This window comes from Schistocerca americana, chromosome X (genome assembly GCF_021461395.2).
Source record: "Schistocerca americana isolate TAMUIC-IGC-003095 chromosome X, iqSchAmer2.1, whole genome shotgun sequence".
Taxonomy (NCBI): Eukaryota; Metazoa; Arthropoda; class Insecta; order Orthoptera; family Acrididae; genus Schistocerca; species Schistocerca americana.
In genome coordinates, this window is record NC_060130.1 from 976,086,191 (window position 1) to 976,230,369 (window position 144,179).

Consider the following 144,179-nt stretch of genomic DNA (forward strand, 5'->3'; position numbering starts at 1 on the left):
ACGGCAGCAGATTACAGCACGACAGCAGAGGTAAATACAACGTAAATGTAATCTAGTAATAACATATAAACATTCAACGAAAGACAAGTGTGTTAACACCGAATAACAATTCCTGTTTTGCAAACTATTTTCTCGAAGTATTTGTCTGGAGTGCTGTTTATAACGAACATTAAGCATCCACGACAAGCAGAACAGATAAGTAGTAAAGAGAATTTTGTAAGGTTTAGTACTACAGAAGAATACCGAAGTTCAGATGAGTAGATTTAGTAAATAATAAAGAGATAAAAGTTAAAGCTGTCAACCATACGAAGGTTGGTTTGAATACCACGAAGCTTTACTACACTCGGTACTACTGGAGATGGAATGCCGTTGCTTTCTGCGAACTCTGAACTGACTTTTCCAACCAGTTGTTGGATGAGCATTACTGCCGGCCGGAGTGGCCGAGCGGTTCTAGGCGCTACAGTCTGGAAGCACGCGACCGCTACGGCCGCAGGTTCGAATCCTGCCTCGGGCACGGATGTGTGTGATGTCCTTAGGTTAGTAAGGTTTATATAGTTCTAAGTTCTAGAGGACTGATGACCTCAGAAGTTAAGTCCCATAGTGCTCAGAGCCATTTGAACCATTTTGAGCATTACTTACAGTTGACTCGAGACCACTGAGCTGTATTGGGGAGCAAAGAGCTATATGGTACATCTTGAGTATCTACAAGGGATGCACTGACAGAACACATCCTGAGGTATGAAGGACTTACGCAAAAGTGGCAATATTTGTACAAGATGCTTTGACGTGGAGAACATTAACTGTGCGAAATAGTTGTCGGTTTACGCACTATTATGTGTTCCGCAAAAAGTCAGCATGATGTGAGCTGCCCCGCATACCGTCAAATCGATCCGATGATGCGGTATTGATAAGCGTTTCCCTTTCGTGTAGTGGGGGGGGGGGGGGGGGGGGGCTTGCCTTCCTTGAAGCTGTGTGTGCTTCGCGTGACGCGGCGAAGCGCCAAAGGGCGCAGCTGCCGGCTTGCTGCTGCGGCTCTTTGTGCAGCGCCTGACAGACGATGCCGCGGCTCGCGTGACGCCCGCCGTCAATCGGCAGCCAAATGCTCACACACTTCACAGCTTATCATTTATTTATTTAGTTAGAGGCTCAGGTAAACAAGAAGCACTCCACCAGCAAGAACGTTTGTCACAGCCACGTCAGTTTTCAAAAGCAGTCGACGGTGTGAGTGCTGTATCCGGAGGTGTGAATCAGTTACAAGCTCGGCCTGCAAAACCACACACGACGAAACGAATAACGCTCAAAACTGTACGGCCATTTATGACACTGAGGACAGTTCATCGCTTGCCGCTACACTAAAAAATTACTTGAAAAAAGTGTATCTATTCAGTGAAAGAAGGAACTAATTTTTACAGACGATGCTAGTAACGACCCAATTGACGTTCATTGAGTGCAGTGTGCGACGCATCAGACTGTGAGAGACACGTAGCAGCTCGGTTTGACTGGTGGCTGCAGCAGCGTTTTCAAACTTCTCTTGCAGCTCTTCTGTGTATGTGTGTATTTGCGGCTCACGGGGATTCAGCTGCGGTGTAATTGGAGACATCTCTGAAATAATTACCTACGAATGTAGTCAAAAGGTACAAAATATTCATAAAAGTATAAAATACAGTCTCGTAATTGTACTCACTTCCACAGTCACATCCATACTATCACATGGAGTGTGAAGTATTGTAAATATAGTCAAATGTCTTATAATATTTTAAAGTAAGGAGCCTAAAATGTTGACAAAGGCGTGTTGATCCCTTACAAAACAACTTTTATTCACGAAGCGCTATGATAATAAATTAAAGCCCGCCACTCAGAAAAATGACACCTTCCGCCACACCATTTGTAAGTGGGGAAGGTGTCGTGGGTACTGTGGAATTCTTTACCTGCTGAGTACACAAGTTGTAGAGAGTGAAGGGCACTCGAGGATTAAGAGCTTCTTTCGCTCTTCCGATATGTTAGTATTATTTGAATACGCTTTGGTTTGCAGCTTGAATTAAACAAGTATGAGGCAAGCAATCACGCCAAGGCAGTTTAGTGACTGTCTCTCCCAAACCCAACAGCTCACGAACTAGTACTGCGTTAACATGTGCGGCATACACTGGTCCTCTGGTTCCCAGAAAGTAGCCATATATTATAGGTTACATAGTAGTCACCGACTAAACCCTTTCTCGAATCAGTTTCTTTTGTCCTCTTGTAGAAGACATAACTGAAAATTACAAAATCATTTAACGTGACTAATGCAATAATTTCTCGGGAGCTAGATAGTATGGTGGAAAGAAGCAATACATGAGAGGAGGGAGGAAGATGATATGGAAAACTGAAGTGGGAGACATTAGCGAGTAAGCAACAGCTCGACTGGACAATCGAAGGAAATTTATGCTCTTGGTCTGGGAATGGTCCTGGCAACCATATATAATAAAAACGTAGAATATGAATTCTGTTTGTCCGAGTATAAGTGACTCTAATTAGAAAATGTACTGTCGTACTCGAAAGTATCCGAACGACCTGAACTGCACATCGCCTGATTCGCATGCAACCGGCATCACGCGACTGTCTAGCAGGTCCTCTAATCGCTCTTTGGTACAGTCGGTTGACTATTGAAAATGGTTCCAACAAGTTACCACTAGAAAACGCTGCTCTCTATCGCAGTAATTCATGATGTAAAGTAATACCACGATGCTACAAATATCAGGGAACACGTTATCACAGATAAGACTGTCCTTAAGCCTTGTAAGCTCACATTTATTACAATCAATGACATACCTGAAATTTTACCACTCTCTTTATTACGTCAGATAGGTAATGCACGTAGTACGTTCGTCGTATTCATGATTTCCTCTTCAAAGTATCATACAGTACTTATTATTTAACACAAAATGAAATTAAAAATTTAAGTTATCCACGAGTAGCTAGTTGAGAATATGTATGAACTTCAAATGACACGACGAACCGTCTCGTTCTGTATATGGATTCAAACCCAGGTCAGGCACACTAAGCAAAGATTTCGTGACTGACGCAAACTAACAGTCATTCCTGTATAGGCATACAGAGACAGATATATATCTCGATTTTAGACAGTATCAGTTAGCAAATATCAACATTAAATTACATAAAACAAACATTTTTAACGGGCGCTAATTCCTCCCCAGCATCTCTTGTCCCTGTTAACGAACTACGAGAGATGTTAAATATTGCTTCTTGACAAGTAACTTACTTGAAATGGCGTGTGGTAAACCTTTGTGTTGGACAGGGATTCGAACCCAGAAACTAATCGGATTGATATCGAAGCACAACCAACTGTGACATATCGGATTTCCTTGCCAGTAGCTAGATGTTTTAACTGAAATGACGAGAAGAAACAATAATTGTTTCCTTCCCAGGACTCCAACCCGGCACCTATCGCTGTTATATTCTAGAGAAAACGAACGTTAAATATGGGTTTGTTGCACCAGCAGCGACATCTGAGCATGTTTGAACTAGAAATAATATGACGAAGAGTTCAGTGCTCACTGGGAATAGAGCCCCACACATATCGTTGTTGACTACATACAAAGAGACGTCAGCTACCGAATTTTTCTCCACCAGCAGCTCGGAATAACATCTTGAACTTACAGTGATCTCGCAAGTAGTTCTGTGTCCCACTGGGAGTCAAAAACGTCAGATATCGTTAGTGTTGACAACGAATGAAAAAACATTAAAGATCAAAATTATTATCCACCAGCAGATAGGTGTTCTCATGCTAGAGCTTGATAATACATAATGAAATCTTTAGTGCTGGGCCAGGATTCGAACCCATTCACACGTGGAGATGTTGAGGAATCTGCAGTTTTGAACAAACAACAAATTGTAGCCGAGCTGTATTGCCACGAAGGTATCAAATTCCGCGTTATGGGCGGTCTGAGTCGCATTCTCAGTTCTGAACCAATTCTATCGACATATTGAAGCTCATATAAATGATGGAATAAGTGTCCTGCGACTCTACATAGCGTTAGTTTGTTCAGTAGAAATAAATAACTACTATAAGAAAGGTTACTAGTGACAGAGTTTCTACATGTCGCCACTCCAGATTTTTTTTGTGTTTCAACCTAACGTCTACTTGGCAGAGAACGAATATTATCTTTAATGTGAATTTCAGACCACACTGCCATTATATCTTCTTCACCTGGTGTAGTCAGAAGAGAAACGAATCTTTCTCTCCCTATCTAAAATCTTTGACAGAAGTGGGAATCGAACCCAGACCATAGGTACAAGAACCTACCATCAGTCCAACAGACCACCAAACCGTCTTTTCTATGATTCATTTTTCTATTGTAACGCCGTTGCGCCACACTGGATAAGAATTCTGACACACAGGCTCCCTGTGTGCAGCATGTTCAGTAAATTCATGTACTTGGTTGACCGAATCACCATGAACTAGCTGCCTCGGCTACCCAGTGCATAAATTCGACCCTTATTTTGTAATCAGCGAAATAGAATCACTTAACTGCCACCTACACAGAACTGCCAACAGTGTAGGATGCAGAAATCTAAATAGGAAGTGTCCGTTTCCACTTGAGCTATTCTGTAGCGCTATCTGTTTGTAAAAAACGTCGTGCGGCGCAAAAGAAAAGCTGTAACTGTTTCTCTCAGAAGTCTAGACCCGGCCATTTGCATTACCTCGCAGCGCTGTGGTATGCAGAAGTTCTGGAGGAATTGTTGTTCAGCTCTGGAGCTGTTGCAGCTATGTGTCAGCTAGTATCATAATGGTAAGTGCCGTGCACCATAGATAAGATGCCCCGAGTTCGAAAACATTTACTACAAAATTTTTTTTTAAATACGCAATTCTGCTGTCTTCTAAAGTTACCAATCTAATGGAACTTTGAACATAATTCCCTTCACTTCTCAACCGAAAATAGTTGCATGTGGAAAAAGGGCTAACTTCTGTGACATTTTGTTCTTTTCAGGTTTAATAGACAGCCAGGCAGCAGATGCATCTCGAAGCTTTTGTATTATGTATGGGGAGAGTGTATCGTGCACAAATGCGTCAGAAAAGAATTTTCTACATTAGCTGTCGTGTGGTATATCCATTTTATTCTTCTTCAAACATTGTTTGACAGCTTAAAGTAAGAACAAGTTTTCTACATGCATGTAATCAATAATCTGTATGTGCATCGTTAGACTGTTATAGATAACACCAGAGAATTCGCATAGGTCGTTGATGATTAATTTCGCTCTCATGTTTACTATTGTTTCAACAACACTAAAGGAAACCTTACGAAAATTGTGCACTGTATTATAAGAAATGAAATAAAACTACCCACGATAACCTTACAACGAAAGTCTGTTGTAATAAAACTGAGTATCTGTACACAAGCATGCCTCTATCGACACGAAATAGTAAAATACTACTCACTTAGATTTTGATTGGGTCTGTGTTTAACTGGTATGCTGTGTCATGCTCAAGAGGTATGCAAATGTGGCATTTCATAAATATAGTTATGTATTTCTAGAAACCGAAAATTTGCTTGTGAGCAGTGGAAAGAGGCGATACCTGTTGTTCACCATTGTAAGTTTTTCACCATTGCACTATGAGCCGAAAGTATTTTCTTGCGATTTGCTTACTGATGTTTGATCTGACTGCTGGTAGCTCTTTCACAAAACTTTGTATCCTTATTTTAGATTCAAACACCTAGCAGCTCGTAAGAAAAACCGATACGTAACATTTGATTTTTCTTACTTAACAATCCGATTACATGTTGGGTTCGTATCTCCATCACAGAACTTCACGTCTTGCACTTCATCTTTGAATGCATGCACACTTTGCTACTTCAGAATGGAGGTATATCAACATCTTTCGTGGTTAGCTAACAGGGACGAAAGGGTCTTAGTAGGGGTCCTGGTTTATTACAAAAATTCTCGTCTTTTATTTTCAAGTTTAAATTAGGTTACTGGTACTGCCAAAAATTTCGATAATTCATGACTCTTCATGGCTATTCATCAATATGATGTGATTAGATTAGTTTAGATTAGATTAGATTAGATTAATTCTCGTTCCATAGATCATGAATACGACATTTCGTAATGATGTGGAAAGTGTCATTTTAAAAGAAAGATTTCTTTACATACCGTGATTCAATTTCTTTACAACAATCTTTTACACTGTCTCTCTCTGTCTCTGTCTCTCTCTCTCTCTCTCATATTCTTTTTTATTTCTATCTCCCTCTCCCCCCCCCCTTTCTCTCTCTCTCTCATTCTTTTATATTTCTCTTCATCTCCCTCCCTCTCTCTCTCTCTCTCTCTCTCTCTCTCTGTCACAAACACACACAGACATAATTTTTTTTATTTGTTTGTTGTGCTCGACTATCGGCGAGGCACGAAAACGCCTGTGAATGAGTTTCTTAGTTTTGAGTACACTTGCGGAAGAAATATAAAAACAACTACGGGAGTTACTGATTTATGATGCTTAGTTTGCAGTCAATTCTGAGTATTTTTAGTAACTACGCTCCAGTCCTTAAACCTAGTTACAGAAATGCGAATCAGTCGCATTACGTATTCCAGCCCGTAGCAGCTGTGACCTGCAGACACCAGCTATTGTCACTTCCCAGCCCGCTGTAGGATCACATCGGTTCGTCTTCTTCCTGCTGGTACTGTAACTGAGATTTGGCAACAAGGCAACGTATTTTTGGCAACTCTGTGATCGACGAGTTACTTCCTTGTGTGCACGGAATTAAGCCTCGAAGTTCACTTGATTTTACCTGTCATTTCCATTGAATAATGTCGGTTATTATCGCTTGAGGTGTAACAAAAAATTGTAAATTTACGTTTTCAGCCCAGGAAAGTCGCTGCAGGTGGAAATCGCAACTAATCTCGTCCTTTAAATAGCGGTTTATGAGTTCTAGCCACTATTGGCCTCGTAAGAGGAAGCCCACACACATACCTGTTTGCCAGCTCTGTGGTAGTGTGCTGACCTGTGAAAAAGAGTCTGTTATAGTTCGCAGTTCCAGTCTCACTGACTTCAACGTTCTTACCCCTTCTGTGAAAGAGCTACAAGCAGTCAGATCAAACATCAGGAAGCAAATCGCAAGAAAATACTTTCGGTTTGTAGGGAAGCAGCCTACTCACGCCGTATAAAATTCACATCAGCCTTCCCAATGTGTGCCAGCCTAGTCCGCTGTAACTAGCTCTGACGTTATAAATGTTGCGCAATACCTTAAAAATCAAGTAAATAACCTGAAACGTTTCTAGCATGTCAGCAGTCATACTAAATCAATATGTGTTGAATATCAGTTCAATAACTTCACCCATTTTCGAAATTTGGATGTTTTTCTGTAAAAATCATTGGCGCAACAGAAAAGAACTAGAAACTTAAAAATTTATATTTAGATTCCTTTTTCATAATAATTTAGTAGAAACAGTATTCTGGACCTCACAATTTAAAATTTTAGTTGAAATTCATGATTTCCTGGTTTTTGTCTTAGAAATTAAGGAAGCAAGATAGATTAAGTAGGCGAATAAATAAAGCTAGGATGTTTAAATTTAAGTAGAAGGGAGATCCGCTATTATCATAAATCTGTGAGAAATGTCAACTGAATAACTATAAAACTATAGCGATAACGTATCTCCAAAGGGCATGTTCAGAGCTCGTGTACTGCGTGTAGTGTAATTAAATTAATTCTCTCGCCCAAAATATTTGACTTAGCCACGTGAGACTTTTATTATGATTACTTATCTGTGTGCTGATTGCACATTTAAATCGAGAGCTTCATCGGCCATCAGCAAAGGAAGCAATGATTTATCCGATAACTTAAAGTGGTGCATTACTAGCCCAGCGGCTAGTCGGGAGAGCGGATTTGATCAGGCGTTCCCTTAGCCGTCCGCACCGCGGCTTTATATATAACAACTCTGGGCGAGAGAAGAAGGCCCCAGTTCTCTCCAGACGCTGATTAGCGCACAGCCTGTGCCGGGAGTCGCGTCGCGTCGGTATCATTGCTATTAACAGCCTCGGATGCCGTAATAAGTTACTCGGGATACGCGTAACCATGAAATCGTTTACGAGTGAAGTGTTAATTCTGGGATGACTTAAATGATCTATCTTCAGTTTGTGTACGTCGTATTTTCACGTGCCGCCGCGGGACAGACATTCTACCATTATTTAGCGTGGCGTTTGATGAACATTATCATCAAATGATGGCAAGCATTCACTTAAACATTTAATTTGAACAGTTATAGTTGAATCAGCGCATTAGACTCTGAACTGCTCTGGTAGTTGGATTGTGTGGATTCCTTTGGTCTGTGACTTTCAGAAGATAGTGAACATTTTAGAGAGAATGGTTTTTGATTATGAATCCCAGAAAATCAGAGCTGTAAGCTGTAGCTATAAACGTATTTCTCAGATGAAGTGGGCACTAGGAATTCTAATTACAGGCTTCACGTTTTGCTAATCACTTTCTGGTTGCCAATATTGTAGTTAGAGAGCCAGTGTTGAGAACGGCAAACAAAAGCATAAATAATAGGAACATTACATAACAATAATTCCACGCGCCACCCCACGGGCTCATAGTGCGATGGTGAAAAACTAGCAAATTTTCGGTTTCTAGAAATACATAACTATATTTATGAAATGCCACATTTGCATACCTCTTGAGTATGACACAGCATACCAATTAAACACAGACCCAATCAAAATCTAAGTGAGTAGTATTTTACTATTTCGTGTCGATAGAGGCATGCTTGTGTACAGATACTCAGTTTTATTACAACAGACTTTCGTTGTAAGGTTATCGTGGGTAGTTTTATTTCATTTCTTATAATACAGTGCACAATTTTCGTAAGGTTTCCTTTAGTGTTGTTGAAACAATAGTAAACATGAGAGCGAAATTAATCATCAACGACCTATGCGAATTCTCTGATGTTATCTATAACAGTCTAACGATGCACATACAGATTATTGATTACATGCATGTAGAAAACTTGTTCTTACTTTAAGCTGTCAAACAATGTTTGAAGAAGAATAAAATGCATATACCACACGACAGCTAATAAAGAAAATTCTTTTCTGACGCATTTGTACACGATACACTCTCCCCATACATAATACAAAAGCTTCGAGATGCATCTGCTGCCTGGCTGTCTATTAAACCTGAAAAGAACAAAATGTCACAGAAGTTAGCCCTTTTCCCACATGCAACTATTTTCGGTTGAGAAGTGAAGGGAATTATGTTCAAAGTTCCATTAGATTGGTAACTTTAGAAGACAGCAGAATTGCGTATTTTAAAAAAAATTTGTAGTAAATGTTTACGAACTCGGGGCATCTTATCTATGGTGCACGGCACTTACCATTATGATACTAGCTGACACATAGCTGCAACAGCTCCAGAGCTGAACAACAATTCCTCCAGAACTTCTGCATACCACAGCGCTGCGAGATAATGCAAATGGCCGGGTCTAGACTTCTGAGAGAACAGTTACAGCTTTTCTTTTGCGCTGCACGACGTTTTTTACAAACAGATAGCGCAACAGAATAGCTCAAGTGGAAACGGACACTTCCTATTTAGATTTCTGCATCCTACACTGTTGTCAGTTCTGTGTAGGTGGCAGTTAAGTGATTCTATTTCGGTGATTACAAAATAAGGGTCGAATTTATGCACTGGGTAGCCGAGGCAGCTAGTTCATGGTGATTCGGTCAACCAAGTAAATGAATTTACTGAACATGCTGCACACAGGGAGCCTGTGTGTCAGAATTCTTATCCAGTGTGGCGCAACGGCGTTACAATAGAAAAATGAATCATAGAAATGAGGGTTTGGTGGTCTGTTGGACTGATCGTAGGTTCTTATACCTATGGTCTGGGTTCGATTCCCACTTCTGTCAAAGATTTTAGATAGGGAGAAAAAGATTCGTTTCTCTTCTGACTACACCAGTTGAAGAAGATATAATGGCAGTGTGGTCTGAAATTCACATTAAAGATGATATTCGTTCTCTGCCAAGTAGGCGTTAGGTTGAAACACAAAAAAAATCTGGAGTGGCGACATGTAGAAACTCTGTCACTAGTAACCTTTCTTATAGTAGTTATTTATTTCTACTGAACAAACTAACGCTATGTAGAGTCGCAGGACACTTATTCCATCATTTATATGAACATCTATATGTCGATAAAATTGGTTCAGAACTGAGAATGCGACTCAGACCGCCCTTAACGCGGAATTTGATACCTTCGTGGCAATACAGCTCGGCTACAATTTGTTGTTTGTTCAAAACTGCAGATTCCTCAACATCTCCACGTGTGAATGGGTTCGAATCCTGGCCCAGCACTAAAGATTTCATTATGTATTATCAAGCTCTAGCATGAGAACACCTATCTGCTGGTGGATAATAATTTTGATCTTTAATGTTTTTTCATTCGTTGTCAACACTAACGATATCTGACGTTTTTGACTCCCAGTGGGACACAGAACTACTTGCGAGATCACTGTAAGTTCAAGATGTTATTCCGAGCTGCTGGTGGAGAAAAATTCGGTAGCTGACGTCTCTTTGTATGTAGTCAACAACGATATGTGTGGGGCTCTATTCCCAGTGAGCACTGAACTCTTCGTCATATTATTTCTAGTTCAAACATGCTCAGATGTCGCTGCTGGTGCAACAAACCCATATTTAACGTTCGTTTTCTCTAGAATATAACAGTGATAGGTGCCGGGTTGGAGTCCTGGGAAGGAAACAATTATTGTTTCTTCTCGTCATTTCAGTTAAAACATCTAGCTACTGGCAAGGAAATCCGATATGTCACAGTTGGTTGTGCTTCGATATCAATCCGATTAGTTTCTGGGTTCGAATCCCTGTCCAACACAAAGGTTTACCACACGCCATTTCAAGTAAGTTACTTGTGAAGAAGCAATATTTAACATCTCTCGTAGTTCGTTAACAGGGACAAGAGATGCTGGGGCGGAATTCGCGTCCGTTAAGAATGTTTGCGTTATGTAATTTAAAGTTGATATTTGCTAACTGATACTGTCCAAAATCGAGGTATATCTCTCTCTGCATGCCTAATCAGGAATGACTGTTAGTTTGTGTCAGTCACGAAATCTTTGCTTAGTTTGCATAGCCTAGGTTTGAATCCATATGCAGAACGAGACGGTTCGTCGTGTCCTTTGACGTTCATACACATTCTCAACTGGCAGCTCGTGAATGACTTAAATTTTAATGTCATTTTGTGTTTAATAATACGTACGGTATGTTACTTTGCAGAGGAAATCATGAATACGACCAAATTATCACGTGCATTATCTATCTGACGTAATAATGAGAGTGGTAACATTTCAGGTATGTCATTTACTGTAATAAATGTGAGCTTACAAGCCTTAACGACACTCTTATCTGTGATAACGTGTTCCCTGATATTTGCAGTATCGTGGTATTACTTTATATCATGAGTTATTGCGAGACAGAGCAGTGTTTTCTAGTGGTGACATGTTGGAACAATTTTCAATAGTCAAACGACTGTACCAAGGAGCGATTAGAGGACCTGCTAGTCAGCCGCGTTACGCCAGTTGCATGCGAATCAGGCGATGTGCAGTTAAGGTCGTTCGGATACTTTTGAGCATGACTGTACTTATTGAAGAGATGGTTGGTTTCAGCAAGCAGTGTATTGTGATCCAAAGAAGCGGGAAAATCGTTACTGCTAGATGCTTCTGGGTGCACTACGTACCCTCATATGGCGAAAGTCTCGAGCGTGTGTTGCACCCAAGATCATTGTGAAACACGATCCTTTTGGTGGTCCATGTGTTATGATGTGGGAATGCACAATGGTTCATGGGCGTTCTGAACCCCAGTTTTTGAGAACGACACACTCAAAGATCAACGATATTGTGGCACTATACTCTTTTCCCATTTGCGTCTTTTTATGGGTGCACTAGACCCTGATTTCATTTCACAATGAGTGACAGTATCAAGCATATTCGGCAAGTGCACTGGGCTGCCCGTTCCCCCTACTTAAGTACCGCGGAGCATATGTGGGATGCATTGGAAGACGAAATGCTGCACACCACCGACGACCCTGAGGTTGCCGACCGCGCAGGGGGAGGAACGGAGTGGCCTACCACAAAGGCTCCTCCCGCAATGGTGGCCAGCACGAGAACATTCACTGCTGCTCGCAAACCATATTAACACCACTGTCCAAATGGTGGAGGAATGGAACGGCCTACCACAAGAGCTCCTCCCTTAATGGTGGTCACCACGAGAGCATTCACTGCTATTCACACACCCTATTAACACCGTTGTCCATTTGCGTCTTTTTATGGGTGCACTAGACCCTGATTTCATTTCACAATGAGTGACAGTATCAAGCATATTCGGCAAGTGCACTGGGCTGCCCGTTCACCCTTCCTGGTGGCCAGCAGAAGATCATTCACTGCTATTCGCAAACCCTATTAACACCGCAGTCTAGCTGGTGGAGGAATGGAATGACATACCACAAGAGCTCCTCCCTTAATGGTGGCCACCCCGAGAGCATTCACTGCTGATCGCATACCCTACTAACACCACTGTCCAAGTGTTGGGGAAATGGAATTGACTACCACAAGAGCTCCTCACTTCCTGGTGGCCAGCACGAGAGCATTCACTACTGTTCGCACAGCCTATTAGCACCACTGTCCAGCTGGTGGATTAATGGAACAGCCTACCACAAGAGCTCCTCTATTCCTGGTGGCTAGCACGAGAGCATTCACTGCTGTTCGCAAACCCTATTAACACGACTGTCCAGCTGGTGGAGGAATGGAATGGCCTACCACAACAGCTCCTCCTGTAATGGTAGCCAGCACGAGAGCATTCACTGCTGATCGCACACCCTATTAACACCACTGTCCAGCTGGTTGAGGAATAGAACGACCTACCACAGGAGCTCCTCCCTTCCTGGTGGCCAGCACGAGAGTATTCATTGCTGTTCGCACACCCTGTTAACACCACTGTGCAGCTGATGGAGGAATGGAACGGTCTACCACAAGAGCTCCTCCCTTAATGGTGGCCACCACGAGAGCATTCACTGCTGATCGCAAACCCTATTAACACCACTGTCCAGCTGGTGGAGGAATAGAACGACCTACCACAGGAGCTCCTCCCTTCCTGGTGGCCAGCACGAGAGCATTCATTGCTGTTCGCACACCCTGTTAACACCACTGTGCAGCTGATGGAGGAATGGAACGGTCTACCACAAGAGCTCCTCCCTTAATGGTGGCCACCACGAGAGCATCCGCTGCTATTCGCACACCCTATTAACACCACTGTCCAGCTGTTAGGGGAATGGAATAGACCACCACAAGAGCTCCTCACTTCCTGGTGGCCAGCACGAGAACATTCACTACTGTTCGCACAACCTATTAGCAACAGTGTCCAGCTGGTGCGGGAATTTAACGGCCTACTGCAAGAGCTCCTCAATTCCTGATGGCTAGCACGAGAGCGCTCACAGCTGTTCGCAAGCCCTATTAACACCACTGTCTAGCTGGTGGAGGAATGGAATGGCCTACCACAAAGGCGCCTCCCGTAATGGTGGCCAGCACGAGAGCATTCACTGCTGATCGCACACCCTATGAACACCACCGTCCAGCTGGTGGAGGAATAGAATGACCTACCACAAGAGGTCCTCCTTTCCTGGTGGACAGAACGACAGCACTCACTACTGATCGCACATGCTATTAACACCTCTGTTCAACCGGTGGAGGAATGGAATGGCCTACCACAAGAGTTCTCCCCGTCCTGGTGGCCAGCACGAGAGTATTCACTGCTGTTCGCAAACCCTATTAACACCAGAGTCCAGCTGGTGGAGAAGTGAAATGGCCTACCACAAGAGCACCTCCATGATTGGTGGCCACCACTAGAGCACTCACTGCTGATCGCACACCCTATTAACACCACTGTCCAGCTATTGGGGAAATGGAATGGACTACCACAAGAGCTCCTCATCTCCTGGTGTCCAGCACGAGAGCATTCACTACTGTTCGCACAGCCTATTAGCACCACTGTCCAGCTGGTGGAGTAATGGAACAGTCTACCACAAAGGCTCCTCCCTTAATGGTGGCCACCTCGAGAGCATTCACTGCTATTCGCACACCCTATCAACACCACTGTCCAGCTGTTGGGGGAATGGAATGGACTACCACAAGAGCTCCTCTTGTAATGGTGGCCATCACTAGAGCATTCACTTCTGTTCAGACATCCTGTTATCACCACAGTCCAGCTGGTGGAGGAATGGAATGGCCTACCACAAGAGCTCCTCCCTTAATGGAGGCCACCACAAGAGCATTCACTGCTATTCGCACACCCTATTAACACCACCGTTTAGCTGTTGGGGGAATGGAATGGATTACCACAAGAGCTCCTCTTGTAATGGTGGCCATCGCTAGAGCATTCACTTCTGTTCAGACATCCTGTTAACACTACTGTCCAGCTGGTGGAAGAATGGAATGGCTTACCACATGTGCTTCTCCCGTCCTAGTGACCAGCACGAGAGCATTCACTGCTGTTCGCACACCCCGTTAACACCAATGTGCAGTTGGTAAAGGAATGTAACGCCCTACCACAAGAGCTCCTCCCTTCCTGGTGGCCAGCACGAGAGCACTCACAGCTGATCACACACCCTATTAAGAGCACTGTCCAGCTGGTGGAGGAATGCATCGGTGTACCACAAGAGCTCCACCCGTCCTGGTAGCTAGTACGAGACCTTTCACTGCTGTTCGCACACCCTATTAACTACACTGTTTTGCTGGTGGTGGAATGGCACGGCCTACCGCAAGAGCTACTCCCGTCCCAGTAGCCAGCACCAGAGCATTCATTGCTGTTCGCACAGCCTATTAACACCACTCTCCTCCCGATGGAGGAATGGAACGGCCCACCACAAGTGCTCCTCCCGTCCTGATAGCCAGCACGTGAGCTTTCACTGCTGTTTGTTCACCCTATTAACACCACTGTCCAGCTGGTGGAGGAATGGAACGGCCTACCACAAGAGCTCCTCCCGTGCTGGTAGCCAGCACGAGAACATTCACTGCCGCTCGCACACCATGTTAACACCTCTGTGCAGCCTTTTGCAATGTTCACGCAGCTTAATAAATCTCTGTGACATCAATGTGGTTATTGTCTTTCAGTAAGTGTCGTTTGTGTTCGTCTCACTGCACATTTCTATCAGTCACTTCCTTTTCCATACGAAAGCAATTGTTGCCATGAATTGTCCAAGTTTTCTCGCGCTGTGTTATTTGGCAGCAACATGTCATGCTAAAGTGGATGGAACGATCGTAGGAGTATACTCGAAATGGCCGTATGTTCGTAGTAGTTTAGCCTTAAATGGAATGACCAGATAAATCAAATTTTGAGGAAGGTTCGGATTTATAGGAAGAAACGTAATGACGCTTAATTTAGCTACGAAGTAGGCGTTGCGTAAAAAATCTTCGTCGACCAAGTCCTCCAGTCACATTTCCGATCGAGAATTACAATATAAAATAGTTGTAAGTTATCGTTGAAATTCGGGACAGACTAAAGTATTAAGGAGACAAGAATTAATTTAACTGATACTTGAGTCACACTGCTTTCTACTCAATTATCATGCAAATTAGGATAGATACAATTGTTACAGGTTGTGGCTAATTTATTTTTCATACATATCCCATAATTATGTTTATAAATAAATATGAGTATTCAATTCATTCCATGTTTATGTTTGACTCTTCACTTACTTTAAGTTATGGGCTTTTATTCAGTGTCCGAGAAGATATTAGCATTCAGTTCATGTTCATGGCCAACACACTATTCCAGTCAGATAGAATTAGTCTCAGTGAAACTTTCTACAAATTTCCAACTTTAAGAGCTACGCCTAGAGCCGTAATTTTCGCGTTATCCACTCCATTTTGAGCACAGAAAATTTAATGAATACTACTTAAAGAGGTGAGCTCCCCATCACCACGGTTTTGGAGAAATTGTTGTATCCGTACAAGGAATGAGTTAAAATTTTTCTGAGAAAGCAGTCAGTTACATTAATTGTAGGTTTTGTATAATTGTACGAGGTTGTACCTCGGACTGAGTTCCGGTTATCGGGAAAGTAATCAGTTTCATGAATCATAGTGTAATCGTAATTTGTAGGCAGGTGTGTGCATTTTATACATGTGTTGGTGGATGAAATAAGAGACAACAAATCGCAGCTTGTCTATTGTGGTGCAATCTGGTGCCATTTAGTAGCCTGTACTTTCTCTCCTTTAGGTTCTAATAAAAGTTTTGTGGGTTCTGTCCAACATTCGACGATTCATCTGTGTTATAATCAGTGTTGTGAATGTTTTAGATGGCTTATATTTGTACAACACGTGGTAAATAATTTCGTGTGTGCGGAAATCCACGACCCTTACAAAAACTTTTGACAGCTGTTCTGTTTTTTGTGGAGTGTGGACGTTTTTCACCCCGTACGTTGAGCGTGTAACTTAGCGAAAGTCGTATGAGAAGCATTATAGATTCCCAATGCGGAATAAAATGTTACAGTATCCACTATAACGAGTCCGTGTGGCTCATGAAAGTACGGAACGTGACTTATACGAATTTAGGGGCCACTTATGAGAAACAAAAATTTTGCGCCCCACGAAATGTAGCCAGTGCAGTCTTACGGAGTGGCTAGCACAGTGGACTCGCATTCGGGAGGACGACGGTTCAATCCCGCGTCCGGCCAGCCTGATTTAGGTTTTCCGTGATTTCCCTACATCGCTCTAGGCAAATGCCGGGATGGTTCCTTTGAAAGGGCACGGCCGACTTCCTTCCCGTCCTTCCCTAATCCGATGAGACCGATGACCTCGCTGTCTGGTCTTCTCCCTGAAACAACCCCAACAGTCTCACGGGACACAGCACATTAAGCTGCCAAATAATACACGTAATCTGTGGAACATGTTGTCAATCAGGCACTCTCAACAACGCGAAAACTGTGCATGATTGGTTATGAGGGAAATGAAGTAAGGGAGCAGCAAGGGAGCAGGAGTGAGAGTCAAGAATTTATTTTGGCTAGCTTTACATTTTGGTAAACATATATCGTTGATAGAGAGGCGTGAGGGATATTCAGTCCAATATGTGGTGAGTATTTAAGGAAGGTAGGGGATAACAGAGCTGTGCTTAGCGAGACGCTACTGAGAGAGCCATATTTTCGTGTTGTTATTAGTTAGTCAAGATAAAAACATAAACCAACATGTTGGGAGTTACCAAACAAGAATTCGAAGGAGGTGAATCCTTGCTGAAATACATTTCGTACCTCGTTACAAAAAAAAAAAAAAAAAAAAAAAAAAAAAAAAAAAAAAAAAAAAAAAAAAAAAAAAAAAAAAAAGAGTACAGGGACACAATTCGCTATACTCGTTCTTCGTTATGTGAAGTACAAACATTGACTATTAGGGAAGAAGACGTGAGCTGGAAGCCAGTCGCATGGCGGAGAATAAGCTGGCTAAACAGCTGCCATTTGTTGTGCAGTGTAAACAAGGCTTTGATGAGGGATTTAGAGCTCTGAACTGTATCTAGAAAACGAGAAGAACAAACAAGATCTCATTTTCAGACACCAAATTTTTGTAGATATTCATCCTGCCTGTAGCAATGTAAAAATACAATGATATGATGTCTCTGTTTAAGTCAGGGCTTCACGAACTAGAATCGGGATATCGGCCATATCATAAAAACCTCCGTCATTGAGGAGAGGACAAGAAGAAGATTGAGAGTCGTCATCTGAAGATGCAATGAATGACCTTTAATAATGACAGTTCTGTGAAATGTAAGAAGATCAAAAGGTGAATCAATTCATTTTTGCGGGGGCAACTGTGCCCTTCCGCAAGTTATAAAACTGATGTACAGTAGCTTACTTTCGTAGTGATCGATTCATAGCTGGCGCAAAATATTTTTAGAGTAGAAGATTTTTCTGTTTTTGGCTTCCTGGTGGTTGGCGAAGTGCAGTTGATGTCTCAGTCCGTTCCATTTTACGATTTGTTCTCCTACAGTCATGCAGCTGCTGTTTGAGATTACCTTGTATCAGGCAGAAAATTTCGAGCCACATGTGCCTCTTAAGACGTCAGTGGTAGCTGAATTTTTTTACCTCCACCCAATTACCAATTCCACTGACTCAGTGGACCACCACTTCGGTGGTGGTTCAGGATCCTGTGGGTGCCGTACGCCTTTGCGGCAGTTACGAACAAACACTCAACGTGCGACGTGTCGCAGCGGCGGAGCTGTTGGCAAAGTCCTCGTTGGTCGGTATTTTTCGCACATCCACTTGCGCAAAGCTTACCAGCAAATGCTGTCGGATGCAGTTTCAAGAACTTTCTTGGTCCTCAAAACCCTCTTGGGTCTATATTACTTTAATCGCTTATCTTTTAGAATATCGTACGCGGCATGAATTTATCAACAGTATGTGGAGTAGTGAATTTAGACATGCTCTGTTACGTCAGTTACCTTGAAGACGGCTAGGTAACAGGCTCTATACGAGATGAGCTTTGCCTTCGTTGTAAGCTGGAAAAGTGCAGTTTTTCTGCCCAAAGGGGAATTTCCTAAGACATGTGCTTAACAAAGAAGACCTTGTGCCTATGAACAATCCTGTATTTTCGGGTAAGATTTCGTATTATGCTCTGTTCATTCCCTGGGCCATGCACTTCTGTCACCCTCTTACTCGTCTTCTCCAAAAAGGCGTTAAAGTTGTCCTACCTACTGACTGTCAATGGGATTGTTAGTCTCTCAAGTAGTGTCAAATCTATTTCGCGGTCTCGTTTTGCGGCAGCATGTGGTCACTATTGGTCAGTGCATTGGCCAGTTTCCCATACACAGGCAATCTGTCTGCCATGTAGTCCACTGACAATGTTCGTGTGCTGTCCATTATTCTTGCTATTGCGGGATCCTCAAGGAGCCTCATGTCTAATAATGTTAGGCAACTTATATCGGAGATGTTTGAAGGCTTCGCATTGGCTAGGGTATGCAGCATCTGACAGCTGCCTCATTTCATCCACGATATAACTGAGAGATGGAGGGCTTCATGTATATGTTCAAGACTCAGATGACGAAGCCTGTGTTTGCCTTATCCAGTGACTATGTGTTGTGGAGTTTTCTGGCTACATACCAGATACATCGGTGAAAGGGTGCAGCTGGCGGAATATTTGCATGGGTGCCAGCTGTGGCGTCTCCTGTGTATGATTTACACTGTGTCACAGGTCCTGGACCACTGTGGTCTGTTGTTTCTACCTGCTGGGACCGCCGTTTGGGCCTAGTCCTTCTGCCAACAGCAGGAGTGGCTACCAGGTGACGTGGCGGGCCACCACGGTTGGACGTTGTTGGTGGCGGATGTCACTTGGGAGCTGCTCACCCATCAAGCAAATCAATTGCATCTGCACCTGTTGGAGCTTCACAACTGCGGACTTCTATTCATCCAGGTGATAGGGTTGGTCATAACACTGTTCTTGGGTGGGGTTTCCACTGACAGCATTGCGCCTTCCCATTGACAACTCCTCTGTGCTCTCCACTGTCCTCCCACCATCTGCAGCCTCAGATCCCAGTGAGGCTCAAATCTGCACCTGCTGACGTGGATCTCATTGATTTGGACTGCCCACCTCCCTTTATGCCACCAGCCCCTTCTAACTGATGGGATTTCCATCACCTTCACTGCTGCTGTTGAACCGTTATCGCTCCTTCTGGTGGAGCTATGTCTATTCCGATGGTCAATACAATGGTTATTTTTCCAAGGGCCTAGGGGCTTCTGTTATAGGCTGAAAGCAGCGGCGCAAGCCTAGCCACATTCATTCTGCGTGGGCCTTTTCTGGAAGGAGAGACTTTCCATCGCCACCAGTTGATGTCACAATGAAGGCAAATGTGCTGGCATGGGTACAGCAGCAGAATAGTTGAGAAACCAGCCATCGAGGGCACACATGGGAAGACTTTATGGTAGAAGGTTTACCTATGGGTGGCAGTAAGCCGAGACTGCTGGTGCTAATGCTGAGTTCAACACCGAGGACCTCGCCTTGTGCTAAGTGTTTTTGGTGACTCCTAAGCTGTGAACCAACTGTACCATCCATGTCCTGAGTTTATGCCTGTGCACGTCTCTGCATGTTTTTGAACTCACTGTTTCCCTGTGAATCAACTCGCACAGTAAGTTTTCTTTCCTCTAATGGGGCTCTGTTCCATAGTTATTGTTGAGAAGGCAGCCTGTGAAGTACCCTAATCAACAGTGTTGTGTAGTGGCGTTGTTATGTTTTTGCAGATACTAAAGTAAACAATAACCACATTTCCCATATAATCATCTTACATGGTATTGACTCTGTAGCAGGTATCCGACCTCAGTAACTTTGCTGAGAAATCAGATTCCGCATAGGAGAATAGTCACTTACTCACCCCCATCAGTCATTAACGAATGATCTGTTAAACCCACAATACTGGACAGCACATGCGTTCCATACTGATTTTTAATGTAATTTTCATACCATGAACAGACAGTCAATCAGATGTGCAATATAGAATCCCACCAACGTACAGTCTACAACAGAAATGTCAGCATCGCTGCTTGATACTTTATGTAAGCGATATGCACGTTAAGTAGTTAACATTGGAGACATACAGACTATAGTGTCATAACCTCTTACCGGTCCTCATTACATGGAATGTGTATACTTCCACACAAGTCATCATACAACCTGTATGTAATTATTTTCATTCTCTGGAAGACGCTGGTTTATATTCGACGTATGTTATTTTTATTATTTGTCTATGTGTAGGATAGACACTGGAAAGCATTTTAGCACAGTAATATGATCAGAATATCGAGCACCAGCAAACGCCTTTTGGTGATGATATTTGCCTATAGCAAAAACCGCTAATGAAGACCATGAGGAAAACATATTCAGTCACATGTGTATCTGCTTTTGCCTTCAAAATTTTATTGTATTTCCAATTCAGTTGTAACCTTCTAGCCCAGTTACACTAGCCGGAGCCAGGGTAGGGTGTGGGAGACTATCCAGCAATGACAAGCCACATGCATGTGTTTTTTGCATTCCTGCTATTACGCTACGTACCTAAATATACAATAAGGGAGGAGCTTGAGCGGTTTCTGTTTATCAAAGTGTCAACTCCGATGTCTACAATCAATGCGACATGTGCGAGGTACCGCTCCCAAAAGAAACGTACAGCTCAACACCAACTAGTGTGTAGAAAAACTTCGTCATGTTATCCTGCCTCGCGTGGTAGCCGTGCGGTCTGGGGCGCCGTGCCACGGTCCGCGCGGCTCCCCCCGTCGGAGGATGTGTGTGTGTGTGTTGTCTTTAGCATAAGTTAATTTAAGTTAGATTAAGTGGTGGGTAAGCTTAGGGACTGATGACCTCTGCAGTTTGGTCCCATAAGACCTTATCATAAACTTAGAAATTTCCATTTTCATGTTATCCTAGCAGGGGGGGACGGTGTAATAAACTATGAATAACTCTGATATTTTGGCAAAACGTTAGGGGGATTTGAAAGTTATGTTGTTTTCTTACATTTAATTCAAACAGATAAACTGTTAACATGTTTTTTTTTGTTTGTAATCAGTGATTTAATCACCTTCATAAGGAACAACATTTTGCCATCAAGTGTGCAAACTGTCACTGCCGGATCGATATAAATGAGTTGGTGTTGGGAGATGCCGTTTTAGACATTTTTCATATATTCAAATTTTGCCCACATAAGATATATCGCAGCGATCGGAATATATGGAAATCCGACGGCACAATATCGGGTGAGTATGGTGGGTGTGGCGCTAGCTACCACCGTAGTTGTTCAATTCTTCCCAGGGTTCATATTGCGCGTCGTGGTCTTGTAGAATAACGCCTTTTCTGTTGACAATCGCTGAGTAATTTTCGCTAGCAATTGATTTATTTGATTCAGCTCTTCACAGTAGAGCTCTGTCCGCAGCTCGTGGTCGTGCGGTAGCGTTCTCGCTTCCCGCGCCCGGGTTCCCGGGTTAGATTCCCGGCGGGGTCAGGGATTTTCTCTGCCTCGTGATGACTGGGTGATGTGTGATGTCTTTAGGTTAGTTAGGTTTAAGTAGTTGTAAGTTCTAGGAGACTGATGACCATAGATATTAAGTCCCATAGTGCTCAGAGCCATTTGAACCATTTTTAGTAGAGCTCTGCATTCAGTGTTTGTTCAGGTTTCAGCACTCCAAAATGAACGACGCCGCGAATACTCCACGAATCACACTAAAGCTCCATTTTGGGATGCAAAACCTGGCTTAGCTGTACTTGATGGTGATTTGTTCGGAGAGAGCCACTGCCTTTTGGTTCATTATACAAGAGACATTTTTCATCTCCAGTGATCAAACGATAGAAAAACGCTTCTTTAGATATCCTGCTGAAGCAGTATGCGGTATGTTATGGATCGGTTTGCACTTCTTGTGCATAACTAATTGCTGGCAATGTTTTGGAAGGTCTACCAAGGGCGGTTCTGGGTGTTTGTCAGTTTCTCGACCGTCTGACATGGATTTCCTTTCACTTCCACCTTTAACATGTCATTGTCTTAAGTTGTCTCTCTTCCTCATCGGTACTACTCGAAAAGATCAAAGTTACCAGATTTTAATTTAGAAAACTATATTTGGTACTTAGGAACATATGTTGCACCTGCATAAACATAGAAATAATTTTGGTAGCAATTGTTGCGTAGCTATCCCCGCAAATCTCAAAAGCATTCGTTGCCGGATATGTACATATTCTGTTAGTTGGCTGAATATTTCCCCATAAATTGCAAAAACATTAAGATTTATTCATTTACGAGTAAATGAGTATCTCTAATCTTAAAAAGTCTTTCGAACTCCTGTGACGTGTACAGTGATCTGATAAATAACGAACTGATGTCGACATACACTATATGATCAAAAGTATCTGGATACCTGCCTGAAAATAACTTATAAGTTCGTGGTGCCCTCCATAGGTAATGCTGAAATTCAATATGGTGTTGGCCCACCCTTATCATTGATGACAGCTTCCACTCTCGCAAGCATACGTTTAGTCAGGTGCGGGGGGTTTCTTGGGGAATGGCAGCCCATTCTTCACGGAGTGCTGCAGTGCGGTGAGGTATCGATGTCTGTCGGTGAGGCCTGACACGAAGTCGGCGCTCCAAAACATCCCAAAGGTGTTCTGTAGGATTCAGGTCAGGACCCTGTGCAGACCAGTCCATTACAGGGATTTTATTTTATTGTAACCACTACGCCACAGGCCGTGCATTATGAACAGGTGCTCCAACGTGTTGAAAGACGCGGTCACCATCCCCGAATTGGTCTTCAACAGTGGGAACCATGAAGGTGCTTAAAACACCAACGTAGGCCTGTGCTGTGATTGTGCCATGCAACACTACAAGGGTTGCAAGCCCTCTCCATGGAAATCACGACCAAACCATAACACCACCACCTCCGAATTTCCTGTTGGCACTGAACTGGCAGATGACGTTCACCGGGCATTCGCCATACCCACACCATGCCATCGGATCGCCAAATTGTGTACCGTGATTCGTCACTACACACAACGTTGTTTCCACTGTTCAATCGTCCAGTGTTTACGCTTCTTACACCAAGCGAAGCGTCGATTGGCATTTACCAGCATAATGTGTGGATTATGAGCAGCCGATAGCCAAAGAAATCCAAGTTTTCTCACCTCCTGTCTGACTATCATAGTACTTGCAGTGGATCACGATGCAGTTTGGAATTCATGTGTGATGGTCTGGATAGATGTCTGCCTATTACACATTACGACCCTCTTCAAATGTCGGCGGTCTGTGTCAGTCAACAGACGATGTCGGCCTGTACGGTTGTGTGCTGCACGTGTCCTTTCACGTTTTCACTTCACTATCACATCGGAAACAGTGGACCTATGGATGGTTAGGAACGTGGAAATCTCGCATACAGGTATAATGACAAAAGTGACACCCTATCACCTGACTACTTTCCAAGTCCGTGAGTTCCGCGGAACACGGCATTCTGATCTCTCACTATGCATAATGACTACAGAGGTCGCTGATATGGAGTACCTAGCAGTAGGTGGTAGCAAAATGCATCTAATACGAAAAAGTATGTTTTTGGGGGTGTCCGGATACTTTTGATCAGATGGTGTACAAAGAAAAGGTCCCCTTAGTAATACGAACGATCTAGACTTTGATAAACGCCATTTTATATAAGCACACCAACGATATAAGTTTTGGTAATCGATTTACACGTTAAAAAATTGAAGTTATACACCGGCAGATTATGGTTATCATTATATCGTCACCTGCCTAACGTGCCTAGCACCTGCCTGCAGTTAGTGCGTCACTAAAATTGAGTGATGCATGATGTTTCGTTGGTGGAGCGCTCTATTCCACAGTTATCAGTGCCCGTAGAAAGTCCCAGTATTGAAACAGTCCAGTCGGTTGGTTGAAATGGCTCTGAGCACTATGGGACTTAACTTCTGAGGTCATCAGTCCCCTAGAACTTAGAACTACTCAAACCTAACTAACCTAAGGACATCACACACATCCATGCCCGAGGCAGGATTCGAACCTGCGACCGTAGCGGATGCGCGGTTCCAGACTGTAGCGCCTAGAACCGCTCGGCCACTACGACCGGCAGTCCAGTCGGTAAACAAACACCAAAGATGTTGATGAGGATGAAATGATGAGGACAACACAAACTCCTAGTCCTCAGGGTTGCGTGATGGAGCCTGAAATATATTTCAGTTGCTTTTTAATGATAATGATAACATGGCTATTATGGATAATATGTATTTCATCTATGTGAATCTGTCACAATATTCCATAAGAACACGAATTTTTTTTACTGTCCACCAGTTCCACTTCATACCAATAATGGATAAGCCTTTTGCAAAGAAAGTAACGTGTGGGAGTAGAATATTAAACCTTAAAACCACAGGACGACGACAAGCGCTCATAAACCACTGGAGAGAGTTGCCAGGTAGCCCTGACCAATCATTGGCGGTGGGCCTAACCTTCCTCACAGCAGCGATATGACAAAAAGCGACTCGCATAAACCGCACTAAATGCGCACCATTTGTTTGTTTGTCGAAAGCAGTAAATTTCAATCCGTTGATATTGCTGAAGATAACGAAAAAAGTTGACACTTTTAGTTGTTCTGCCGGATATCAGCGTCGTTGTTGCTTGTAAGCTTCATCAGGTACGGCCTGAGACTGTTTCTCAAGCGGGCCTGGTCCAGTATTTATGTCTGTGGCCTTCCCTCTCCACCAGCGGATGCAGGCATTCCCTACGCAGTCCGCGCCCGATCGCTACGACCTGCTGGAGCGCAGTCGTTCCGTTTTCCATCCGCTGCGGTTCTGGAGGTTTCCTCTGCGGTCCGTACCCACCAGCCCCGCTCCTGGGTGTTCCATCTTCGGTCTGGTGCGTTTGGAGATCTGTGTGGTTTGCCAGGTGTTCTCCCTGTGGTCCTCTCCCGCTCACTGCGATCTTCTGCAGTGTCGCCATTCCGTTTTCGATCCGCTGGGGTTCTAGGTGTTCCCTTGCGGTCCGCGCCCATGGAACTAGCTTAATTACATTGCATCTTCAGTCTCGAGAGCCTGACACTCTGTCTGAGGGCCGTTTTCTCTATCCATACCATCAGTTATTCTATTCATGGAGTGCTACAGCTGTCCCCGTTGCTCCTTTAACTATTCCAGAGCAGGATCTCAGGCTCTACTTAGCTGGTACCCCATGTCACGGTTAACGAGGTGGTCAGTTTCTTTTATCTCTATCGATTCCCTTGTAGCACTGTCTCAAAATCTGGGTGTCTGTCCTAGAATCTTGGTTTCATCATAATTCATGGTATGATCTAGTTCTAGACAGTGTCCAGCAATGGTTGATATCGTCACCTGTCTTAATCAGGTGTGTCTTTATGGTTCCTTGCACCTGGTATCCACTGTTATTGTAGTCTGGCTAATGTAGAACATGCCACATTGACAAGGTATATTGTAGATGCCTGGTTTCTGTAACCCCAGGTCGCGTTTAACATTTCCCATCAGACCCCTGATCTTGCTGGATGGACATAAAACACACTTCCTGTAGCATTAACGGAGGATCCTACTGATTCTGGCAGAAATAGAACCAGCATAGGCCGGATACGCCATCTTCTTTACTTCATCTTGCTTTGCTTCTGGAACCTGTGGTATGATGACTGGTTGGAGTGCCATCTCAATTTGTTTGGCAGTATATCTATTTTTGCAGAACACTGTTTTAAGATGCTCTATTTCCGTTGATAGACTCTCTTCGTCTGACAGGATACATGCTATATGGACCAATGTCTCATGAACCCCATTTTCTGCACAGTGCGGTGACAGCTGCTGGCCTGCAGATATAAATAAGTGGTGTGGGTTTTCGATACACACTGTGGCAAAATCATCCATCTGTTTTCCTTTCAAACAGTAAATCCTGAAACGGCAGTTGGGCATTCTTCTCCAGTTCTATGGTTAACTTGATATTGGGGTGGAAGGAGTTAATATGTTCAGGGAACTAATTGAGCCTGTCCTTCCCTTGAGGCCAGAACATGAAGGTGCCATCCACATACCTGAAGAAGCATGTGGGTTTATATCTGAAAAATAAATAAACTTTTCACACTTCATGTGTGCTTCTGTTTGAATGGCTATAGAGATTAGATTTTTGTTTGTAAATTTCACCTACCGCTAGCCATCCAGTGTGAACTAGTTTTAAGTATGTGAGTACCACCAATTAAAATTTTTTATATATGTTCACCTGATTGTTGTAGTGTTTAGATCCATCGACTACAATGAAAAATATATATATGTTCACCTCGTTCTTGTAATGGAAAATGTTTGCAGCCAGTTACTTCATAGACACATATTTTCAATTGCTTGTGGTAGTGGAAAATGTTTTAGAGCCACCCGCTTGAAGTAACTACCTTCGCCTTTAGTTGAAAGTGTTTTGTTTTCTTTTTTTGGGTGAAACTTCCCTAGCGATAGTATTTTCCTTGTAAGATAGTGTAATTAGGTTGTAGTACCTCTGCATTAGTTGTAAAATTTTATATATATATAGGGTGAGTCACCTAACATTACCGCTGGATATATTTGGTAAACCACATCAAATCCTGACGAATCGATTCCACAGACCGAACGTGAGGGGAGGGGCTAGTGTAATTGGTTAATACAAACTATAAAAAAATTCACGGAAGTATGTTTTTTAACACAAACCTACCTTTTTTTAAATGGAACCACGTTAGTTTTGTTAGCACATCTGAGCATATAAACAACTACGAAATCAGTGCCGTTTGTTGCATTGTAAAATGTTAATTACATCCGGAGATATTGTAACCTAAAGTTGACGCTTGAGTACCACTCCTCCGCTGTTCCATCGTGTGTATCGGAGAGCACCGACTTACGTTGGGATCCAAAGGGAACGGTGATGGACCTTAGGTACAGAAGAGACTGGAACAGCGCATTACGTCCACATGCTAACAACTTTTTATTGGTCTTTTTCACTGCCGCACATGTACATTACCATGAGGGGTGAGGTACACGTTCGACGGGCGTTTCACAGGACGTGGAGGACGCATAAATTGGCCAGACCGTTCTCCTGATCTTACACCTCTGGACTTCTTTCTGTGGGGTACGTTAAAGGAGAATGTGTACCGTGATGTGCCTACAACCCCAGAGGACATGAAACAACGTATTGTGGCAGCCTGCAGCGGCATTACACCAGATGTACTGCGGCGTGTACGACATTCATTACGCCAGAGACTGCAATTGTGTACAGCAAATGATGGCCACCACATTGAACATCTATTGGCCTGACATGTCGGGATACACTCTATTCCACTCCGTAATTGAAAACGGAAACCACGTGTGTACGTGTACCTCACCCCTCATGGTAATGTACATGTGCGGCAGTGAAAAAGACCAATAAAAAGGTGTTAGCATGTGGACGTAATGTGCTGCTCCAGTCTCTTCTGTACCTAAGGTCCATCACCGTTCCCTTTGGATCCCAACGTAATTCGGTGCTCTCCGATACACACGATGGAACAGCGGAGGAGTGGTACTCAAGCGTCAACTTTAGGTTACAATATCTCCGGATGTAATTAACATTTTACAATGCAACAAACGGCACTGATTACGTAGTTGTTTATATGTTCAGATGTGCTAACAAAACTAACGTGGTTCCATTTTAAAAAACGTAGGTTTGTGTTAAAAAACATACTTCCTTGCATTTTTTTATGGTTTGTGTTAACCAATTACACTAGCCCCTCCCCTCACGTTCGGTCTGTGGAATCGATTCGTCAAGATTCGATGTGGTTTACGAAATATATCCAGCGGTAGCGTTAGGTAACTCACCCTATATATACACTCCTGGAAATGGAAAAAAGAACACATTGACACCGGTGTGTCAGACCCACCATACTTGCTCCGGACACTGCGAGAGGGCTGTACAAGCAATGATCACACGCACGGCACAGCGGACACACCAGGAACCGCGGTGTTGGCCGTCGAATGGCGCTAGCTGCGCAGCATTTGTGCACCGCCGCCGTCAGTGTCAGCCAGTTTGCCGTGGCTTACGGAGCTCCATCGCAGTCTTTAACACTGGCAGCATGCCGCGACAGCGTGGACGTGAACCGTATGTGCAGTTGACGGACTTTGAGCGAGGGCGTATAGTGGGCATGCGGGAGGCCGGGTGGACGTACCGCCGAATTGCTCAACACGTGGGGCGTGAGGTCTCCACAGTACATCGATGTTATCGCCAGTGGTCGGCGGAAGGTGCACGTGCCCGTCGACCTGGGATCGGACCGCAGCAACGCACGGATGCACGCCAAGACCGTAGGATCCTACGCAGTGCCGTAGGGGACCGCACCGCCACTTCCCAGCAAATTAGGGACACTGTTGCTCCTGGGGTATCGACGAGGACCATTCGCAACCGTCTCCATGAAGCTGGGCTACGGTCCCGCACACCGTTAGGCCGTCTTCCGCTCACGCCCCAACATCGTGCAGCCCGCCTCCAGTGGTGTCGCGACAGGCGTGAATGGAGGGACGAATGGAGACGTGTCGTCTTCAGCGATGAGAGTCGCTTCTGCCTTGGTGCCAATGATGGTCGTATGCGTGTTTGGCGCCGTGCAGGTGAGCGCCACAATCAGGACTGCATACGACCGAGGCACACAGGGCCAACACCCGGCATCATGGTGTGGGGAGCGATCTCCTACACTGGCCGTACACCACTGGTGATCTTCGAGGGGACACTGAATAGTGCACGGTACATCCAAACCGTCATCGAACCCATCGTTCTACCATTCCTAGACCGGCAAGGGAACTTGCTGTTCCAACAGGACAATGCACGTCCGCATGTATCCCGTGCCACCCAACGTGCTCTAGAAGGTGTAAGTCAACTACCCTGGCCAGCAAGATCTCCGGATCTGTCCCCCATTGAGCATGTTTGGGACTGGATGAAGCGTCGTCTCACGCGGTCTGCACGTCCAGCACGAACGCTGGTCCAACTGAGGCGCCAGGTGGAAATGGCATGGCAAGCCGTTCCACAGGACTACATCCAGCATCTCTACGATCGTCTCCATGGGAGAATAGCAGCCTGCATTGCCGCGAAAGGTGGATATACACTGTACTAGTGCCGACATTGTGCATGCTCTGTTGCCTGTGTCTATGTGCCTGTGGTTCTGTCAGTGTGATCATGTGATGTATCTGACCCCAGGAATGTGTCAATAAAGTTTCCCCTTCCTGGGACAATGAATTCACGGTGTTCTTATTTCAATTTCCAGGAGTATATATATATATATATATATATATATATATGTGTGTGTGTGTGTGTGTGTGTGTGTGTGTGTGTGTGTGTGTGAGTGTGTGTGTGTGTCAGGAGAATGCTTATATTTCTGAATAATCTAAAATCTTAACACGTATTTGCAAACAGCAGAAGGTTCCAGAATGAGATTTTCACTCTGCAGCGGAGTGTGCGCCAATATGAAACTTCCTGGCAGATTAAAACTGTGTGCCCGACCGAGACTCGAACTCGGGACCTTTGCCTTTCGCGGGCAAGTGCTTTACCAAGCACTTGCCCGCGAAAGGGAAAGGTCCCGAGTTCGAGTCTCGGTCGGGCACACAGTTTTAATCTGCCAGGAAGTTTCAGCAGAAGGTTGATATTTTTCGTCAAAAACCAATCATGTATCTGTAAACTCATATATAAATGTGAAAAGTGAATCATGTTACTGTAAACTGATACTTCGCAAACACTGTTAAAAAAATCTGAATTAAGAAATAAATTCACTTATTTTATTGTAAAAACTTCGAATTTTGTTATTATTTCACCCCTGAATCACCATAATTCTTTTCATTAAAAAAATATTATAAATGTGTTTTTGTGTGTCTATACAAGACGTGGATACAGCCACGCTGCACTGCACAGACATATAAGGTTTGCTGCTTTAAAAACCTTGGGGTAACATCGTGATCTGCCTTAGAGCTAGAAGAGCGCCTATTAAGTTATATAACTCGTAGCACTACACCAGTTACAGGGCAGTAGTTAACAACACAGTCATGCAGAACTAGAACATATGCGGCAGTGTGATCTGGGAAGTTTGTTGAAGATTCAAATTCAATCTGTACATCTACAGGCCCTGTTTTAATTATCTCATTCTGTTTTGAACACTTAATCACGATTATTGGTGCTAGCTTCTTGAAACTCTGAGGACTCAGTAGGCATCCTTCATTTTCAACGCTTGGAATCTCACATACATTTCAAATGCCAGACTGTATACATTGCTGTCACACACTAGATGTAGATTCTCATATGGGTAGTATTCGGAATTCAAGTAAACTCTGGCGTTAGTTAACTTGCACTGGTCAAATTCAGTTAGGTCCTTTGATACATACCCATGCCTTTGAGCTTGAAATGCGAGTATGCTGAATCGAGATGCTGATGTTTTAATAGCCCAAGTATGTGTGGATGCTGTAGGTAGAACTGGGTATTCAAAAAGCTCCCATGATCGGAGGGTTAGTGGTAAATAGGTGCCGGCATTCAGAAATTTTATGAACTTCAAGTGTTCCTCATTAGCTACAGTGATGTGAGGCATTTTCCATACTATACTATTAATCTTGATTTGAACATTCTCTGCAGCTATTGGAATGAATGAATTCACGTCACTTGCACTCTGCACCAAAATAAGCTCTTGTTTAGCGTTCACAATAATTGGCTGCATGTCCTCAAAATAAACCAATAGTAATTTTTAGTGGCACGCACGTGGTACATCAGCTGTATCACACCTCACCATTTGGTGCATCTATGAACCACCCCGCATTTTCCAAGCTGTTTGAATCAGAGGGTGAGGCTGAAATGTACGTCTTAAGGGTTGACGCTATTCTGATATTGTGTGTAGGGTCGATTTGGATACCGTTAAATTCATAACGTATCTCTTGAACAGGAATGCTAGGACATTTTGCGTCAGCTTCAAGAGCGTTACTGCAATTCAGTCAGCTTTCTTAAATGTACAGTCCAGATACAGGAAGCTCTTGCAAGGCAGTGTTATGGCCTCCTGATGCTGGATAACAATTATAATTTCATCAGTTTTTGTAAACGTGCTTGAAGCGTAGGGTTTGTGTGAGTGGTATTCATGACGTATAATTCGGTCATCATACTCTACTGATGAGTTACGTTGAGAGACGTCATTTTGCGGTTTGAAACCTGCTGAAATAAGGAATTCATAATTAAGGCATGTTATCACCTTGCACTTCCGCGATACACTGACGGGTTGTGAGCTCGGTGTGCTAGCTTCGTACCTTACTCCCATCTCGGCTTAGATGCAAGCGTACAATGATCTCTTCTCCTCGAAGGTTGACAATGATTATTCTGGTCAACAGTATGCAGTTCTAGGTAACCAAATGTCTGAACTGTCACCGGGAGATACATAGCGTTTGTGGGGGCTTGAACTATTTTATACCCAGTACCCGCTGTAGGGAAGAATCTGGAAACTGAGTGAATCAACTTATCGTTGAGGTATGAGTTTGTGGCAATATTGCACTCAACCTGGATTGTGCTGATTGGAAGTATATCTACAGCCTGACCCGACATGTAAAATTTACTGGGGCCCTTCACCAAAACGCGATCCTTTGCAAAACCTAGCAGTGGACCTATTGAATGTCTCTGTCTAAAGTCGATCGTAGCACTCTCTGTCCGTGTTTCAGATTTAAGGGTATTAATGTTTGCCCATAGTTCAATAACTTTTCCTGACTGTTTTAAGGCTTAGTTTAAATCAACTATATCGTAGGCACCAGGTTGTATTTATAGTATCTCCTTCCGACCGTTAGTTTCCAAATGCAGTTTATTGTCGCTCTTTGTGATATTTGGAATGCTGTTATGCATCTCCAGACCAATCAGCGCAATACTCCAGTCCCCCGCCCTTAAATCAATCGGCGGAAAGTAATTTGCACGTAATACTGATCCTCACTCTTTTAAAGTCAGAGTGTACGACATTGCATCTAAACCTGAAATGGTGGGTGTGAGTTCATTGTCGGCTATTTTATATGTGTGGATGTTCGCACGCCTGCTCTGACGAGGAGAGGAGAAGGCACGCATTCCAGACTTCTCAATGCTCGGTCTAAATATAGCGCGCATTCTAGATGTTCGCTGATTTGGGCAAAGGCTAATTTGCCATGGCTGTGATGAGGGATATAGCGCAGCCCCGCCTATAAGTGAACCTACCGCTTACAGAGCTGCAAGGGCTGGAATGAGGAACGGAATAATTCCACCTGATGTCTTTGGTAGTGGTAGGCCCAAGGTGGTTTAATTGTTGTCTTCTTCTTGTTCTTCTTCCCACCATTCAACACACATTTAGCTGCACACATCAAAGTAGAATACAGTTTTCCAAACAACCTGGTTTCTTCTTCTGTGCCCCCAAAGTTGTTCGTGCTGCATCCATAATTCGTTTGAAATTCATCACCCCGAAGCCCAACTTAATTTTTCCACACATGGTTTTATCAACTACGAATGCAGCAATACGCTGACCTATTCCGAGATACTTTCTTTGTCTTATTTGCTTGGCTTTATCGGCTAATATTCAGTCGGCAACGTGGCATGCTGGGAGATCCTTATTTGCAGCATATGCGAGGTCGTGTTCAAGGCAGGTTTCGTCTAGTAGATTCATACCTTTATCACGGCGTGCCAGGCATTTCTGAAGCTTTGTTCCAGGCCCACAGAAGTTATATCCCAGAATGTGCAATTCAACAGGCAATTTGTCGAGGATACCACCTCCACCTCTTATTATGGTGTGCCTCATACCATGCATGGTACGCTACTGATGAGATAGAGGTCTACGCTCCCTGTTATATACTAACTCGTCAGTGTCAATCCAACTGTTTTCTGGTGACGAAAATCCTAGCCATTTAACTAGCGCTACATTCCCACGACGTCTTGTCACGGGTTTCATGAGAAATACATCTAGTTCACAACTCTTCTGCAAATCCTCCGCATAAAAACATCCTGTAATTTCTTCACCCTTGCCATCCTTTAAAATATATGTCCCAGGGTTCATTCTCTGCACTTTGGATACTGTGAATATCTCCGCTGACCAGTTTGGTAAGTACGATTTCTCGAACGCTGTCTTGTGTTTTGAAATACGTACTAAGTCACCTACATTGAACCTCTGTTTGCACGGGTCCAGAATTTCAATGCGGAAATATACTGTGTCCATGAGTGAATTAATGCGAACATCGATCAGTCTCATTTTTATTGTACTATATTTCGTTCGATTATACAGTGCAATTATCTGTGGGAGGATATTTAACCACTTGTACGAACCGCTAAGATTAAAACGCATCCACATTTCAGCTTTGACTGTTCTGTTCAAACGCTCCACGATGCTAGTTTTCAGGTGGGTAAACGTGGAGTAGTGGTGTATCCCGTATCGCTCAATCACAGTGTTGAAATGTTCATTGCAAAACTCACCACCATGATCGGTTTGAAGATTGTCCGGGCATCGATTCATTCCTGTCTGCAGCAAACGTTCAATCACTACAGCAACATCTCTAACCGTTTTAGTTTTCACAGGTAATGACCATGCATATTTAGAGAATGTATCAATAAAAATTAAAATGTATTTGAATCAATTATTGTCAAGTGAATATTGACTCATTTCTACAAGATCGGCTTGCCACAAGTTATCCTGCCCTTTAATTGTAACATGCCTGCAAGGGGATGTTTTGCATGGTGGCTTGTGCAGTTCTCAAACTAACGTCTCCATACTTATTCGATGATACCTCTCTCTCGAAGATCAGAGATTATCGAAACAACCTCATTTGAATGAGCTGTATTGCCTGCAGCAGCCGAAGTCCTCAACAATCGAAGTCTGTCTATTAGTTCGTCTGGCTCATCATAATATATATAATTCAGGAGTTGATAGCTCACTCCTTTATGCTGAAAGTCTACACCCTCACCAATGCATTTAGGTTGCTCATTCAGTAAAGGTTGTATAATGGTTGTGTATTTAGAGTTTTGCAGGTTTCTCAGTGTTCCGTCAGGATTTTTTATACAGCTCAGTCAATTGTAGTATTTCACCACACACTTTGCGATCATTGGTAGAGTATTTTAAGTTTTTTGAGGGCCTTAGAAAGATTAGATTCATTAAGATAGGTGTTCTATTAAACTCTGTGTCCTCGATGCGTATTGTGCTATCGGATAAACTTACAGTTTGAGAGCCGAGCATGTATGGTCTCTCCCTGCTGACACCAAATGTTCTATCTATCGTACCCGCCCCATACTGGTTGGGGAATTCTGAGAATGGATCATTATCACGAGATGTCATCTTACTGATAGATTCGGTAACAGGTTTAAAAGTTTCTCTTAGTGTTTTCTCGCGATCCATATGTCCGACCTCAGCAAACATACTTTGTCTCGAACTGCTTGACTTTATCCTTTGTCGACATCTCAGAGCATACTAATCAGAGCTTTGCATATCATGTGGTTTTATATATGCTTTGTTGTTGTTCTTCTTCTCCTTGTTTCCTACACCTCCTTCTTCAATAACAACAACCTCAGCTTCTATCTTCCCCTCAATTGCGCTAATTCTATTCTCAAGCCGATTTTGGTTAAGCGCAAGAAGTTTCTGAGTATCCTTCAACTCCCTTACAACCTTATCGAATCTTCCCTCAAGATTATTAAATTTCATATCGGTGTACATGCGAGCATTCTGTCTATGCACATCTAACATCTCCGACTGAGCATCTGGCATGCGTGCGAATTTGTCCATGGTGTAGTGTCTACTGATTCACTCAGCTATTTTGTACATTTATGTATGGAGAAACTCCTGGAAGTTCCGGCTACACCTACCGTCATTCAGTTTGCGACTTTTATCAATAATGAGGAACCCGTATTTTGAGTGGTTCCAACAATCAGCACATATCTTTACAAATTCATTGTATGACATGTCGGTCCCTACATGAGCCTGGTAAATGCGTTTTAAATTGAGATTGTCTTGTTTGAAGGCTATAATGAGGTTGGCATTATCCCTCACCAACTGCTTTGCGATCCTGGAATATGTCTGTCTCAGATAAAATATGTCAACACCCATATGACGACCAAAGCAGAAATATCTACGGATTTGACCCTGCTTTTCAACAGCCATTCGTCAAATATGAAGACACTGTTAGGCTTTACTTCTTCAGGTGGAGGGATGTCGTCGCTTTCACTAAATGCTCTGTTCGTTACACCATCTACTCCATCTAATATTTTCTGTAGTAACTGGTACTTGGCTTGAAAGAGTGTTTTGGAGAAGACGAAAAGGTGCTCGAAGCAAACTCCGTCTATGTGCGTTAACAGAGCCATGAGGACATTTGTCTTACCATAGTTGGGAATTGTCGCTCGTATGGTGTCAGGAAGGAGTGCTCCATTCTCCTTCTTCTTCTTATTGGTATTCTGGTCTTGGTCATCATCACAGAACCAGTCACCTACAACTAAGTCCTTGCTTCACCCAGCCTGCCAAGATACTTACTGTGCTAGGTACAGGCGTGCAATAGGCTTTTATATGATAAATAATATATGTGTGTAGCCACTATAGCGCAGTTACCTTACCAACTGAGCTACAGCGGCTACATGATAGAATGAACTCCAAGTGGTATATTTCAAGGGAAGAGTGTCACTTACATTAACATGGATAAACGTATACTAAAGTCCATTTTTGTCTAGAGAAATAAAAAGGCAAACAGAAATTTAAGATTATAAATACATTTATTTATTCCCTACCTACAATTACGATCAGCATAGACAAAATAACTTCATTCTTTTTTAAACGGTGAAGCAGAAGTACAGTATTAGGAAAATAGCTGCTTCTTGTATCCCTCAAATTCAGCACGTATATCTCCTAATGTTATAGGCGCATTGCAATAGTCTGGTATTCCATCAGTAAATTTGAGTTTAACATTTTGAAAACCTATTCGAGGAATAGCACAAGCCTTGGGCACTGCAGTTATACAGGTACTAAAACAATGATTTATAACTTCTATGTGAATGCTACATGTCTGAATCCAGTTAATAATGTCACTGTATACAGCTTGAACATGTGGGCGCCATCTATTTAGTCTCTCCATTGTACTAATTACTGCCATGTCTAGATTGAATAAGTTATCAACAGTCGAGTGCTGCATGAAAATACTATGACCATCAGCACTTTTAATTCTTAATGTAGCATCGTCATACATTGATAGAATACTCACAGTTAGACTGCCGCAGTACATGTCCCAGTAGGAGTGGGATGGAGGTTATTCGGCAGTCATATGCTTCTTGAAGTATGTTTTTACACAACAGAGTTCATCCCACTCGTAGTCAGAAAACCTAACTGTAATATTTTTGGGCACATTTTCGAGCACTAACACAGTTGACAGGCTACCGTCTTGTGAAACTTCAAGTCCTACATGAAGACCTTTTGAACCACTAACTGTGAACACATAGCATGAGGTGAACAGTAAAGGCTGTGGTGCACTGGAGGTCAGTATCACAACATCCACACCAGCGCAGTTAGGCTGCTGTTCTTGCATTGGTGGTTTTACATCTCTTGTGCGATGATCAATGGACGACGCGTGCAAAGGAGTCCAGTACTGTGAAGCCACCTCAAATGCAGTCTCTGGCACTGACATTAGCACCTCGCTATCATGCTCCAGAATGCTGAGAAGCTGTACTAAAGGATCCTACGTGCAAGAGTCCGAGGTCACCACGTGTGCTGACCCCGACAGGTTGGAACCTGCTGATGCTGACGTCACGGGTGCAGCTAGCGGACAAAGAATAATATTCACAAGCATAATATGCTGCTGCTACAGAAATAATAATAATAATAATAATAATTTAGCGAAATAGATACTTTTCTGCTGCTTCCTCTTCGTATTCTGCTGCTGCTGCTGTGGTGACTGACGCTTCATCTTGACTGACTGACTGACCTGAACAGAGATCGAGCAGCTGCTGAGTCCTCCTTATATACCATCCACCTATGTCATCATGACGCCATGTTCATATTGGGAGAATCGTGTGATCACATGACCTATCGAAGTGCCCTATAGCTGTGAGCTCGTGAACTAGATCGGTTCTTCAGTCTGTTGGATTGGAGGCAGTCGTTTCTTGTGGGCTGGGAGCTTATATGGTGCTTTTAGAAAAGGTAGACAGTTCCAACAATAGCAGATGCTTCCATGAGATGGGTAATGCATCTTTAAAGCATCTCGCTGCAATGCATTTATTTGCAAGACCGTATTCTTCCCCTTCATACGTTCGAGCATTAATGCGCACTTCCATTCTGCATGTAGGAGGCTGTGGGGGCAGTCCTCGACTGAATGCTGACAAACAACATAGCTGTTAAACTCATCCCGCTCATACACTATTAACTGATCGATAGAACGCATTCGGCACAGCCATGAGGGTCGGGGGTGAGCAGCTGATCTTCAGTGGTATAGCCGGCCGCGGTGGTCTCGCGGTTCTAGGCGGGCAGTCCGGAACCGCGCGATTGCTACGGTCGCAGGTTCGAATCCTGCCTCGGGCATGGATGTGTGTGATGTCCTTAGGTTAGTTACGTTTAAGTATTTCTAAGTTCTAGGGGACTGATGACCACAGCTGTTAAGTCCCATAGTGCTCAGAGCCATTTTTTTTCAGTGGTATATATCGAGTATACTAATATGCTTAGATCGAAGTGAATTGACATCAACTGGACGTCTCTTCTGTTCTATGAAAGTGAATGCTCCATGATGAATATTTCGACAGTTTGCGCATGTGCATGAGCATGTGCTGGTCACGATACGGATCCTGGCTCCATCCTTCTGCGTTGCCGAAATCTGCTGAACAGAATTCTTGTACTTATTCCTCTTACACTCCTCCATTATCATACTCTCCCACACGTGATGTAGTGAACTGTGGCTACAGGCCTCCCTCAAATGTCTACATGTAATGCAGTTATTGAAAGCTCCTTTATCCTTCACATTCATCTCAGTGATCGAACACATGCCGATGGTTTGACAACGACAGCTCAGCAAACACTGAATGTGCACAACCAATTCTGGTCATCTGAGCGGAGAAAAAAAAAAAATAATTGCCGCCATCTTGGATAACGATACTTGCGTCATCAGCTGACGTCAAGACAGCGTCCTCTGTGTATCAAGCCATGTCGTGGATACACTGGGTGCAGCCATCTTGAATAACGCTACTTGCATCATAATCTGACATCACAGTGGCGCTCTCTGGCGGCGACGATATGAACTAAGTCGTTTGGAGTCCAGACTCGGTGGAAAACACACATGCTTGAAACTGGTTAAATAATAAATACAAGTCCATTTTTCCCGCCATTTTCCTAGCTGTGCTGCATTACCATATTGGAATCCCAACTTCCCGCCATTTTTCTAGTGGAGGGGGGCATGGCTCTTTCCCCCCAAAATTCAAACTTCCCGCCAAAATGCGACATCTATTATGACGTCATCGCCGGCATCTTGGATGACGTCATCGCCGCCATCTTGGATAACAGTACTTTCGGGCAATATCACACTTGTCCCAGTACTCAGACGACACAAAAACGGGGGGGGGGGGGGGTGATCTCTCTTGTTTGCCACGTCTTTTATACCCTTCTCCCAAGCAGGCCACTACTCAGCTGATAAGGGAGTACTGGTTATCCTTAGTGTTTTGCTATCCCTGTTTACATTATTGAAAAACAGAATACAGCCTCAGGGTGATATGGGACTGATCTGTTGAATGTATGTATGAAATCCCGCGTTAAAAGCATTTCCTACGTTAGGAGAAACAATCCGACTCTGTCAGGTGACACTCTTTGAATCGCACGAAAAATACGCTGACAAGTATTTGTCTGAGCTGATACCACCTACCTATTGCAAAAACGAATTTGCTAATATCTGGCGAAAAGCTCATGAATATTCATCCGACACACACAGACACACACACACATACATTCCAGTGAAAGTCACAAAATATTTTATTTACTTGGAAGGTAAGGACTATGAGGGGCAAAACTTAGCCCTAAAAGCAGTGGTACATATAACGTCTTTTTGGACATAAATACCTGCTACTGCATGTTACAGCGAAGCAGGAATGGAGGTGGCCAGACATGAATATGGTATATGAAGACCTCCTTTTTCAGTCTCACGAAAACAATGAGAGAAAGGTATTTTATTGTTATACATCGCTTCATAGTTTCACAAAACATTCCCTTTTAATTGTTAGCCTACTTGGCTTACATTAGAGCCAATTTTGGGAACATATTTTGCAGTCTAATGTTGGTACTACAAAACTATTGTTTCAGTTTGATTCCACAGATTCTTCAGGTGATGAGAATGGCTGTAGGCACAGTTTTTGTTTCACGTAAGAGAACAAAATGAAATCGTTAAGCGATGATTCAAATGAATACAGGCTATGAGGCAGTAGTCAGATACTTTTCTTCGTCCAATAATTAACTGGTAGACGTGCTGTGTTATAAGTTTCATTGTCACGATGAATAATTAAGCGGAGCTATTCTATCTTCTGTATCAATGGCTACAACATTTCCACTTCAACCAAAGAAACAAGAGGCTATTTTCTTGTGAGTTCTTTACGAGAATCACTTTTTTTTTGTCGCGATTCACCTAGGAACATCCAAACGATAGTCTGCGGTTTATTTTCCGGCTTGTGGGAACATATACAAGCTTCGTCTTCTATTAGGCTCTTGGGTACGGATACTGCGTTTCCTGGGTCGAATTTCTCTAGCACCATTTGACTCAAAATGTTAATTACTTTCTGTCACATTTTAAAAAATTCCATCGGGTGAAGGATGTACCGCAGTCGTCGATAGGCCTCTGTGTTACCGTAACTCACATGCAGACAGCCTTAAAACATGTTGCGCACAGCATCTACTTCTTTGAAACCACAACCAATTTTGATACTGCTCAACAAATCTCGTCTTTAATGGAGATGTCACCATCATGAAATTCTGCAACCCAGCAGCAAATAGTGTTTTCCTAAGGTGACCAGTTACTGCTAGTTGAACGAAACCATTCGTTAAGTTATTTCGAAATTCGTGAAACGTCTTTCACCGGAAATCACCAGAAATTTCTGTTTTATTCCTAACATTTTTTCTTTAAGGAGTCGCTGTAAACGAACTACTCGGTCAGCTTATGAACTGCCATTACTTAAAACCACTACAAATGAAACATATATAAACAACAATAACTTCACACGTGAACAAATCCATTTGGTGTCATTTGCGTGAACTGAATAGGCAAACCTCGTAGCAACCGCAGTTTGCTTAAGTACCGCTCGATGGATGCAATTATTCACTGCACATCTGAAACTTCTAGCGTGCTTTGACAATTGCGCTGCAGACAATGTGGAGGCGGTGAGGCAGGCCTCGCTCTCCATCTCTGCATTTGCCACGCCGTATACTTCACCTCACTGGACCGAGATTTCAAAGTGCATGTCTCCTGCTGCTTGCTTACTGTTAGCAACACTCTGCTTGGTAACTTAGAGATGGCTGCGTCGACTGAATAGACTAGAGGACTGAAGGGCTATTCCAGCGTCCGGCAATTTCGCTCACCTATTCACCGCCTGACCGCCCCAGAGATGTCCCTGGATGCTTGATGATGGCCAGACGTAACTAACTGACAGCATGTGTTGTAGTCCAGAACGGATTCTACCGTGCAGACTGGTTGGAGCAACTGACGCGTATTAACTTTTTAGTTGCTATTTATTTTGCTCTTCTCATCCGAGTACCCGAAACGCTGTCGTAAACTTTCTAACTGAAGTACTGTGCAAATTGTATCATGTTACCACAACAAAAATTAAACCACACTAAAATAATTCTTGTTTATATCACCGATTAGTGAACTAACACAATTTACAGGTTTTTACAGAGGTTAAGCAGTTTTCTATTTTGCGTTCTTGCTAGTTCCTCTTCACGCTAAAACCCGACCAAACAAGGATTGATGCGTATGGTTCCGACTTATAAACTCTTTCACTCCGATATGCACAGTTTCTATGCAGCAGGTAGTGGCGACTTATGTACATGGGAGAGATTAATATACTTGTGTGATTGTGGTTACAATATTACGAACTGTATTTGTACTTACACATTCCGCTTAACGAAGACTGAGGTGGAATTGTCAACAATAATGTAGAAATAAAATCAGATTTCTTTACATTTATTGTTTCAAACGTTCCTTGTGTTTCTGATTAGGTAAATTAGTCATTTTAGATAAAATTAGTTAGGGTATTATCGTTTTAAGTATACAGTCGCTGACAGACAACCCGAAGCCGAACTTCACTCAAAGCGTGCATGAGCAGATGCCCTCAGTTTACCACAATCTCATCATGAAAATTAAACAAAAAATGTGCTAAGTATGTGTTTCGATGTCTGTGAAACTATATAGCGAGAAAGTGATCCATGAAATCGACATTTGCCATATGACTGTTAGTTCTATCTTCTTCTCTATTGTGCTCCAGCGTTCAGTCTCGCGCATTAACTTGGAGTTTCGCCCAAAATGAAGCATCATGAAAGCACGAATTATCAAGCAGTTTAGTGATTGGAATGTCACTGCCATTTGTAACAGCTATATATGCACATCGTCCAGTTTTTCCATGTCTTTGTCAACTGGAAGTACCAACTTCCCTCCTTCATGTGGGTTTACTCGAGATGTCTCAGTATCATAAAACGTCTGCTCCTTAGTTCCTGAATCAATAGAACATAAAAAGTACTATGTGATGTTAGTTTTCATACATGATACATATCTCATTAGAAATATGCAAAGATAATTTCTAAAAGCTTTCAGTGATAGATAATTTCCAACCCGTTACGCCACATAATGATCAGAGTCAAATGGACAGATGCGTAATACGTTACAAAAACTACAAAAATATGTTTAGACGCATGAGACTTGATTTCTGTATCGGAATACAATTACAGAACATCAGGGAAATTATTTATCATTTCTGATGATTGTCTATAGAAACAACTATGATTAATGGTCGATGCTACCCTTCGTGCTTGGTACATGCTCGCCGTCTGAGCTTCAGCTACTACCTAAGGTGCTGAATCATTACGAGGCGTCCACTGCAAAAAACTGGGTCCGTTTGAAGCCCCAGGACTGATTGCAAACACCATGCAAGCAACTACGAACAGCTGTCCACTGCAGAGGAGACGAAATAACACAGGGAAAAAGGTAACTTCTGGAGAAGATCACTCACCACTAACGTTCTAATTGGTTCACCCAAAAGTGGAACCGCCCCAAAAATTTTCTTTGGAAGTTGGCTAAGATTCACTTCAATAATCTGCAACATACATTTACACAGATAATACATGAAAATAATATGAAATGAGGAAGTCTGGATATGCAACTTTAAATTAAAATTTAAATATTTTCGATTAGGTTAGGTTAGATTAGGTTAATGTTTAACGTCCCGTCGACAACGAGGTCATTAGAGACGGAGCGCAAGCTCGGGTTAGGGAAGGATTGGGAAGGAAATCGGCCGTGCCCTTTCAAAGGAACCATCCCGGCATTTGCCTGAAACGGTTTAGGGAAATCACGGAAAACCTAAATCAGGATGGCTGGAGACGGGACTGAACCGTCGTCCTCCCGAGTCCAGTGTGCTACCACTGAACAAATCGCGATTTAAAAACCTTCCAGATTCACGGGGCGTCTAGTATTTCATCCATGACAGACGTGTGTGTGACACTTTGTTCATATTAATTGAAGCCAAACTACCTTCAGAAAGGGGTGTAAGTAACCTTACTCAAAAATTTCATTCCTGACTACCATGCCTGAACAATACTAGTAACGTACTTCTGCCTGCGATGTTAGCATCCATTCAGTACATCTTTTTTTTTAAATTCTTTATTCACAAAAACATTATAATTATACAGTGTGACCCACCACATTATATGATTAGTGGGTCGTCAGATGTTGCAAATTATTATAATTGCAGCTAGTTTACATGTTAACAAGTGAACTGCAGCCAGTACAGATTTACAGATTTACAATGGGCATCTATATTAGTATTGAAATTCTACTTTATAAGCTACTAATGTCTAATCACGACTGCCTGTAGCTTCACAGTTGTGTCAGCAATGTATATAACCCTACTATACAACCTTGCTCATAGAGCTAACCCCGATGAGCGTGCCCCTGACACTAGGCAGGTCAAGGATGACTAATCGCTGCAGGTACCTATTTAGTTTCCTAATTCTAAGTCCTACAAACTAAGGTTCTAGCCTATGTCGTATTTGGTGCATGCCACGATTCGGTGTTATTGTACACCGCTCCCCCTAGTCCTGCAAGTTGCGGATTCCAACTATAATGTAAGTTGGCCTGTCCCCGCACAGGCGGTATAGGATTAGGGCACTGAACACGTTTGGTGTTTGTTATTATTCACGGATGTCCCTCAGATATTCTGTCAATACTTCTGTGATACCTCATTTGCCAAACTGTTCATATTTTGAAATGTGTCTTCACGTCTCAGTAAGTGGTAGGTGTCATTGTTAGGTAACTGGTCTCGTAATGTGGTTGCTACATCATTGAAAAGGGGGCACTCGTACACCACATGGTCGGGAGTATCCTCCGATGTGTCACAGTCACACGCGGGCGTAGCCCTTTTCCCAAACTGACATAAGCATGTCGTGTAGGGCCCATGACCAGTGAGAAAATGGAACAGTCCCAGGGTTGGCTCGCAGTACTTCGTCCCTAGTCGTTCCTTCACATCCGGTAAAAATTCAGATCTCCTTCGGACAATTTCTTCTGCTTCCCACGATTCCTGCCACAACTCTATACCTCCTCTCCCTATCGCCCCCTTGTTCTCAACCCTTACGCCCAGTACATCGCCTGTTTTGATGAACTCCCCTTTTTTGCTGCCTGTTCCTTGATTTTGATGTCCAAAGGACAGAACCCCATTATGACAAACAGAGCCCCACCTGGAGATGTCCTGTAGGCTCCCACAGACCTTAAAAACACGTTCCTCTGCAGTCTTCTCACTGTCATAGTGGGCACTACCCTCATGAGCCTGTGCACGCAGACTCCTGAGCCGTAACCCACTATTAACATTAAGGTGCTCTTGTGGTATAGTTTTATGAGATGACGGGAAGGCGGAATCTTGTGTGACCTATGGACATGAGATTGTTAAGTACTTTCAGGGCTCTCTGCGTTACGGTTTCAATGCGCTTTCCGAAGTTCCACCTTTCGTCAATGATGATACCTAGGTAACGCGTCTCGCGTCGCCGAAGACCTGGTGAGCCCTCAAATCTCACGGTGAGATTCCTAATCAGCTGTCCTTTCAGCAAAAGATATGTCGACTTGCTTGGGGAAATTGTCATTTTCGTGTTTTGGCACCATAGTTGTAATTTTCCTATGGCCCTTTCTATTTTAGGCTCTATGTCTTCTCGGCTTCAGCCATCAACCAACAGGAGGAGGTCATCCATGCAGGCTACCACCTCTAGCACTTCTTCACTTTGTTGTAGGTCGTCCAACAGTGGCCCCATGTGGCTGTTGTAGAGCCGGGGACTGAGAACAGAACCCTGGGGGCATCCTTTGTTATTCTTTTTCCCACTCTCCCGCTAGAGGATGATAGCCAGACCTCCCGATCCTCGCAATAGCTCCTCAGACAAGCGTATAACTGCCCTGGACACTCCTTCTCCCGCAAGCAGGAGAAGAGTGAAGGCCACCACAGGTGGTCCAAGGCACCACTGATGTCCACCATGATACCAACTACATACTCGTGCGGGACTGAGCCATAGATCTCAGCCGCCAGGGCGATTGCATCAGATGCACCCCGGCCTGAAACTGAAATGCCTGCCACTCATCCCTCACGGCACTCAGTGTGCTGACAGTCTCTCAGCCACCAATTTTCCCGAGCAGGTGCAATAAGTATATTAGTCTGTAGGATTTTGTTTCAGCCAGATCTTTGTCGGGCCCTTTCTTTATGATCACGGCATTTGCAATTTTCCAGATCTTTGGAATTTTTTTCTGCCTTAGGCACTCGTTGAATAAATGGGTGAATGGCTCTACTAGTTTTGGGGGCAAAGAATTGCACCACCTCCACCACAGTGTCGTCCGGCCTGGGAGCTTTTCCCCTCTTCAGGGCTTTTATGTGGGCAGCCACTTCCTCCCTCCTGCCTGTCATCAGGGAGCAGGGACCGTAGGAGGACCTCAGCAGTCTCCTGACAAGATTCCGTCATCCTGTCCCCATGCCTCACTGTTGACAGCTCGATGGGAGAGAGCTGATTTTCTCCCTAACCAACTTATAGGGTACTCCACATATGTCGATAGCTGGTTGATTCAGAACATAACTTTCCCAGCTTCATACCCCTACCGCTCGTAGTTCTTTCTGGAACTTGTGCTTTGCCTCCCGAAACTGCAGCAACCATCTTTGCCATTCCCACCAGATGACACTGCGCTGGTAGTGCCTTCTTAGCCTTCTGGCAGACTTACGCATTTCCTCCAGTTTGGCTGACCATGGTGACAGAGAGACCGCCATGACCTTCCTCCTTGTTGGTAAGGCTGCTTTCACCGCTCTGGTTATCGCACTCACCAGCTCCTCAGCTCTCTTGTCCATGTCCATGTCCTGGTGTGTGTCACCTTCTGGCATACATGGAATGTCACACTCCCTCGCTAGGCGTTCCCAGTCTGATCTTTTGTAATTCATTTTTACCTCCCACCCATGGCCCAGTGGACCTGTCTGTCATCTAAGGTGAATGTTATAAGATTATGATCACTTGTGGTGGCATTGTTCTCGACCCTCCAGTTGTGTATAATGTTGACAGCGTTTGGTGTGACTAAAGTCACGTCAGTGTTTGTTCCTTGCCCCTCCCCCCTCCCCCTGAATAGGTAGGAGGATTACAAGGCTTGTTGGCCACTACAAGTTGTAAAGCCATAATTGCCTCTTCCACTTTTTCTCCATTCGTATCTCTCATGCCACTGTACGATAGGGGGATTTTGCATTAATGTCACCAGTTATGAACATTTTCCGTCCCTGCAACGCCATGATTACTCTTGTCAGATGGTCTATGTGCTGTTCGATGTCATCTCCATATTGGAAGTACATGTTTACGAGAGTAACCACTCCAACAGGGGATTGTAACTCCACAACGTTGCAGTGAGTGGTAGTGCACTATGAGAGAGTTGTTAGCCGCAAAACTTCATTCGTTATTACTATTGCCGCTCTCAGGTCATCCCCTCTGCAGACAATTTGCCATGTAGCGGCTGCGAAGGATATTTTCCCAGCCTGAGAGTACAGCTCCTCCAGGCAGAGCACGTCCAGTCTCTTCTCCTCCACCTCCTTATACAGCTCCTGCATCACCAGTCTACTGTTATGAGTCTTAAGTTAGCCAATAGTTATTTTTGTCATTATGGAAAATATATGTGAATATGATCGTTTGGCCAGGTCTTACTCCAGTCAAACGTAATACGTAGATTTTCCAAGACTGACTGATTGTAAATGTCTTCAAGGTCAAATTTTTTACCTCGTCTCTTTAAAACTTCCTTTAGCAAGTTCCGCATTGACTTTAACTGAATTCTGTCTACAGCCCCCATCACCAAGAAGGTGACCTTCCTACCATTTTCATGTCCCACCCAGACCACATGTCGCAAGGCAGTGGCCAGTGTAGTCGGCTGCTCCAATCTCGCCAATTGCATGGCGAACTCAACGTTAGGGTAACACCCTGACCGGGTCAACAGGCGGTAATCTGAATACAGGGGTGTATTGTGCAGGTAAATATGTGCTTGTGCTAGTAATTGTGCTTTCTTGAGGTGGTTGTTGTTCAGCTCTGTGCGGTTCGTTTATCCGATCCGCCATAGGCTGGGCCACTACCACAGGATGCTCTTGCCACTACTGGTGTCTTGTCGTACCTCGATCAACGATTGTGGGGGGAAGAAGCTGTGTTCTCCATGGGAAGCACTTTTTGTATGCCGATGTCTACCACTTCAATTTTGAGGGTGTCCAAGATCGACTTCAGAAATTCTCTCAATTTATTTGTCTTCATAGCATCCCTCCTCCTTTTATTCAGGAATTTTCGCTTTGGCCCCCTGTCACCTTTGTCGTATTCAGCCATAGTCTATTCTGGAGATAAGTCTGTGTTCGAGCGTCCTATAGGTAGGGCAGTTCCGTACAGAGGCTCCACATGATCTTTTGCCTCTTCTTGTTCACGGGATACAAACTCCTGTTGCCCTACAATCCTTCCTGTTATGTCCATCCTCACCACACTTGGAGCACGCCGACCCAGTGGTGCAGTGCCTCAAATTTGATCCAAGTCACCACAGCTGTGGGAACGAGGTACCACAAGATAATCCCTCACATTGACCGCGTGGAATCCTATGTGTAGCCAGTCCATTGTTATGATTTTCCTCCACATTGGTGCGGTGACCTCAGCAATGTGATGGACAACATCACGCTCCTGAGGCCCTATTTTAAATCTTAAATTGAAACAGTTTTTGAATTCCTCATCTTTCATGTCTTCTAAATTTTGTCCCCTTATCGCTTCATACAGTTCCTCATTTGTCATTACTGTGGGTAGATCATATAGAATGACTAAAGGGTTTCTCCTTCTGGCTGGACCACAGTTGACCATCGTGTTCAGCTTCTGGTTATTTAGCAGTTTCTCTTTATCTTCTTCAGTGGCAATTTCTACAACTACGGATATTCTGCTTGGTTATACCTTGTATATCTTAATTTTGTCTTTAACGAGAATGATAGTAGTTGTCAGGAGTTCTTGGATCTTTCTGACACTCGTATCTTGGCCAGGCAGTGGCCAAAGGAAGACGGCTCTGTCTGGCCGCTTAGTTACTCTTGCGATTGTATCTTTTGTGGTCTGCGTCTTAGGTGGCGCTTGCACAGCCATTCCCGCCCAGGTCCTTCTTGGTTGCCTTCTTAGTCTCTCATTTTCTCTTTCCAGTTTCTCAACGCAGCCTTCGAGTTTGACATTGGCAATAGCCCATGCAGCCAACTCATTTTTGATGCTTAACAGGGTTGCTTGACTAATCTTACCATTTTTAATGTTCTGCACCAAGAGCAGTGTCATTCTAGCATGCCTGTGAGTTACATTCTCATCATTTGCTTGTCCCAGCTCGTCCTGTGGAGAGGGATCAGACACCATAGAAGCCCATGTATGTGCACTCGTATTACTCGTTTCAGTGTAAGCCATCTTGATTATGAGTGATAAAAATGTGAGAGCCCACCTCTCGCCCCGGACCGGCTCCTCTGTCATGGGGGGGGGGGGGGGGGGGGGGGGGCTGCTACAGCCCACCCACCGGCGCCCAAGGCCAAGGGCACTCCTGAGCTGCCGGGTTCAGCACGCCGTCGCGAACGTACTGGTCCCCCTCGGTGGCCCCGTCATCGATGATTTCTCTCGATACTCCTCGGCAAGTGCACCACGTGCTCTGGAGAGGCGGCTGAACCTCTCGTCCTTCGCCGCATACTAGCACGAGCTTCCACCTCTCAGGCAAGGACCCACTCATACTCAGGTGGTGGGCTGGTCACCCAGTCGTTCGGCGCTCTGGGCCCAGCTAATGTGCCCCAGGCGATGTAACAACCTCCAGGGTTTGTCAGAACTCGCCCTGGTTATCCAGGGGCGGGGCGAAGCGTCCTTGCCGACTCGCGCCGAGATCCCACGCCGACAAACGAGGTCGCCGGCATGCAGAGCACCTGGTGTTCTGTCCTCTGCGCAGAGAGGGAGAGGAGCAGCAGCCGCACAGCGCAGAGGGGTCGCACACGAAGTGAGCAACACCGCTTGCAGCCTAGCAGGCCCCCTCAACCCGCCCCCCCTCCCCCCAAGGGACAGATCTTCCGTCCCTCGACACAGCTCCCCCTGTGCCACACACCCTTCGCTTTCCAATCGAGATGGGTCGCAGCTCTCCCTTTTGACGCAAGGCAACGTTCGGGCGTGCCCTAGAAATGCCAAGCTTGACGTCTGGCACCACGGGAAGGCGGAAAGAGCATATTTGTCAGTTTCATGCGTTTTTTGAATAAGAATAATGAAATATAAGTATTAATACGAGGGCTGTTCGGAAAGTAATCAACGATCGGTCGCGAAATGGAAACCACAGAAAAAATCCTATGAAGCTTTACACAAATGCGTGTGTCTCTAGTATACCCGTAGGTATCACCAAGTCTCACTTCTCCGTTCTGGGCGTACAGCCAGTGCGAAAAGATGCGTGGAAAATGATTTCTTCCACCAAGTATGGGTAACTGCCGCGAGATTTCGCCCGAATTCATGCAACCCCACATAGCGTAACAGTCATGCATTTCCTTGTTCATGATAGTTCTCGGTCGCACACTGCAGAGGCCACGAGGACACTCCCGCGGCGTTTACGATGGAAAGTGTTTGATGACCCATCATGAGCCCGGATTGCTTCTCTCTAATTTTTTGTTTCTGCGGAAACGAACTGCTGGCTACGAAGGCAACATTTTGGCACAGGCAACGAGCTACAGTCGCACATAGAAAATTATTAGGAGGCCCCTTCTATAATGACGGTATCGGAAAGTTGGTACGACACATGTCTAAGTTGGAGCGGCGGCTGCGTAGAGAAGTAGCTGGAATGTGTAGCTAACTGTTGCAAATAAAACAGTTTGGTTTTCGATGTGGTATCAATTTCGCGCCAGATCGTTCCTTACTTTCCGAAAAGCCCTCGTAGATCCTCTAAAGTCACGTCTAACTATCTGATTGTAATCTTCGTCAGTGTCTGATTCTTTTTGTAAAGTGTCTTTCAATTAATCTGAAAAATACTCTTGATCGTTTCTTATTTTAATCAACTGAACTAATTTAAACACAGTTTATTTATAAGATTCAGGTGAATTGAGATGATCACCAAATCGCACGGTGCCTGTAGTTACGAGGTAACGTGGCTTCAGTTTTATACAGCGTCTTTAAAATAATGATCCACTCTATATTTTAAGAAACGGAGTTCATGCAGTTATTGCTGTTTGTGCGTAATATACTGAGATACTGTTCAAGTAAGTGAAGAAAGTGCAATATGTGTCACACCTTAGAAGATACTTAAGATATTCAAAATGGAAAGTCCGAAAGTTTCAAATTAAGTTTGGGTAAATTCGAGTCACTTCCAAATAACAATCAGAACATTTTGCGCAATTTTCAGATGATATTCAGTAAAAATGTGTAAACATGCAGACTATCGCACACACACATACACACATATTCATTCATAAAGGAATGCTTTAATATTTCACAAAAAAAATTACTTAAATACAGTATTTCCTCATCAGTAAATTTTATCTCACTCTGTTTTATACACTGAAGAGCCAAAGAAACTGATACACCTGCCTATTATTGTGTAGGGCCCCCGCGAGCAACAGAAGTGCCGCAACAAGACGTGGCTAATGTCTGAAGTAGTGCTCGAGGGAATTGAAACTATGAATCCTGCAGGGCTCTTCATAAATCCGTAAGATCTCTTCTGAACCGTACGTTGCAAGTCATCCCAGATTTGCTCCATAATGTTGATTTCGGAGACGTTTGGTGGCCAGTGGAAGTGTTTAAACTAAGAAGAGTGTTCCTGAAGCCACTCTGTAGCAATTCTGGGCGTGTAGGGTGTCGCTTTGTCCTGCTGGAATTGCGAAAATCAGTCGGAAGGCACAATGGGTGTGAATGGACGCAGGCGATCAGACAGGACGCTTACGTACGTCGCACTTGTCAGAGTCGTATCTAGATGTATCAGGCGTCCCATATCACTCCAACTACACACGCCCCACTCCATTGCAGGGCCTCCACCACCTTGAACAGTCCCCTGCTGATATGCAGGGTCCATGGATTCATGAGGCTGTCTGCATACCCGTACATGTCCATCCGCTCGATACAACTGAAACAAGGTTCGCCCGACCAGGTAACATGTATCCAGTCATCAACAGGCCAATGTCGGTGTTGAAGGGACCAGGTGAGGCGCAAAATTTTGTGTCTTGCAGTCATCAAGGATATACGAGTGGACCTTCGGCTCCGAAAGCCCATATCGATGATGTTTCGTTGAATGGTTCGCACGCTGATATTTGTTGATGGCTCAGCATTGAAATCTGCACCAATTTGCCGGAAGGGTTGCACCTCTGTCACGTACAACGATTCTCTTCACACGTCGTTGGTCCCGTTCTTGCAGGATCTTTTTCCGGTCGCACCGATGTCAGAGATTTGATGTTTTGTCGTATTCACGATATTCACGGTTCACGCGTGAATTAGTCGTACGGGAAAATCCCCACTTCATCGCTACCTCGGATATGCTGTGTCCAGCCGCTCGTGCGCCGCATATAACACAGCGTTCAAACTCGCTTAAATCTCGATTACCTGCCACTGTAGCAACAGTAACCGATCTAACAACTGCGGCAGTCACTTGTTGTCTTATACAGGCACTGCCGATCGCAGAGCCATCTTCTGCGTATACATATCTCGGTATTTGAATACGCATGCCTACCCCAGTTTCTTTGGCGCTTCAGTGTACTTTACTAATAAAATTATTTATGTCAAACAGTGTATACTTCACCAATAAATTTCATCTCAAGTGGGTGCAGACAACAAGGAAATGAGAAATGAAATGGTCGTATGCCATTTATTGGCCGGGATATCCACTTCAGGTTTTTTTATTTATGTGTTTCTTTTTTTGTTTTTCTTTTTTGACGAGAACCAGTGTATTTTTTTTCCTTTTTTTGTTTACCGGTGTATTTTTTAATTCCTTTCAGATACTCTCCAATTGGAACCGCATCCTATTACTCAGTACTCTCTCTGTGACTGTCCCTCCTTTTTTTTTAAAAAAAGAAATATTCTTTTTTTCCCCAATATGTATATATTTATGTATAGGTAGATATATATCGATATACACACATACATGGAGACTGATTCTATTTCACCACCTAACGCTTACTATATATCAAGAATTATCTCTGCTAGAACAACATGTAGGACGCAAGTTTGAGATCAGGGTGCGAATCATCCAATCTCGATTACGAGACTAAAAGGGCAATTGAAGGAAATAAGAGGAGCTCGCACACGTCTTCAAAATGTTCAAATGTGTGTGAAATCTTATGGGATTTAACTGCTAAGGTCATCAGTCCCTACGTTTACACATTTTTTAACCTAAATTATCCTAAGGACAAACACAAACACCCATGCCCGAGGGAGGACTCGAACCTCCGCCGTGACCAGCCGCACACGTCTTCACAGGAAAAATTAAGAGTAGAGTAGTTTCGCATAAGCATGATGCAATGCAGCTAATAAGAAATCAGCAAAATGTTCATGATGTTTTTCCCTGTTTTTCGTCTTTACATATTGCTCCCAAACGTAGGTCAGATAAACGAGTCCATTATGGATTTGCCGATCGCTGAAAGCGTAGACTGTATAGCCCAACAACCAGACAGCAGTATTGTGTTTTGCACGTGGAAAATATTTAAAGTCCGGTACAATGACACTGTCAACAAAGGTGTGGGCCACTGCAGTTCGAGTGATGAGAGCCATCATCGACTGGCAAGTCCTCCACACGTCGGAAACAACATGACATTGCTCTCTCTGGTGTTAGGCACGCCACACCTGCCTCAGTTGGGGGAGGCGAGAAGTTGGATATCAGCTGAACGCTGATTGGCGGGCAATGTGTTATTGACAACTTTGTACCACAACACAGACACATCGGACGATAAAACACTGTTATTTATATTTGAGCATACTTGCTTCCAGTTTACAGTATGTAGGCGAACTACCAATTTATTAACCAGAGGTTGTCCCTTCAGTTCGATATAGAGTCGCCGTGCTGTCCTGTGGGGATCCGTGGCCGTGCGGAGGACGTAACTTCTATTAAGGATATATTCTCGTACAAAAGACATACGGTAAGGGATGTTCGCCACCGATACTATGACGCATTCAGATTGTGACCGACAGACAAGTTTCCAGCAGAGCTGCCGTCGGTCCATCCGGGAAGCTGGCCTGCAGTGCGGTAGTGCGGTTCACGAACAACGCTGTACCTCTGGGGTTGAAATCTACTAGTCCGAGTCCCCCCCCCCCCCCCCCCCCCCCCGTGAGGGGTTTGCTCGCACCTTAAAAACTTCGTAGCGCCAAGTAGCCAGTAAATTGCTTGAGATATAACGCGTCCTGTTAGTTTCGGCACAGTAAGCAACTGCGCCATACACCATCCCTTAGAAAGGATAAAGGAATTGATGAGCTTGACTTTCTCGCGCACGTTAAGCTGCCGGGTTGCGTGGCTTCTGCAAAGGCCTTTAATGGAGTTGAGAAGTCTTCTCCAATTTCGTGCTTGCATATGCTGCGGACACGCAGTTACGTCTGGGCCCAACACCTTGTGGCCTCTCACGACTCTGTACCATGGAAGGACAACGTCGGTGGCTAGCAGACCCAGTGGAAGTAGTACAGTTTTACAAGTACTGATCGCTGCTCCAGACGCACGTTCGTATTGGCGAAGGGAGAAGCGAATCGAGTCTATGTCGGCTGTATGGTCAATGAAAGCGCCTACATCGTCTGTGTATGCCACTCATTTAATAGAAGCATTGCATATTTGTACACTTTTGATGATCGGCCTATTGTTCTGAGAAGCGGGTCTATGCCAATATCGAATAGGAACATTGACAGCGGACATCTTCGTCTGACAGAGCGCCAGATAGGAATCGGTTTAGTTTGTGACTAGTGACTACTGATCTTCCTCCCGTGAAAAAGTTTTGAATAACTTGGATAAATTCCTGGCCAAACCCCATTTTTGTCATGACTTGTAGCAGGTACTTATGGCTTATGCGATCGAATACGTTCTCGAAGTCTACGGGTAGAATAGCTGTCGACAGTTTATGGACTGCCGTGAGCGCTACTGTGTCTCGGTACACAGACGCTGCGTGAAAAATACTGCGGTATGTGACTCCAAATGTTTGGTAGGAGCTGATAGCTTTGTTCATAACTGGCTTCATCTTAGCTGCAATGCAACTTACAGCGAATTTGTAATCCGTGTTGAGTAACGTGATGGGTAGAAATTCTTGGAAACGGCATGTGTGTTGCGTTATGGGGACGAGTAGACCTCGACCTTCCAGAAAGTAATCGGGAATTTTGGAGTCCACGAATTACTTCGTGAACTATGTCGGTGAATGTTTCTCATAAGATGTCCCAGAAGACATGACAGAATTCGGTTGAGAGTCCATCAGGTCCTGGAGACTTTCCTTTAGAGCATGATTGTATAACATATTTTGTGTCTTGTACCGTCACCTTCGCTCTCAACTGTTCGCGGTTCTCGTCTAAAATGTCAGTCTGCGGGTCATATGATAAATACTTTAATGCTACGTCATCTACTTCAACGTCTCGAAAAAGGGCTCTGTAGTGGACTATAATATGTTGGAGAATCACTGCTTTATGTGTAAGACGCTCGCCTGACGCCGTTGTATCGCTGCCATGTGTTAACGTAGCGCCCATGTGTTTTCACGCGCGAGGTGATAGGACGACGGTTCTTCGTCATGCAGAGCGCACAAGGCACGACTTCGGACCAAGATTCCTTTTGCTTTTTCATTTGTATGCGGAGAATATTTGATTTGATACGGTTCAAGTGGAGGCGGAGATTGTCGTTTGGTCCGACGGGGGCGTTTAAGGCATCTTTGAGACATTGCTGGTAAAATTCTGATATGCGTTGCGTCCAGAAGGATACCTCCTGGTTATAACACTGCGCAGCCATTCTAATTGACGGCTTTGCGTAGGCAGTCCACCACTGGAGTGTTGGGTGTAATTTTTCTCTTTCTGCAGGCAATACAGTCACACAGATTGCATTTTCGAGCGGAAGCCTGTCGCCGCAAGATGTCTCGTATTAAGCTTCCGCAACCTGGGAGTAGGTATGACATTTGCACGCTGCAGGTGTATGGCAACGACAAAACCGTAATGGTCGCTAAACGCGACAGGAATGATGTCGACGCTTTTTAGATTGTTTGTAATCTGTTGAGAGACATATATGCGGTATATTCTGCTTGCCCCACTATTATATATGTGCATATATTGTGTTGTATGTGCGTGGAGGAGGCACCACGTGTCTCGCAGATCTTTGGCAGCTAGCAGATTCACCCCGTATGGTGTTCGACGGATGAGTCTGTTGCACAATTCAAGTCGCCACCGAGAACTATGGGGTGGGTAGTAGCAAAGAGAGGAACGATTACTTGATTGAAAAATGATGCGCGCGCTCGTCTATTATCTGTCTCTGTAGGGGCGTAAATATTGATAAATCTCATCCCTTGTATATTACACGCAATGGCGAGTCCGTTTGGCGACGTTTGGACGTCGTCTGGCTCTAGGGAATTCTTGTATAAAATTGCGCACATTTTATATCATTGTTAATATTATAAATAACATCATATACTTTTATGTTATTGAAGATGTTTGCGGTTACTTCCTGAAGGAAAATTACGTCGAAGCGACAGTACTGTACTAAGCCCATAAGGGATAAAACTTTGTGCAAAGAGGAAATTCCTTTTATATTTAAGGTAAGAACAGAAAAAAGTTTTATTTATGTATCACAGACAGCCATTGGAAGTGGAGAAAAAACAGAGAAACATTAGCTAAGGAAAACGTAATACAAATCGCGATAATTTCATCCTCCATGTGCTTTGAAACAGAGATTTTTTAAGAAGCAAGAGTGAGGCTGGTGTTATGTGACGAATATTTGCAACTTATTTTAGAACCTGTTTGAACTCACACATCTTCGGACCAGCCAGCACCGCGTTGTTGATCTGAACGGGGAGAATCGTTGGTGGTTTCCATCGGTACGTGAGTGTGTGGTAACAGTGGTGAGTCGAATTACATGGCATGGTCCACATGAATGTCTTCTCCCAGGACGTGGGCAGTGTGGCAATCACGACGTTCGTGCAGTATGCTCTGCCATTCTTTTAGTTGGCGCTGACAGTACGGCCTCGGTTAAGAGCGTTTGTACGCTGAGTTCTTTCTCTTGTTTGTTAAGGAATTCCCTTCGATGCCGAACAGTTGCCTCACGCCGGCGTTCTGCTTCTGTTTCCGGCGACGCAACATGGACGACTGCCACGGGGCAATGTTGGTCAGATTTAGAAGTTGAATCCGAATTTTCGTTTCCGCGGCCGCGTCGATGTTTTCTTTTTGAAGCTTTTCTCGGTGAATTGCTTGTAGATCTACGACTTGGGGATGGACTAGGGTCTTCACGCGAAACCCGAGTTTGTGAGGAAGCAACAGAACTGCGCCCGATCTCTGAATTTTGCATGATGTTCGGGATTATATCAGATTTAGTATCATCACGGTTTCGCGGTTCTGGATGGATATCAGCCACAACCGTTTCATTTGTTACATCATCGTGAAGTGCCACGGCACTACGTATTGGAGCGTTAGGAGAATTTTCCCGGCTGACGGCTTTTTCGTCAATTTCTGTGGCGTCCATCACATTGTCGCTTGTCGTTAAGGGCTTGTCCGTGTTTGCTGGTATCGCGGACGATTCGCATGCAACCTCTGTCACAGCGAGTGACGAGGGCTGAATTGTAACAATATCTAACGCTACTGACGCATACGAATTTTTCTGCGGTCGTGCCCTATCCCCTCCAAGCGGGAGCTGCACGGGGCGGAGCCTATTCGAACAATTTTGTCGAAAATGATAGGTTTCATTGCAGTAGGAACACGTCTGTGATTGTCCATTGTAAGATATAAAAACTCTGTAAACGACTATGGCGAGAAAGGACAGGATGTGGTGCTTCAGTTCAATACGGACACTTCTTACTCCGTTGTAAACTTTTAATCGAAGTCCACTTCCCCATTTTTCATTGGTCACTGAAATCACATTCCCATACGGTATGAGACGCTGAGCAATCATTTGCGTTGGGATTTCAAATGGAAGACTGAAAATACCGTAACCCGCGTGGCACAGGATCACGTCGCAAACGCTTCCATCATTCGGCCGCTGTATTGCAAATCTTTTTAGTTGACGCCACTTCGGGGACTTGAGTGTTAATAATGATGAAAGACACACAATACCCAGTCACCTGTCGAAAAAATCGAAACTGGGCCCCCTTGCGTCGTAGGCGGTAACGCTACCGCCGGGCTACGGAGGAGGTCGCTGCAACTTACAGTAATTCTACATCTTCATTATTTATGGAAATTATGTAAGAACTTAAAATTCTGCCTCATAATTAATTTACATTTTTCTCTTTGCTTTACACTTCACCTAAAAAGAAAAGCCTTTATGTCAGATACTGTACTACCTCATTAGTAAATTTCACCTCTCCCTGTTTCTATAACACACAAAAGTATGTGTGTAAAACACTGCATTGCTTTATCAGTAAATTTTATAGACTTTTTTACTATCCTAAATATCTTATACTTTCATTTCTTTCAAAGCAACAAGATTCACAGCATTGAGACAGAGAACACGTGCGTGTGTGTGTGAGTGTGTGTGTGTGTGTGTGTGTGTGTGTGTGTGTGTGTGGATTTGTATATGCGTGGGGGAGGGGAGCGGAAGAACATGTGTTTGTAGTATCATCTCATAAGGCTAGTTCAAGTGTTTGATGATGACGCATTTTATCAACACTGTAATGTGTCAGATTAATCAGTCAGCTCCTATTAGGCTGCCGGAGCTTTCAGACTATACATATAAAACTGGTGTATTACCTGGTTGTTATTTTAACACAATAAATCAGTTACAGATCATATTTAATTTTTGGTTTTACATTTTGATAAAATAGATTTGTTACAATTTACATGTAACGTTTCTTTTAGATTTTATAGTTAAGTTTGTTATTTTGTACTGTCAAACTCCAGAAACTATGTGATGAAATAACGTACTGAGCACTAGTTTTATGACGTAATTTTTATACACGCTCGTAGTCGTCGTCAACATCTTTTAAAATATCTTGCTAACGGTAGTTGCTTGCAATTCGAGTACATATGTGAAATATCTGCAGCAGCTAATCAAGTTTTACCAGCTTTATCTGCCCTAATAAAATCTGAAAAATATTTAATTGCGTTTCTTGGACAAGCAGTTTAAAATATCAGTAATATTTGTTTATTATAATTATCAATCAGCTGGTTGTACAGAATCAGAAAATGTTCAGTGTAAGGCCGCCGAAGTGGCCGTGCGGTTAAAGGCGCTGCAGTCTGGAACCGCAAGACCGCTACGGTCGCAGGTTCGAATCCTGCCTCGGGCATGGATGTTTGTGATGTCCTTAGGTTAGTTAGGTTTAACTAGTTCTAAGTTCTAGGGGACTAATGACCTCAGCAGTTGAGTCCCATAGTGCTCAGAGCCATTTTTTTTGTTCAGGGTAATAAATACATTGGCATATGTCGCGCACTTAAAAAGCAACAAAGTGTTCAGTTTCTGTAAAGCTGTTTTTAATTAGTGCCTGTATTATTTCCACAGTTACTTCTCAAAAGACGTTTAAATCACAACCAGTACCAATGAGTTTGTATTGGTATCGAACAGTCTTGCGAACTAAACGCAGAACGACAGTAATTTTCCTTTATGGAAAAATATTAATTTCTCCTATAGCTCCACTACATGATACCTTGAGAACAGAAATTGACTTTTAATATCCTTATAGTATTCAATGACCTATGAGCGCTTGTTACTAGGCAAACAGGCAGAAAAGAAACTGCATTAGTCCATATGACTATTCAGGAAAACACCTGTGTCCATTTTTTTCAAATGCTAGAGCACAGAAATCAGTCGTCCTACATTTTACAAAGAAATGGACCACTGATTGCTGTGCTCTATCATAGGAAAGTCATATCACAGTCGTTGAGTATACCCACGATCCTAATGGAAGGTAGCCTGATGTGTCCATTTTGGAAATTTGTGGTAAGATCTTATGGGACCATACTGCTGAGGTCATCGGTCCCTAAGCTTACACACTATTTGGTCTGACTTAAACTAACTTACGCTAAGAACAACACACACACAACCATGACCGAGGGAGGACTCGAACCTCCAACGGAGGGAGCCGTGCGAACCGTGACAATGTGTTCATTTTATTCACTCTACCGCGACAGACCATGCTCCCGGTGCTAATACTGGGAAAGTCAAGTTCCCCATCAGTGATATCTGAAAATGACGATGAGAGATATACTTTACAGTCCTGCAAAAAAAACCCATACTGCTTCTCCACATGTCGTGTAGACACCTATTGTGCTCAAGATCGGATGTTTTTCTCCATTCTCCAACTGTGCTAGTTTTTCGATGTCTATTGCACCTCCCATTTCTTTCAGATGTCTCAAATTCCGAAACATTTCTGTTCTGTGTTCTTGAATTACATTAAGTGAACACAATAAAAAATTATATCAGTAGTAGCGGTGAGTAATTCATGTCAGACTTGCATTTTGGAGAACTGCTTGTGAGCACGCGTGTTCAACAAGGAAGCTGTGAACGATGACGGTTATGATGGAACCGCATCAGTGACATACTACGCATAGCAGGTCTTTATTTTCTATCCTTTATTGTGATTCAAACAATTGAGAGATCAGTACCAGCAAGTGAGAACCTGTTCCTATAGCTAAAAACACTTAGTCAGCAAGTTGAGAGTAACCGATGTCTGCATATGTGTAATCAAGACATTGTCATATTCTATTGGGCAAACGGAAAGGTGTGTTGACTTTCAGGACATGCACAATCAAGGAACGGAAAACATACCCTCAAATGCAGTTCTCAGTAGTCATTGCCTCATCACCTTAAATCTACATAACAGAAGAAATAGCTACATTGATTGGCTTTCTAGCATTAACTGTAATTTAGCAGTGAAATTATCTGCTGCTGCCTGGCGTGTGAACGTTTCGTGAGCAAGATGACGCTTCCCAAATGTCAGATCCATATCAAACGCTGCTTAACACACACTGTCTGGGAGGCGAGGTAGGATATGCTCGCAAAGGCTGAGTGACAACGACTCACGTGTCCATTCTTCTCAGCTACATCCTTTTGTAATGAAAGGTTTGTAGTTTTGGCAATAAAATTCTTCGTACACGTTTAATTATCCTTTGAAAACGAAAACGATCCCTTACCTTCTTTTCCATAGATCCAAGTTATGTTGTTCAAAATGCGAAATTCCATGTAGTAATTAGGTGAACGGTTTTATGTCCTTCGAATTTGTCAAACACAATTTTTGTGGCTCGTCTTCAGTTTCTTACTCTGTGAGTCCTTCACTTCATTTGCGACAGCCGTCACAAACTTGGAGCAATAATCGATGTTTCTTGTAGTTCATCTTCAATGGATATTATTTCATTATCATGCGAATTTTTATCTGGTACTTTTGAAACCAGCAAGAAAATTAATCACGGGACCAGCTTATTTGGCCAATTCCAGCAGAAATAATCGATAAATGCTGACAAATTATTGCAGACTGTCTTCCAATCATGAAAATCATTTGAATTTTGAACTCTCCAACCCTGTACATTCGCATGCCGATATGTATGTCACCATCTATCAATAAAGTACCACAATTTTTATGTAATACATGCTTAATAATATTGGTCTGTTTATACCCTGTGCTGGATTTAAGGGGTCTGGAAAAGAGAAATTTCCGTTTATGAGCCTTGCTAAGCATGTGAAATTTATTTTAACAACGTTAAATGTTAAACAATTGATTACATAATTCTTCCATTCGCTAGTATTTTATATTATGAATTATTAAATCATCTCCATCGACAGTTACATGTGATTTACCGTTCATCCAACCTCTTTATTCTGTGTACAGTATCACATGTTTTGTCTATTGGTTTACTCAAACATGATGCCACTCTTCCTCCTGTCTCAACCATAATTTTATTTTGGGACTCTTCTTCAAGACCATATCATTCCTCTTTGTAATCATCTTCTTAGACTCTTTTCGCAAAGCCTCTATCACTTTCTCTGTTTCCTGTTTCCGTAAATAACATGTTTAATTGATTTTAACGTCTTTGTGTTCTTCATCTTCGTCGGTCTTCTTATTTTTATTCTTCTTCCTCTTTTTCCTCCTTCTTCTTCTTCTTCTTCTTCTTCTACTACTACTACTGCTGCTGCTGCTGCTGCTGCTGCTAATATTTCTTCTTCTTCTTACAGAATAGCTGCCGTTCTTGAGTCAGCCTTTATCGTACTTTAAAATCTAGTTTGAATGCTTTATCCACCACAAATTAAAGCTTCAGCTTGTCCTTTTACAACCATTGACAGCTTTCTGTTGGTGTTTCGTCGAAATTTCAACACCTGACTTTTAAGACTAATTTTTCATCCAGTGGATGGAATTGAGAAGTGTATTCTTAACAGCAGCTCAGTCAGTGTCTGACCTCACTATAAGCAAATTTCTCATTTTATATAAGAATGTGGAACAGCTCAAATGTAGCAGCTGATGTCGTTTCTCTAAATACACATGTAGTTATCGTATCGTGAATGCTACTCCATAGACACGCTACAAATTGGTTGGGTAGAGAATTATCAGTTCCATTTCTAGCACGTTCCCCTGACCTCATTTCTTTGTACTGTGATCTGCGGGGCTCCCTGGGGTTTATCCAGCAAACGTTACTAACTCAGGGACATCTTATTACTGCCTCATGGAAGTCTAAAGTAACATTTGGTTCCGTGCGGTAATATTTGAAGAGGCATCTTGGTATATGTCTTGAGCCCTCGAAAAGCGAGGTATTTCACCCTGTCTTGATGTGAATAATGCTCTCATAAAGTTTATAAAAATGTTTGCGCATACTGTATGCTGACGTGACAGAAGTCATGGTATACTTCCTAACATCGTTTCGGACGATCTTTTTCCCGGCGTAGTGCATCAACTCGACGTACCATGGACTCAACAAGTCGATGGGAGACCCTTCAAGAAATATGAACCATGGTGCCTCTATAGCGGTCCATAATTCCAAAAGTGTTGCCGTTGCAGTAAGTTGTGCACGAATTGACCTCTCGATTATATCCCATAAATCTTCTATGAGATTCGTGTTGGGTGATCTGGGTGGGAAAATCATTCGCGCGAATTGTTCAGAGTGTCCTTCAGATCAGTAGCGAATAACTGTAACCCGGTGTCATGGCGCACTTCAGCAATAACAAATTCGTCGTTGTTTGGGAACATGAAGTTAATGAATGGCTGCAGATGGTCTCCAGGTAACCCAGTCTCAGTGATCGATTCATTTGGATCAGAGTACCCAGTCCATTCTATGCAAACTCAGCCCACACCATTATGGAGCCACCACCAGCTTGCAGAGTGTCTTGTTGAGAGCTTAGGTCCATCTTCTTGATGCAATAATTTACCAACAGCCGTATGTATTGTAGAAATTTATTTTATTTTATGAACTTCTATGTGCTACCAGTTTCGGCATTGCATTGATGCCATCTTCAGGCCCCACTCGTCACAGTCGTAAATCGCTATACACTGAAGGAGCCATATAACTGGATCCGTGAATCAAATCGTCCTGCAACAGCCACCAAGAGCTGTTGCAGGACGACTTGAATTAGAGTTGCAGAAATTGACAATAGCCATTTTCACCCGTTTTTTTTTCAGGATTCCAATGTCTCTTGTTGTTCATGCTCGTTTTTATGGAAGTCAACAATACGTTCATCCGTAAGTTTTAAAATATTGTGGCGCGAATAATTCTCCAACAACTGTTGCGTCTTTACCAAGTGGTATGAAGTAACTACATGTTTTCAGTTTTTCTTGAAAATCACTCTGGCAGCCAATGCACGGATTCAGCTACACATATTACCCCATACTTGGTTGTTTATGTTGTCCAAACTATTTAGAAAATATACTAAATTTTAACTGCTACGAATGCTAATAGTTTCATCTCTCAGCACAATTCCATTTGGACTCGTACAAGAATGCTGTAGCCTTTAAAAGTTACGATACTCTGGAGGCCCTGTAGTCTAACAAGAAACGCTGGAATTGTAAGTATTATCAAAGGCCGGTACGTGTGCAGGTAAACATCGCTTGACGAGTCACTTCAGGAGAATTAGATTACCGCAACAACTTCACTCATATGGGAAAAGTCGCAGGATCTCGGTAGGCCACAGTCGTGATATCGGTATGGGCTTGAGATATTCGAACGCCGCAACTATAAGCAGTGGGTTTTCAGTGGGCACACGGATTGAGGTAACGATCTTATCTCAAGTTCACTGATAAGGGCCTCCGATGTCAGGTTACCCACTTGAACTCCTTGATGCCCCTCACAGCATTTTAATACCCTATCCCCTGCCCCCGGGCAACCAGCGGCAGCTGATCAAGATCACCCAGAGGAACCGCCTACAAGTCTTTGGCAATTGCGTTTTATTCAGAGTCATGACGTAACTTGCGACTTGTCTCGCCGTAATAAACTGGCTGTAAACCCACCCACTCCGCTGGATCAATGAGGATAAATCCCCCTCATTCCCCCCCTAATCATCATCTTTTATAAATGGGACTCTTCATCTACATCTACATCTATACTCCGCAAGCCACCCAACGGTGTGTGGCGGAGGGCACTTTACGTGCTACTGTCATTACCTCCCTTTTCTGTTCCAGTCGCGTATGACTCCCGGGAAGAACGACTGTCTGAAAACCTCTGTGCGCGCTCGAATCTAATTTTACATTCGTGATCTCTTCGGCGGGTATAAGTAGGGGGAAGCAATGTATTCGATACCACATCTAGAAACGCACCCTCTCGAAACCTGGCGAGCAAGGTACACCGCGATGCAGAGCGCCTCTCTTGCAGAGTCTGCCACTTGAGTTTGCTAAACATCTCCGTAACGCTATCACGGTTACCAAACAACTCGCCCCTCTTCTTTGGATCTTCTCTATCTCCTCCGTCAACCCGATCTGATATGGATCCCACACTGATGAGCAATACTCAAGTATAGGTCGAACGAATGTTTTGTAAGCCACCTCCTTTGTTGATGGACTACATTTTCTAAGGACTCTTCCAATGAATCTCAACCTGGTACCCGCCTTACCAACAATTAATTTTATATGATCATTCCACTTCAAATCGTTCCGCACGCATACTCCAAGATATTTTACAGAAGTAACTGCTACCAGCGTTTGTTCCGCTATCATATAACCATACAATAAAGGATCCTTCTTTCTATGTATTCGCAATACATTACATTTATCTGTGTTAAGGGTCAGTTCCCACTCCCTGCACCAAGTGCCTATCCGCTGCAGATCTTCCTGCATTTCGCTACAATTTTCTAATGCTGCAACTTCTCTGTATACTACAGCATCATCCGCGAAAAGCCGCAAGGAACTTCCGACACTATCTACTAGGTCATATATATATATATATATATATTGTGAAGAGCAATGCCGGCCTTGGTGGCCGAGCGGTTCTAGGCTCAACAGTCCGGAACCACGCGACCGCTACGGTCGCAGGTTCGAATCCAGCCTCGGGCATGGGTGTGTGTGATGCCCTTAGGTTAGTTAGGTTTAAGTAGTTCTAACTTCTAGGGGACTGATGACCTTAGATGTTAAGTCCCATAGTGCTCAGAGCCATTTGAACCATTTGAAAAGTAATGGTCCCATAACACACCCCTGTGGCACGCCAGAGGTTACTTTAACGTCCGTAGACGTCTCTCCATTGATAACAACATGCTGTGTTCTGTTTGCTAAAAACTCTTCAATCCAGCCACACAGCTGGTCTGATATTCCGTAGGCTCTTACTTTGTTTATCAGGCGACAGTGCGGAATTGTATCGAACGCCTTCCGGAAGTCAAGGAAAATAGCATCTACCTGGGAGCCTGTATTTCATGAACAAATAAAGCGAGTTGGGTCTCACACGATCGCTGTTTCTGGAATCCATGTTGCTTCCTACAGAGTAGATTCTGGGTTTCCAAAAACGACATGATACTCGAGCAAAAAACATGTTCTAAAATTCTACAACAGATCGACGTCAGAGACATAGGTCTATAGTTTTGCGCATGTGCTCGACGACCCTTCTTGAAGACTGGGGTTACCTGTGCTCTTTTCCAATCATTTGGAACCATCCGTTCCTCTAGAGACTTGCGGTACACAAATGGTTCAAATGGCTCTGAACACTATGGGACTTAACATCTATGGTCATCAGTCCCCTAGAACTTAGAACTACTTAAACCTAACTAACCTAAGGACATCACACACATCCATGCTCGAGGCAGGATTCGAACCTGCGACCGTAGCAGTCGCGCGGCTCCGGACTGAGCGCCTAAAACCGCTAAACCACCGCGGCCGGCACTTGCGGTACACGGCTGTTAGATAGGGGGCAAGTTCTTTCGCGTACTCTGTGGAGAAACGAACTGGTATCCCGTCAGGTCCAGTGGACTTTCCTCTGTTGAGTGATTCCAGTTGCTTTTCTATTTCTTGGACTCTTATTTCGATTTCAGCCATTTTTTCGTTTGTGCGAGGATTTAGAGAAGGAACTGCAGTGCGGTCTTCCTCTGTGAAACAGCTTTGGAAAAAGGTGTTTAGTATTTCAGCGTTACGCGTGAGCTTCAGCTTTAAGAGTGAGAGATTCACTTTGAAGTTAGGCTGTATAGGGAGAGGATCAAGCTGTGTCTGTTTGTTAATAACAAATAACGTTAGTCCGTGTCACTTTCTGTCCATGGTATGGGTATTTGTTACTAGCAGTTTAATATTACGTCATTCGATGCACCAGCAGAGACCACAGCTAGGCAGATATGTTAATACTGCTTTGTTCCATAGTTTGGCACCTTTTTAACACATCTTCGTATTTTTTCTGTATTTTCCACGATTTTCACATTTTATCCGGTTAAGAAGATCTACCCCACTTTTACCGATGTTGCATCAACGTCACGGTGTTCTCAGCTAATCACAATGCATCATTATCCCAATTTATGCATCGTTGTTAAGCCACCCTATCAGTACTATAATCCTGATGTAAACAAACACAAACGCAATGATTCGTCAGAAGCCGTAGCACACGTACACTGATGTTGCTACGCTCTTGGATGTAGGTCTTACTTATGTATTATGTATCTTAGTACTAAGTCGTCCGCTCGGTTAGCCGTGCTGTCTAACGCACGGATTCCCGGTGTGGGAAGACGCGCCTGGTTGCCAGCACGAATCCGCCCGGCAGACTTGTGTCGAGGTCCTGTGAACCGGCCAGTGTGTGGATGGCTATTAAGCGGTTTCCCATCTTCTTCGGCGAGTGTGGGCTGGTTCCCCTTATTTTGCCTCAGCTACACTATGTCGGCGATTGCTGCGCAAACAAGTTCTCCACATACGCGTACACCACCATTACTCTACCACGCAAACGTAGGGTTGCACTCGTATGGTGTGAGACGTTCCTTGGGGTGGGGGGGGGGGGGTCACCAGGAGCCGAACCACACAATATCCCTGAAAGAGTGGTTCGGTGTGGGGCGGCGGAGGGGTGAAGCGGACTACGGTAATCGACGTAGGGTTGTGGACCACTGCGGCAGCGGCGGGGACGGAGCCTCTCCGTCGTTTCTAGGCCCCCGGTTAACATGAAATACAATACAGTAGTACTAAGTTACGTTACATGAAACTTTAACATATTCAAATCTATTAACAGCCATCAACGTTTTCCTTCATCACGCTTTAGCTCCCGGCCGGAGAGGCCGTGCGGCTCTAGGCGCTACAGTCTGGAGCCGAGCGACCACTACGGTCGCAGGTTCGAATCCTCCTCGGGCATGGATGTGTGTGATGTCCTTAGGTTAGGTAGGTTCAATTAGTTCTAAGTTCTAGGTGACTGATGACCTCAGAAATTAAGTCGCATAGTGCTCAGAGCCAAACGCTTTAGCTACGTAGTTTTTATTTCAAAAATCATGTACAGTCACAGCCTCTGCAGCATCGTGTTCTGATTTTCGCGCTGTTAATGCGCAGTATGAATATCGCTGAGGTTGCTCTCTGTTCCGTAGTGAAACACGCGGGAGGAACACAGTTAAAAAGTGGCGAGAAATAGGCTGTTCTTAATGTTTTTCATAAATTTACGGAGATAACCGGCTCTGAAGTTTTCCCGGCGTTGTATATACTGCAGTTGATAAACAAACCCATATTTAACTTATAGCGCAGTCGGTTGTGTAATGGACAGTACACGAAATGTCGTTATTCGAGCGTTGGTTCAAATCATACACGTATAATCATTTTTATGAATAATGCACGTCTTCTTGTTTCTAATTACGTATTGGACGCGAAATTCCTGCTTCCATTTCAAATACAAATTCTTCATTATCGATGATTTATGAAATACTGTTCATAAAAAGTAGTTTAAATTAAGAGCCGGCCGGATTGGCCGTGCGGTTCTGGGCGCTACCTGTCTGGAGCCGAGCGACCGCTACGGTTGCAGGTTCGAATCCTGCCTCGGGCATGGATGTGTGTGATGTCCTTAGGTTAGTTAGGTTTAATTAGTTCTAAGTTCTAGGCGACTGATGACCTCAGAAGCTAAGTCCCATAGTGCTCAGAGCCATTTGAACCATTTTTAAACATCTTTTACTTTAAAAGCAGTACCGAGATTTTTACCTCACCTGGTCCTACTCTCTTCCTACATTCGGCCTACCATTCAGTTTACAGGAGCAGACCCACGCGCCGTCTTCCAGGCGGGATACAAAAGCTGCGGCTGGTTGGCTTCGTGGATTCTGTTTTTGATAGGCTCGTTATTAACGTAGCAGGTGACACTCCAGCAATCAAATGTATTATTCGGATTCGGATAAGCAAGGAGCTAAGAGATTACCAGACGATTGACTGTAAGCAATAACCTTCAGTGGCTTCAATATTTAATTATGCGGTGAAATCCTTCAGTATTCTCTTACGGTACACACAGCGTATGCTGAAAAATTACCCCGTGGTTAAGTCAGGAATTTTCATCAATCTTATTTTTAGTTAATACTACGTTAGCTAAAAACGATAACGTGTTGTGGTTTTCGTCTAGTCGTCTAAGGAGCTTATTGTGGGAATTTGCAGTGTATTATTTTATTCTGCTTAAAAATTAAATGACATTCGAAGATATATTGCTCCTCTGCTCGTCTCTTTTTACGTGTGAACTGCAGCTGGCCATGTCACTGCAGGCTAGCTGTAACAGCTGAACGGCCAGTGCCGTCCAAGTTACATGCGCCGCTAAAGCAGTTGTCCTTTATTGTCACTAAGTTGATGTGCGCGTAACGCACAGCACAAAACGTACCCCTATTATCGTATCCAATGAGGTTCCAGCAAACGCGGAAGAATACATAGTGCAATGTTTAAATCAAGTTTATTCTTATGATGAACGGATTATAGTGTGTGTGACGTCATAGTGTTAGAAAGAAACATATTGGTAGAAATAATGACGTCACGTTACATTAAAGATGTCATAGCAAGTCCTATAAGCACTATCGATTTTAGTCAAAAATTAATGTACAAGAAATGACGCACCGCGATTTACAAGCCGCCTGCTAAGCTACCACCACATTACTAGATTGTGTGACATCAGGTAAAGTTCTGATGGTTACCGATTTCCGACCAATTATACTGTGTGCAGCACAGCGCTACAAGAAAGGTGCACCTATAGAGACAGCTGACCACTATTCCTAAATTTGATTCAGGCGATGTATTAGCTGTTTTGCAAAATATTAGTCTGTCTCAGGGGTACCCAAACGTTTCCTATGACAGAACACTATGAGTTTCCTAGTACGTTGATTGAAATAAATGTTTATTTTGGAGGTTAATAAATTTTAAAAAACAGGAAAATTTATTTTATTTAGTGATTATTTCAATTCTAAATCCTAGCTGGTAACTGGATAACGTTCTAGCGCAGTGGTTCCTATCCTTGGTTTATTCCTGAAAACACGCTCTACAACTCCTCGAAGTTTGTCGTAACATTTCTGGGACACCGTGTAGACGTGACTAGTACTATTGGTGTGTGGTCATATGGAAAGGAATGTATTCTGAGTCATTTGCTTCTACTTCAGTGGATGCATAAAATCTGGTCTGAGTTACCAAGTCTAGATAATGCGTATTATTTTATCAAAATACACTCTTTACTTATGTTTAATACGACATCAAAATCATTCATATATTATGACAACCCTCCATTGCTGGAATTATCACGTACTTACATACAGATGTCATGCTTCGGAGCTGCATCTCGTATTTAATTGGACATTAGGGCTGATACTTAAAAAAATCTACACGCTAAATATATATTTTTGGTTTACAGAATGGCAGGCACTATGAATGTCGCTTGTCGTTACACCCGACGCCTCTCTGGGGTATCAAAGTCGCGGCACACACAATACGCTCTAACTGGATTGCACGTTGAATCCCATTTAGATCATGTGACTGGAACTGTTGTCATCATGAGCTATACCCGATGGTATTATTGCTACTGGAGTGAATAATGGTCATTAGTAAAAAACATTTACTGTTGCTGATAATGTTGCCATTCTATTACGCATTCCGTATTTGGTCCTGAACTCTTACGAAATACTAAGGCAGACAGGTGTGGGGTGTAAACCGGCGTCTTCCTGAAAATTCAAATAAATACTGTTGATTTGTGTGGCTGTGCAGACGTCCGATGTAATCAGGTCCGATAATTGGTTAATAAGCTATGCTTTCTAGGCCTATGCCTTCAATTACAGAACCTCAAAATGTATTACATGAACTGCCAAACAATGAAGCTTACAGTTCTAGTGTGGATGATCACTAGGTTCAGTTACTGTCTATACTTAGTAAGCAATCAACATACCAGTGTTTTCTTGATTGTTTTAAGAATGTATAATATTCTATTTATTGTAAATATAAGAATGTAAATAACATCCATACATATCTAGAGGGTTTAGTGGTCTTGCTGGCAAAGGTGCAGATCAAATTCCACCTTTTGCTAGGTGCAGGAGGCAATGAGGGTCGGACATAGTAAGACATTAACCAGTTTACTTTTCGTGTATTAAGCCCAAAGACCGTTCTGCAATTTGTCTAGTAGGAAAGCAATACCAGCTCCTATGGTGTTGATCGTGACATCTTTTCTGGTTATGACTCCAAAAGTTAGAATAAGTAAATGTTTTATTGCTTCTGGATCTGTAAGCGTTATGAAAGATAGCAGTTATAATGAATTATTCGGTAATGGCAGAATGCAATACCGTACCTCGATACTGTACTTCAAAAAAGACGATCAGGACCTATAATGGTTTATAAGACCATGTGCTATATGCCTACAATTTTAACGTGAATGTCGATAACACAAAACAGTGATACTGTCAGATGCATTGCAGCCGATCTAATGGTTGAATTTACTGTTAGTCCGCCGGATGGTTGAAATTATTTCACCTTCACCTTCTTTTAGCACCAAGAAAGGGAAACATGTTTCATCATCTACTCGCAGATATGACCAGCAGAAGTTTAGACTGTCCAGACGTATTAATGTTTAACTACGCAAGGCTAATGTCAATATGGTGTTGTAAGTAAATAGCTACGGTTGGTTTTCGAGTCCATAATAATTTGTAACATACATAAGATCTTTAGGATTTTTGTAGCGTGTTATGACAAAATATAGAATTTCATTGACAGTCTGAGACGCTTACCATGTTGGATTAATGAATAAAGGCTTCAGTTATCGCAAGAACTAGTTCCATAGAAGTCTGTGCAACTGACAGTCCAGTGCTTAGATGTGTAAATTTCCGAACAAACATTAGACACTGTGTTTCTTAAATGCTTACCGACACCCTAGGTCACTTATTGCTTATAAGAGAATCATGCGAGCAAGACGTATCTCTTACTAAGACACAGACAAAAACACACACACACACAAACAGAATGTTACCTTGTGCCAGACACGAGAATGGTGCTACGGAGGAACACGACTGTCAGTCCCTATTTTCTCGTACCATACGTGAAATATACGCTGACTATGGACGTCTCCTCTCAATAGTAATTTTCGCGAAAAGAGATTTGTTCGATTTGAGCTCACGTAGTACTAGTGTGTTGATTAAACCTATTAGTATCAAGACCAGTATAAAATGTTTTTTTTTTTTAAGTCTTCTACAGGGTGAGGCAAGTGAAAGTGTCTCAGAGAACATGTGCAGGTGGAGTATTCGCCCGCATGATCGGCGTAATACCTTTCGTCGCGACATGCCGGTCTCTTACGACTTGTGCAAATCAGATCCCGCCTGACGCAATTTTCGGGCTAAGTGTTACACGGCACTTGTAAATTTCTCAGTAAACAACCGACCACACCGTTTCCACGACTTCGTTGCCACGTAAATTACCTCAAAGAACACCCGCTGTTCCACTATGAGTATCATCGTCCTCTTTGCACTGCTCCAATCTCACTGACACGTGTATACATTGTGTGCTCGTCACGGGATGTGGTTTTATTTGCCCCACCCTGTACCGCATAAGAGTTGTGTTACAGGCAACAAAAAATTCACTGCTAAGAACTATGGCCAGCAAGCCTATGAAACGATGTTACGGGATTTGCTCCGCAGTGCAGATGTAATGTGTAATAGAAGTAGAATATAATCTATCTTGAAGGTATGATCCCTAAACGAATAACCCGGGCCGGCCGTGGTGGTCGTGCGGTTCTAGGCGCTTCACTCTGAAACCGCGCTGCTGCTACGGTCGCAGGTTCGAATCCTGCCTCGGGCATGGATGTGTGTGACGTCCTTAGGTTAGTTAGATTTAAATAGTTCTAAGTCTAGGGGACTGATGACCTCAGATGTTAAGTCCCATAGTGCCTAGAGCCATTTGAACCATTTGAACCAACAACCCAGACGAGTAGTGTTAGAGGAAATCGTCACATGCAAGGATTACGGTATTTCCTCTGAAATGGACACTGATATTAGCTGACTAGTTGATTTGTATTTCATCGTCAATGACTATGTCGTAGAGGAGCTGTTTTCAGAGCTCCAACGATGTATCTGAACCAGGGGAAAGGTGGATTCTAGGTGAAATTGTAACGTACGACAATTTATACCTAATGATAATACTGTAGCGAGTACTAGTTTTATGTTTTTTTGCTGCTAGATAAAGCATTTTTGTGAATAAGACTGAATTGGTAAACCCAACAGTTTACAGACACGCAATAAAAATAATTTCAGTGCCTTATTACTCATACAGCTACCACTGGCTGCTTCACATTTCAATAGGTGACACGCTGATAGCCAAATAGCTTCCTAGTATCAGAAATGCAGTCCCTTTCTTTATGGGCGCTGTTCGGCTTCTGTATTATTTAACGGCCACAGTGCGTCCTCTCTGTTGTACGTGTAGGTATCACAGGCAGAGAATTTTCTTGACTGTTAACCCTAGCGCCACAGACAGAGGTTGGTGGTTGTCTGATGTGTAGGATGATTTCCAGCAGTTTAATTGAGCCTACGAGATGGCTCTTCCCAGCTAGTTACACGAGAATCATCGAACGATCCAGGTCTGGTCACTTTTCTCACAGCTGGTTTCTCCAAAGTCACCATCAGCGCCCCTGGCTCAGCATCTCGTCAAATATGGTGGTGAATCTATTGTCATCATCTATATTCAGTTCGTTTTTTTCCAGCTGTCACTGCGCTCCTATTGTTCGCAATTTGAATTACGTTGGTGGTAGGGTAATTGTAATTGAGTCTTAGGAGATTCGGTTTAACAGTGGACGGTATTCAAACTCTGCAGATCACTAATATCACATTTTATAGTATAGCGGGAATGGCATCACGACCCCTGTGATTCGTTTCCTATGTATATAGGAACCGTTCGCTTTTCCTCTCTGCTCTGTGATCATGTGTAAGTATCATTTTTGTGTGGCCTCTACTTATATACTTAAGATCATTTCCGCACCTCAAATGGCTCAAATGGCTCTGAGCACTATGGGACTTAACTTCTAAGGTCATCAGTCCCCTAGAACTTAGAACTACTTAAACCTAACTAACCTAAGGACATCACACACATCCATGCTGGAGGCAAGATTCGAACCTGCGACCGTAGCGGCCGCGCGGTCTTTCCGCACCTATTTACGAGTCTTACAGTGATGTCCACATTAATAACGCTAGAGTTACGTGTCTATTTATTCTTCCTAGGAGCCCTGGAGGATCTCTATGACAATCAGTGTGCCTGCAAGATTGTATTTATGAGTTTAATAGCACCACCTTCAACTAACTAGATTGGGTGTGCATGCAGGATTGTATTTACGTGTGTAATAGCACCACCTTAAACTAATTACATTGGGGTTTATTTGTATAAATGCCATGTGGTGGTAGGTCAGTAGGAATGCCCTTTTACTACTAAATCGTGTATATATATGCGATGTCAAAAAATGGCTCTGAGCACTATGGGACTTATCATCTGAGGTCATCAGTCCCCTAGAACTTAGAACTACTTAATCCTAGCTAACCTAAGGACATCACACACATCCATGCCCGAGGCAGGATTCGAACCTGCGACCGTAGCAGTCGCGCGGTTCCTGAAAGAGCGCCTAGAACCGCTCGGCCACCGCGGCTGGCTATGCGATGTCACTCATTATGAACGCTCAGTTATCGTAGTAGTGATTTTTCTCCCTTTTTTTAAAAAAAATTTGTAGTGTGCTCCCCCCTTTCCCCCCCCCCCCCCCCCAGTATGTTTGAATTCAATGGATTAGTTTTCATTAGAGTAATATTACATTAATAACAATGCAAATATTCGGATTTAGTCACTTCTCTAGGTGCGTATTTTGTTGTGCCGTGGTACACACACAATTTTTTTGGTTGGAAGCACCATAATTTTTTCATGACGTCATCATGTTCACCAACATCGGAACGAGCCCATTTTAATATGCCCTAGTACTTTAGGGATAACTTTACGATTGTTTATAGATTGAATTGTAATATTTCTGCGATGTGTTCCCACCAGGCTAACCTCACCAAGGACATGTTCTAACACAGTTCACCTAAACGTGGAGATAGACTAAAATTTTGCAGAACAACTAATAACTTCCAAGAATAAAATTTAGCAATGGTTGTCAGTTGGCTCTGCAGGTCCGTATTTTTTTGTAGCGCTGTGCTACACATATAGCATCTTATGGCTGGAAATCGGTAACCCTGAGAAATGTACTTGATGTCACACAATATAGTAATATGGTGGAGGTTTAGCAGGGAGTTTCTACTTCGTGGTGTGGTATTTCTTATGTATTATATTTAGTTTGAAATCGAGAGTGCTTGTAAAATTTGCTGTGATGTCATTAATATGATGTCACATGATCATTTCTCCCACCATGTTCGTTTCTAACACAGAGACGTAACACACACTAGTAATGAATTGTTGGCTTAGCAACGATAACTAACCCGGGTCCCATGCTGCATTGTGATCAGCTGAGAGCATCATGACGTCGATGTGACGTCGGTAACAGTGGGGTGGATTTTGTGCAGTTGGATAAAGTGCAAAAATTGTGGAAAATACAGAGAAAATACGAAAATGTGTGACAAATGTGTAAAATTTTGGAAGAGTGGGAGTACTTACATATTTGCGTAGATGAGGTGTCTGCTGGTATCTCGAATGACGTAATACTAAACTGCTGTTAACTCATAGCCATACGTGGCTGTAGGTTATTTGTTACTAACAAATACACACAGTCTACAATATTTTCCTGTGCTATCCAGTTCAGAGTGCTCCTGTTATAAAAGAGGAAATTGTGAAAGAAACACGTAAATGATTAAAAAAGACTAAAAATTGGGGAAAATGCGAAAATCGTGGTAATTGCGAATAAATAAACCAAACTGTGATAGAATGAGAGTACTAACATATCATTTGCTAGTGTCTCAGCTGATGTAATATTAAATAGTTATTAACATACAGACCTCAAGTGATTTGACTTCATGTTTTTATTATTAACAGATAGACACAGCTTTATTATCTCCCTATTCTTCCCAGCTCCAGAGTGAAGCTCTTCCACTCAAGTGTCTCTGTTATGATGGTGGTGTTAGAGAGGGAGCAGAGGGGGGTTCTTGATCCTCATTGGTCCAAGGGAGTGGGTGAATTTTCCTGCCAATATTGTATCAAGTGACCAATTTCGAATTACGTCATGACCCTGAATATAAGGGTTATAGAAGGGCTTCTCTCGGTGGCCTTGATCAACTCCAGCAACAAGGAGCCCAAGTGTGTAGCTTGACACCAGATGCCCTTATCATTGAACTTGAGGCATTTCGCTATCTCAACTCATGAGCGCATTGATAACCTACTGCTTACCACTTGTGGCGTTATCATATCACCAGCCCACATTGGTAACATAGTTGTAGCCTACCGAGACCATGCCACGTTTCTCAATGCCTGTCAATGTGTTTTGGAAATGGTGATGACGGGAAGCGACACGTTGCCCGATACTGACCTGCGCTCTTACTGACTTTTGGTGTCCACTATTCTAGTCATTTGCAGTTTGTGGTGAGCAATGCACCTGAGCCGCTTACTGTACTTCGCAAGTAATAGCACCAGTCGTAATCACGTTACGAGCATCGTCTACGAAAATGCTCGAAAGCAGGATTTCTCAAATGTCCTTACCAAATATCGGAAGGAACCATCCTTGGCTTCTTACCCTATCCGCTGGGCACCTTTTGGATCAACGTGTTCCGCTATGTGGAACAATTAGTACGCTGTGTCTTCAGTTGTTGCTCAGTCAGCCTCTGCAATATGGTAGACCCCGATATTCTCAATGACTGCTCCTTGTGGTCACTCCCATCCCTTTCCTCCATTACCCCGAGATGTGCTACTACCTCCTGCTCGTCCAAAGCACCAGTTTCTAATTGTCAGTGCCGTTTTAATGAGCTACTGCTAGCAGCAAGCACTTACACAAACACACGTGAGCAACCAGTGTCACGAGAGATCGATCACTCTCCGTATCAGTCAGTTACATGCCGGTCAACCAACAAATACCATCTATGAGGCGAACCGATCATCATCCAGCCTCACTACTAACGTACTACTGATGCAAGCGAGTGATCGATAGCGAAGGCGTATCTGAAATATATCAAGAGATACTGGGCGTCCTTTGCCACTGACTGGTCGTCAGATGGTCAGATTATGTAAAATGCTGCAGTTAGCTGTCTCGTTTTACATTTCCCTTCCCTTGATATGTGTTAAAAGGCCGTAACGATACAGTTGAGACTAGAACTCGTACAGACATATACAAGAAGTCAGTGGCCACTTGTTCCTTCTGCAAGTCGAAGCGGAAAGAGCAAATCTAGCAACGGTACAAAATACTCTCCGCCATCCACCCTACAGTGACTTGTTAAGTACGTGTGTGTGTGCAGATCTAGTAGCCTTGGTTACAAGACGAACTGCGCCAGCAACCTTTCACCATATCAAGTCCGCGACGAAATAAATTCTGACAACGATAAAGTACGCTCTCCTGACATTTGGAGCGCAACGATCCCTTGACGACGGATGCGACACTTGATGAAGGAGAAGGTGTAGATTATGCTGTTTATCTCTAACGGCTTTTCATGAACAATGTTATGCGAGTGGTTGTTTTCAGCTGACATAGAAAGAGTGGATGGATTTGACAGCTTTTATGAACTTGTAAAGTTCACTCGACAGATCAAGACGTAGTACACCGTTTATAAAAACTGACTTTTACTGCGTGAAAGGTTGGGGGGCTGGGGGTGGATGCCTTTGAAATCAACATACCAGAACTCTCATTTAAATTTTCCATTTTCTTTCAAATATATTTCCGTCGAATTGCAGAATAGTACTTTCGATATGATGCGACCGAATGCTTTCACACCATGCCTTACCAAACTTAGTGTTTCATCTTGAATTTCTTGACAGGATGAGACGTCATAATCTATTCTTCTAGTTTGTAAGCTCTGATATTGCCCAAATTGATGGCAACTACTTTAATATATATCTTGCAATCGGAATGGAGCAAATAAAGTAAATCTTCGTTTCTTTAGCAAAATTCTGGTTCTACTTACCAACAGCTCACAGTCAGTTCCCTCAAGTACACTTTCAACGAAAACTAAATTTTGCAGTTCTTTTTATTGAATAAGACCTTCTGTCTGATGTAGTTACAGGATTCACTGATTGTCTAGCTAATGGCTTTTCTAGGATCTCTTGGTACAGGCGTCCCTCGCTATTGCTTGAAAGGCTGCATATGGCACCATCCGGCAGTAAACAGTAGTCACCGGACATAATAATGAGTTCTGAGTCTTTGCCAGCTCTCTGCAACTGTTGGAATAACATCTCGTGTTCCCAGGGATAATTGCCAAGGCTCTGGGACGATATTGCTTCTGGCACAAAATGTACAGCAAATCTGCATAGCTCTTTTACGTCTCTTCTTTCCAGCTTCCCGTAATTCTGGGTTCCTTCAGTGTTCCAACGGATTCAGTTGTCATCACTGTGTCACACTTGCGTATAGTTCGGATTTTCAGCAACAAAGTTCTGTTATATATACTGGGACAGAAGAACACAGAACGAGCCTTTTTCCTGTTTCGTTCTCTTTTTTAAGTTTAACTTATCGAAGACCTCAGAAATCATGTGTTTTGGTAAATAGACAACTGTAAGTTAATTTCACTCGTGCTTCACGTTAGTTTAAACATAACGTCCTGTAGGCTATTGCTTTCGCAGTACATAAATGAGATACAAATCATTACATTGAAAATAAACGAAAGAAACTGAAATACTGTAGCAGCGCGAATACTGTAACACTTTATAAACAATGATCACTGAAGAAACCTTCACAAGCCAATATCTCTAAAAAAGCATTTTATTGGACTAAAGGTTCCGACAGAGGTATGCTGCCATCATCGAATCTGCAAGAGGATGGACGGAAGTTGATAATACATGTTTTACAATCATGGTATTACATATTGGTTAAGTGTCTTGTTTCATAATCGATGGAATTATTACATAGCTTATGTTTTAAAACTTCTACAGCATATTCTCCATCAGTGTTGCATATCGCTTCACACTGCATATGCTGTTCCTACTACCATGAATATCTCAACACTTCAGCATGTCAAATATAAGATCACTACGTACAGACATTACGTACGTGTACTGCTCTGATACGAGTGTTCATGACGCCACCAACTGGCACTGACAGAGACTGGATGTAAACTCAGTGACTACCAGGTGACACTGTACTGGTTGAATCGATTATCCTCTTCTGTGTAACATAAGACATGGATATATAATTCCACATAACTGGTAATACACTATTAAGGACTATTTTTACTTACATTATTATAGTCCTACAATGAGAGATGTATAAAGTTTGCTTATAACTGATGTACGTACCTTTCATAATTTTGTAGGATAAAATATGTATGACAAATATTAAGGTCAAAATATGAGCTTGCAACATACTAAACGTAGACAAGAATTTAAAAAGAAGTTCTTGAGGCAACGTGTAGGCAGTGGCGAATTTAAAATTTTTGTGCCCTAGGCACACCATAACATATGTGCCCCTTCAAAAATATGTTTTCAGTAATGTCTATATAGTTTTAAGTCGCAATGAAAGTGCTCTAGGGAGCTATTCAAAAACCGCATTATAATAAACCTGTTATTTGTTGATTCACCACTTAAAAGTTTCCAATAAAGTAAATTTTGGTTCAAATATCTGGTTGTACCGCCTTCGTTAACTAGAAATCAAAGTTACAAATTTGATTAACGCCACGGTGTAAAATAATGTCGATTTTTGATTCATTAACTCACCGTTCCACAGAATCATCACTAACGGGGTTATTTCTTTTCGTTATATCTGATTCGACACTTAGGTTTTTGTGAGACTTAAATTTAAGACTAATTTGTTTTTCATTTTTAATTATTGTTTCATTCACATTTACTCCTTTCACTACAACTGTAGTTGTAGACCTATCATCAGTACTACTTGAACCGGAAATCGAACCAGCAACATTTCTTGTGAAAAATTTGTCTAGTCTGCCAAGCGTTTTTAGAACATTAGATCTTCGTTCTCTTTGTTCCTTCGCTAATTTCCGAAATGTCGACCCAATTAATTTTTCATCTTTCTTTAGTTTCTTTTTGTCACTCTTATTCATGTTCAGGACACTTGTGAAATATTAACACCAACACTAAAGAACATAAGTTTGTAAATAAAAAGCATCCGGTTAAAACTCGCACCACACGGCACCCGAGCACAAAACAGTTTACTTTATACACCAGTCAACTACCACCAGCATAAAAAAAAACACGTTTCGCAAAGTTTTGAACATGGCTGCTTGGTTCAGTGACCGTTTATAAATTAAAATTGAAGGAAATGAGCCTTCGGTAACAATTTTTTAGTCTTAATAAGCAGGTTTCAACGGTTCTAAGAGTGCCTTCATCAGAATTTACACACTGAAAGTGGTCTGTAACATAATTACAAATTTATGGGGCGAAAAAATTTTTTACATGAAAAAGTGTAGGTACTGACTAACAATACAAGACATTACATGTCACGAATAAAATAAATAACAGGCCAGAAGGGCTTTAGTCACAAACTCTTTAAAAGGAATGTGTCAAGCTTCTAAGGGCTGCTCATACCTGTACAGCCACAGGTTTTTTGAAAATAAGTTTGTAATTAAAAAGCATTCCAGTTCAAAATCGCACCACACGGGAAACAAGCACGAAGCTCTTTACTTTAAGCACGACAAAAATCAAACGACTACCTTGGATAAGTTGACAGAACTGTGCTATGAAATAACAACTTTAAATGTTAAAATAACAACAGTGCAGTAAATGCCGCCCTCTAAACCTGCTGTCTCTATGGCCGTGCTTAGTGGGCCTGTAAGTAAATTCATCTCTGGAAGTCGGTATTTCGGGGTAGGCCCCCTACTGTGCGTCATGTTTATAATTTACACCTGACAAGGGGAGGATCCTAAAGGTGCGATCGATTTTTTAAAACTATCTAAATGGTGATCTACGGTAAGATCCCAGATACCACACATTGCAGCCATTGACCCTGGTGGTCCCTCGTTTGTGAGTGGCTGACGAAAATAAAAATCGTAATTTTGTTTCGTACTCAACAGCATTCAAAAAGTCGCGTTATATGGTGTGGTGGCGTGGTGTAATGGATACGATAACAGCTACCCGTGCAGGAGGTTGCGGGTTTGAATCTCATTAGGTGTAATATGTTTCTTTTTATTTTTAAATCTTTATCGAAACAACTTTGGTCATGAATTTTATTCAGTTGGTTGATTTCTATGTAATTTTTTAATTCCCTTCCTTTGTCCCATAACTTTTAATCATAATATCATCTTCTTCATTTGCTCTCATTTTCTTCGTGTCATTCTTTCTCAACTTGAAATCTTTGTTCACGTGTTATTAATTAATTTTATGTATTAATTTAGATTTAATTTCCTTTGTTTTATCCCCCTACTTTTTCGTCCACACTATTGCGTTCATCATACCCATTTCTCACTTTTCTTCAATTGCGTTTTACTTCAAATACGTCTTTCATTTAAATTTTCCTCTGTGTTATCTTGTCTATTATACCGTAGTTGTTTTGGTTATGTTTTATATATTTGTATGACGATTACTGTGAAAAAATAGCACATTTGGTAACAAAATTTTTCGAACGATTGCACTAATATAAATAGATCATTCCGGCTTTTGTTTTTTAATTGATAGATCGGACTTTTCAAATAATTGAAAATTGGAATGGATAAATATAATTAAATTTATATTTACAAAAATTCCGACTAGAAAAAGAAGGATATAAATAAAAAATGAAACAAATGAAAAAGTTCGCACTGTGACTAAAATGATAGACAAAAGAACAGAAAAAACTGCATTCAAACCTATTAATTGAATAAAAAGAATGATCGAAGTAATTACGATGAAGATAAAAAAAGTTGAGTGCAATTTGAACCAACAACCACCTGCATGCGAAGATATTATCATAACCATCACACTACAGAACTAGTCCACATAATGTAACTTTTTTAGCGATGTTGAGCATTACCAAAAATTCAGATTTTTTTTGTCGATTACTCGCAAACGAGGGCCACCAGTGTGCGATACGTGGGATCTTAACCTACATCAGCATGTAGATAGTTTCAAAAAGTCGATCGCACTGCTGGGGAACTCTCCTTGTGAATGTCCACAGATACATTTTGAATTTCTGGTCACAGGGGAGGTATGGAGTGTGATGGAGCTCTACAAATATTTCATAGGTCGGTACCTTTTTATAACGTTAGGTATACGAAGTACCTAGGCGATGCGGATTCTAAAGCTTTCAATAAAATTTATGAGTTCAGTGTTTATGGTGATACCTTGGTAACAAAACTGGAGTGTTGTGAAATGTGTAAAAAGAGGATGGGTGCTAGATTGAGAAAGCTACGAAGATAAATGAAAGAAAAGTTCCTATCTGAGGGAAATCACTCCCTGGCCGAGGCAGATTGACAGAAACTGAAACAGACCTCCTTCAGAGTTATTATGGACTGGACATTAGACGAACTGCACCTCTGAATGATGTTACAGCAATGAGAAAATCTGTATGGCCCACCTACTTTCATAAATTGTTCGCAGATGATCACCCTGATCACGGACTTTGTCCAAAAGGAGCAGATTCTTGGTGTGGTTACCAAAAAGCAAAAGAAATTGGTCAAATGTACGATCTTGATAAGAATGGAAGAAAACCAATTTTTAGAGACCTGAGTGACTCAGGTTGGCTTAGTAAATGTCTTCATGGGGCACTCAGAATACAAATGAAAGTTTCAACCATTGCATATGGGAAAGATTACCCAAGAACGTTATTGTAGGACTAAATACATTAAAGGTTGGTGTAGTAGATGCAGTGATATGTTTCAATGATGGAGTGATAGGAAGGTTGGAAGTCCTGAGAAATTTAGCCATAAAATGTGGCTCTAATATGGAAGAAATGTTTTGAAATGTGTGTGAAATCTTATGGGACTTAACTGCTAAGGTCATCAGTTCCTAAGCTTACGCACTACTTAACCTAAATTATCCCTAGGACAAACACACACACCCATGCCCGAGGGAGGACTAGAACCTCCGCCGAGACCAGAGTTGCTGTTGTCAAACTGCTTACAGTAACGTTAATGGTGGTGCACATAATTTAGCGCTGACTACCTACGTAAGTAAAGATAGTATGGTGGCTTTGTCGCTTCTCTTTATTTGGCATCAGCATTTGTAATCCGATTTAACGAACACAGTACTCCATTCACGAGCTAATGATACGGTATGACTACAGAGATCATCGTGCGGTGAATTGCTTAGCAAATATTACCCTCAGATAAGCAGCTGGAATGACTCACTACAGAGTTACTCTATGTTGCACTTGGTCAAGTGATCACTTCACTTCAATCCTGCTTCTACTGTTCGTAAATACTTGTACAATGTCAATTCGTTATTTGCCTAAATATGCGCTACAATCTCATTCGCATATATATGACATGAATTAGCGCCGTCACAAAGCAATGACTAAGGAAGTGATGGATGCCGTTGAAGCCCCTTACATTAACGGCAAGACAAGTGTTCGCAAATCACCTCTATTGCCACAAAAAACAAGTGCATCTTAAATATCGAAGGACCGACGTCCACACTGTCACAGCGCATTGAAATACAGCAACGACGGCAGATGAAAATATGTGACCGAACGGAGTTCGAACCTAGACCTCCTGCTTGCTAGGCAAACGTGCTGACCACTGCACTATCGGGACACAACAGCCAACGACGGAAATTCACATCTTTGCCGCATACCACATGCGCGAACCCCCCCCCCCCCCCCCCCCCCCCGCGCTCGCGTCCACTATTCCACTCACTCTCACGTGTGTCTAGCACCGAAAACATTCGATAGGGGGTGGTAGTATAGATAAATTGCAGAAAAACTGCCATGTAAGTTGTGCCCAATTTGTATTAAGTACATACAGCAGGGTTCAATGCATTTTCGTTTCGTATGTTGGGCCTTACAGGACCCCGTTGTCTATAGTTCCTTGAAAATGAGCATCCAGCGTTATTGGAAGAGGTTCCTTTCGCCAAAGAACGCGTATGTTCCTCCAGCATAACGGGGCTCTTGCACATTCTAGTCGTCAGGTGGCACGTCATCCAAACGTAACATTTCCAGGAAGATGGACCAGTAGAAACGGGCACTTTTCTTGCTCACCAAGGTCCCCGAACCTTATCTCTTTGAATTTTTGTCTGCTGAAATGGTTGAAAGGTGAAGTCTACAAAGAAAAAGTAATCCCAAGAGCCGATTTGATCGTTTGTATTATGAATAGTGCAGCCCTCATAAAAGAACGCAAAGACGACCTTTGAAGAACTACACGTGGTGTTATCAAGAGAAGTCAAATGTGCATTGAAGTTGGTTTGGGAATTTTTGAAAATCAATTTTGAACGTCCTCATTTACCCTTGCTTTAAGTTTGTTAGGGTTACGTACTATCAGTTGTATCTCTGTACTCAATAAAAAGTGGAATAATTTATATGGAATTTTTATGCAATTCATCTGTCCAACCACTTGCTAAAACATCTACTATTCCTCCTGTAACACCCTGTATATGGATATATGTGTGACGTCTAATCTTTTGGACATGTCCGAAAGGAAAGACACCACGAATCCGGGTTCGAACCTGATCAGGCACCAGTTTTCATGTGACGCCGTAGTTGTATTAAAACTCCCATGACAGTCTCAGTCTGGACATCTGTCCTTCGATATGTAATTGATTAACAAGGCTGTCTATTTCGATTCGTAGTATCTGTTCTTTCGGACACCACACACAGGCACACACACACACACACACACACACACACACACACACACACACACACACACACATTTTTATGTTAAGTGCTGTTCGGAATATGTTTGGCAACTTAGTGGTAGTGCCGGACTGGAGCTGCATTAACCTACCAATTTCACTAGGTATAGTTGTAAGAAACCTGCTTCTTTCTGCTCTAGCCTATTCTACAGCAATGAGTGAATGCTCCAATTCTTGATACCTCACTGGGTGTGCTACTGCAATTGTAGCCAAAGATTCAAATCCCGCTGGAAAAGTAAGGCACAAACACAGCACTTATTCGCTAGCTTCCAGGTAACGTGCTTCCTTGGCAGGTGCAAGCTGCTTTTTGTTCGCCTTTCGAGACTCGCTGAAAGCCGGTTTTTTAATTCTTTTGTAGCAGAGCTATAACAGGTAGATAGAAACTCAATAAGGGAATAGTAAGACAACGCTCGAGCAAAATTCGTCTTGCTACATTTAGTACCCCGTAGTGTCAGAGTGAAAACCTTATGGTACTACTAAATTCAAATGCCACTTTTTTCTGACGACATATTTTTTGTTGTTGTTGTGAATACATAATTTTATCTCTGAACTGTCACGTTTTCATAATACTTGAGAATGATACAGGACATGAAGTAAATACAGACATTTTCGAAGTCAAAAGTCGGTAATATTCTACTAATTCGTGGTAAAATAGGCTGAATCGTCTTATAGATACTTAATGTCTTATGACGACAGACTGTATTCGTGGTGTTTCAGTAGTAGGTGGAATTTAATTTGTATTAGTACAGTGCATATTTTAACTTCGTTTTACATTAGTTTCATGAAGGTATTTTTGATCCGTCGTTGCTACTACAAAATGCGTGATTTTTTCACCAGACGCCTTTCGCTTTATTGAGGTAAACCATCATCAGTGGACTGTTATTAAGTTTATCTGATAATTTTCGTCTAGTGCTGCAGAACATCTAAAAAGTAGAATAAAATTATCAGTGTCTAACACAGAAAAACAACGATGTGCTAGCAGACGGCATTTCCCGATGTAAGCGAGAAATCAGCCGAAAAATCACCGGAAGTACAAACCAACCTATTCTTAATGAACTGTTTTTCTATCTAGAAAGTAAATCAAAATGTAGAAAAACTTTATTACAGACCACTGATGATGCTTGTTCCTCAACAAAGCGAAACGCGTCTGGTGGAAACATCACGAATTTTGTAGATGCAACGACGGATCAAAAATACCCTAATGAATTATGAAGCAATTACGGACACTATGGCCACACAAATGAAGGATTGCATTAGTTTTTCAACGCAACAGTAATCATCAAAGATAAATTAATCAGCAGCAGGATATTCTTTCACAATATCTAAAACAATTTGACAATTCTAAAGTAGCTTACAAGTTCTACGCCTGTAAAAACCTGCTGGTTCTAACCTTGTCATTAGTTTGAAGAGCATTTTCATCTGTAAATGAATTGGTTTGACGGTTGATCGAAGAGTGGGAAAGGTCAAATTTTACGAAGATATGACGAGAGCGACAAGTGCTTAAAGATGACTTCCCTATCACTACAAGTGCCTGAGGGATTACTTTCCTGTCAATCTTCTGGATAGCTTTGTTTCTCAAATCAACAGAATGCGTTATCATTCAGTAGCACACGTGATGTAGTTTTGTCGGACGATTTTCTTAGACTGCGATCGATAGGTGTCTCAATTGTTGGCGACAAATTCCAGCTGTGATGCACACACCCTTGGGGAAGAATTCGTAGCGCAAAATAAACTTTTGGAGCTATCAGACGGAAAATATTATGTTCACACTTCTCTTTGCTCGAGTCTACGTCTTTTGATGGGGCTCAGCCTTTCATTTCTTCTTAAGAAGTTAACGATAAAGGCGTCATAAATCGTCACCAGTAACCCTACTGCATAGGAATGCTCAATGAGCGACCAAAACTGCAATAATAGTCACTCCGTTGATTTTTGTTGCTTTGAATTAGAGAGTGCAGTACTCCTACACCAGACTTCTGAATTTTGCCTGTTGAATGCAAATGAGTATGATGATTAAATGGTAATCCATCACATATATCAGTAATCGAGACTTCCTTAATGTGGAAAATCATTCATGCCAGAACGATCTATGTTGAAACAAGAACATCTTTTTCTGTTGTATTTTTCCCAAAAGCATTCACTCCACACACAGTTCAAGTCTTTCGAGCTGCCTCCTCTGCATTCACCTCTCTGTTACACCAAAAGTAAATACCGTGCTACAGATGTTACACCTTTTTCCACTTGCGACTCAATTTTACAACGCTTAACCGCAGATCGTGATTTTCAAGTATGCAAAATCCAATGCTTAACTGCAAGATGATAACTAGAACATCAGATTCGAAAATGACAGTTGATACCTACACTGACCGCGTCGCGCCGCGTTCTCTTGGGCGGCGCCGGATTTCAGGCAGCGGGTCGCCTCTGGCCGGTGGCCGGTAGTCGCTGCAGCGCGAGGGAACGCTCGAGCGCTTAAGATGTTCTGATCGCGACGCAGCCACGAGCTGTCCTGTGGATTTGTTTCTGGAAGTACTTTTTATTGCTGGTGGGTACAATGTGAAGCAATTATCTTCGATGTTCAATAATAACTTTAGACGAGGGCTAGAACTTGGTAAAAAATGCACTTAGATGCAATCGCGCGACTATTAGTTTAGAATGCAGACGATTACCACTTTTTGTTGTTCTTTTTTCGATCGCGAGAGAAAATTCCCAAGAGGGTTCGGAATCGAACCCAGGACCCCGTGATCCATAGGCAGCAACGCTAGCCACTCTCTTTATTCTTTACACAGGAAACACACCGAAATATATACTGAAATGGCAGAAGTCATTTCGACAAACACAAAAGGTTTAAATCAAAAAAACATATGTGAACGAATGGGGCGTTAATTTTAACGTGCCCATACCTTCTTTCCTCCGTCACTTCTACGTCGTGGAACATCTAAATCCAAACAAGAGTCTACACAAAAAAGAAGAGGGGGAATGTCAACGCATCCAACGTCTTGTCGATGAAAAACAAGATACAGCATATTAGAAAAAAGTTCACGATAACGGGGCATCCTGAGCCGCGTCCAACGGGCTGTGGCCATATATTGGGAAAAGGCACACTGATCTGCATCATATCCAGTCACCAACACGTAGTGGATAGAATGTCCAACAAGCCACATGATGACATTGTTCTTCGATCGGGGAAAGAAGGTTGAATCGGGACGCACGAGAATCTTCCCATAGATAGCCGCCTCCGGCGTCCTGAGAAGAAAAGCTAGTTATCGCCGAAGCCATCTCCTATGGTCATGAACGCAGGAGATCAACCGATGATAGGATGTATAAGTTTCATGGCAACGATCCGTCACACTGAGATCAATACGAAAAAGTCGCACGTTGGTGGGTATAATATCATGAACAGCTTGGTACCACGAGGACGCCACTTCCTTCTGGAAAATCGGAAGGCTAGTCTTAGACCAAACAATCTTCCAGTTCGTTTCTGGCGACGGGGTTTCCACACACGGAATACAATGAGGAACTGGCCAGCGGCTTAACAGCATTTTTAGGGAGAGATGATCTTGGGAAAGGATATTTACTCCTAAATAGCTGACATCAAGAAAAAATTCCTTAACGTGTCGTAGTTTATAACTAATCCTACCAATACCTACTGGAGGTAGTAAACTCGCCGGTCGGATACAGTCATAAAGGCGAGCTGTAAGTGACTAAGGAGCGCATTGACAAGCTAAAACGGTAAGACGGATGAGTATGGCAGAAGCCTTGACCCGAATGTCAGGTATGCCCAGACCTCCCCATCATCCCATAACGCACGCGAAATATAGAGTTGCGCCAGACAAACCTGCCAGTTAAACGCTGCAACTTGCGGTACATCATCGCAGGAAGTGGAAAGATTTGTGCAATAAAGTAAGCTTTACTTAACACATACGCTTCCATGGCCCGGACCTTATGAAGAAGTGAGAGGCAGCGACGCTCGTGTTCAATTATTGCTCCCTGAATCTTACTCGTGACAGACTTCCAGTTTATCGTAGCCATCTTTAGCAGACAACTGTCAATTATAACACCCAACGATCGATATTGGGTGACCTTCAAAGTCCATGGAAATTCAACAGTGTCAATGACATTTCTGGACATTAACCCGCGCTCCCGTAAGACGACAAAAGACACCCAAAACTTCCTTCAGCAGTGGTATATCATCATGGGTACGGAGAAGAACGATAACGTCATCAGCATATGCACGAACGGTAAACCTTTCTCCCAACAGCAACCAGCCACCCAGACAAGCAGCTATAGTTCGCAATAAGGGGTCCAAGAACAGCACGTAGAGTGACATAGATAACAGACTCCCTTGAAGGACGCCCTGACACACAGCGATGGGGGAAGAGCTGAACAGCCATCGTGCAGCATCGTTAAAACTCGCATAAGGAATCCATGATTAACGCTGTCGAATGCTTGGTGAAAATCAATGAAAAGCAAAGCGCTTGGCACGGGAATGGTGGAAGCAATCGAAATTATATCACGACATTCAGCAACGGGAGTCAGGAGAGTACGACCCGGAAGACAACTTTGACGGCACGCGATAATGGTAGCCAACAATACCGATAGTCTCTTATTTACCGCTCACGCCACTATTTTATAATCATGTTGAAGAAGGTTGTCGGGCGGACCTAATCGACACGCAAAAGTCCCGGATTTTTGGGGATCAGGAAAATTTTAACAACCTTAAAGCTGGGCGGGAGAAGGCCTTCGTGGAATACTTCATTCTCCACGGAAGTTATCGTATCTCCTATCAGGAGCCAAAATATATAAAATTCTTTGGGAAGGCCATCGGGGCCAGGCGATTTGTGGGAGGGAGAACGACCCACAATATGAAGTATATCATCGCGATCGAAAACAAAGAAAAAATGGTTCAAATGGCTCGGAGCACTATGGGACTTAACTGCTGAGGTCATCAGTCCCCTAGAACTTAGAACTATTTAAACCTAACTAACCTAAGGACATCTACATCAACATCAACATCTACATGTACATCTACATCTACATCCATTCTCCGCAAGCCACCTGACGGTCTGTGGTGTACATCACGCACATCCATGCCCGAGGCAGGTTTCGAACCTGCGACCGTAGCGGTCGCGCGTTCCAGACTGTAGCGCCTAGTACCGCTCGGCCACACCGGCCGTGCGGAAAACAGGGAAAAACTCTTCCTGGAGAGCTGGCGTAACAACACTATCAAGGAGTGAGGTAAAATCAAGAAACGGTGGACCGTCTGAATCCACTCCAGTATAAAGTTCGGAATAGTACTGGTAAAGATTACGCATGTTATCACATTGGGAGGACCCCTAACGCCCGTCTAGAGAACGAATGGCAGGAAGAACCGTCCTTCGAGATCGCTTGTGAAGCTGGAGAAGATGATAGAGAGAGCTCAACTCATCCTGTACGATTCAGCAAGGCTGGGAACTCAATCGGACATCATCCATTTGCCTACGTTTGAGTTGGAGAAATTTCGCCATCACACGGTGGACGTCGATCACCATCAAGGGTGCATCACGAACGTTATAGTAAATAATAAAATTCCCTAGTGCACCTTATTTCAGCCGCTTTTTCGGCGCTAAAATGCTTGAGTGTATTTCGAATGCGGGGTGTAGCAAAGGTAACCCACCATTCCGAAAGTGAGGAATAACGCGCCTGGGACTGAGTTGTCCGCCGCCATACGTCTGCAATGATACCTTCCAGAGAGGGGTCCGTGCAATGTGAAGTGTTAAGCTTCCATAAAGGACCCGAAAGGTGGACCCGCTCGGGACGTGGCTAAAAGTCATTGAAACAGCACAGTGATTAGTGAAACTGCCAGGAATTACATCTATCGATAGAAGCTGATTACATACGGGGGCACATAAATAAAAGCGGTCCAATCGGCTACTTGAAGTAGCTGTAAAAACCGTAAACCGCAACAATGTATGATATCTGCCAAAACAAGCATCCTGGAAATGCAAGGACCTCATCATATCATTAAGTTCAAGACTAAATGTATAACTGAGGGTCTGACTACATGACGTAAGACGCAGTTAGAACCGGCCCCAAATAAAACCTTGCGCAGGTTCCGTTGGAGTAAATAAACGACTTCTGCCTTATGAGACTCTACACGATCGGATGAACGACCGGGTCCAGGCGGGGTGTAAAGAAAAATGAAGGTTAGGTCATACAAACTACAGCCTATACAGCGACCATCACCTAGCCTTTCGAAGTCCGTCAGCGGGATTCCATCTCGACAAAGCAAAGCCATACCGGTAGAATTTTCAAGCGCGACGTTGAAAAATATAGAGTATCCAGGAAGACAAAACACATCAAATAATACCTCTTGTAAACACACGATATCAGCTTGGGAACCGTAAATAAACTGACGTAACGCAGCAAAACTCCGTAATTGAGAATGTATCCTATTGACATTGAGGGTTAGAAATGTGTACGCCTGCATCCGTTAACACATGTAGGGTCAATAAAACAACACTAAGGAAAAAGCACTCATCACGTCCGTCTTTCCTCAACGTCCAGAGGCGGGGGAAGGAAGGTACTGTATAATTCTAATCCTCCCCACCGGATGCCGAAGAATCCTCGTTTTTCTCTTTACGATGCGCCGCTGCGAGTGCAGATTGAAAACGATGTTTCACACCACACCGTGAAAACATATACTCTTGATGTGGTGGGGTTGCGGGCACGTCAAGCTCCAATTTGATAGAGGAGCCGTCGCCACTGCAATCATCGGAAATCGGGGAGCACAACTCAGAACGACCAACAGCAACATCAGGTACAGAAGAGACAGGTAACGCAGTGCCAGTGTCGGATGGCATCGACTGATCATCAGGAAGAGAACCCGTAGAATCCTGTTGCGCCACCGCCTCAGAGTGGAGGAGGGATGGTATTGCACTGGAACACTGTAAAGACTGGCCAGCAGGCAACGTCTCCGCGGGAACGTGCGAACTCACGGGAACCGTCACGTCTACGGGTAAAGTGGGGGACGCAGATTCAACACACATTTTAACATCAACAGAAGCAGCTCCATCATCTCTGGTAATACTGGAATCACTATTAACGTCAGTAGACAACTCATTACCGCCAGAAGGTGCAACCTGTGTCAACGCCGTATCAGAAGAACGAGACTGGAGTGGGGCGTCCTCGAAATCTGTACCGTCCTCAGTCCGCCATCGTTTGACTTTCGCTGCAGAAGCCGTCGTCCCCTCACGGACCGAGGTCGCACTGGGACGCGCCGGGAATGGTGGAAATTCCCGAGAAGTGGGGGGTAATGTTGCCCCTACATCGCTTAAAGCTGGAGATTGACTGACAGCTGACTGCGAAGATACTGTGTCTGCTAACGTTAAATAAATAAGTTTTTGATAAGACGACGTCAGAACAGTAGTACGGCGCGGACAATCAGATCTGAGATGACCGCATTCGTTACAAAGAAAACATGTAACTTCTTGACCTGCATACGTAACATGGATTCGGTAACCACAAACAGTTAAGTGGGAAGGAATATTCTTTTTAACGCACATGTCCACAGTCCGGATACCATTATAACACTGGAAGCGATGTTGTGCTGCCGGTCAGAGTGGCCGAGCGGTTCTAGGCGTTAGTCTGGAACCGCGCGACCGCTACGGTCACAGGTTAGAATCCTGCGTCGGGCATGGTTGTGTATGGTGTCCTTAGGTTAGTAAGGTTTAAGTAGTTCTAAGTTCTAGGGAACTGATGACCTCAGATGTTAAGTCCCATAGTGCTCAGAGCCATGAGCCATGATGTGCTGCCCACCGTTCCTATCGTATATGCCGTATTACTCCAAACGGAAGCAACGCTGTTTTAAGAAATGAATCGTGCACTTCAGGAGGAATTCTAACCGGAGTATACTCTAGTGCCGCATTTTCAAGGAGAACTTTACTAACGGAATCATCGCAGTGTGTAAACAACACTTTAGAACCAACGCGAGAGAGAAGCCGTTCTACTTGAACTGGATCATAAAACTTCACAAAGAATTCATACAAATCAGAATCAAAGTAAGCAGTATCTACCTGATGAGGTGTAACACGGATAACGTTAGCCAAACAATCGTGAATTTCTAAGGTACCAGGGTGAACACGACGCATACTCTTTTCAAAACGGAAACGAACAGTAGCTCGACGAGGAACAGATTTAGTAGACTCGGCAGACGCCATGGCGCGGGCAGAAAACACCGCCGCCAAGAGGAAAACGACAACAAACTCCACTACGCAACTATGATCTGACTCCGGCCGATACACCAACAAGGCTGAGTAACTTCGATACAAGCGGCGCTGCGGCACAAGCCGAAGTTAACTACGACCTGCTCGCTCGACGCACAAGGCGACTGTGGCCATTAGACCAGGTGCTCAAACAACCCGGCAGCATCTCCGAGGTAGACAACACTTCCTCCTGACACTTCAGCGTCTTACAGTGTTCCCAGATTCTGCTGGTGGCCGAACTTGGAGTTGTCATGGGTGGTCGGTTTTATTGGCCACCTGAAGTGAACGGCTAGGACTTAGTCTTTGAGGCGGCCGGTTGGCAGTCAGTTTTTATATGTAACACTGTACCTGTACAGAGACTTCGACACACATTCTGCTACGTTGCACTCTTTACTGGTGTATTTTTAATGTTGACAACAGAAGTGCCCAGGTTGCCACGTAGCTGACCTGGTAGGGTGGGGGTCTTAGAGGGGCCCTTCGCAGTTTTATCATGTACTTGTCCAGATTGCACACTTCCGTCATCACGCCACAGGAGAGACTGAATTGGGGTGGCCGCAAAAACATAAACACCCTTTGCTGCTTTGGATTAATTTCGAATTCCGGCTAATGGTTCTGAGCAGTCTCTAATTGTTCAAACCTGTATACCAGAGAAAAAATTCCAGTCGCACTACACTCCAAACGGGTCAGATTATGTTCACTGGGGTTGCAGTCCCACGATGTACTAAGAGAAAGGCGGAATCGTCCAGTAAGTGTCCACAGTGTCGAACGTTGCCAAGATTGACGTACTGTGGTTCCTGACACAGTGAACGGTGCAGGCTTTCAAAAAGAATGAAATGGTGTGGTGTGGCCCTTAACTACGTACCCACTGACTCAAAGCTGAAATTTTAAAAGTTTTGGCTGGTTTCGTTGTCTAGGGGCTGGGATAGGTAGTTGTCGCATTACAAGCCAAGTACTGCTGAGTCTACAGCATTCAATATGAATATACACATGAATCAAATGGTTGATAGTTTCTATCACTCGGCAATTGCGTGTTTTGACTGTAATATAGAAATATATAACCGAAAGATTGCAATTAAGTAAATTCTGCAGGTACTATTTTAACGACTTCAAATGATGGGTACGATTGAAAAAGTACCTTTAAGAATGGTCTTTATTACTGTGAAACCCTTATTGGTGCCCATGGTCCAGCAATTAAATAAAATATAAGTTGAATAAAAGAAGAACAATAGATTTCTACTTCACGTAATTAGTTGTGAACAACATAGCTCACGAAATATTTACTTCTGAACGCACACCACGTCTTCCCTGCAGAAGCCACGGAAGTCTTACAAGCGCACAAGTCGGCACTGCGAAATATTTCTATCTCCCGCGACACGCGCTAACTGCTCCACTCTCTCCAAGTCTTGTGACCGTGCATCAGTGGCGCCATAGTGTCCAGCACTCCCCGTGTCCTGTGCGACTGCCCCTTGCGCCGCACTGCTCAGGACTGCCCCTCCCCCACTTCCATAAAGTCTCACCATATGTCCTTTCTGGAAACGATCACTGTGATTGGCTAGTGCACTCCCTCGTCTCTTCAGGCCAACGCACACTCACAAACATAATGAAACACGTTCGAAATACTGGATTTACATTTAAATAACTTGAAATTAAATGAATATTCCTACGGACGGACCATAAACACGCTGTAACACACACAATTAAATACATAAACAAATTAAATAAACATATGTCAAAGGAACGGAACAGCAGTAAGCCAGTAGTCTAATGTCTCTGTGCTTTCTAAAACACGGTAAATAACTGGCCACCATCTTCATGAATAGTATATATTGGATGTAAAATAAGACATAGATGAATAAATATATTTATAAGCATGCTGCTACTTTTTTTCGTGTAACTGTGGAGTACTTACAGATGACGCGATTAATAGAAATCGGCCACTTTGCCCCCCGAATAACTCATGCACTATTCAAGTTACATACCTGTAGTTTATTAGTTTATACCAATTTAGATTTACATTAAAAGCCTTCTAAAGAGACGTTGAGCCCGCATCTCGTGGTCGTGCGGTAGCGTTCTCGCTTCCCACGCCCGGGTTCCCGGGTTCGATTCCCGGCGGGGTCAGGGATTTTCTCTACCTCGTGATGGCTGGGTGTTGTGTGCTGTCCTTAGGTTAGTTAGGTTTAAGTAGCTCTAAGTTCTAGGGGACTTATGCCAACAGCAGTTGAGTCCCATAGTGCTCAGAGCCATTTTTTAGAGACGTTGATCAACAAAATCGGATGAACCGTTTAGATTTTGGAAATTCGTGGTTATATGTTACTTGTATAATTTATCGTGAGACACTAAACTTTAAACTAATAAAGATATTGAAAATATGATATTACCATCAGAATCGTCATGCAAATAATGGTAATGTACATGTTTACTTTTAAGGTGTCATGATTCCTCTTGCTGCTATTAATCTCTACATGAACTGTGTAATGTCTAGCTGGCCTTTGTGACCGAGCTGTTCTAGGAGCTTCAGTCTGGAAGCGTGCAACCGCTACGGTCGCAGGTTCGAATCCTGCCTCGGGCATGGATGTGTGTGATGTCCTTAGGTTAGTTAGGTTTAAGTAGATCTAAGTTCTAGGAGACTGATGACCTCAGATGTAAAGTCCCACATTGCTCAGAGCCATTTGAACCATTTGTGTAGTGTCTACCATTATGGTTTCAGAAAGTCCGCCATCTTTTACACTCCGAGGCATACAAATCTCCTTCATCGACACGAAGCCCATTCCACAACACAGCGTCAACATGGAATTTTCAGGCACGTGGTCGGTCTGGTCCACATGCTGGGGCTACCTCTCTTGCTCCATCTAAGGTATGGCGGCATGCGGTCGCTGACGAGCCCCTGCTTGCCGAGCGGCCCGTGCCGCCACGCCATCTCCGAAGTTAGAATATTTTCAGTTCGCCACAACTTGTCCGTTACATCACACACCTCCACATATTAACATTCTGGCTTGCAAGAATGTTCAGAAGTAGCACCCTTCAGTTCATACAAGTACATATAAACCATATAACAAGCCGGCCGGCGTGGCCGAGCGGTTCTACGCGTTTCAGTCTGGAACCGCGCGACCGCTACGGTCGCAGGTTCGAATCCTGCCTCTGGCATGGGTGTGTGTGATGTCCTTAGGTTAGTTAGGTTTAAGTATTTCTAAGTTCTAGGGGACTGATGACTTCAGAAGTCAAGTCCCATAGTGCTCAGAGCCATTTGAACAATATTACAAAGAACAGAATTAAATGATAAAAACGCGAGGCCAACAGTGTTAACAAAAGTTTTGTAGTGGTGTGGGAGCAGCATGAATTTCGAAATAAACCTACACTAACACTAATTATCAATGTAACGGTATATTAAATAAATGCCTGCACTTCAGTTATGCATAAACAAGCAGGAATTTCGAAATAAACCTAAACTAACACAAATTAAGAACGAAACAGCATATTAAATAAATGTCTGCATTTCAGTTATGCATAAATAAGTTTTTGGACGAGAAATAAAGTTATTAAATGCACTTTTACTTACGTGCGATTTTGCAAGCACTTCTTGTGCCACTCACTCAAGCTAGGGCGCCTTCTCTCACATTTTTTTCCGTCGCACTAACACGCTCACACGGATTTTCGCATGAAGTGTTGATCAACTCACATCGGTATTTGACCAAGTGTCTCCGAGAAATCGTGTCTGCCTCTGAATTCCGAGTTCCACCGTTTATCGTGACAAATCCGTCTACAACGGAACCCGTCAACAAATCATTTCCCAAACCCATTGTAACCTCCCCCTCACTTATCGACCTTAATGACAGCGAAAAATTAAACCGCATGCACCTAATGGAAATTTGGAAAAAGCAATCGTCACCGAAGTTAATTTGTCGGTAAAGAGGGAGGAAAGTGTTACATCTCAATGAAAGGAAAAATGCAAATGAAATTGGTGGAAATTAATTTTGAGAAAAAGGTAAAATTAATAAAGAAAGTAAATGTGCAGTCGTTATGTTAGCAATTAATTGGCTTTAATTAGATATTTGAGATTTGGGGAAAATTACGGTCGCCAGTCCCATGGTCAACTACTATAATAACTGAAAATGAAAGATTAATGCACACATATTTAGCATTAAAAGCGTGGCAATTGAAGGTCGACACATGTTGTGTGAAAACTGAATGTTTGTCAGAAGTAATAAATTTCGTTACACTCTGACTTAATTTAGCAAAAGAATTAATAAAACCGGAAAACTGAAAGTTAATTTACTGACTGAAATTAATAGTGAACTTTGTTTCTGAAGCACTACGAAATTCAATAAAATATGGTTAGTCTTGAGCTACCTCAGCAATCATTTCAAAAGCTACTTGATTCTACGCAATTTAGAAATAAGAGATTTACCTTTGAACTTGAATTAAATCATTCTGAACAATTAACAATAGTAAAATTTAGTACGTACCAAGCTGAGCTGCAGTCACAGGTAAGCTAAAAACATGGTAGCAAAACTCGCACTCTTAATTTCTGCTTGTGTAATCTAAATATTGTAGCCAGCTATGAATACTTTAACTGAACTTTGAAATTAAAGCAGTGAAATGGAATGATATTACTTTAATGCTGGCGTATGAATTTCAATGACACTCGGGTTCATTCAAGAAAAGGAAGGGACCCTGCTTGGTAATGCAATTACAGTTCTAAAACTTTACGTGCTTTTACTCTTCCTTTTTGGTTGATTGAAGGTTTGCAGTAGTCGATCGGGGAGGTGGCGACAGTCACTCATTGTCGGCCGTCGCTGTTGCAGAAGCTGTATGTTGGCGCGCCTTCTTCTCGACACTGTCACCAGGCGAAACGTGCTCTTGATGTGCGCCAGCTAATGCTTCCCGTCCGCGACACCGTGTCAGAAACTATCATAGCAAGTCGAGCGCAATTACATGCTGCCAAACCCCGAAAGCGCGGCAACTCGCGGGAGAGTCACACAACACACCTGCTCCACCGCCCTACTCCAGCCACACTCTCCCTCTGCCCGCGCTCCATGTGGCCGAGTTCACACTCCCAAAGATCCTAAACACTTTGGTTCTCCACACGACCTATCGATGTATTCGTTCGATAGCATAATTTTCCCAAGGCAAGACCCAGCGTTAAAATACAAATTGTATTCACAAAACAAACCAATTATACATCGATATAAATGCATAAATGCAGAATTATTACAATATGAAGCGATTTCACAGCTCTACAATAACTTTATTATTTGAGATATTTTCACAATGCTTTGCACATACATACAAAAACTCAAAAAGTTTTTTTAGGCATTCACAAATGTTCGATATGTGCCCCTTTAGTGATTCGGCAGACATCAAGCCGATAATCAAGTTCCTCCCACACTCGGCGCAGCATGTCCCCATCAATGAGTTCGAAAGCATCGTTGATGCGAGCTCGCAGTTCTGGCACGTTTCTTGGTAGAGGAGGTTTAAACACTGAATCTTTCACATAACCCCACAGAAAGAAATCGCATGGGGGTAAGTCGGGAGAGCGTGGAGGCCATGACATGAATTGCTGATCATGATCTCCACCACGACCTATCCATCGGTTTTCCAATCTCCTGTTTAAGAAATGCCGAACATCATGATGGAAGTGCGGTGGAGCACCATCCTGTTGAAAGATGAAGTCGGCGCTGTCGGTCTCCAGTTGTGGCATGAGCCAATTTTCCAGCATGTCCAGATACACGTGTCCTGTAACGTTTTTTTCGCAGAAGAAAAAGGCGCCGTAAACTTTAAACCGTGAGATTGCACAAAACACGTTAACTTTTGGTGAATTGCGAATTTGCTGCACGAATGCGTGAGGATTCTCTACCGCCCAGATTCTCACATTGTGTCTGCTCACTTCACCATTAAGAAAAAATGTTGCTTCATCACTGAAAACAAGTTTCGCACTGAACGCATCCTCTTCCATGAGCTGTTGCAACCGCGCCGAAAATTCAAAGCGTTTCACTTTGTCATCGGGTGTCAGGGCTTGTAGCAATTGTAAACGGTAAGGCTTCTGCTTTAGCCTTTTCCGTAAGATTTCCCAAACCGTCGGCTGTGGTACGTTTAGCTCCCTGCTTGCTTTATTCGTCGACTTCCGCGGGCTACGCGTGAAACTTCCCCGCACGCGTTCAACCGTTTCTTCGCTCACAGCAGGCCGACCCGTTGATTTCCCCTTACAGAGACATCCAGAAGCTTTAAACTACGCATACCATTGCCGAATGGAGTTAGCAGTTGGTGGATCTTTGTTGAACTTCGTCCTGAAGTGTCGTTGCACTGTTATGACTGACTGATGTGAGTGCATTTCAAGCACGACATGCACTTTCTCGGCTCCTGTCGCCATTTAGTCTCACTGCGCTCTCGAGCGCTCTAGCGGCAGAAACCTGGTGTGCGGCTCAGGCCGAACAAAACTTTATGAGTTTTTCTACGTATCTGTAGTGTGTCGTGACCATATGTCAATGAATGGAGCTACAGTGAATTTATGAAATCGCTTCAATCATTTGTAATAGCCCTGTATATATATACAAATAGTGAAACAATTACAATATATAAAGACACAGAAATGTCATATCTTCAGGTAACAAAATAAGGAAAAAAATTTATAGTACAATAGGAGGATATGCATTTCCGGCGTTACACCACCAGGATGCATGCTAAATATTCCGTCCAGAGGAAAGGGATACCTTAGGAACAAAGTCACAAGGCAAAGGACTGAATCACAGTATTTCTTGATGCAGTAATTTACCAACAGCCATATGTATTGTAGAAATATATTTTATGAAGCTCATAAAATAAATTTCTACAATACATTCGGCTGTTGGTAAATTATTGCGTCAAGAAATACATCCCAGCCGTTGTCCTACAGTCCATAATGGATCAACAAAGATTGAATCACAGTAAGCTCAAATTCCCATTAGTTCTATTTAATTGATTTTATTCAATCCTTCCTACCTTCACGTACCAAAAATTGCATGCACATACAATTACAGTTGTAATACCATTCAAACTGACCACTAAATCATTTGCCACATTTTTATACAAATCATAAATCAATATATATTTTACTAATATCCACGAGGTCACTGACCTCCACGCACCCTCAGTGCGTAAACTTCCCCTTTTACACACGTACAGTGCCACAATAAACTAATAAATAAGTAATGAATCTCCAAATAAACACGTGAGTTACCCCTCCAAAATTACTACCACTAATTACAGATTAGAACAGCTTTTCACTTCTGCCCTTTCTCTATATATCTTTAGCAATTTTAAACTTCTCTCATGTCTACATATGCCACAACGCTCTACCGTACCTATGCCAATCAGTCTCACTAGAGTCACACTCCTCCTTCATATACCAATTCGTACGAACTTCATTACACAAACTATCCCCATCCACACTATTTACTTCAGCCCTCTCTAAATTTTCTGTTAGTTCTTCCATAAATTTCGCCAATTCACTAACCAGAGAATGCGCAACTTTACTGTTTTTCCCCTCCAAAATATCGACACTTGCAGCTTCAACAAAATTACACATCAATTCACTGTTAAACAATTTATTTTCCGGAATAATACATCGATGCTTAATCAGTCATCACCATAAATATTTATCTCAGCAACCTCATCGGCTTATTCACCATTTAAATCACTACATAAATTCACATCCGAAATCTTACTTTCCTCCGTCGACAAATTAACTTTACGTAAATCGTACACAATTTTATCCTCCGCCGCTACGTTACTCAAATTGCTGCTTTTTGTCGTACAATTTTGGGACCTCCAGCCTTGCTACATTCCACTGTGATCGGACAAAAATCAGCATACACTGCCATTTCTACACCCATTTCATTCAGAATAACCCCAATCTTACTTTGCATACATTCTCACAGTCATATTCTGACAAACGTTTTAGATCCACACATTCATCAATAAATTTCGTTTCGCCTTCATTCGTGGCTAGAAACGCGTAAATTCCTTCCTCCGAAGTATCAATACCAGTAGCTTTTACATCATTACATAAATTGCCATTACTCTATTCCTTTAAACAGGAATCACCGACCTCCGCAGATACATTTTTAACTTCAACTGCTGGCGCGTCCAATGCTAAGCCTCCCTTAGTAACAATGACGCTTTCCGCCGAAACACAATCACCCTCACTTGCAGCTGGCGAACCCAAAGCTATGCTGCACTCACTAACATTAACGCTTTTCGCCGATTCACAAATACTTTTCACTACAACACCTTCCTTACTGCAATTGCTACTATTTGCTAATACCTCTTCACAACTCTCTACACAATTTGCTTTCATCAAATTCATCTCCTCTTCAACATCTTTTTGAAGCAGTGAATGTTTTCATTCATCACCATTCACACACTCATTCATTACACATTCGTAACTTACATCAATTGCTTTTTCAAAGTTACCTACAATTTTTTCAAAGCAGAACCTATTTCAGTTCGCATTGTACCAGTATCAGTCCGAATTGCATCCATAACTGTTTGAATTTTACTGATATTATTTGCCATTGTACTCCTATCATTTCCCATTGTACTGATATTATTTCCCAATCCCTGGATCATCTGCATTAGCTGAGACACCGTATGCCCCCCACCTTCATTCCTCATGCCTGAATTCCTACTAGTTACACATTTGCACTCTGATTTCAGACTAACCGGCTCACTTCCATTTTCAGAATTACACATACCAAGTGTTTGTTTTATATCCGCGAGATCTATAAGTGGAGCTTGAACTTCAGAGTTAAACACTATCTCACTATTTGCGCAGGCACTTATCTGTTCAGAGATGGTTCCCTCTGCCATGGTGATGCCGTCGGTTGTAGTGGAGATTGACATTGAAGACCACCCTAGAATACTGGAAGACGCTGCCTTGGTACTGCTGGTGAAAAGCGTCCACCTCTGGACAAGTCGCCTGATGTAACTGTAGTTGCTGCCAGTTACCGCGTGGTCCAGCCGTCTCTGATACCACTGTCCGTTAAAGGCGCTAACCGCTACTGTTCCCTGTCCACAACTTATTTAAACTCTAAGCCCCCACGCAAAATGCCTTTAACGTGATAGATTAGGACCTCTATCCATAGCATGTGTTAGTTGTGAAATTTACTGCGTAATTTAACTATTTCCAGTAACCTATTTGCGGATAAAACCGATCTCACACTGTGTCTTGTGAGAGGTTCACTCTACAGAAATCTCTAGTGGTTTTGAAAAGGTTTTTATACTTCGCATTCTACGCTGAATAACAGAGAGCGAAGGAATTACTACTACGCAGGGCACAAACCCTGGACGAGTTCCCAATTGCGGGCTTTCGATTAGAATAAAAGTGAAAGTGGTGTTGGTCCTCTATCATGCACCCTCCATCTTAGAGTTCATATATTAAAAGTTTTGGCTGGTTTCGTTGTCTAGGGGATGGGATACGTAGTACATATTCTTCTGTTTAAATTTAATAGAGGGGTGACAGCAGTATAGATAGTCAGGAACATTTTCACTGTGTGTGGCGAAAGTTGTACGCCATGAGGAATGTTCAAAAATCGGTGTATGGGTACCACATGCTCATAGCCAAAATCACAAAGATCAGAGGGTGGCCATGTCTGTGCTTGGTCGTCATCATTTGGCTCGTGAACAACACCGAGCATTCCTATCCTGTGTCGTCACTGGTGACGAGAAACGGTGTCTTCACTCTATCATAGGGATAAGAAGGAAATAGTTGCGCCCAAACAAAGTAGCATCTCCCTGTACAGAAGATCTACGCGCTTTCTCAAAGGATGATGCTGTGATAGTGGTGGAGAAGCGACGGTGTAGTGTACTATGAGTTGTTCCCCTGAGGTGTAGCCATCACTCCTGACTATTTGGAAATGGAATGAGAAGTTCCGCCTAATGCAAGACACCTTTTTTCTTTTGTTTCACCAATACATGTTTCAGCCCTTTTGTGCTATAGTCAGTGGGTTCTATTTTTAATTTTAACTGTAAATTTGTTGTTAACATATTAACATTTGTGTCGTTTACAACATTATGTAAAAGTTGTATTTGTAGCTTAATTGGCGAAAAGTGGGTGTAATCATAAGTAACATACCTTACATGATGTTATTGTCCATTTATTTTGGTAGCTGTTCTGCTACACGATATAGAACTTGTCATCTGCAAACAGCAAAACGTAATTTATTTTCTGTTTGTTATGCATTTACGAACGGAAATCAGACTGTATCACGTTTTCTTTCTGTAACTTACAGTTTTGGAGTTGTGGTACGTTTTCCTGTGTTGTTGGTGAAGTAAACAGGCTTACTTCTTTGCCTGTGTTCGCGTGGCAGTGCACTTTTTCCGATTACTCAAAACATAGGCGGAGTTTTCGCTGCCATTACGTGTTGTTGTGGCTGTGTGGCGTTTATTTGTTTCGTAGCGTGTTCTGCTGGGTGAGGCGCGCGAGTTTGAATTGTATTTGGTGTTAGTGGTGTGTGTTTTGTATGGGTTTGCGTGCGTGTGATGAGTATTGGGGCAGAGAGAGAGAGAGAGACAAAGAAAGAAGGAAAGAAAGAAAAGAGAGAGAGAGAGATGATTTTGTGTGTGTGTGTGTGTTACTTGTATAGGTCTTCTATTGTGGCGAAGAGGGTTTTGTTGCACAGTGATGTGTATTCATTGAGTACTTTCTTTCCTTGGGCTATTGATTTTTGGATGTGGTAGTTGTCTTCTTTAGTTAATTTTTGGTAAAGGCTGCTGCTAGTTTTTAGGATGTGAAGGTCAGTTTCAATGTTTTTTGGGTGGTGGTTGTGTGCTACCAGGTGGTCTGCAAATGCTGAGTATGTGCTATTGCTTTTCAGTGCTCTGAGGTGTTCATTATATCTGGTTCTGAAGGTCCTACAAGTTTGGCTCCCATATACGGATTGACAGCAGTTGCAAGTAAGTTGGTAGATGCCGGACTGGCTGTATTTGTCAGTGTTGGTGGTATTTCTTCCGAGTCTGCACTATATTGTGTTGTTGGTTCTGTATGCTATGTTGAGTCCTTGTGTCTTTAGCATATTACCCACCCTGTGTGGGACTTTGTTGTTGTAAGTCATTATGTGCCATTAGTTGCTTACCATCAGCTGATTTGTTGTGTGATGAGTTGTGTTTGTATGTGTGTGTGTTTCATGGTTATGTGCTATTTGTTTTTGTATTTTGTGGTTTGTTTTGTCTACTCTCTCTGCGTCATATCCATTCTCCTGTGCAATTTGTTTTATCGTGTTCAGTTCTTGTGTGTAGTCATGCCTGTTCATGGGTCTTTTGTTCAGCCTGTGAAGTAAATATCTGAAGCTGGCTTCTTTGTGAGTTGTGGGGTGATTGGATTGGTTATGAATAATGGTGCTGCTGAGTGTGGGTTTTCTGTAGATTGTGAATTCATGTTTGTTGTTTCTCTTGTGTATAGTAAGATCTAAGAAATTAAGTATTTCATCTGTTTGTGTTTCTATGGTGTTTTGTATTTGTGGGTGGATGGAGATTATCTTATCATGAAGTTCCTTTATGCGAGACAGTGGTTCATCTATTATGTAAATTATGTCATCTACATATCTCTACCAATATATTATTTTGTACTGTCTTGGTATTACTATTTTGTCAATGATTTGTTTTTCTATCTGATTGAGGATAATATCAGCTAGGAGGCCACTGATTGGGGATCCCATGTGTAGTCCATCTTGTTGAGAGTAAAATCAGTTGTTGAATTTGAAGTAGTTTTGTTCTGTAATGAGCCTGAGTATGGCTAATATTTCTTGTATTTTTGTTGTGGGTGTGTTTCCTTGCAGTTGGAGGTTTCTTTCCATTGTGTTGATGGTTTCTTCTGTTGGGATGTGTGTGTACATTGAAATTATATCAAATGACACCAATGTTGCTGAGTTTGGTATGTTTTCATTTCTTATTTTTTCTATTAAGTCACTAGAGTTGTTTAGCCTTCTGTTGTTCTTATATCGCCCCACATTTCGAAAGCTTCTAGTCTCTTCTTGTCTAAACTATTTATCGTCCACGTTTCACTTCCATACATGGCTACACTCCATACAAATACTTTCAGAAACGACTTCCTGACAGTTAAATCTATACTCGATGTTAACAAATTTCTCTTCTCCAGAAAAGCTTTCCTTGCCATTGCCAATCTACATTTTATATCCTCTCTACTTCGACTCCCCAAATAGCAAAACTCATTTGCTACTTTAAGCGTCTCATTTCCTAATCTAATTCCTTCAGCATCACACGCGTTCATTCGACTACATTCGATTATCCTTGTTTTGCTTTTATTGATGTTCATCTTGTATCCTCCTTTCAAGACACTGTCCATTCCGTTCAGCTGCTCATCCAGATCCTTTGCTGTCTGACAGAATTACAACGTCATCGGCGAATTTCAAAGTTTTTACTTCTGCTCCATGGATTTTAATGCTACTTCGAATTTTACTTTTGTTTCCTTTACTGCTTGCTCACTATACAGTTTGAATAACATCAGAGATAGGCTACAACCGTGTCTCACTACCTTCCCAACCACTGCTTCCCTTTCATGTCCCTCGACTCTTATGACTGCCGTCTGATTTCTGTACAATTTTACCCATGCCACCTTCAGAATTTGAAAGAGAGTATTCCAGTCAACATTGTCAAAAGCTTTCCGTAGCTCTACAAATTCTAGAAACGTAGGTTTGCCTTTCCTTGATCTATTTTCTAAGATGAGTCGTAGGGTCAGTATTGCCTCACGTGTTCCAATATTTCTAGGCAATCCAAACTGATCTTCCCCCAGATCGGCTTCTGCCAGTTTTTCCATTAGTCTGTAAAGAATTCGTGTTATTAGTTTGCAGCCGTGGCTTATTAAACTGATAGTCCGGTAGTTTTCACATCCGTCAACATCTGATTTCTTTGGGATTGGAATTATTATATTCTTCAGGAAGTCTGAGGTTATTTCGCCTGTCTCATTCATCTTGCTCACCAGATGGTAGAGTTTTGTCAGGGCTGGCTCTCCCAAGGCTATCATTAGCTCTAATGGAATGTTATCTACTCCTTGGGCCTTGTTTCAACTTAGGACTTTGAGTGCTCTGTCAAACCCTTCCCGCAGTATCATATCTCTCATTTCGTCTTCATATACATCCTCTTCCATTTTCATAATGTTGTCCTCAAGAACATCGCCCTTGTATAGACCCTCTATATACTCCTTCCATGTCTCTGCTTTCCCTTCTTTGCTTAGAACTGAGTTTTCATCTGAGCTCTTGACATTCATGCAAGTGGTTCTCTTTTCTCCAAATCTCGCTTTAATTTTCCTGTAGGCACTATCTATCTTACCCCTAGTGAAATACGCCTCTACATCCTTACATTTGTCCTCTAGCCATCCCTACTTAGCCATTTTGCACTTCCTATCGATCTCATTTTTGAGACGTTTGTATTCCTTTTTGCCTGCTTCCTTTACTGCATTTTTGTATTTTCTTCTGTCATCAATTAAATTCAATATTTCTTCTGTTACCCAAGGATTTCTATTAGCCCTCGTCTTTTTACCTAGTTGATTCTCTGCTGCTTTCACTATTTTGTCTCTCAAAGCTACCGAATCTTCTTCTACTGTATTACTTTCCCCCATTCCTGTCAATCTTTCGCTAGTGTTCTCCCTGAAACTCTCTACAATCTCTGGTTCTTTCAGTTTATCCAGGTCCCATCCCCTCAAATTCCCAACTTTTTGCAGTTTCTTCAGTTTTAATGTACAGTTCATAACCAATAGATTGAGATCAGAGTCCACATCTGCCCCTGTAAATGTCTTACAACTTAAAACCTGGTTCATAAATCTTTGTCTTACCATTATATAATCCATCTGAAACCTTCCAGTATCTCCAGGCTTCTTCCATGTATACAATCTTCTTTCATGATTCTCGAACCAAGTGTTAGCTACGATTAAGTTATCCTCGGTACAAAATTCTACCAGGCGGCTTCCTCTTTCAGTCTTTACTCCCATTCCTTATTCACCTACTACGTTTCCTTCTCTTCCTTTTCCTATCGAATTCCATTCACCCATGACTATTAAATTTTCGTCTCCTTTCACTATCTGAATGATTTCTATTATCTCATCATACATTTCATCAATATCTTCGTCATATAAGGAGCTAGTTGGCTTATAAACTTGAACTACTGTGGTGAGAGTAGGATTCGTGTGCATCTTAGCCACAATAATACGTTCACTACGCTGTTTGTAGCAGCTTACCCTCATTCCTATTTTTTATTCATTATGAAACCTACTCCTGCGTTACCATTGTTGATTTTGTATTTATAACCTTGTATTCACCTGACCAAAAGTCTTGTTCCTCCTGCCACGGAACTTCACTAATTCCCACTATATCTAACTTTAACCTATCCACTCCCCCTTTTTAAATTTTCTAATTACCTGTCCGATTCAGGGATCTGACATTCCACACTCCGATCCGTAGAACACCAGTTTTCTTTCTCCTGATAACGACGTCCTCCTGAGTAGTCCCTGCCCGGAAATCCGAATGGGGGACTACTTTATCGCCGGAATATTTTACCTAAGAGGACTCCATCATCATTTAACCATACAGTAAAGCTGCGTGACCTCGGGAGAAATTACGGCTGTAGTTTCCCCATGCTTTCAGCCATTCGCAGTACCAGCACAAGAAGGCCGTTTTGGTTAGTGTTACAAGGCCAGATCAGTCAATTATCTAGACTGTTGCTCCGGCATCTACTGAAAAGGCTGCTGCCCCTCTTCAGGAACCACACGTTTGTCTTGCCTCTCAACAGATACACCTCCGTTGTGGTTGCACCTACGGTACGGTTGTCTGTATCGCTGAGGCACACAAGCCTCCTTACTTAATATTTGGAGAAGAACTAATTTAAGAATGAAATATCAGAATATTAGAATTTAAAAAGATCAAAACCCCTGAAAATACAATATATATTACGTAATATATGTATATATTGTATTTTCAGGGGTTATGATCTTTTTAAATTCTGATATTCTTATATTTCATTCTTATATTACTTCTTGTATTAATTATTACATTTCATACTTATGTTTGTCCTTCAGGAAGATTTGATGCATTCAGTTGGATGATACTGATCGTAGAAACGTTCGCAACATAGAAATTCCGAAACCACGTGCATCGTGCGAACGCAGGTTCGCCACAGTGATATATTTTCGTATCAATCTCACTCGGGAAAGGAACTGCATTCACAATGCTGAAGATAGGATGTGGACGCAATAATCTGGCGCAAATTGCGTATAACGGTTCACTTTATTGAAACTGGTGCTAGAAACTGATTATGACTGAAGATCCACTAAGAGGTCGTTACCGAAAAAACATTCAAACAATTTTATCATTCATTTAGCGTTTTCTTTCATTTTTTAACTCATTCACCAGACGTATAATTAGCAGCCGAATACGGCAACGTTATTTCGATGTACTCTGGAAAACATACTTGTGGGTGTTTTACGGGTAAGGGTAGATTAATGAGAAAAAAATTAAAATAATAATAGCGCTTCGATTATGGGATGCAGAAGTGCGAATCCGCGACGCTAGTCACTGTGCTACCACTTCGGTTGCACTATTTGCTCGCTAGAAGACTCGTGAAGTACCTCGAAAATTGTTACGGTCGTTTCCTCAGAAAAGATGGAGTACCTACGGATAAGCCGAGACACGTGTTCGCTTATTATGACACCTCTCCCAGTGAGCGAAATTTCTGGGAAATCGAGTTCTGACACTTGCCGTGTTCTCCTCGTAAGAACGATAGTTTTGGGTGAATCTAGCGCATTGATTGATATTAATAAGCGAAGAAACAAAAGTAATACATACTGGTCACAAAGTATCAGACATTCAGTACATGATATGTAAGAAACTTGAGAAGGTTATAGAAACTTCATCGCTACACAAAAGTACAAACCGAAATATCTTACAATCTTTAAGTGTTGGTCACAACTAGTTCTGTGGTTGTCACCCTAGGATGACAGCTTCCTTGTCTCGGCTCTTGATGGATGAGGTTGCTTATAGTGCAGAAATAGCCGTCCTCTTACCTCTAGTACATAGCTGGCGATTTTCCCATCTCATCCTACCCACACTGTCTAATTGCCTGCTCACTCTACACTTTGATATAGCAACTTAAATGTTATACTAGGCACTCTTCTCAGTGCTCTACACGATCAGCTGTGGTGCACATAGATGGAAATTTGTGGTGGAGAAGTAATATTTTTTATGTGTTAAACCTGCCATACTTTCGGGATGCTGTTACTAAACACTTCAACATAATAACTCAACTTTACATGTCGCCTCTACGGTTCTGACCTACATCTATACAGAGACACTTTGACCGTTGCCATACCCATCACGTTCTTCATATCTCTCACCCTTTGATAACACCATATCGCATGTTGCCAACATACAGGCATACAATTAACCACCAGCTACCACCTTTGATCGACACTGGCATTGGGTTGACGTAGCATGGAATTATGTTCTCATAGTTGTCATGTAAGCACAGTTCGACTTGATGTTCAGCCACATTAGAGCCTTCGTCACACCATTTCCTAAATGTTCTTTATAATCTAACTTGTTCGTAATTTTAATTCCTAGGTGTTTAATTGAATTTGCTGCCTTTAGATTTGACTGATTTATCGTGTAACCGAAGCTTAACGGATTCCTTTAAGCACTCATGTGGCTGACTTCACACTTTTCATTATTCAGAGTCAACTGGCAATTTTCGCACCATATGGATATCTTTTCTAAATAGTTTTGCAATTTGTTCCGATCTTCTGAGGACTTTACTAGACAATGAACGACAGCATCATCTGCAAACATTTTAAGATGGCTGCTCAGATTGTCTTCTAAATCGTTTATGTAGATAAGGGACAGCGGAGGACCGATACCACTACTTTGGGAAACACCAGAAATCACCTCTGTTTTACTCGATGACTTTCCGTATGCAGCGCTGAAAACGTGTCGTTTTTGTTTTTCTTAAATATGTTGGTAATATTAGTCAGACGTAGCTAATATGTGCTCAAATAGGTGAATTCGGAAAGATTTTTGTGGCTAATTGTTAGTACTCCGTCTTCAGGCCACAAGTGGCCCATCGGGACCATTCGACCGCCGTGTCATCCTCAGCTGAGGATGCGGATAGGAAGGGCGTGTGGTTAGCACACCGCTCTCCCGGCCGTTATGATGGTATTCTTGACCGAAGCCGCTACTATTCGGTCGAGCAGCTCCTCAATAGGCATCATGAGGCTGACTGCACCCCGAAAAATAGCAACAGCGCATGAGGCCTGGATGGTCACCCATCCAAGTGCCGACCACGCCCAACAGCGCTTAACGTCGGTGATCTCCCGTGAACCGGTGTATCCACTGCGGCAAAGACGTTGCTTTTTGTGGATGGTTGGGTATGTGAAGGGCAGTCTGGACGTCATGAATCCATGTTCTCAATACGAGAATGGTGTGAATCACTTCGTGACCGTCCGCCCCAGTAGCTGAGTGGTCAGCGTGACGGATTGCCGTCCTCTGGGCCCGGGTTCGATTCCCGGCTGGGTCGGAGATTTTCTCCGCTCAGGGACTGGGTGTTGTGTTGTGTTCATCATCATTTCATCCCCATCCGGCGTGCAGGTCGCCCAATGTGGCGCCGAATGTGATAAGACCTGCGATATGGCGGCCGGACCTGCCCCGCGAGGGGCCTCCCGGCCACTGACGCCAAACGCTCATTTCCATTTTCCACTTCGTGACCGCCGTTGCATAGGTGAAGACTTAGAAGGGAATTGTCCAACACAACAAGTCGAAATCTACACTGCAAATTTTTTATACTAGAAAAATGCAGTGAAAGAAACACGTCAATATTTTAGCTGGTAGGACACATTGCAATTGTTTAAAAAATGTTGAAATATGTTAGATTCGTAGCTCGCCATGCAGATGGAGAAATGTATCCCCCTGCCCAACCTGTAACAGACAGACTATGCAGAACACGAGGGGCACACATCCTGGGTTGACGGCACATCGACTGTGATTGTAATTAGTAAGGCGAATTTCAGTTTCTGTCGATAGCTTCCTTGACATAATTGTTCACAGTAACTGTTTGCGTGAATCTGCAAACTGATTTTAATGATTGGCAGCTGCCTTTGCAGTATCACTAAGCATTAACAGTGGAGATAAATCTTACCTAACTTTTTAGTGAGTGTTTGGCATATGCTTTCCAATAGCATCTGACTGTACGGGTTCCAGTATTTCATCGTAATGGGGGACCGATTTAATGTTTTCAACATGGCAACGATGAAATATGATGAACGTGGTATTCAATAGAAATCGCCAACTTCCCCTGAGGACTTACATATGAGTTATTTATTACATAATTTTTTGGACATTCATGTTAACAATGTCAGAATTTTTTCAGCAATTGTGCAAACGTCAGAAGAAACAGGAAATAGCTCTGACGATTTCCTTAACTATGGTTAAAACGATGACTGTTGTGTTAATTTAAATTCAGAACAAAACAGTGTACCTTTCAAGCCCGAAGAAAACATGTACTGATGTACTGTCATAGCATTCAGTTATAGAGAAGAGGCTTTTTTTGGTAAACGAAGGCGGGAGAGAACGTTTAAACTTGTGTACAAACCCGGTTTAAATCTTGAAATCAGAACATCAGTCGTAATAATGGAACAAAGATTTACTCGTAGTACGAAATAAGCGACGGAATGAAACTAAAAAAAGTGTGGAAGACAACTATTCGAAAGATTTGGAACTGCTCATGGCTGTTAATGTACTGTCACCGAGTAAGATCTACGAGAGTGGGTGCTCTAAATTGCAGGTCAGATGAATATTACAGATTCTCAGGCTTCTTCGAACAGGTTAAAAAGTTTCAGGAAATTGTACGGAAATGGAAGTCACAAAATTACGACGTTTACCTCAAGTAAACGAGTGATGAAGTTTCTTGTTATGCCCTACAAGCTACATATAAAGCCAGTTTATATCTACATCTACATGATTACTCAGCAATTCACAATTAATGCTTGGCAGAGGGTTTATAGAACCAACTCCAAGCTATTTGGCTAGGGTTCCACTCTCTAACAGCGTGCGGAGAAAACGAGCACTTAAATCTTTCTGTCCGGGCTCTGATTTCTCTTATTTTATCATGATGATCATTTCTCGCTATGTAGGTGGGAACCAACAGAATATTTTCGCACTCGGACGAGAAAGTTGGTGATTGGAATTTCACGAGAAGATTCTTCCGCAGCGAAAAAGCCTTTGTTTTAATGACTTCTCCCGTAATTCACGCATCGTGTCCGTTGCACTCTCTGCCCTGTTTTGCGATAATACAAAATGAGCTGCCTTTGTTTGAACTTTTTCGACGTCCCCCGTCAGTCCCATCTGATGCGGATCCCACACTAAACAGCAGTACTCCAGAGGACGGCGGACAAGAGCGGCGTACGAAATCTCCTCAGGCGATCTGTTCCATTTTCTAAGCGTTCTACCAACAAATAGCAGTCTTTCGTTTGCTGTACCCATAACATTCTCTGTGAGATTGTTCAATTGATGTTATTCGTAATTGTAATCCCATTGTATTTAGTTGAATTTACAGCTTTTAGACTTGAGAGATTTATCGTGTAACTGAAATGTAGCGGATTTCTTTCAGTACTCATGTGTATAACTTCACACTGTTCATTACGTAGAGTCAACTGTCACTTTTTCCGCCACACAGGTACCTTGTTTAAATCATTTTGAAGTTGTTTTTGATGGTCTGATAACTTAACAAGACCGTAAACGACAGCATCATCTGCGAACAATCTAAGAGGGCTGCTCAAATCGTCTCCCATGTCGTTTATGTAGATCAGAAACAGCAGAAGGTCTGTAACACATCTTTGGGAAACGCCACACATTACTTCTGTTTTACTCGATGAGCCTCCGTCAGTTACTTTGAACTGTAATCTACCTGACAATAAATCACGAATGTAGTCGCAAAACTAAGACGATACTCCATAGGATCGCAATTTGATTAGAAGACGCTTGTGAGGAACGGTGTCAAAAGCCTTCTGGGAACCTAAAATAACGGAATCACTTTGACAAACCCTGTCATTAGCACTCATTACTTAATGAGAATAGAGAGCTAGCTGAGTTTCACAAGAAGGATTTTTCCTGAATCCGTGCTGACTGTTACTCAAGAAATCGTTTTCTGCGAGGTAAATCATTATGTTCGAACAAAGAATATGTTCCAAAAACTTACTGAAAATCGACGTTAGTGATATGGGTCTGTAATGCAGCAGATTGCTCCTGTTTCCCTATCTTGGATCTTGGTGTGACTTGAGCAACTTTTCAGTTTTAGGTACAAATCTTTCGATGACCGAGCGGTTTTACGTATATCATTGTTACGTATGGAGGTATTGTATCAGCATACTCTGAAAGAAACCTGACGGGTATGCTCTCTGCACCGGAAGCCTTGCTCTATAAAGTGATTTAATCTGCTTCACTACACCGGCTATATCTACTTCTAACTTACTCATGCTGGCAGTTGTTCAAGATTCGAATTCTGGAATATTTACTACGTCCTGTTTGATGAACGAGTTTCGGAAAACTGTGTTTAGTAACTTTGCTTTAGTGGCACTGTCAACGGTGACATAACTATTTTTATCGCGCAGCAAATGAATTGATTGCGTCTTGCCGCTTTATATACGACGAGGATCTGTTTGGACATTCTGCCAGATTTCGAGACAGAGTTTCGTTGTGGAAACGATTAAAAGCATCACGCATTGAAGTTCGTGCTAAATTTCGAGCTTCTGTAAAATTTCGGCAATCTTGTGAATTTAGCATTCATTTTAAATTTGGCATGCTTTTTTAGTTGCCTCTGCAAGAGTCTTCTGACCCGTTTAGAGTAACAGTGATATCAGTACCGTCGTATATTGCTTTATTTGGTACTTATCTCTGAATTGCCATTGATACAATTTTTTTGAATTCAAACCGCATCTAGTCAGTCTACGCTTACATATTCAGATACAAAGGAGTGGAGGCTGCCTCTTACATAGTCATCCAGCGAAATTTATCAGCGTTTTGAAATAGATGTGCTTTGCATTTATTTTTGGTGAGTTTGGATGATACGGTACTGAGTGCCGCTACAACTGCCTAGTGGCCACTAATCCCTGTATCATAATGGTCTGTATTTGTTCAGAATTATTTGTTGCAAATAGGTCAGATTTCGAGCAAACTGCACTTAATAATTTCGAGTAAAAAAATAAAAGTCCCTTGCACAGTCGGTGAATGCTATGTCACATTCTTATACAAAACCACCAAGGATTCTCATTAGTGGATTACCGTTTCCGCAGCTTTGTCTCTGTCTTCATAAACAGCAAGGCTAATTAAAACCGAAAATTAAAAACAAGTAATGCTTACTTGCAAAAGTTTTGTAATCAACATAATAAAATTGGAAAAATCTGAAAGAATAAATTGCATTATTACATCCGAAGCGTTTTCTTATAATTTGCAGAAAATAATTCATTGTGTATCTGAGACTCTTGGCCTGGACACAACAACATCTCTGTCTTTAGGAGGTCGATGAGGAGCGTATTAATGTAAGTCAGATTCTAATAGGGAGATTTAGACAGTCGTTAAAAATATTTTCAACAGTACAAATCATTTTCAGGAAAACTGTCTAACAATACAATTTGCAATAGGTCTTTGTCATATGGCGCTTATCGGCGGAACGATATTGTTAAACGTCAGTCACTTGTGCAATGCCAATTTGCATCACCATATTTTACGGATTTAATCAAGTACATCTGGTACACAGATCAATACACAGAACAGTGGCTACGACCATTTCTCAGGTTATATCTAAATAAAATTAGTAATTATTGTGAAATGTGAAGTGCGTTAGCTTTTAGTTTTTCAGGTGTTGGTGGTATAAAGAAAACGTTAACGTTACCCAGTAGATATTTCGCCATTTTGTGGCGACCTCAGAGAATAAACAAGGACCTTTTTTTATAATGTTAGCAAAATATGCATTATTCTAAAAGTATCATAACAACAGTGCTACAGGAATTACTATAACGTATTTCACGTCAACAATTCCAAATCCCAATCGAAGGAAGTTGGCTACAGTATAATATTATACACTGTCTTGATTTTCTTTTCTCTGTGTAACAATTACATCTAAAACAATTCAGCTGTCGACAAGAAATGCTACTTATCAAAAATATTGATGATTTGAGGCATTTTTGGTGCGTACTGAAGTGCTTAAAACTTATGTGTGTGCACTTTGGATTTGGCACTAAGCGATGCCACGTCCTCTTGCCAAGACTGCGGCTGTTTATTCGCCGATGCTCGGAATAAGCATGAAGGGCTGAACAAACCAGTGTCATAAGCGGTTCTTCGTGCGACAGTAACGAATAACTGTAACAATTTTTTTGAGAATATTTGTAGTGCGCCTTACCAGATAAAATTCTGACACTGCATTTCCGTCATTGTATTCTGTCTGTGTGAAAAAATTCAGTGTAGGTTTTGACATGTCGGATTAAACCATCCGCTTTTGACACAAATAACCGTGTTATGCCCTGCGAACGACAAAGACGTCATTACAGAGTCAAGAACCAGTTCCAGTTGCCGACGGCAACATAGTGGAAGACCCTAAGTCACTAATTGTAATCGATCTCATACGATTTCTGATTGGCATACTAGATAGAACCTAATGATTCTGCAGTATAGAAAGTGTGCTCTGAGAATTATATTGTGTTTATCGTTGAGCGTGATGCTTGCGAATCAAATCACTTTTATTGTAGAAACTATATTTCTTTGACACGGAAAATTAAACATATACGATTTACAAATATGAAGATCAGTGGAACCTACACTGTCATTGAAGTACAACTGAAAATTAAAAAGCAACAATTTTTAGAGAAACTATTCAAGTTTTCCTGATTATTCTTCACTCAGAGATTTATCAGATACCACATATACTTGGACAGTACCTAACAAGCCACAATTCATCAGGGCTCATTTTTCTAAAGGCTGGGGGCAACAACTTTTGCATACAGCCTTACGAGAACACATAACTCGAATCTGGCCTTCTCGACGACTTATCCCGCAGGCAAAATCCTCATGAGCATTTGAATTCTGGTAGATTCGAGTGCGGAATTTCACAGAACATAATGATGGTTACAACGATGTATCAAATGTCTATGCGCAAACTGACTCTGAGTGTTCCCTCCTGTGATCTGTCATGGAGGACAGAGATCAAATCCGTACACTTCCACCGACGTTGCCTGAACGGAGACAATGTAAGACATCGTATCTGATCTTCTTAAGTGGATTTGGTTAGACTGAGACTTCCACCTGGTAAACCTTCCTATCCCAAATTTCGTCTACTTCAAAAGTTGTCGTTAAAGTCCCCCACTTCTGCCTTTGCACTGGAACTAAATTCAAGAACCTTCGCTCATTGTTCGTAATATATAGTCACACTGATTTATCCATATTTATATTGAGTAACAGGAGGATTAAAATTTAACGTGCTATCGATAACATGATCGTTAGTGACAGAGCACAAGCTACACTGAATCAAGGTTGAATAAGAAATAGACTGTGTTCTTGTTTAAAGAACCATCCCCATATTCAATGTAACCTATTTCGGTAAATCACGGAAAACTGAAAACTGGAGAGCTGGACTGGTATTTGTGCACTGCCGATCCTGAATGCGACTCTAGTGCCACCATCACAAACCACCTCACTCGATCCAATAAATTCGTAATTTCTCCGCACGAGAAGTGTATACCTCCAGTAAGGATGTTGGCTATGAATCTCACTGCATGAAATTTCAATAGTGAAGCATAGCAGCATTCTGTTTACATTTCACTTCTGCTCCTTGTACTAAAACTATCGATTATTAATAAACTAGTTTTTTGTGCAAGCGACTAGAGCTCGAAACTTAAGCGCTGTTATAGAGAGAAGAGCACTCATTCCCGTCACTGTATTTTGATCACTTCTAGAGCATAGTTTAATCTTTCTCTTACTGAACAAAGTAAGTGCTGAATTTAATACTGGCTAAAACGAAAAGCTGATAAGTACGCTCGTACAAACAGAAAAGCCTACAATACCGATTCCTTGGGCAGATTTAGCGTTCTTGTGAGAGCTTCAGTCGACAGATGATTTAAAAAGCTATTAATAACCTGCGAAGCACCCATCTGTCTGACATTTATCACCAGGCAATAGATTACTTCAACAGGAAATAAACGCTTTCTGTCATCGGAACCACTAATATTTCAAGATCCTGCAGTTTATTTTCGCATTTCTATGCCGTGAAATTCACAATGTGCTGCACACCAGCGATCGTGCACACTTAGTGCACACTTACTCCGTGAAAGTAGCTGATAACCTAATTTTCCCTGGAAAAGCGTTTGTGTGTTTGTCTGTCACACAGCAAGCTTGTTTATACGATGAAAGTTAGGTTAACTCAAGCATGAGATTCTCATTGTGGGATTTATATCCATACTGGTAGTCACAGTAATTTCAGAAAAACATAATGTTTCAATATTTTAACATCCATGGGAACGTACTTTCGTGAGGGCTTTCCCTTTTTTTTATTTCTTTTTTATCACTGCTAGTGAGGATGAGTAGGAAGAACAAACCTGTAATGTTGGGAAACAGCACTATTAGTGTCCTCCTTGGCACAGGCAACATCTGGGAGTAACGTTGCAAAGCGATAAGAAATCGAACGACCATGGGAGAGCTGTGGTAGGGAAGGCGAATTGTCAACTTAGGTTTATCGGACGAATTTTAGGAAAGAGTGGCTCACCTGTAAATCAGACCGCATATAGCACGCTGGTGCAACCTATTCTTGAGTACTGCTCAGGTATGTGGGATACAAACTAGATCGGACTGACGGGAAACATGGAAGCAATTCAGAGGTGGGCTGCTTGATTCGTTACTAGTAATTTCGGAAAACACGTAAGTGTAACGGAGATGCTTCGGGAGCTCAAATGGAAATCCCTGGGGTGTAGGCGACTTTCTTTTCCGGAAATACTACGGAGAAAATTTAGATAACCCTCATTTGAAGCTGACTGTCGATCGATTCTACTGCCGCCAACATAGATTGCACGTAAGGATCACGAAGACGAATAAGAGCAATTAGGGCTCATACGGAGGCATAGAGACAGTCGTTTTTCTCGCGATCTGTTTGCGAGTGGAACAAGTAAGGAAATTACTAGTAGCGGTACAGAGGACCCTCTGATACGTACCTTATGGTGGCTTGTCGTGTGTTTATATAGTTGTAGATGTAGATGACTTATACAACAAAATTTTCTTTTCAGCCTTGCTTCTCTCTGTCTGTATTATGCTCGATAGGCCATTAACAAACCATGAGAGTTTTCATGTTACTATGTTTGCTTCTTAAAATCACTTTCAATGTGTCATTGTCCTGAAAGGTTGACGAGGTCAAGCTGCTACTGAATACGAAATTCTCTATGTTTTAATATTCAATCTGTTTGACTGCGTACATGGAATCATATACATATCATCATTTAATTCATCACTTCCACTTACTTCAACGTCTATTTATGAATAGCTGAGTACTAAAATATAGGATATCGAGTTTATAGCGAAAAATTGTATGACGACAGGTTTTTATATATTTACTAGCTAAGAACCTGGCCTTTCCTGGGTATGTATATATACTGATGGAAAAACAAATCACGATACTTAGAAGGAGTTGTGCGTTGTAAACGAAAATTGGTAGGGGTGTTTCTACGTCTGAAAAATGGGTTCTACTTAGAACTCGCACTAGTCACACAAGAGTGGCTCTGATAGCGCTACTATAAGGATGCAAATCACGTTTGCGTTAAATTCACGCTGTAACGGCCGTGAGCGTTTTTTCCTTTGAGATCGGACGTGGTTAATCACGAATGCCTTTAACAGGACTAAGACGCTATTATCAGCACCTCACTGAGTTTGAACGCGGTCGTGCAATAGGACAGTGAGGAGCTGATGTTCCTTCTGCGATATGGAAAAAACCTGGCAGAAATGCAGCCACTGTACATGACTGCTGGCAGCGGTGGTTACGAAAATGGAAGGTCGCAAGAAGACCGAGCTCCGGACGACCACCGGCACTACCAAGAGGGAAGACCATCGTGTTCGAAGCATGGCGCTGGGGCACCGTACTGCATCCGCAGAAGCCGTTTCAGCAGCAGTTTGTACCAGAGTGACAGAAAGAACTCCTACAAATCAGTTATTTCAAGAACAGCTTCGAGGCAGACGCCCAGTAGCCTGCGCTCCACTGAATTCAAATCACCACCATTTACAACTTTAGTGGTGTCAAGCGAGAGCTCATTGGACGGCAGGACGGAGGTTTGTCGTATTTTCTGATGAAATTTACTGCTGCAGTGGTGCCATTGATGGCCTTGTGTTATAAGGAGGTCAGTTGAGGGCCTGCATTCAACTTGTCTGTGTGCTAGACACTGGACTTACTACCAGCAGTCATGGTCTCGGGGGCGATTTTGTATGACGGCAGGAGCCCTCTCGTGGCTATCCCACAACACCCTGACTGCAAATTTATCGCCAGTCTGGTGATTCGAGCTGTTGTGCTGCCATTCATGAATAGCCTACGACGGTATGTTTACGAACAGGATAACGTTCGCCCACAAACCACTGTCGTAGTGCAATGTGCTCCAAAGGGGGTCGACATGTTGCATTGGCGAGCTCGATCGCCCGATATGTCTCCAGACGAGCACATATGGGACATCATCGCACGACAACCGCAGTGTCATCCACAAGCAGCATTAACCGTCTCTGTAATGACCGACCAAGTGCTAGCGGCATGGAACTTCATCCCACAAGCTGAGATCCGGCAACTGTACGACACAATTCATGCACGTTTGCATGCTAGCAGTCAGCGGTTAAATCGGTTACTGATGTACAGGTATTTTACATATGCCAAGGCTTATCTGGCGCTTACATTAACCTGTGGTCTTGCAATGATCATGACTTACATATGTTACCTAGACGAATGTATTCCAGAAATTTCATTGCTCTAGATTAATTATTTTTTATAGCTTCGATTTTTTTCCGTCAGCGTATTTCGGTATTCTAGCAGTCCATATTCTCCTTCCCTCTCACTCTGTCAGTATCCTCCTCCATCCTCTCTTGGTCTGTCTCTTCCACCCACTCTCTCTGTCCACTTCTTCCAACGCCCCCAAATCTCTTTCCATCTCCTCCAGTCCCTCTCTATGTCCATCTCCTCCTATCCCTGTTTCTGTCCATCTGAACCGCTCTCCTCTCTCTATCCTTCTGCTCCCTGCCCCTCTGTCCATTTCCTCTACCCTCTGTCACTTCAGTATCCACCTCCCGTCTATCTTCTCATCCCCCTCCCTCTGTCCATCTCCTCTGGCACACTGTCTGTTCATCTCGACCTCCTTCATCTCCCTGACCATCCCCTAGTCCCCCCTGTCTCTGCCTATCTCTTCCTTTCAATGTCTGTGTCCATCTCCTCCTCTTTCAACCCACTGCCCATCTTCTCCTCATCCCTCTCTCTGCCCATTTCTCATCAGCCTCTCTCTCCCATATCATGCCGTCCAACTTAGCTCATCTCCGCGTTCCCCCTCTTTACCTCTCTATCGCCTCCTCCCCCTTCTGTCTCCATGTTACATTCTCACCCAAACAGGTGGCTGGTGCTTCTTCGCCTCCCCCCCCCCCACCCCCCAACCCCCACAGTATTTGTTTCCAGAGCGAAGCTGCTGTGTTTACATAATTTGTTTGAAACCATTCAAAGAGATCAGAATGACCTTTTTACACATGGATTTGCCAGATTATTCACGAGTCAAGAATACTCTTATTTCACATTAAGTTAACGTATTTCACAAGTATTTCTACATGCATTTCACCTGTATCTCTCAGAATTTCGCCACAAAGTTTCATTTACACGCAGCTCGACATTTATGTCGTTTTATGTCCTTAACTATGTGTCATAAAATGTTATGATTTTACAAGTATACCCAGTGGTACATGAGGGCACTTCTACAAAATGTATAGCAAATAGAGCTAGTAGTAAAGATGTGATAAATTAAAACGTCATACAGGATGCCGCAATTTATCCCGCAACTTTGTATGTGACGTCATGTATCCTGAATTACGTATCGCAACATGATACATTTTTGTAGGTCATTCAGAGGCATATGTAAATATTTTATACAAAATTCGTCGTGAAAAACGGTCGTAGTGAAAAAATAGTAAATTAAAACTTAATGCTTCATACTACTATTTTACTGCACTAATAGTGCAAATGTAGAAAGAGATAAAATTTTCCCTTTCATCATTTTGTAGTGGTTGTCAGCGAAAAAAATATTCTCAAGGACTTGAAATTATGTATAAAATATGTGGTGTCACCGCCAGACACCACATTTGCTAGGTGGTAGCCTTTAAATCGGCCGCGGTCCATTAGTATACGCCGGACCCGTGTGTCGCCACTGTCAGTGATTGCAGACCGAGCGCCGCCACACGGCAGGTCTAGAGAGACTTACTAGCACTCGCCCCAGTTGTACAGCCGACTTAGCCAGAGATGGATCACTGACAACTACGCTCTCATTTGCCGAGACGATAGTTAGCATAGCCTTCAGCTACGTCAATTGCTACGACCTAGCAAGGCGCCATAGCATTGGATATTATTTTATATTGTGGTTATAACATGCATCGTCAAGAGAGATGTTCTACAATTGTGGATTAAAGTTAAGCATTACATCAACTACGTACTTTATTTGCTACTATTAATTCTTTTAACTGTTCCAGACCTCACGCCAATCTGCGTGAGCTTAAAGCGTGCCTTTCGGCTTCCTCTCATTGTGACTTGGCTGTCTTGCCATGTCACAACAAAATACATTGCAGATTAACTGGCTGTTTTTCAATGAGTTCCTTCCAGGATGGGGGAATGGCTGTGTACGTAAAAAACAGTATTCCATTTGAGTCCATAGACGTATCACGACACTGCACTGAACAGATATTTGAATGCTGTGCAGGGGCAGTTGAATTTAGCGAAACTTAACTTCTAATTGTTGTTGTTTGTAGGTCCCCTAACTCTGACTTTAGAGTCTTTCACTTTGTAGGAAATACCAGTATGTGGCTAAATGAGGTGACTTCAATATAAATTTTGTATATGATGGTGCAAGTAAAAGGATGTTGGTAAATTTCCTAAATTCATATCATCTATTGCAGGGTGTGTTTTTCCCAACTAGGGTGCAGGGGAACAGTAGCATACCCAACGACAATATTTTTATTCATTCATCATTACTAGATGGGAATTCTGTCAGGAAAAGGGTGAATGGCCTTTCTGACCAAGATGCACTAGTTTTAACACTAAAAGGCTTTTGTACTCAAACAAATGTCACATCCAATTACAAACTATGTAGGTAATATAATCCTACAGCAACAGAGAGTTAATGAAGCTTGTCAAGGAACAAGAGTGACAGGATATTTATAGTGCCGATAACATAGGTAATATATATAATGCGTTCCTTAACACATTTCTCCTGCTGTTTGAGGGTTGCTTTGCATTAGAACGTTCTGAACAGGGCACTAACAGTAATAGGCAGCCCGGGTGGCTTACTAGTGGGATAAGGATAGTATGTAGAACAAAGCGGGAATTATATCAAAATGATACAAGTAATCACAATCAAGCAACAGTAGCCCATCACAAACAATATTGTAAGGTGCTTAAAAATGTTATTAGGAAGGCAAAGAGGATGTGGTATGCAAATAGAATAGCTAATTCACAGGATAAAATCAGAACCACATGATAAATGAAAAGCACCAATTTGCTTTTGTTCTACAATATTACTTTTATCGTTAACCCGTTTTCGGCTTACAAGGCCATCTTCAGACATTTACTGAGTATTATCACCAAAGAAGTTACAATGTTTCCAAACAACATTGGAAGAGAAGTAACACATCCCGACTGAAGTAGAAACATACAGTAAGTAACATCTTTGGCAGTGTGGTCGTAATGCAATGAAAAGGTAAAAATTGAACAGTACATACATAGCAATGGAGTAGACAGGAAAACCTTTAACACAAAATAGGAATAGCATGCCTACATAACAGTTTCTATCAATAAACAAAACTAGTAAAATAAAATAAAATTAGTACTATACAAGGCTACATCAGGAGGTATGAAACATGGAGAGTGATACACAAACTAATTAATTATCAATGTAACTACAGAATACATAAGGGACTTAAGCAATATCAGTAAGATAAACAGAAATAAATAAATGCAGGAAAACGAAGGCGATTGAGGGAACCTATAGTAAACGTAATCTTTGAGAGTGTGGTGGTACTGCATTTTAACATTAACATTATAATCAAAACAGTGACTGTGCAACACTTTGCATTAAATAAATGAACAATGTAAAATATGAACAATACTTGATGAGACAACTACAAGGGGTATTAACCATGGACAGTAATACCAGTACCACTTAAAAGAAAGCCTTAACTCTTGAAACTGCAGTGTATATGGAATACAAAGACAACTTCAACAGAACAAAAGAACTTAATGAATGCAGGAAAATGGGAATATGTAGGAAGAGACAGTGTGGGAAGTAATGTTGAACTGTGTCTGGTCATTTAGGATTAGAGCTGGACTGTGAGCAAGATGTTTGTTAATTTCTAGGGCTTCTAGCAGGTTGAGTTTATGGCCTAGCAAACAAAATACTCCTCTGTGATACAGACAAGGGGGACACTGAGTGAATAATTCAATCACTGAAGACTAAAGACTCTCATGGAAATGACGAAGTGCCTAGCAGGCTATTGAAGTACTGTGCTGAACATGTTAGCCCTGTATTCAGCCATATTTGTAATTTTTCCTTTAGGAATGGTCAGTTTCCTGAACGAATCAAGTACTCAGCAGTAAAGCCGCTTTATAAAAGTGGATAATGTATACAATTTTAGAAGTATTTCTATTCCACCAGTGTTCGCTAAAGTTGTTGAAAAGGCTGTGTATTTAAGGATAATTGATAATTTTATATCACACGATCTGCTATCAGATGTCCAGTTCGGAAGTCGTTTAACAACTCAAAATGCTATATTCTCTTTTCTCTGTGGGCTACTGAAGGGATTACACAAAAGCTTCCGAATGCTAGGCATGTCTTTTGATTAAACTAAGGCATTTGATTGTATTGATCACAGAATGTTTCTCCAGAAGTTAGACCATTACGGAATACAGGGAGTAGCTCATAATTGGTTCAGCTCTTACTTTAACAACAGACAGGAAAATGTAGTTATTCACAATGTGGAAAACAGCTGTGATGTGGGCCCTGAATGGGGTACTGTCAAGTGGGGGGTGCCCCAGAGATCAGTGTTGGGTCATTCCTGTTCCTTATTTATATAAATGACATGCCCTCTAGTATTATGGGTAACTCTAAGATTTTTCTGTTTGCTGATGACACTAGCTTGGTACTAGAGGATGTTGTGAGCAACACTGTCACGGTTTCAAATAGTGCAGTTCATGACCTAAGTTCATGGCTTGTAGAAAATAAACTAACACTAAATTACAGTAAGACTCAGTTTTTGCACTTTCTAACACACCAGTCAACAAATCCTGACGTTTTAATTTCACAGAATGGGCCTATGATTACTGAAACTGAACAGTTCAAACTTCTAGGCCTTCAGATAGATATTAAACTGTCTTGGAGAGCCCACATTCAGGATCTTGTTCAAAGACTTAATGCTGCTATTTTTACTATTTGAACGGTGTTTGAAGTGAGTGATCGTTCAACACGAAAATTAGTCTACTTTGCTTATTTTCATTCGCTTATGTTGTATGGTATTATATTTTCGGTTAACTCTTCCGATACTAAAACGATATTTTTGGCTCAGAAACGGGCGGTTCGTGCAATAAATGGTGGAAATTCAGGGACCTCTTGTCAACCCCTGTTTACGGGCCTGGGTATTTTGACATTGACCTCGCAATATATGTATATTCATTACTGTCATTTATTGTCGAGGGGTTCCTTGAAAAATTAAGCTGATTCTCGTTTTATTGTTGACTGCGTTTACCTAAATTTATGGATTAACTTTTTCGGGCTGATAAACATTTTATTTTTATCTCTTATTACTTTTGTGTTGTAATTTTATATACTGACACGTTCCATGACCTTGGACATTTGATCCTCAATTTGGTCCTACGGATCTTGACGTGTATTATTATTATTATTACTATTATTATTATTGTTAATTCCCCATTTAGGAGACCGTTAAAACACAATCAATTTTCATGCCAGTTTTTTTTTCTCTTTCTTTTTTCTTCCCAAGAACCTGTGTTTCTTCTTCCTCTCTTCTCTCCAATTCTTTCCTGTTTCCTTCTCCTTTTGTGTTTCCTCGAATTTCTGCTTCCTGATTTTTTCTTTGTATTTTTTCTGTTCGTTATTTCTTCTGTGGAGATATCTTCTCGATCAGCCAATTTTAGTTCATCCTGTAAATGTCCCCATAGAATTTAGCGCTTGTTTTTCTGATGTTGTTTGTAATTGTCTCTGTCTGCTTGTAGAGTTCTTTTGTCGATCTTTTTATCCAGATCCCCTGTCTCTTAACTGGCCTATAGACCTGATGTTCTAGGCGATTTAACAGAGTTTTGGATATAATTTTGTATGTCACAGGCAGTAACGAAATTACTCAATAGTTATTAGGATCTGTATTGTCTCCTTTTTGGTGGAGGGGGTGTATTAGGGGTGACTTCCATTCTTCTGGCTCCTTTTCTGTTTCCCAGATGTTTTTGATTATTCTGTGTATTTTGGGCGTAATGTTTTCATGGTCTAATTTCCATATTTACGAAATAAGTCCATCTTCTCCTGGCGCTCTGTAGTTTTTCAATGATTTTATAATTTTCGCTATTTCTTCGTGTATTGGAGGGTTCGGTGTCCTGGTTAGGTTTTGGGTTTTTAAACTGTGATCTCTGTTTTGGTTCATCGCAGCTGAGTAATGGTCAAAGCATCGAGTATTACACTTGACGTGTAAATAAATAAATGAACGCTCCTTACTCAAATACATGATGACAGTTTGCCCAGCATATAATTTGTCACAATTGTCAGTACAACTTTCTATATCCCTTACTTATTAAAGTAGTCTCTTCTGGTAGTGCTTCCCATAATATTTGTAACATTGTATTCAGTACACAATCTCGCTGTTCGTATTTCTCAAACTTTTGGGTATTTTTTTATAAATGATACCATAATAAAACAAACTAAAATTTTTGTGTTTGTTTGACTTTCTTACTTTATAAAGTAATAAATTCATTCGTGGCTGATTTTTTATGAACTACTGGGATCTATCTGCAAATATCTTTAACTGTCTTTGATTTAAAATTATTTGCTTTGGCAAAATTTACAACTAAAGCTAATTCGTTGTTTATCTCACCTTAAAGAAGTGGAATATATGCTACCCTCCATATTGTGGAGTGGAAAGATGCATTTTTATTCATTTCTGGGGGAATATCCATATAGTGGAGTAGAAAGATGCATTTTTATTCATTTCTGGGGGAATATTTCGTTATTGATTAATGTGTCTGTAGTAGTTGGTATTCGATAATTTCCAAATTTGTGCATTGACTTTCTTTCTTCATTGTGATATCTAAGAATTTAATATAGTTATTTATTAGAATATTACAGGTGAATTTGATACTATCATTCACGCTGTGAGATGCAAGCTGAACCGTTTAGCATACTCCTAACATGTGATTCGATCCATTGTGTCCTACAGTTAAGGGAGGGTCCCCATAGGATTATGCAGATGTACGAGAGACGATGTCGCATAATGGAGAATGTCTTATTAAAATAAAATTACTACGGGTGGCGCAATTAAGCATTCAAGTCTGGATACCACACCTCACATGGATGCATTACTGAAGGGACCCATGAAACTACAAAATAGAAACGCGCAGCCACCACACCAATTTTGTTTACTGCATTTGACATAAAACAAATTGATTTATCCAATGAGTCAAGCATATAAACATTTAATATGCGCAAGAGAGATTGCAGATACTTGGACACATGAAAGCATACTATCGTACCACATCGCGGATATAACCTATGACTGCCAATTTTGAGTCTAGATCGGACTCTGTACTCGGAGAACTCTCTCTCTCTACGGATATCTTCTACAGCTGACAAAAGTGAAGTGCGTTCTCGACGACATCCCTGAAGCTTGTCTAATCCTCGAAGTCCCTGCAGCAAGTGCGATTTGACGTTACTCTATGGAACTTATCTGATTCAGCCAGCGGGAGACTCGCGCCAACAATCTTCAGCAACCTTTGAAAGTTACGACAAATAATAATTTCAAAAACAGTTCTAAGGATTTCCTATTCTCGCAGAGTTTGTCACGGTCGGCCAGCAATGGTACGGCATGGAAAAGAAGGCAGAAGACTCTCCTGCTACATGACATTTCCAGCCATGGCCAACCACAAACCTTGCATGTAGGCAGGTGGGAAATGGCCCTTCTACCGACATAACTGCTGTGAACCAATCACAGAGTCCTTTACTCGCGTTGAAACGAACATTCCATCATGTCACGGCGACATCCTACTGTTGGTCCCATGGCCCGAAGCTCTGCATTTTCACTTGGACTTCGGTTCTTATCTAACTAAAACATTCCTTTTAGCGTCTTACAGAAGGTAGTTTTTAAGGAACACAGTCCACCAGCTCCTACGCTTCAGCTGTGCGGATACGGTATACTGTCATTTCCCTGTTCTACAGGTTGATTTGTTCCACCATGTACAAACTCTAGGGATTAATCGATTAGAGGATACAGAACAAAAAAAGGCTAATGAACTTCAGTCCAGAAATGCATGGTTTTCATGCTAGAGACCATATTCAATCATGCTTTGTTACAAAGACTGCCCCCACAGTTACAGTATCCATGGTTTCCTCATAGACGGTGGTTATGTTCCTCATACATCATGCTCTAGCGCTCTCTGCCGCCATAGTGACTGGTAAGGTTGGGTCTGATTCACTTCTCTTGCTGACTCACCTTGTAGTGGATGTGATACAGCATTGTACATAATCGTACCGTATTCGAATCAAGAGCTTTCCGACAATGTGTTTACTTACGGAAAGGCAAAGAGTAAGAGGCGGCGACGGGCAGCAAGGTAGTATCAGGAGACCCATCCCCGCCGACAACAACCACAGCATTCAATGTTTGTAGCAGTGTTTCGCCGTTTATCTGAGACATGGTAGTTTCAGAAGGCAGGAAATAATGAAGGACGTACCCTAAATGTCCAGAACAGAGACTTGGAGGAAAATGTGATTAGCACCGTGGTAGGAGACCTCCGTGTCAGTACCAGGCAGCTGGCCCGCCAGTGCAGGAAAAGCCAGACGACTTTGCGGAATATTCTCCATGACAATTGTTACTACCCTCATCACCTACAGCGAGTGCAAGGCTTACCAGCGACAGACTTTCCACATCGGGAGGAGCTTTGTGACTGGTTTCTTCAATAGGCAACCACGATTCCGGAGTTTGTATCACACATTCTATTCATAGGGGAGACCACCTTTACGCGGAGTAGTATCTTCAACTTTCGAAACAGTCGTCTGCGGGATAATATACAGAATCCCCATGATATGGTGATAGGGAATGATCAGCATCAGTGCAGCCAGAATGTGTGGGACGTATTTCGGAACCAGTCTTCCTCCCACGTCGCCTAACAGGCCGGAACTATTGACGTTTCATGCGGGTGATTTGCCTCACTTGCTACAAGAAGTGCCATTGATGATTTGAAGGGTTATGTGGCTGCTGCATGATGTTGCACCGGCCCACTTTGCCGGTAACGTCCGGACACACGTCAGTCGTATCTTCCATGGTCGATGGATGGGACGAGGGGGTCCAGCTGCATGGCGTGCTCCTTCACCGGATATCACTATGTGCGATTTCTGGTTATGGGGCCATCTCAAAAGTATCGCGTATCTAGAGCCCATTCTTCATGTGGAGACACTGGAGTGGCGTATTCATTCTGCCTTCCACATTTTACGGGTGCAACCGGGCCGACGTGAACATGCGAGACAGAAGATGCAACTGCGCGTGCATCCATGCGTTGAGGCACATGGAAATCGTTTTCAACACATGATGTAACTGTGGCTGCATAGTACAGCACGTATTAGACAGCAGTCTCCGTAACAACGTATGATTGAATAAATGGTACCTCGCGTGGAAACCATGATTTTCCGGACAGAAGTTCATTAGACTTTTCTTGTTCCGTTTCGTCTCATCGATCAGTCCCTAGAGTTTTTACGTGGTGGAAAAATCACCCTGTATTTCATTACCATACAATATTACGACACTTCGGTTACGTTAATTTTCCTGTCATGAGCAAGCTAAAGAATGCCCCCACAGCTGCTGAAATAACAAGTCTCCATTACTGTTTTAAAGAAAAGAAGAAGAAGAAGAAGTAATTAGCAGTACAATAATTGGAAATGGTGAATCTTTTCTGCAGTTTTCATGCAGCGTTGAAGAACTCACTGTACTGACTACTGGGATCTGCATAATACATTACAAAAGAAGGTTACGTGACAATGTGTGCATCGATTGCCACTTAGCAATACTATTTAGTGGTGATGCATGATGCCTGTGTCATCTTTTTCTTTAAAAGGAAATAAGAGGTGGGGCTACACTATATTAGAAGACTTGGGCCTATTATTTTGTGCTATTATTGTACATTTTTGCTAATTATGTCAGTGCACATAGATATTTGCTGCATGATTGTGATCCTCTCAATGTTCTAATTGCAGACTTAATCCTCTAGCCACTAAAATACTTTTCTCCTGGACAAACATCACATCTCTTTATTAAGAACTGCTTATGAAATGTTAGTCATATCCAAATTATGTGAAAACTTTGAGTTAGAACAATGATGAAACCGTCCTCTTCACGGTTTTGAATGGAAGGTGAAAGCGGATATGTTTTTAGTGGTGGATCTTTCCTACATCCTGAAGATGAAAATCTTTCGAATAGTTGGAGAAAAGCAGGAAATGAAAGGCAGTTGAGTGTTTGACAAGTTCTCAAAACGGAGCACCAGCTGGAATAGTCGCCTCCATAGCCGAAGTCCACTTCAGCAGTGGCTCTCGATTTGTTCAACCCTGGTCATGGCAGAAATTGTCAACGCTAGTATTTGGTCAATAAGCAGAGGACATGTGGTGGTACACTTCATTTTTTTCCTTTGTTGTAATTTCCATTTCCCATCAGGGGCGGGCTCGCAGCAGCATAAGCGCTACTCCTCAGTCAAGAGACATAATTAGACAGGAGGACATTTAAAACAATGTAAAGAAGAAAACATGGCAGAATATAGAAACTAAAAAGGCGGAACTTACGAAAAGAAAGCATACAAAGCGGTGCCTGTAAAACGGAAGTAAAAATCTAAAAAATTAATTACACAAAAAGCACACACTGGATTAAAAGGCATCAGGCAAAGTACGGCCAAAGCATAAAAAGTCGCAGAACGATTAAAACAGCCACGTGACTGACAGTGTAGCACAGAATAATCATGGACGACAAACAGGTCGACCACACAACTAAAACCACATCAGTAGATGACACTGAATAACGCCACCGATACACAACACTAACACAGCACACTCACTACGAATAAAAACCTGGGAGGATCTGCCAGGGGGGACAAGGGAGAAGGAAAAAGAAGGTGATGAGGGGGGGGGGAGAGAAAGGGGGTGAGGTGGGGGGGGAGCGCCAAAGGTGGGCTGGGGAGGGAATGGACAGAGATGAAAACAGCCAAGGAGGGGGTGCAGGGACTCAGGGGGAAGGAGGGAAATCTGCTCTGGACGAAGGAAGGGAGAGGAAGTGGGGGGGGGGGGGAAGGCTGGGTAGGGGGTGTGGGAACAATGCCAGGTTACAGTTGGAAGGAAGGGTAGATGTCACAGTGATGTTCAACATCTGGGTGGGGGAGGTGCTGGAAATTGCCCTGATGAAGGAGATGGTGGGTGTAAAGGTAGAGAGTGGGAGGGACGCAGCGATAGAGGCGCTGCAATAGGGGGGGGGGGGAGGAGAGGAAGGAGGAAACCAGGGGGTGGGGGGGGGGGATCAAGTCTGCAGACAGTGTAAAGGATGTGGAGATGTCGGAGGAAAAGGAAGAGGTGATGAAAGGGGATGAGGTCATACAGGAGTTGTGTGGGGGAAGGAAGGCGGATATGGAAGGCAAGGTGGAGCATGTGCCATTTGAGGATTTGGAGGGCCTTATGAAAGTGGGGTTCAAATGGCTCTGAGCACTATGGGACTCAACTGCTGAGGTCATAAGTCCCCTAGAACTTGGAACTACTTAAACCTAACTAACCTAAGGACATCACACACATCCATGCCCGAGGCAGGATTCGAACCTGCGACCGTAGCGGTCGCGCGGTTCCGGACTGTAGCGCCTAGAACTGCTTGGCCACTCTGGCCGGCGAAAGTGGGGGATACTGAGGGTGGAGATCCAGGCAGTACTTGCATAACAGAGGATAGGACATATGAGGGTTTTGTAGGTGTGGAGGATGGTGGAAGGATGCAGTTCCCATGTCCGGACAGACAGGAGTTTCAGGAGGCAGAGGTGGGAATCGGCATTCTGCTGGATGGTTAGGAGATGAAGGGTCCAGGTGAGGCGACAGTTGAGGGTGAGGCCAAGTTATCTCAAGGTGGAGGTGAGCTGGATGGGACAACCATAAATGGTGAGGTAAAAATCGTGGAGACAGAAGGAGCAGGTGGTGCATCCTATGATGATTGCCTGGCTTTTGGAGGGGTTGATATGACGGAATCACTGGTTACACCAATTAGTGAACTGGTCGAGGTGGGTTTGGAGGATGCATTTGGACCGTTGAAGGGTAGGATGCGGCGTCATCAGCATATTGAAGTAGGTGGACAGGAGGGGGTGGCTTGGGCATATTGGCGGTGTACAGGAGATAGAGGAGAGGCAAAGGACAGAACCCTGGGGGATACCATCAGTGGGATAAAAGATACAGGGTTGTGGAGAGTGACATAGGAAGGACAGTGTGAGAGGAAGGAAGTGACCAGATGGACAAAATTAATAGGCAGGACGTAGGTTTGGAGATTAAAAAGGAGACCGGGATGCCATATGCGGTCGTAGGTATTTTGGAGGTCGAGGGAAACATAAATGGCAGAGTGATGGGAGTTAAGCTGAAGGGAGAGAAGGTGGATGACGTTAAGGAGTTGGTCTTCAGCAGAGAAGGAGTGTCAGAAGCCACACTTGGTAAGGGGGAGGAGCTGGTGTTGATTAAGATTGTGATGGATACAATGGGAGAGGATGGATTCGAAGACCTTACTGAAGATGGAGGTGAGTCAGATGGGATGACGTGTGGAGGCGACAGAAGGGGCTTTTTCAGTGCGAGGAATAAGAAATGCAGGAATTCTTCCATAGGTCAGGGTAGAAGCCGGTAGAGGGGATGATGCAGAGATATGCAAGGATATACAGGATGGAGAAGGGGCTTTGTCTAAGGTGGCGATAGGTGACACAGTCGTGACAAGGAGCCATGTTGCAATTTGACTGGAGGATAAGCTTAATGTCATGTGTTGTGAATGGAATGTTGATGTTGGAGGGTGGCAACTGCCCAAGTACTGGAGACTAGGAACACGTGGAGCGACCAAGGTATTGGTGCATTCCATGAAGGTGGGGAAAAGGGGGGATCGTTAGGGACAGAGAAGGCCTCAGAAAGGTGGAAGCGAAATGGTTGGCCATATTGAGGTTGTTGGGAAGGGGATGGTCGTTATGGAGAAGGGAATAAAATGGTGTGGAATGAAAATCAGTAAGGCAGTGGAAGGCGGACCAGTACCTAGGTGAGTTGATAGTGAGGGTGGCGTTTAGTTGTGTACAGGTCTGGGGCCTGTCCCAGCGTTTCTTTGCTGTAATAAGGTTCTGTACGTGTCGCTATATTTGCCGGTGATGTTGGAGTGTATCCCTGTCACGAGTGCACAGGAAGGAGTGATAGATGTGGTGGGATTCGCAGAGGACAGCCCACAGAGGGAGAGTGGGACAATGGTGGTGGTTCGTGTTAGTAGGAACATAGGCCTCCACAGTGTCAGTAATGGCCTTATGAAGGAAGTACAAGGCATGGATGATGTTGTCATGATGGTGATAGGCGAGAGAGTGGCTTTCGACCGGGATGGCGATGGATTCCCAGTAGGTATCCCAGTTGGTGTGATGGTAGTCATGTACTACCTTGGTAGGGGGTGCAGTGCAGGGAGCCAGAGCGGGGTGGTGAGCAGACATTATCATGAGAAGGACGGGGAGGTTGTCACTACCTGTGGGGTCAAGGATGTCAATGGCGATACGCCCAAGGATGTTAGCAGAGCCAATAACAACAACGGGGGGGGGGGGGGGGGGGGTGTCACATTTGGGATGGGTGTGCTGGAGAAGGGGAACAAGGTCACCTTGAATAGTGGGGAAGAATTGATGCCACTGGCGAATTGTGGCAGCGGAGCAGCTGTGGACATTGATGTCAGCGGCAATCACATAGGTGGAGTAGGTGCCGTCAATGTGGGAGATGAAATCATAGGGAAGAGGAGGAGTGGAGTGGACGGAAGTGGTGGGGCAGATAATGGTGAGGTATTGGGAAGAAGTAGCTGAAGATAATATGTTCAGTGGTGATATTGAGGAGGGGTTGTGGCTGGACGTGGATGTGAATAAGGTGGGCCTTGGCGACTCCACCTTGCACTCAAGGACCAGGAGCTTCAATGAGGTGGAGGATATAGGGAGAGGTGCAGATAGTGTGGTGGGGCTAGAGAAAGGTTTCATTCTGAGGGAAGGTGCCAACCCGGTGGTGGGAGAGGGTCTTAATGAGGAGGTGTTCGTTAGTGCAGAAGGATCAGATGGTTTGGAATAGGATGTGACACTCATGTCTCACCATGCCAGGGAGAGAGGGGAGGGAAGAGGCCTAAACTAGGGTGTTGAGGTGGGTAAAGGTGAAGTGGGCTTGGTTGTGGGAGTAAGTGGTGAAGGTGTTCAGGTGAAAGATGGATCAGACGGTGAGGGAGATCTGTTGGAGGGTGTGGGGGCGTTGAAGAGGGGGAATGTTTTGGAGGACTATGGTGAGGAACCAGTTGATGTCTTCACAGGGTGGACTGATAGAATTGTTGCGGTGGATGGTGGATCGTTGGGATGGACAGGGACAGTAAGCTCAGGGGTGGCAGGAGGGGCTTAGCTTTACACATATGGGAGTAGGTGGGATGGGGGCTATTGCAGGTATTACAGGAAGGAGGAGTGGCGACGTTGGAGCACTGTTTGAGACAGTGGGAGGGCTTGCAAGGGGGACAGGTGGATGGATTTTTGCAGTTGGGGGTTAGGTGATTGTTTAACAGCGCTGGCAGCAGTATGATTGGGGAGGAGATTTCCAGGTCCAGGTGTTGGTTCAGTTCCACCAACACCTCATCCTCCATGATCACTGGGCTGAGCTTGGAGATCACAGCAGTGTAGGTGGAGGGGGCGATGGTGATGCTGGGGCAGACGAGCAGAGGTAGAGGACAGGAAGGGTGTCAGGGATGTGTGAGGGCCAAATATAATTTGTAAGAGGTGACAGAGGAGGTCCATGTGAAAGGAGGGGGAGGGGGACTTGATGAGGACTGAGTTCCTGTGAGGAATCAGTTGGGAGGTGGGAGCACCAGGTAGATACTTGCACATCTCCATGATGTGGGTATGGGTATCAAGGAACTTGGGGTCTGTGGTGGACAGGACAAAGGTGTGAAGGGTGAGTTCTGGGGAAAGGGTGTCAGGAGGAGGGGTGGTGTCCATGGAGGGTATGGTGGGGGGGGAGGAGGCAGTGACTTTTTGTGGGAAGGCGTGGGAGCAGAGTCGGTAATGATGCCCTTATGGGGTTTTTTGGAGCTTGGAGGCTGGGACGAGTGAAAAGGGACATGGGTGAGAATGATGCAGTGCCGGCATATCCCCTAGGCATGGTGGAGGTGCTGGGAGATGCAGCTGGTTCAGCGATGGCACTTGTGTCCCAGTGTGACGTGATGCGGGTGGGGGATGCAGATGATGAAGCGATTGGGGGGGTGGGGGTGATAGAGGGGAAGCCCAACACCTGTATGGTGGCAGCAGAGGTGGCAGCGGAGGCGTAAATGACGGCAGCGACAGGAGAGGGAGCGGGTGCCAGTGTGGAGCCTGGGGAGGGGTGTAGATTTGGGAGTAAACAACAGGGGAGGAGTTGAGGGAATCGGGGATGGGCGGAGGGGTGGCGAGGTATAAGGAGGGAGGCCAGGGGCGTCACTCCAGGAAGTGACAGTGATTGTGGGGAGGGGGAGATGTAGATGACAGTGGAGGTGGGAAGGCTCATGATGGACGGACGGCGACGGACGGGCGGAGGCAGACGGACAGCAGGCGGCGGCGAGCACCGGGCGGCGGCGGTGGCGAGCTACAGACGGCGGCTAACAGACAGGCAGGCAGCCAGCCAGCCAGGCGGGCGGGCGGACGACAACAGCGACAGACGGTGGCGAACACCGGACATCGGACGGCGGCGATGGCGGACGGACGACAATGGCCGGCCGCCAGGCAAGCAGACGAACAGTCGGGCAGACAGGCAGACAGACGGACAGACGAATGGATGGACAGCAACAGCAAACAGCAATAGGCGCTTCGAAACCGTAGCTTGCACCATGACAGTAGCACAGGCTCTGTAATCTGTCGACTTCAAAGTGAGAGGATCCTACCCTCGAGATGTCTGTACTTTACACACAAGTTTTCTGTATTAACATCTCTATTGTGCCTCACAAAGTGAGTACCTGTGACACTTTTAATGATTAGTAGGCCATCGAATAGAATTGTGAAGTTCTGTGGCCACATGGGTGCTGTTTTAGAGAAGTAGGCTATGTGCTAGAATCTGTTTTCCCCTCTCCCTTCTCTCTCTTCATCATCAACAACAGATACGCAGTCATATTAATCTGAGCACAGCGTACGTTCGATGCCAACATACAATAACCATTCATAAATGGAAATACTACTAGTATAAGGTATTTAAGGCACGTGAGGGGGAAGCGGTAAACAGTGTAGTCACTCTAATGAGGAAATGGAGGGATTTATCACAGGACCAAAACTGTATGGTAATTGGCTTTCGGGCCAAGGATGGAATTATTTCCCAAACGGCTAAGTTAATAAACTGTCCGTGTGCCGCTGACGTTACAGTATATCGCGTATGGCAAAATAGCGCTGTTCAAAACAGACACCAAGGTAACTCTCGTGCACCATGCGCCATACACGACAGGGGTAAACGACGGCTGCGGAGAAGTGTAAAGGGAAATAGACCCGCAACTGTTGAGCAAGAGACTGCCCAGATGAACCAAGGGGCTACCGACAGTGGTTTCTCAACCATCATTTAGCGAACGTTGCGGTGTATGGGCCACAGTACGTGGCGCACATGGTGACTGCTGTTTATTTATTTATTTGTGGTAATATTTTATGGGACCAAACTGCTTAGGTCGTTGGTCCCTAAGCTTAGACCCTATTTAACCTAACTTAAACTAACTTACGCTATGAACAACACACACACACACACACACACACACACACACAAACACACACACATGCCCGAGGGAGGACTCGAACCTCAGACGGGGCAACCGTGTGTACCGTGACAAGACGTACAAACCGCGAGGCTTCCCCGCGCGGCTGAATGCTGTTTATCGGCGATGAGGGTTGCAGTTTGTACGCTATTACCGCAACTGGACGTCCACTGAGTGGTGACAATCGGCCTTTTCAGATGAATCACGTCTTATGTGACGATGAACAAATGATCGTTGGCGTGGATGTCGTGAAACTTCTATAAGTAAACACCTTGCAATAATCGAATGGAAGCGTCCCGTCCCTGCGTGAGCTCGTCGTTCTGAAAGGCAGAATGGGTCAACACAAGTATACATCCATCCATGGGGAGCATGTCCACGTCTATATGCTGTCTGTTTTTCCTCGGAGTGATGGTATCTACCCACAGGACATTGCAACGTGTCACACAGCTCGACATATACCTGCGTGGTTCGAAGAGCACCAGGATGAGTTTACCATGTCGCCCGGCCAGCAAACTCCACGGATGTAAATCCTGTGGAGAACCAATGCGACCACCTCGATCGGGCTGTTGGCACCATGGATACTCTACCGAGAAACCTAGCACAGCTAGCCATGGCCCTGGAGTCCTAATGGCTTCACATCCTTGTCCGTACCTTGCAGAAACTCATTTACTCTCACCCTGCACGTCTCGCAACGGTTCGCACTGCAAAAGATGGTTATTGAGGATTTTGAAAAGTAGTTCCTTTAATGTGACTGAACAGTGTATAACAGCAAAACCCAAATCTACTCAACAGAAGCACCTATATGTTACAGTTTCGTTTTAGGCAGAGTTCTTACATTTCGCGAAGGATATATGCAGTGGTGCACGAATAAAGGTATCCATTCCAGTTATTCGACTGAATCTACCTGTAGGAATCTGCGCAGAATCAGTTTAATACGCTGATGTTTCACCTGTAAGAAAGAAGAAGGAACTATTACATAGAAACCATCCTGTTATTCACGTTAAGCGGTATAGGGAATCCGCAGAAAACATTAATCACGGTGGCTTAAGTCGATATAATCTCTAGTTCTCCGAAAGCTAGACTAATGGTTGTCACTGTGTGGTTTAACTCGACGTTTGAGGTGATGTGGTTTCACATGTTCGCACTCATTGCGGTGTTATCACCTTGTAGTTAATAATGAATTGTACTGTCTCCTAGAATTCAGTCGCATTGGAAGACTACTGTCTGTGGCTCTACGTTATCTAGAGGATTGGTTGCATCCAAAGCTTTCTGTTCGGTCAATAATCCACTACATCCTGTTTGCACATATGCTGTAAATAACTCATTATTCGTGAAACGAAGAAAAAACGCCAGTCCCGACTATTTGTTGTTCTATAAAGAAAAATTGTGTCGAACACAAACGATTTTATTTCCTGGTCTTGTACAGCTAACGAAAATTCAAACGCTGCACGAAGATCGTGAACTATAATTATTAGAAATAAGATTATCATTATAAACTCATATTCAGAAAAAAACAGAACAGCTTGAACGACCGGAGATAGGACGTTCGTACCAACAGGACATGTAAATTAGTATATTCTGCATAAATGATTAGCAATTGAACCATGTTGGCCTGCGGGTTCTAGGTCAACATCGAAATCGCTTCGAAACACTGCCTACCGGTAAAATGCGCCTGCGGCTCTCGTTGTGGCTATAAACCGAAGATAATCGATCAGTGACTTGAGCAGACGTGCAGCATGCCTCGCAGGAGTATGTGCGAACCGTATAATCAAATCAACAAGTTTGAAAGAGGGCTCGTTATTGGCATGAAAGAACGTGATACATCCGTCCGGAAAACTGCTGCTCATGTGGCACGAAGTGTTTCGGCAGTGCAAGGGATATGTGCAGAATAGTTTACGGAAGGCCGCAGTGCACAACCTGATGGATCAGATCGCACCACGCAGACCATCCACCAATAAGATCTACACCTAATCCGAAAGGCATTTCAGGCCAGATCTGCGTTCTCCTCAGCTCTGGCATAAAGGTGGAACAGTGTAACAAATCGTACAGTGTCAGGAGTGGCACTCCGTCGCTGTTATTACAGCATCGGCTACATGCGCATCGTCCACTTCTCTGCCTACCTTTGACGAATGCGTAGAAACATGCAAGACGACAATGGTGTATGGATGGAGGTCACTGGCGACCGGAATAGCACCAGATAGTGTTTCTGGTCGAATCCTGGTTCCGTTTGTTTGAAAATGATAGCTGCATTTTGGTTCGCACAAGACATACAGCGCCAACTCAAGGCCTTATCGTGTACAATGGTACTGGGTGACCACTGTCACTTACGTATTGACATCCTACGACCAGTAGCCATAACATTTCTGCACATCACTCCATACGCCATATTTCAACAAGACAATGCACGACCACATGTTGCTGCATGTAGACGTGCCTTCTTGGTGTCACAGGATGTCAGTATTTGCCCTGGCCCGCCAGATCACCAGACTTGTAGCTAATCAAAAATGGATACGATGGGTGAACTGCTGGGACCCAATGCCAATCACCACAGATGAACTTTGGAACAGGACGCCATTCGCACTGTATACCCGTCGATACCATCACGCATGGAACAAGTTATTAGGGCCCTTGGGCGACCCTGTGCCTAAAAAGCAACAGGATAAATCCTAGTCCGAGATTACTGAAATGCTAATCATTTCTGCACATCAAACTAATGTACATATCCTGTGAATACGTACGTCCTACCTCTGGTCGTTAAGGTATTCTGTCTTTCTGAACATGACTGTATATTTGCTTAATCTCTATGTTTATCCTACTCCACTTTCTTTATAACAACAATGGACCGTTAAATACAGCGCAACACGTAAACGAATTTTCATGATAATCTAGTTATTTTCCTTTCCCTTCATTTTTCTGAAACTTGGATTGTGTTTATAGGGTCTATGTACTATAGTTTCCTCAAATTTATTCATTTCTACTTCAATCACTCTAGCTTTTGGATGATTACCTGTACACTGTTCTCTACGTAGTTCTCCTATGTCATCTTTTTCCACCCTCAGTTGGGTCTTCTTATACTGTGTCAGAAAAGAAGCCTTAAGTTTTGGGTGTTCAAATGGGTGTGAAATCTTATGGGACTTAACTGCTAAGGTCATCAGTCCCTAAGCTTACACACTACTTAACCTAAATTATCCTAAGGACAAACACATACACCCATGCCGGAGAGAGGACTCGAACCTCCGCCGGGATCAGCCGCAAAGTCCATGGCTGCAGCGCCGTAAGTTTTCCTTTCTTCAAATGATCTTGACGAATTTTAAATATATCTTTGTGACTACAGCTATTACTGTTATCATAACGATTATATACGATACTGTTAGGGTCACTGACCTTCGGCGAACAGTTAAATACTCTGTTGTCTTTGCAGATTCTGTATTTCCCTTCACTGTAGACCGTGATGGACACACATACACAATTTACTACAACCCGAAAGTACCTATTTTCTTCCTACTGATTCTTCTTGGTCTTTTTAGCGCTTGTGGCCACCGTCCTTGACTATTCAGATATTGGGCCAAGCGACTGTAAATTTATGTAACTTCCCTTATTCTGTAGGATTGTATACAGGCCATTACTCGTCTCTGCTGCGGTGTCTGTTGGCGATAGTTACGCCATCCTTTCTCAGAGAGAGAGCATCACTTACGTGATTTAAAGTATAAAACCACTTTTACTTTCCCTATGCCATAAACAGTTTTACCTCTTAAAGCCAGACTATCGAGTCTTGCTGTATCTTCGACTAGTGAACATTCCCATGCGATATCACTTGGCTGCCGATTTAGGCACAGCCACGGTTGTTCGTTGGCTCTTATCAATTCCATTCAGATATGTTGTACATGTTCCATATCTGGATAGGTAGTGGACCAGTCGTCCACTTGGCTCAAAATGTATTACCTCATACCGATAGTTAACATCAGGAAGAAACTGAAACGTTCTCTTCCTGTGTCTGGGGAATTCCATTTCTGCTGCCATTCTGTAAATATTAAATTCTTTACTACAAACACAATTGTTGCTGATCCGCTTATTTCGTGTATTTTTTCATATTGTTTTCGTTCAGGAAATAGATGACAGACCTTTTACCTATCTGTAGGTCCTGGGGAGATACCTCCATAAACATAGTTAGGAAGTCTGTAGATGTGCTGCTGAACGGTGCACAGCATCGTACCAAAATCTCTCGCAGTACTTATCTCACTGCAGCAGCAGATCTGACCAGTCGTAACCTGTGTCTCCAAACACAGTCACCGTAGATTGGAATGAACAAAGAGTCGTGGTACGGTCGAATTAGATTGAGGAGCTAATGAAACGCCTTTTTGCATAATAACAATTTTAATGAGCATACAGCTCCTTACACGTGCCGTATGCATATGCTTAAGTTAACAGTCATCAGTCCCCTAGCACTTAGAACTACTTAAACCTAACTAACCTAAGGACCTCACACACATCCATGCCCGAGGCAGGATTCGAACCTGCGACCGTAGCGGTCGCGCGGTTCCAGACTGTAGCGCCCAGAACCGCTCGGTCATCCCGGCCGGCTAAGTTAAGAAGTATGAGCATATGTTACAGCTCCTAACAATTCCTCACTATTTTGTAATTTAACCAGAAGTAGTTCTATATTAACGTTCCATACTTCAGGATCGCAAACAGGGTCGTTAAGGCATCCTTTCGTAATACGTTTGGCAACTATTGATGTAGGACTTAACAGCGTCACATATCGGCCCCTACAGTAATCCAATAGACAGTAGTATATCATACGTTAACAGACCGTTTTCCTTTGTCTTAGAAAGAATGTAGGTTACCGTAAGTCACCAAACAACCCTGATATATCAATCATTATACCTACAACTAATTTTGCGTATGTGGCGTACATTATTTTTTTCCTATCATTAAATACATCCTCATTACATATTATTCTCTTTAGTAATCTTATAGACAGTAGTACAGCGTTATTGGGCCGCTCGTTCCGTTTTGTCTTCTAAAGACTGAAGGAAATCGTTAGTCATCAAACGTTCCAGATACGCGAATCATTTTGTGTCTGCATATTAATTTTCTCGATTCGTTACATTTACCCTTCCTGTATCCACTTTGAGCGTTAGTCAGTGTCGTCAGAGTCCTGTGGCATTTTAATCTATTGATTTGTACTTTTTACAAAATATAACCTAGGCCATTTATTAGGAAAGAAGGTCGGTACGGTTCTGGGGGTTTGGGATTTTTATATCCTCTTTTTTTATATAATATTTGGTATGCCATTTTCCAGCATTAAGTTTGTAGGGCAGTTGCAGCTCTAAGTTATTTACCATTATTCGATAATAATTTGGTAATTGAGTTAAATTGGTTTTTCGTAGTGTATCAATGTATGTATTACACTTTGACTCACTCAGTTAAAAATATTAAGTTATCTTCGGATGCACATGACCATAGGCGTTACAAATACTGTTTTACGAAGGACTAAATCTGTGACATCGGCGATGTAATCAGCCAACTACTTTCATCGTAAATAACCCTAATGTAAACTGAATATATTCTTTTATATGAGTTTAAGATTCCATATTGTAGCACTTTGTTAATTCTGTAGTGTAAATTCCACATTGTCTGACTATGCTCTTGTTAAATTGAGCGAGACAGGTAAATAAAGAATATTTATTGTGACCTGTGGCTGTCCTACAAACTTATTTCCAACTGTAGTTGTTTCCCTTGCAGGAAATATCTGCTCTTGCCATAGCTTTTATAATATTGCAAAACGCCTCTGGTTCACACATTCATTAAATAATATGTTGCCGTAAGTAGCTACATGGGGCCACAATGATTGCACTACATCTATCGGTATGCCATAGCGTCCAAGAACTCCGTTGAGTATCATTTCGCATATGATTGCAGCCATGCGTATATAGCGGCTGATTTGTCGTAAGGCCCTTCGACCTTCACTCTCGTTTTTTTTTATATTCATTATAGATACAGTGATATTCACTTAAGTTATAGTCCAAGCTGGAACTTGTGAAAGAGAAATTACGAGCAAGAACCGACCTGCCTAGCACAATATGATGGGAGGTAAATGTCCCTCCTGGGTGCTACATTGATTACAACTATCCTTCCACCTCCTGTATTTGTGAAAACTCTTGTACTCTTCGCAACTAATAGCTTGTTGGCGTCTTCAAGACTTCTTTCTGAGCCGGTCGCTGAGGCCGAGCGGTTCTAGGCGCTTTAGTCCGGAACCGCGCTGCTGCTACGGTCGCAGGTTCGAATCCTGCCGCGGGCATTGATGTGTGTGATATTCTTAGATTAGTTAGGTTAAAGTAGTTCTAAGTCTAGGGGACTGATGACCTCAGATGTTAAGTCCCATAGTGCTTAGAGCCATTTGAACTTCTTTCTGAACCTGTAAAGGTGAAGTGCAGTTGTTGAAAGGTTGAAAGGGTAATACTGCATCAGAGGTTGATAGGTGCCTCTGATAGTACAAGTATGCATGCTTTAAAACGTTTTCTTTCCATGTAACTGTGTGCTTATTTGAGCTGCAGACTGTTGATGAATTTTTATGCTTCTCATTTTGTTGCCACACCGCATGGTACTGTGCTGGAGGATATGATACTGCTCATCCACACTCCAGACGTGGCGAATTGCTCACAGAACCTTAGACAAGTGTATTTTGCGAAGATAATTATTCGTTATGCTTTCTCTCTATTTCTCTCCCCTTCCCTCTTCCACTCTCTCCCCCTCTTCTCCCCTTTTTCTCTCCCCACTCCCTTATCCCTCTACCTCCACTTCTCCCCTCCCCTCTCACCCTCTCCACCCTTCTCCCCCTGTCTCCCTCTTCGTCGTCTCGCCTCTCCCTCTCTACATCTACATCTACATGGATACTCTGCAAATCACATTTAATTGCCTGGCAGAGGGTTGATCGAACCACCTTCACAATTCTCCAGCCGGCTGGTGTGGCCGAGAGGTTCTAGGCCTGTGAGGCTGGTCCCGGCGGAGGTTCGAGCCCTCCTTCGGGCATGGGTGTGTGTGTTTGTCCTTAGGATAATTTAGGTTAAATAGTGTGTAGGCTTAGGGACTGATGACCTTAGCAGTTAAGTCCCATACGATTTCATACACATTTGATCACATTTAGGTTCTAGACGCTACAGTCTGGAACCGCGCGACCGCTACGATCGCAGGTTCGAATCCTGCCTCGGGCATGGATGTGCGTGATGTCCTTAGGTTAATTAGGTTTAAGTAGTTCTAAGTTCTAGGGGACTTGTAACCTCAGAAGTTAAGTCCCATAGTGCTCAGAGCAATTTGAATCATTTTTGAACCACACTTCTCTATTATTCCAATCTCGTATAGAGTGCAGGAAGAATGAACACCTATATCTTTCCGTACGAGCTCTGATATCCCTTATTTTTAATTTGTGATCGTTTCTCCCTACGTAAGTCGGTGTCAACAAAATATTTTCGCATTCGGAGGAGAAAGTTGGTGATTGGAATTTCGTGAGAAGATGCCGTGGCAACGAAAAACGCCTTTCTGTTAATGATGTCCCTCACAAATCCTGTATCATTTCTGTGAAACTCTCTCCCATATTTCGCGATAATACAAAACGTGCTGCCTTTCTTTGAACTTTTTCGATGTACTCAGTCAGTCCTATCTGGTAAAGATCCCACAGTACCCAACAGTATTCTAAAAGAGAACGAACAAGCGTAGTGTAGGCAATCTCCTTAGAAGGTCTCTTGCATTTTCTAAGTGTCCTGCCAATGAAACGCAGGCTTTGGTTAGCCTTCCCCACCACATTTAGTATGTGTTCTTTCCAATTAAATTTTTCGTAATTGTAATACCTAGGTATTTAGTTGCATTTACGGCTTTTAGATTAGACTGATTTATCGTGTAACCGAAGTTTAACGTGTTCCTTTTAGCACTCATGTGGATGACCTCACACTTTTCGTTATTTAACGTCAACTGCCACTTTTCGCACCATTCCGATATTTCTTCTACATCGTTTTGCAGTTTCATTTGATCTTCTGATGACTTTATTGGTCGATAAACGACAGCGTCATCTGCAAACAACCAAAGACGGCTTCTCAGATTGTCTCCCAAATCGTTTATATAGATAAGGAACAGCAAAGGGCCTATAACACTACCTTGGGGAACGTGTAACGACAACTGTACATATAATAATTTTTTTCCTTATGAATTTAGATAAATTAATGTAAGCAATGTTTTGAACTTTTTTTTCGGTTCGTATCGTTATGTTAAAGAGACTGTGAGCAACTTTTGAAATGAATATTATTATTTATGTTAGATTTCAAATAATGTGGTAATCAAAGGAAAGTGTATTTAATGTTAAAACTATTGTAAGATGTGAAAATTGTAATTTATACATTTGGTCCATAAGTAGGT